The following is a 144,179-nucleotide window of genomic DNA, read 5'->3' as shown; positions in this document are numbered from 1 at the left end:
AGACTTCAACAGAATTGGAATTGATAATTGAGGATCAATATGCACATGCTAACCCATATTGCAGTATGTAGCATTCTGCTTCTGGTATGAGACAGTGTGTGCTACATCTGGTTATGATGTTTCCCGGTAGGTAGATTTCCTCCCTTGAAATCACTATGCCCTTGGCTATCATTTTTTAATATCAGGCAGTATGACTGCAGATGCTTTCTTCTGTGTTTGTTCTTGTGTACCCTTTTCTTTTGATTGTGGTCACACTGAATTATTTGATTGCAAACTGACTTATGGAAATAACTTCCACAAGTTGTTAGGTAGCATCTTGGAAATCTTTCTCCGTGTGCTTCAAGTTAACTGATAGAAAAGAGGGAGTTCAGTTTGTCAGGGCTAATACGTGGAACTCACAGAACTCTTTCTGCTCCTGCTTTACATATTAATAGGAATGAAATATCAGAGTAACAAAAAAAGAAATTGGTACTACTGCCTTCAGAAGGGAAGCAGGCAGAACAGTTTTACATGGCTTCTGTCGTCTTAAGTCAGCTTATTCACTATAGTAAGCCTGACGTGTATTTTTATCATATTTTGAAAGACTCCAGCTTTTTATGACTGTTTCTAACACTTCCGACTGAGGGGGAGGTTTTCCTGTATGTGTAGAAGTGTTCACTTCTGGTTTTGTAGAAGGCTAATTAGTGAATGATTCCTAGACCAGTGTTGGCACTGGTGATAAGGCATGAAAAGAAGTCAACACAACCCCTAGACTTGTTGCTGTGTTTTCTTATTTTACGTAGGAGCATGAGGGGCAAATATGAGAATGTGCAGTTTGTCAGCCAAAGGAAGTATGTATGGTGGCTTTTTTTGGCCCAGCTCTGACTTTTTAAAACACTGAAATGATCAAATGACTTGCTTATTTTCCTGATCTGGCTAGTTTTTTTCACTGACTCATCTAAGATACATTTCACAGGTTCTGAGTAGGGCTTTCTTGAATGGCTGACCTACTGAATATGAAGGCACAACTGGGACTTCTTTGTTAGTAAACAGCAGTGGTTGATGGTAGTGATGATGCCTGGATGCTTTAAACTTCTTGTTGTAACTTCTCTCCTAAAAACAGAAATCCCCTCTTCTAGGCAGTTAGAAGAGAGGCCACAAATCTAAGCTGGAACTATGTTTCTTGACTGGAGGCCTAGGAGGTACTTGTTCTGTGATTGAGCTATGTCTTCAGCCTCCATATGCACTCTAGATCCCTGGTTAAGGAAAAGTGAAAGGCACCTTTCCCCAGTTGTCTTTTGTTTTTGATAGTTTTATCAAGGCTCTGGTGTCTCCCTATTTGATGGGGTCTTATTCTTTTGCTGTCATTTCCCTAGGGCTTTCTGACATAAGAATGTTATAGAATTAGTCTCTAAGCCCAGGCAGCATTGCAACCAGAATCTGTGGGCCAAAGGTACCTTCTTACTCCTCTTGAAGATCAGTTTTGTTATGCTAGACTGATAGATTTTTATCTTTCCAAGTGGCCTTCCTAACAAACTTGAATTCAAATGATCCATTGAAGCTATTTTGGGACCCCAGGCAGATGTCAGCTTTGTACTTCTTCCTTCTTTTTGGTATCCATAGTGAACTATGGATTCTCTATGTTCCACAGAAAAAGAAGATTCATGATTAGAAATACAAGGTTGTGCCCCCAGTGAAGTGTCAGACTTGAAAATACAGAGAATGTTTAAGGTTAGAGGAAAAGCCCCACTGTAATCATTTAAATGCTAGACAGCTTCCATTCTTCGGAATGGTTATCAGAGAAAGTGAATCATTTACTTGTGCTTCTCCTATAAGTGCCAGTTCTTTGGTGGGGGGAAGCAGAAGGTAAGATCTGGGCTGTGAGAGGAGCTGGCTGCACTTACTGAAACAGCTATGGCATAGGAGGATTTCTCACACTTGAAAATTTCCTCTACTTTTCTGTAGAAGAGAAGCTGTGTGTTCATAGTGTGTTCATATTTTGTATATTTTGACTGAAAAAGGCAAGATACTTCAATTTCCTGCTATTGTTGCATAGAGTCCAGAGCAGCACTACCAAGTGCTTGCAATTTGCAAGACTAAGTAAGACTTTCGAGTCTTATTGGTAGTAAGACTTTTGAGTTGTTTTTCATGTGCTTGTGTATGTGCAGTAGCAGTAACAGGTTGAACTTCAATTACTCTTTTCCGGGCTTATGGTCACTACTTGTGTTTGGGTTAAGCAGTGGAGATTCATTTTGGCACACTGAAGAAATACTTGCCTTCATTATCTTGTTTCCTTGAAAATGCTCTACTGCTTACAGGTTTCAACCGAATTGCATCCTATGCTGAGTGAGTGAAATTTCAGTTATATTTTTGTCAGCTAGACAATGTGTCATGTTCAGCTTTTCTGTTACAGAATTGGTTTTCTCTTGTGCTGAAAAGGTATAAACGTTCCTAGAACAAGAGAACACATTGGATTTGAAGAAATTTAATGGGCATTAGGGCATGCATGCCAGTTCTCAGAGCTTCTCTGAAGCTGCTTCTTGCACACTGTTGTTGCAGCCTGGTTTATAGAAACATGTTCTCTTCTACTTACGATGTTCAGACTTTACAGTGGGATAGCTCTTCATTTCACAAACATGCAGTTATTGCAGTGCTGCTTGGTTCTTCTCTGAAATAGAAGCAGAGGCACCAAATAGTCAGATTTGGCCTGGTGAGGTTACTGTGCTCCTTGGTTTAACGCAAGCCTGTTGACATTATCCCAGTTCTGACACAGATGCCCTATTCTAATCTCTTTTTTTAAACAGGCTTAAGTATTACTTTCAGCAATAATGTGTGATATATATCTTGTCTAAGTAAAACTTGGTTAAAGGCCTTACTACAGATAGGAGAAATAAGTCTCAAGTATGTATTGAAAGCATTGTTTTGAATATAACAGGAATTCTAAAGAAAACTTGTGTGCCTAACTCTTTGCAGCTATCCCCCTAAATGGGAAGGGCACAAGCACTTTTTATTGTTTGCAGTGAGGTGTTAGAAATACAGCATTTCACAAGTAACATTTTTTTTCCCATTCTGTTCCCAAGGAATGCTTTAATGCTCGTGGTGTTATCTTATGTGCTATGATTATCTACTTTACTTGGCTACAGCCCATAAACCAAACCAGCTGCTTTGCATCTTGCTTTCTTAGTCTTTTCTCTCTCATGTTAAGAAAGCACCATGTTTGGAGGAGCACAAAGCACTCTGTGCGAGGAAGATAACTGTAGGGCTGATGTTTTTGGAAAAGGGCTTGGCTCTATCACCAGTTGCTGTCAGTTTGCTCTGTACTTTGTTACAGGACTGATAGTGCTCTTGAATAGCCAGATCTTTGTGTCTGTGTATTTGAAGTGCTAGACTGGCTGGAGAGAGCCCCGTGCATGTAAAACGTGTTTGTGCATGTATATTCTTGTTTTGGGTAGGGCAACATTTAACTGTTGAAGTGAATTTATACTGCTAGTGAAAGGGTCTGGGCTGGCATCTGTAGGAAAAAGAAAGGATGATTAATGGCATGGGCTGAGGCAGATGGGCAGGATACAGAACAGCAGAACTTGGTTGAGGGTGTTCTGTAGTTTGGGGTTTGTGGCAAGTGTCCTTGATAATGACTTTGTTATTTAACTGTGAAGAAGGTTTCTGGCAATGTGGATACCTGTGTAGGTGAAAGCCATCCTTGCACTGATCAGCTGTACTGGTGTCATTCTCAGTAGTGAGAATGTGATGTTCTGTACTCCATCTAGGTATGCTTCCAAGCTCTCTTGAGGATGCCTGTCTAGGATTAGACAGAGACCCAGCAGAAGCATCTGGCTTTTTGTGGCAAAGCTAGCTTCTTGTAGGACTTCCTAGAGGGCCTAAGGAAAATAGGATTCAGATTGTGATAAGACTTGGTGGGATTTGGATGTGCAGATATTTTAAGCTCTTCTGAAAATAGCCAGCTTTATAGGCCTATGTCGGAACAAATGTTTAGAGAGGAGATATGCATTTTGGGAAAACTGGCTAATAAACTTTGGTCATTATAATTACTTCAGAATAAAATGCTGTAAAACTTTTTGGTATCAGGTTTTTTTGTGTCAAAGTGGTAGCCATCTGTCACATAGTTCAGTAGTTGTCACCATGTGATCAGGGTGATTGGATCCATAAAGTTGTTGTGTGTTTTGTGTGGGGTTTCTCCCTCCTCTCCCCATTTTTTTTTTAATCATGGCTGATTATTTTTGAGGAACGAGTTGGTTAATCCAAAAATAAACTTGAAGTGAAATTCAGCTATATGAGGAGCTTGAATCCTTGACAGCCTGGGAGTCTGGACAGATTAGTTTATTAGAAAGTAACTTTGAATTGAGGAACTTCTCAATTTCTAGGTGAGAGAAAAAAAAACCCAAATGGACCCTGAAATAATTAGTGTTTGGAGTGTTTTCATAGCCCTCTCTTTAGAACAGGACTCTGAATCAGGAAAGGATTTACATTATGTGAGCTTGGTGAATTTATTATGTATGTGATAATCAACCTGAATTTCATTTAGACTTTGAAGGTCATATCAGGAAAGGCCACCTATACAGATACACTCTTGTTTTGTGTTCCCTGATGGCTGTGAACTGTTAGGAGAAACTTTCCTGTCAGGGCAGACTAGACATTGAATAGGTCTTCTGCAGAATATCAGGAGCTAATTTTCCTGCTTATTGTAACTGTGTGTTCTACCACTCTGGGGAAAGTCTGATTTTTTTAGAAGAACTTCATAAGATATATTGCAGATATATCCTAGTGGAAAGGCAGAAATCAATCTAGGTGGAGACGAATCTCGACTTCCTGGTGGGGGGGGGGGGGGATAGTAAAAAAGTTCAAGGGGCTGTCTGCAGAGCTGGATGATCTGTTTTGCAGTAGCTGTCTCTGATGGGGATATATTCAGATGTGCAGCCTGTTCCATGTGTCTGCAGTATTTCCTCTGAAATTCTGTTCTTGGGGTGGTATCCTGCAAATTGCTGCCAGTGAACTGACAGGCACATCCTCTCCACAGTTCAGGAGACATGGAAGGTTTACTGAGAAAAAAAAGAGGAAGGAAGGAGAGTGGTTCCATTGTAGTTTGAGGTAAGATAGTTCTAGCCCTGTCTTGCACATTGAGCTTAGAGGTCCTGAATCACTTCCCAGTCACAGGAATTCCAGGGTTACTTTCAGGTTTAAGGTCAAGAGAGCTTTAAGCTCTTGCTTTTAAATGCTGCCTCATAGTCTGTGTGCTGATGTTATGTCTCCCTTAATTTTTCCAGCACTGGTGCTAGTGGTCCCTATTTGAATCTGAGGTAACATTGTCTCCTAGATCAGAGGCTTAAATTTTGCTTTACTTCAGCAACCCTCGCTTGTGGCTTTGTAGGGAACAAATTATTTTATTGATAAGCCTTTCTGTTAAATGGAATAAAGAGTTAACTCTTCAAAGTAACCATGATGTGGGACAGACACACAGATGACTACAGTGAAATGACTTTTTGAAGGACACTTCTGTTTGTGACTTCTGTTCACTTATGCAGTAAGCCTGGAGATGATTCTCTCTGAGGATGGTCTCTGAAGAGACTTTGCAAATAGACTTAACAGACGCATAGCATAGGCAGTTGGATCTTAAAGAAATACTAGCAGAGTCCATTCACCATCTGTTAACTGAAAGTATTTTCTTATGTAAGAAGAGCCTGTGAATCCACAGTTACCTAAATATGTTGATGGAGGTATAAATGTAAGATGGAAGTTGAAGTCTCTGGAAGTGGCCTGCTAGCTGTTAATTCTCTGTGGTTCTGATATAAAACTACCTAAGCTTCTCAGTACATTAGAAGCAGGTTTGCAGATTGCCAAAGCAACTTCTGGTCACACCCCTTGTCTTGTTGACTCTTGATCTAACAGCTCTTTCCAATTTGTTGGTTTGTGGCCCTGAAGGGAGATTATCTTTCATGATTTCTGGGCTGAAGTACTGGAAGAGTCTGAGTTATTGCTTTCCTCATTTCCCCTTCTCTTAAAGCATGCAGAAATGTGGAAAAAAACCCTATACTATTTCACACCATTGTACTTGTTCTGTTAAGATAAGCTGAGGCTTCATCCTTTTATTAAGGTGTTATCAGTGTTATTTCTGCCACTTTATCAGGTGAAGTAGCCTCTTAAAAGCAAGCCGTAGCCACATGTTTATTTAGTACTTACCATAAAGCCGTCCTTCCGCATTCAGGAACACTGCCATAAGGACTCTTTCAAGTTCAGGGCACAGTGTGGGTACTGTGGGAGAATATCTCCTGCGGAGGAACAACAGGTTTGCTGGATATTCATTGAGTGGTTTCTAAGTGGTTATGGTGCTTCCTGATGGAGAGATGTTTCGGCATTGCATTGGTTCATGAAGAACTGGGGAGGGTAGCTGTGCTGTCCAAAGAAACTTATTTATAGCATCCCCCAAAAAGATAGGTTAGGCACATGGCAGTTGCATACCATCATATCTTATCTTTTCTAGAAGAACTTTGGTAAGTCTGCTGGTCACTGGCTTTTTTTCCTTCCCAGTTGGAGTTGGGCTCAGACTGATTTGGGGAGCAGGTATAGATTTAGCTTTTCTTTTTGTGTCTAGTTCAGGGAGGTATACATTTAGCAGTTAATACCATTAGTCCAGCAAAGCCCTTGTTCGGATCCTTGGCTTAATTTAAATAAAAGTAACATGCAGTTCCCACAGGTTAGCAGAATTTTAAGGGAGATATATTTAATGTGTGGGGGCTGGAGGCTTCACTTTGTTGGAAATCCCTTGACTTCTTTGGCCAAGCAGTGGCTGAAGACCTCAAAATGTATGTAGAAACATTGACTTTTTAAGCAGGTTACAACAGAAAATGGGGCCATGGATTTTTCTTACTGTATTACTCTAACGTCAGTGTTCTTTCCATCTTGCAGAGCTTGGTAGCCAGTACTGGTACAAAGATTTGTAAGTCATGTCAACTGTCTAGCTGAAGGAATTAATAAAAGTATGCAAGACTTTTCTGGCTGTGTTAAATTTGAAACTTTAAGATGGCTAAAATTAATCTCTATATAGGACTACATTACTTGGTTCCAACTTTGATGTAGTTACTTGTCTGCTAGTGTGTCGTATAGCATGCTGAAGAAAATGCCAAGCCTTAAGTAGAAATACTCCTGATTGATGGGAAGAGTCTTAAGATGCTGCTGAAAGTAGTCTGGTAGAGTTGTTGCCTTTCAGCTTAGTTCCTCCCTTCAGGAGTTTCATGGTGACCAGGTAACAATCTTGGCTCTAGCACTGGTTTAATTCTATGCTAACGATATGTTAGATGTTATTCTGGGCAAGATCAGCTAGCAGGGTTCTAGACTTAAAGTGGTAATTCCTGCTTTTGCTTATAATTCAAAATAACTAGTGATAGCCCAAGTCTTTGAGACTGTAGCTATGACAATCTGAATCCAGTCACATGCTGAAAGAAGTTAGGTTTGTCTCAAATAATCAGCGTCTGTGAACTGCTTGCAAAACTGCTTGCCTTTCTCTAGACACACAATCAAATATTATGTTTTATTCTTAAATAGTAATTGTTTAAAAGTTTTAACTTGCATAGAAGCATATTCAGGGGATATGGTGTGTAATAAAGCATGAAGAATTCTGATCTAATAAGGTCTTGGAGATGATGGTGCATTTGATACTTAGCCACCTAAGTACCCAGGGTATGTGTGAGGAGCAGTAACAGTAAAACGAAGTCTGGAACTTTAAGTAAACAACTGCTATTGAATATAAAGTATCCAAAAGCTTACATGCTTCAAAACCTGCGAAGTTAGCAAACATATATATGGTGGGGAAAATACACCTACCTATAAAAAGTACATCTCATATTCATAGCTTCCTCCACAGCCCCATAGAGATGTTTCGATGAAATGAAAACAGTTATCTGGAATAGTTGTTGCTAGGGAGAAGAGAACAAGCCCAGAAATGACCTGTACAGATGTTTTCATGAGGCTCTTGTTCTAGCCTGTTCTTCCTTGCTGTGATGTAATCATGTGGAGTATGCAGGCCAGTCTTTTTTCCTCTGCTGAAATTTAATTTGGAAGCTAGGGGAGAATAATATTTACTCCTTGAATCTCAAATTGTCCATAATGCAACAGGGCTCCTCATCATCCTTACCTCTGAGTCTCATCTGTTGACTTGCACATCAATGAGTTGATCCCTGCAGATACTCACTGCTCCTAACACATACTGCCATTGGTGGGGATCAGGGCACTGGTTGCTCGATAGACTGTTTGTGGGAAGAGGAATTCTATGTCCAGTGTAACAATTTGATTCCACCTTGCTCCTGCCCCACCAGTCTGTGCAGAGGGGTATATATGATGAGTGCATGTGATCTCCATGGTTGCATTACATGAATTGAAATTGTGGCTTTATCTGTCTGTCGTTCAAAAGGAGCCCATCCCTCCTTTTGCTTCTTCTTACTTTCTGTGTAGCTTCCTTTCTCTTTCTCTCTTCAAAACACCTAAATTGTCCTGAACTTCAGTTTAGGTAGGGGGAGGGTCTGTCTTCTGTTGTCTTTTATTCTGGATGCTTGGTGGCTGTTGCTGGTGCCCATGATTGGCAGATGTATTTTGTTTCTAGCAACCAGCATCTTTGTGTGTGTAAAATAAGCCTTTGGCTAGAAGTGCCAGATGACTCTTTTCAAACAGCAGCAGACCCAAATTGAGATATTTCCTGCTCCAAAGAGCTTATTTGCAAATTACATTGCTCTCCTCATAACCTTCACTTGGTGTCCTTTATTCTAAAAATAGTTACTGCTTGTGTGAGATTTCAAGGACTAACATTTTGTTTATTTTCAGCAGGAGGCTGACAGGTCTTTTAAAGGCTATAATTCATGTAATAGTTTATAAATAAGAAACTTTGGCTGAATGATGGAACACTGTAAGTCTGACCTGTAGTAAACTGTTTACATATTACATATTTCAACACACAGATTATTGTTCTTAAAGAGCATAAATATTAATACAGTTTCTTCACTGTTCCTTTAGGGCATTTCTTTTATTCCCTTGGATCAAGGATTGGTCAAAAGGGCATATAGGGTACTACAAATTGAGACTTACTCGTGAGCTACACATCTTTAGGTCCTTGAGGCAGCAGTAGTGAAAGAAATCTCTTGTGCTGGGAATGATTTCTGTTTTCTTTCAGAATCTTTTTCAGGTCCAACCTTTTCCTGGCTGCTTGTTTCTGTATGCTGATCAAACGGTTTTGTTTTCAGTATCTAAATGGCGTCAGAAATGAGACTTAAAAGGATTGCTTGTTTACCTCATTTTGTTTTGTTCTGTCAAGGTTTGTAACACATCAGCTGTGGAGAGAGTGAATTAAAGATTTGTAGCACAGCAGCTTTGGAGAGAAGATCCACATGTGAATACTGCTTATCGTCAGGGCAGTTAAAAAGGTGCTTGTACAATATAATTCATCTTAAGAGCTTTAATACAGAAGAGTTAAGCTAATTGTAGCTTCCCGTTTTTATAACACCTAAGGCTTACCCTCTCTATGCATCTATGGTGAACCAGCAGAAGACAAAGCTATTGCTGTGGTAACCTCTGGGAGCCTGTCATGGGTTCAGGTCCTGTTGTGTTTGGCACTCCAGGGAAAGGACTGCCTTTACCATACACACTTGTAGAGCTCAGCATGTGACCAGATGCTGTGTCAAAAAGTTCAGCCTGGAGAACAGCTCAAACTGTCTGACACTTAGGTTCTTTTGGTGTTACACTGACAGAACTTCTTGGGCTCTTGAAGTGATGGTTTGTATTTGTTGTCCATAATTTCTCTCCCCATGCCATCTCCAGAAACCAGTGAGGCAGCTGTGCATGTCTGTGCTTGTGTATGGTGAATGAAAAATCAGAGAGATGCCTCTATGGAAGCATTATTAAAAGGCTAATGGAAGCAGTTACCGTTAGTAGACTTTTAATGTTTTGCTGCTTTACTAAGGCGAGTATTCAGTTGACAAGGTGTTCAAGTAGTTCCTTCTTAGGCACATTCTCAGTGTAGTGAAGCTTGTCACAGGTTCCCTCTAACAAATGGGGGTTTGGTATTAACCTGACCTGAGACAGCTGATGAGTCTGAAGAGGAGTGCTTTCCAATTCATATGGCTGTGCAGTCTTGATAAATGGCTGGGTGGCAGACTGTTGCTATAGCAAGGGTGGAGGCTATCTGTCTGTGGTGGTTTGCCTGTTACTTTGCATTTCAGCATGGTAACTGGGACTGAAAGTGGTCTTTTTGTGGTCCTTTTAGTGTTTCTGTTAGTTTTTTTTTTTTGGAGGGTTTTTGTGTGGGATGGGATGTTGTGGTTTTTGGTGGGTTTTATTTGGTGGTTTTTAGTGTTTTATTTTTGATTATTGTTTGGCAGGTGATCTGCAGTATGATGGCAGGAAGTTTTGTAGACCTTTCCAAGACTTGCCCAACCCAGAATAGTTCTATTTGGCTGATGCTAAATTAATTTCTCCTGCCCCTTATTGTTCATCCCTTGCTTTACAAGCTATTTGAAGGCCAGAGTTTGACCACATAAGTAATCCCAAGAGGGTGCAGATACAGTCTTTAAGAGAAGCCATCAGTTAATAAGGGGATTAGGGAATGTGCTGGGGTAACAGACAATTCTGAATATGCAAGAGGAGGAAAGGCGTGTCAAGACGAAGAGGTTTTTTAGAGGCTTGAAGATGACTAAAAGCATATTTACTAGCTCGTCTGTTTTTCTAGGGGAAGAACAACTGGCTCCATTTTAAGAGTTCCCCATATTCATGTGTTAGGGGCTGACTTGGCATAGCAGATAGTTGACATGTGGAGCACTTCAGTTTAGGGTCATCAGTTCAAACACAGCCTTGGTCAGCAGTGGAAGAAAGCTGTTACCACAGGAGGTTTTTTTAATGAAGTGAGCTGGCAATCTGTCAGGCTCTTAGGGCATGAGTTTCTGCAAAACTGCCATAAATGGTACTTGCAGATGACCTTGGAGACAAAGAATTAAGCAGGTGTCAGTGATAATCCAAAGAAATTAAGTAGTCATACAGGGAGTGACAGGCATAGAGCACTCATGCTTGTACAGCTGATAAATGGAGTGTTTATACATTCCTTCCTGAACTTCAAATAAGAAAAAATAGTCAGCAAAGTGGTAAGAAGCTTCTAACTGCATCATCTACATTTTCACTTTCCACATAAAAATAGAAACCCATAATGGTAGCATTGCTGGGTAGGCTAGGCACCAGTAGAGCTGTGTTTTCATAGCCAGAATAGGCAGTCCTTGAGTTCCTTTTGACTTCTAATCACCTTTTTCTGTGTACCAAGTTACTACTTTTTGTTCCAGTGGCTTTTTCAGAGCCTTGCTTGTATATACTGTTCACTGGAGGTGCTGTGCTGAGATTGAGGCCAACTTTCCTTCACTGGAGTTGGTGGCCAAGTGCTTAATTTCTGGGGAAAACTAAAGAACTTCCTCTGTCCTCTTAGAAGCTTTGCATGAAACATTGGTGCCCTTCTGCCTCCCTTCGGAGGCAGTACCATGCTTCTCTCCGCCTCTGCTGCTGTTGTTTGGGGTTTAATTTAATAATTTGCCTGAGCCACTGAGGAGGTGGTCTCAGTGTTGTACAGCATTTGTAAAGAGTATTTGCACTGCAGTTTTCTTGTTGTCTCCTCCAGCCCACTCATATATTCCCACCTCCCCCCACATGCATGCTGTTAAGCCAAGTTGGACTGCTTTATGCATGCAAGCCTAGTTATTCCTTAGAGAAAAAACAACAAATGAGAGTAACTGGCCCTGGAGCTTCTTACTGAGGATAGCAATGCTAAAAGCTGTTTTGCTTGGAGACATGAACTTAAAATAGGTCTCAAAACAAGTGTTCTTTTTCCTCTTCTCCCTTTCAACCTCAATCTTGCCACATTGTGGTCAGAAATCCTTATTTTAAAGTTTATGACAGTTCTGGATGTTTTCTTTCACTGAGATCCATGTATGCTCTGAAATATATGCTCCTTACATGGAATTATTTCCTCTAGGGAGAGAAGAGAAAACCAACTGCCACGTCACCAAGGGTTTGTCTGCCCACCACCCTGTGTGTTTGTGGGGGGGGGGGGGGGGGGAAGTGATAGTAATTCAGTTCTCCCTAAAATGTCTGTATATCCTCTAAGAACTTCAGCAAAGAGCCTCATGACTCACTCTTATTACCATGCCATTTGACCTGATCTACCCTCACCCTTTAAATCACAGATGATATATCCCTGCTTTACACCTGTACCTCTTTCACTCTCTGCCAAAGAATGCAGAGTTTAATGGCTGAACTGAGCTCTGTCCTGCTTCAGTTGGTAGGTGGTGATGTAAGTATGCATAACTGAAATGCATTGTTTTTTCCCTGGAGTGCAGAATTGGAAAACAGGAGGTTAGCCAGCAGGATATATGTTGTTGTTCTGAAGGAACAGTGAAGTAAGGAAGCAAGAATGCTGGAGCAGCTTGCTTTGCTGCACCACGTAAGCGATGGCAACATCAGTTGAGAATTCAAGAAGTGCTTGGAAATGGACAAATTTTGTGTTACAATCAGATAGAACTTCTCATAGTGTAGGTTTTGTGGAGGCTGCAGTAGCTCTCTTCTACAATGGTGCTGAGCTGGCAAAAAGTGGGGATTAAACATGAACTGTAAATGGGCAGAGGCTTGAAGCTGGATACAAACTGAATGACACTAGTTAAATTTAGTTGTTGCTTTATCTGATCTAGCACTTTTTCAGGAATATCTCATCTTCCAGCTTGGAAGATTAGTAAATAGATTTCCTAGTGAGGACAGTATGTGCTTTCCTGGCTGCAGGATTGTTTCCAGCTGAACTTCTCTTCCTGTTTCGCTAAAACTTCTCCCTTCTGGATTTTGGATGTACTTGTTACCCATGTAATTCAGATTTAATTGTGCCACATGAAAATCTCTGCTGATTTGAAAAAAAACAAGATCTAACCTGGGCTCTCTAGGTGAGTCATAACCCTTTAATGAATCTGGAGGACCATGTGTTTTGGCTGTGGAAAGAAAGATGCAAAACTATTGTAGAAATTGTAGTTGTTCAAGCTGTGGTTGCTTTCTGCCTGCTGAGGCAAAGGTTAATTAGCTACTTCCTTGCAAACATATAATTGTTGTGGTATCTTTAGCTGCTTTGTGGTACAACTTCACCCCATGAAAGACAGAACATCACAGATGGTTTACATTTTTCCAAACAAAGCATACTCCAGGAGGGTAGGCATGCTTTGGAGCTCTGCTCTTTGAGCAGCTTGCTAGCTGAAGGTGTTAAATAATGTAGGCTTTCAAGCTGAATAATAGTAACTAATGGCAATAAATTGGGGTTGAACTAGATCACCTTTTATGTCGCTTCCAACCCCAGCTATTCTATGATTCTATGAAGATTTTTGACCTTTCAGAGCCATATTGGTAGCTCACAACTTTAGCTGAAACTCGCTAGTATGCATGAAGTATGAACGAATTGGGTGAGAGGGCCTGAGTATGAATGATTGGGGTGAGAGAGCAACCTGATCTAGTGGAAGGTGTCCCTGCCTGTGGTAGGAGGGTTGGAACTAGATGATCTTAAAGTTTTTTCCCAATCCTCTGTATGTAAGCTTGTGAACTGTTGCTCTGGATTCTCAGAGAATCAGACGATAATGCTTAAAATAGAGCATGAGCCAGAGCCTGAAGCTTGATCTTCGGAAAGTTTCTTAGTTATAAGCGAACTCTAGTAAAAAATCACCATGGCAAGGTCCTATAAAAACTTCCGTTATATTGTTCTTGTACCTCGTTTTGTAAGTGTTGATGATGTATGCAGAAGAAATACTTTGAGCTTACTTTTCATTGTGTACCCAAAATTGGATGGAAGTCTTAGAGTTAAATCACTGTATAAGTTATTCCTTTACACTGAGAGCAAGAAAGGGACAAATATGCTTAACGGGAAGTGCTTTGGGGGTTTCTTTTTGCAAGTAAACATGTACACTTGGATAAAATTGCAAATTTTGTTGAAATATGTTTTGTGACTCTTGCTATACTTTCAATATGTGGTTAGAAATGTCTTTTTAGCTTTGACTTTTAAATTCCTCAAGCCTCTTACGGTCTGACTAAAAAATATGGCCTGACATCTACAGTTAACTTGCAAAGATAAGTAGCTCAAGTTTGCTGTTTGTGTAGATACTGTGTGACTAATATTGAATACAAATGATCACACTAAAAATCAGAATAGCTACAATCACCTTTCTCTATACCATTCTTATTAAATTATTACCTTTATCTGTTACAGACAAATTAATTTTTGGTCTAGCACAAATGCACTCCATTGGAAATGTGTAGATTTTACCTGGTTGACCCTTTGGGAAACTTCTGGGAGAACTCTGAATGCGGACCTGGATGTCCTGGCCCTTTGAAAAGCTGATTGGAAACTTGTGTCACGTAAAGTAAAAGCATCAATGCTGAAAACTTGCCAGGGTTGTGGAGAACAACTACAACAAAAAGTATTCAAAAGTTAGTGGTTATGTGAGTACTGGCTAAGTGGAAGTGTTGGCAGCGGTGGGAGACCTGTTTGTTGTACTAGTACAGTTAGACCAGAGTATAACAGGTAGTGTCATGCAGCCTTGATTTCAGCATCATCTGGCTTTTGAATGCATGGTAGGTGGATGCCTTTATGGTTAATTTTGTCTGACAACATGTACTTTGATTTTTGTTTTATTTTTAAGCTTAGAAACTGTTGTTCTGGAAAACAGTAGGTATTCTTTTTATCAGAGGGTGGTGATGGCACAAGCTCTTGCAGTAAAGTAACATATGCAGCTACTAGATTTCTGACAATAACCTGGAAAAGCAATTCTGTTCATTCAGGAACTTTTCACCTAATGTAATGTATGATGCCTTTTTACACTGTGTTCCCTGTGTCAAGATTCCCGAAGAAATAGGATAAAGCTTGTCATCTGTCATGCTCCATAGCTGTGTTGTATGAGGGCTTGAGGAGCAATGTCTTGGGATAAATACTTGGGGTAAGTCTCAGGTGTTTTGCTGACCTGTGAACTCAGTGTGACAAATATGTTGTTAGGCACCCAACTACTCTAGAGCTCCAACAGCATTAATGGATAGTGTTGACAATATTGGAGTTCAAATGTTCTGTTTAAACCCTTAAGCATCAAACATTACAGTAATTCACATTCCACAAGCTGATTGCCCATACATGAAAAATACACTGGAAATTTGTCTTAAGTTTCGTGCAAAACTGTAGGAAATATAATCTAGACAGCTAAGGCTTATTCTTCCTGCTATTTTTTTAATAGTCTAATTTTATATGACTTGAACAACAGACTTCCACAATTTCCCTTGAGTGTGCCAAGTTGATAATAGAGCAAACATGCAGTTTGACTCTCTTCCACAGCACTTCTGATGGTGGATATGAGCTTTTCTTTACTGTTTTGTCACACAGTTCCTGATGGCAGCCCTTTGCACTGCCCCAGTTGATGATCTTCCAGGTGGTTTTGGGAGCCAGTTAGCTGTATCCCTAAAAAGTCAAATTAGGATCCTGGAATGAAATTCTGCTTAGTGTACAGCTGCTGAGAGCACAAAAAAAGGCAGTGATAAATCAACAAGGTTTTAACACTGAAGTTAAATATGGGGGTATTAAAAGAGCAATTGAAACCTTTCTTAAAAAGGGTAAGTTTGATGAAGTGGATCTGCATTTTTAAAGATGTGTTTCCTAAAAGCATCCAGAGGACCTAAACTCAGGGGGAAGATGTAGACAAATTAATTTTTCTTTAACAGTAAGCAGGCTGGGTGTTCTTGGCTTTTGTGCTTATGCAACTTCTAGTTCAACTTAGTGCTACTTAGTGCTACTGCAGCTAAAAGAGGGGGAAAAAAAGGGGAAAAAAAAAAGAAAAGAGCTTTTTTCCAGACATGTTGTCATCATACTGAGGTAATTGGAGCTGCAGTCTTTGTAAAATGCTGGGATACTGACACAAATCTTTCTCTCTGCCAAGAACTTGTTGATTTTTTTTTTTAATCAACTTTCACAACTTTGCAAAATGAGGGAGTTTATTATACATCTCATAGCCTGTTGCTGAAGGTGTAAGAGAATCTGTAGGGTGCCTCTTCATGATTTGCATAAACCAGCTGAAGATCCCACTAGTGCCTATGGGTTGGGTCCCATCTGACAGCAAATCTTGTGTTTCTTTTTCATTTCTCTTGTGATAGTTTGCAGCTATGTGAGGAGTCAGAGCAAATCTCTGACCCTGGCTGAAGAAGCTGATCTTGTTTGGTTAGGGAAGAGTAGTCTACATGGTCTACAGCTGAAATTCATTTCCAAAATCAGGGGGAAAGGGAAATAGATTTAAGCAAACCCTGGATCTCTGTACATGGAGATCCTGGGTGCATCTGTGCTATTACCTCTAATAGTGCATTAACAGGAAGGTTGTGTGGCTAGGTTTCCAACCACAGAAGTGGCGGTGTTCCTTTTAGCAGTCTCACTAAGTGCTTAATAATACCAAGCGATACGATTTAATAAACCCAGAGAAACCACAGGACTGGAAGAGAAAGTAGCAAAATTCAGGAACTGGTTTTGATGAACAAGCATGTTGCTTTTGGCCTTTTTGAAGGCAGAAGTGTCTGCTAGCATTTCTGTTTTGGGTACAGGTATTGAATTTTCTCATTATCATGTTTGACTGAGGTTACCTTTCAAATGCTTTTTGTTTTGTTTTTTAAGAAATGTATGCTGCAGTGCTCTGAATAAATTTTGACATTTAGAATGAAGACAAGACATTAAAAAATGCTCAGTGGTTTGTATTCCTTGTTCTGTTCTAGCAGTACTGTAAATGCAGGGAAAGTATAACATTGGATTCTTCCAGGATACATTGACAGAGTTCAGCAGAGCTCACTTGCCAGTGATGAATAACAGAGCTTTTTGTCTGGAATCTCTAGTGCCATTCCAGTTATAGGTGACCAAAATAGTCCAAGAAGAGCGTCCTTAAGCTTAGAAAACTAGCAGCTGATTTTGGAAGGCTTCTTTGTCCTCATCCGAGACACCATTCCCTGTACTCTTCTTGCCAATCTGAAATAGATAGTATAGAAAGGAATCACTACTCTTTCTAGGAGGGTTCACTTAACTGCAGGATCTAAAAACAAAGAAAGAAAGAAAACCCCAGCACTAGCTTTTCCTGCTCATTCTGTTTGTGGCTGATTCAAACCTCAAGACAACTGAAACGCTGTTGCTTACCTTATCTCAAAACTGAACGTTGTATAATAGTGATCCATAAAGTATTACTAGATATGCCAAGATATTTTTAAATCTTTGTATTTTTTTTAGTGACTTTAATAAAGTCATTTCTTTATTAAGTCATTTCTTTAGAAATCTGCACTCCTTTTTGTTTCATTCAACAGTGAACTGGAGAACTCAAAGAAGCATTTAAAGTAATTAATGCTTTCGAACTTAGAAACGGTAAGGAAGCAAGTTTTGAAATTAGGCACTTTTATTCCTTTCAAATTATTAATGGCATATTCAATACTTGGTAGCTGAAATGGGCCTCAAATAATTGATTTTTAAGGACTGTAGGAGCAGCAGTGTGTTTAATAATTTGCAGAGCCCTATTTTGTCTCCAGGATGTGCTTTTTACTTAAGGAACAAGGTCACTAAAGAAAAAACTTCACATAAAACTTGAACACTTGATAATTCAAGAATTATAGATGTGCAGACTTCTTTTTTTTAATGAGAATAAGATTGTTTTTAAAAATTGGGTCCCTCTAATAGGACTGACTCCTTTTTATCTGAAGGGGAAGATGCCTATAAATATATCAGATGCAGAAGAAACTCAGTGAATGCAAGCAGTAGCTGACCGCTTTAGGCTAAAGACTTGAATTGTTGTGCCATAGCACATGTTTCAGCTGAAAATTGTTGCTTGGGATGTTTTCTTCCAAATTTCAACAGAAATTCAGAAGTTTATGAACAAGTTTGCACAGTGACAGTGTGTGGTAATACGGTAGCTGAATTTAGCTTAGCACCCCTACCTAGGCTGCCAGCTGTGAGGAGACACTGATCAGTTCTTTTTAGTATAGACCTCTGACTGGAGAGCTTCAGTGTTGTGATGAGACTGATGAAATGATCTGTGTGGAACAGTGTAAAGAAATACATTCTATATCTCGCAGCATCTGTTGCCTCAAATAACCATTGCCCAGGACTTGTTCACCCATACGATCAGACTTGGCCTTTACATCGCTTGCGGTTAGTTTCAGACCAAATAATGGAAGGATTTTTGCTCAATCTTTCCTAGGCCTTACCCCCTTAAAGGTGCTGAGATGATTAACTTCATTTTTAGACTGCTGGCTGGAGCATACTTCCAGCTTTGACTTGATAATCTTCTCAAATCATGTTGCCAGACCCTCCTATTAGTGGGTAAGGAAAGGAAGAAGGACCACGGGCATAAGAGGGCTGACCTGCTAGAGGATATCCAGGCCAACATGTGCGTGTGTAATAGATTTCCTTTAAACAGGGCTATTTTTCTAAGTCAGCTGTTTGTAGGGTCATCCTACTCAGCTGATTTCTTAGCCTGTCTTCCCCATAAGTGACCCTTTATTCCCACCCTAGCAAAATCCCTTGTTTTTCCAAGTACTTATAAGTAGTGCAATGAACTGACACCTGAAACAACTTCTCATCCCAGAGATGAACCTTATTTTAATGAGAAAGTTCTTCATATGTCAAAGTGAAAATAATAACCCTCCAAGAACTAAAGCCTCTTGATTGCACTAAAACTGAACCATGGGTCTTTGGATTCTATGAATACCCAGTGTTATAAATTGTATTGACACATTCCAAGTCATCCAAAATGTGGCCTTTTAAAGGCAAAGGTAGTTAATTATCAAGTGAAACATTATTGATTCATCTCTGTACATCGGTATTACTTTTCGTCACAACCTTGTAACACTGACAGCACAGGATAAGAGAATAATCTCTGGCTTTGAACTATCTATTTAAAACCTTGTGGATCAGTTGCCAGCTGCGTAGCTACTGCCTGTGTCCCCACTGCCAGGAATTACACTCTACTGTTGGAAAATATAGCATGTTTTTTTTTCGTATTTTTGTTTTCATCACTAGGTCCATCTTTCATACTGCAACTCCTAAGAAACTTGTGCTGGATCAACATCTGGACCAACAGAGCAATTGCTTCTTGAGGTTCTCTTCAGTGTTGTTTTTCTTACTCTTCTGGAGCTTGTTTACTGCAAGTTCAGGTGTCACCAAACTGGACCAATAAGAACTATTTTCAAGCAGAGAGGAAGCAGTTTAGTTGAACTCTTGGGCTAGGTATTGCCTTTGTTTAGAAAGTAGAATGTGAAGTGGGATTCACAGGTATAATCCCATCCACTACAGAAGTGGTTTATGTGTTGTCTTTATGGGTTAAGCTTTCTTTTGTTTACTGTTCCATGAGGTCTGTGAATAAACAGTTCATTTGGTTTCAGGGTAAGGAGGAAATCTGAGAACCTTATGAGTTTCATAAATATAGGGAAAAGGAAGACTTGCTGCTTTTGGCTCTCTTGACTTTACCTTTTAGGGTGATGTATGCTGGAGCCTGAGCATCTATCTTCTCTTGTATTGCTTGGTTACATAAAAATTAATCTGCCTTGAGGTTAAATATGCATGTCTGACTGCTGGAAAGGGTATTATGTTAGGTTTAAAGCATCCCTCATGACTTCATCATTGGAGATACTAAAAATCCAACTGGGCATAGTCTTGAGTAACCTGTTCTAGCTGTTCCTGCTTTGAGTAGTGGAATCAAACTAGGCAATCTCCAGAGGTCCTTTCCAGTATTAATTATTCTGTGGTTCTGTGACTCACAGCTTCTTAATTTGGCCCACTCCTCAAATAAAAGAGTTTTAAACAAAGTAGGCTGGTGCATTCCCTAATCAACAGCCAAATTAGCTTCCCTAACAAAGAAAAGATAAGCAAAAATGGATGCATTTCCCCTAGAAATGATCCTTCTGCATTCAAATACACTCATCTGAGGAAAGCTAATTGCATGGTAGGCCTCCAGTTTAATACTGTTAGGATCAATTTTGTACTGACTCATGTTGTTGAGTGTAGCTGAGTTGGAACAGACTAGTTTTTCTTTTCCATGCGCATGATTTTAACTTCTTATGTTCAGTGAAGGAAGCCAAAAGAGGGGAACAGGCTGGAAGTTGTTCAGTGCTACATCCAGTCTGTAGAAAAGACTGCTGGGAGAGGAAGCCATCCAGCCTGAACACTCCAACTGCAGAGCATCATTGTGTTTCTGTGAAAGGAGAGCTCATCTTCACTTCATTGGTCATTTGTCCTCAAAGCATGGTGCATCTATTAAGATTATACCCAAAACTTGTTGGGCTGACCTGAGGTAGGATTGAAATAGCTGTGGACAGAGGTTGACATGTGATGTTTAGTTATAAGGTGAAAAAGCAAACCCATCTTAGATAATGGATTGAGTTTGTTTGTAGATGTTTTGCAACCACATCTACCTTGATGCAGCTAGCTGTTGCAGTGTTGTCAACTTCTCTTACAGGTTTCTACAGTGCTTTAAATTCTTCCAGGGAAAACAGCATTTAATAGCAAGGGGCTTATTTTATTGGCCGTATTGATTCGGTGTTAACCTTGCACTTTAACAGGTAGCAATCCAGCCTGCCGAAGGGATCACCTCTTGTATCCCATGAATAATACTGAAGCTTGTCAAGGACATAGCTTCAAATTTCTTTACAGCTAGATACTGTGAACTTGCTGCTGTTTTATTGTATTTCTCTAACATACTAGCAGGTCTCAGTCTGTGGCTGTTAATAAATGTGCCAACAACTCTGAACTGAAGTAAAAGACATGTGTAAGTACTGATCTTTCTGTCGAAACCCCACTTGCTTAACAGCTGTATTACTGTGAGATCTGAGGGGTTAGCCAGGACACTAATGGAAGTGAAGTTGCTGTTACATAGCATATATACAAAAGGAAAAACCAAGCTCATTCAAGGTTGGATTAGAGCAATCGTGAGTCAAGTACACTATTATTGTCTTTCATTTTTAAGAGCAGTTCAGAGGCACATAAAGTATTTTTTCCTCTTTTGGGATAATGGACTCTTGCACAGTATAATACAGGCTTGGAGGACTAGAACAGTACTTACCTCTTAAAGTCTCTGATGTAATTCAGTGAACTGACTATACCTGTATAGCTTGTAGTCATCTTAAATTCCTTTATTAGTTGTGCGGACACAGATGTAGCATAAATTGCCTGAAGTATTCCTTTGCATAGCATATCTAAGCCTTCAGAGAAGTGCAACATTCAGATTTAATTTTCCAAAGTAAACAACATACAGGAGTGCACCAGCAGCTTTTAGTATGCTGCTTCTGCATCCTGGTGGACGACCAAAGCAGCTTTCTTGAAACTGCATGGACCTTGTATGAACCTGTCTCTCTCATTCCAAATAGCCATTCTGTTAAAAGCGCTTACTTTTAGCCCTGTGCACATAGGCAGAATTCTGGAAGTCTGTTGCCACCTTCAACTTTCAAGGGTGTATTTCTTTAAAATAGAGTAAGAAGTGAAATTTCACCCATCCTCGCAAGGAAATGGCATTTCAAATGACTGGGGTCACCTCCCTCATCCTTCTTCCCACCCTGCCAGCACATGCGTCAGAGGACAGACCCTTACAGGAATGGCTACTGTATCAGCTGCTTGGACAGAAAATGTGTCTTTATGCAGTTAAAGGTCTTGAAAGCTGATAATTTTGTACAGCATTATGAACCTTCAATAAAGCTTTTTTGTAATGCATATGTGTTTGCATTCATGGTCAAGATCATTCTGGCTTGGCCTATTAATTATGTATATATTTTCATGTCTGCATATGTACAGTAGTGTTAAAGCACTGCACTAGTTTAGAGGCAAATCCTACGATGTGGTCTGTTCCCTTTCAGTCTCAGAAAACTGTATTCTGTTAATAAACTAAGTAAGTCTTTAATTGCTTTGGGCTTTTAGCATGGGAGAGTGCTCTAGAACCTTGTTTCTCTGGTTTCAAACATTGAGCTGCGGTAGAAAAGCTAACACACGTTTTCCTGCAACTATTGGAGGTGTTCTACCCTAGTTACTATGTTAACAGAAATGGGTCAAGTAGTAGGGGAGATTGGGAGTGCTGATTGCATGTCTTTTGTTAGTTTGACTAGCCTAACAACCCATGGGAAGCTTCCATGTGAAGCTTTTTTAGTCTTCTGACCAGAGACATTAATCTTTTCTGAAGAGACTGCTGCATCCATATATCATACTTGTTTCTTTTACAGTTTGATCATGTGCATTTCCGATAGCCCTGATGCTGTTTCATCCTACTGATGTTGCTTGAGGTCAGTCAGTTTCCCATGTATGAAATTTTGATTCTCTTCTGGGAAGTGCAGTGTTCTGAAGCCTCTACTGTACCCACAAGAAACCCACTGAGATGTGACCACAAGATACTTCTCTGCTATTGAATGCACTGTGAAGCATTGTTAGCTCTATATAAGGCATCATATAGTCCACTGAATGCATTATGCTTGTATCACATATACATGAAAGGCTACTTATAAGTGATGTTGCTCAGTTGAGGAAATGAGTGAGGCTTGAATTTGGGATGAGTACTGCACTTCATGGCATCTTCCTTGGGAAAAAAGTCCAAATTGTGTTTAAAAGGGGAAGTGGAGGTTGGGGTTATGGTTGAGGGGCATGATGCTAATCCGGTGGCTGTAGGGGTTGAGATGACAGTAACCCCCACAGGTTGAGATAAGAACAATTTAATAGCTAAGGTATAACACAACTTACTACTGCTGCTACTACTACAAATAATAATGATAAAGCAAACAACAAGTGAAGAGAATACAACATCTCACCAGCCACTGACCCATAACTCACCCCACCCTGCCCGACTGAGCACCGACCGATACCTCCTCCATCTGCCTCTCAGAGTCTCCAGCCCTTCCGGGTAACTCCCGATTACATCCTGGGCATGACGTGCTATGGTATGGAATACCTCTTTGGCTAGCCTGGGTCAGGTGTCCTGTCTCTGCTTCCTCCTGGTCTCCCCTCCTCCCTGGCAGAGCATGAGCTCAGAAAGTCCTTGGACAAACCAAACATTTGAGCAGTAACTCAAAACATACTTGCTATCAGCAACTGTTCTCAGCCCGAAAGTCAAAACACAGCACTGCACCAGCTACCAAGAAGGAGAAAAAATGACTGCTACTGCTGAACCCAGGACAGAGACTAACTTGATATTTGCACTGATATTCTGTAGAAAGAACTAGAATTATAGGATACAAATGAAATTAAATAAAGATAAATAATAATACAGTCTGGAGTCCTTCAGCTAAGACCAAGAGAGGAGAAATACTGATCTTTGTAATGAATGCATACATTAAAATGTGTCCTAGAACTGGGTTGTAAGTGTGGAAGAGGCTAAAGGTATCCCGGAATTGTTAGAAGAGGGTCTTACCCTGCAATATGTACCCTATTACACTATTCTCTTGTGATAACTCATCTGGCCATATGTAATGGAGAGCTATAGGCCTTCATAAAATTACATACACACAATCTCCGCTGCAAAACCCCTAAAATCCAACCCAAACCCAACAATATGCAGTTGTTCTTATTTGAAGGCCTAAGAAAAGAGAGCCTGTCTTAGACTAGGAGAGCATGATTTAGCCTCAGTATAATGAAGTTCAGGATGGGATGTGGTATTGTTCATATGTATAGAAAGGGAAGGAAATTAATGCATAGGTCAGTATCATCACAGGAGCAAAGAAGTATGAACTTGGACTGGAAGTTAAAAGAAAGCTATTGATTATAAAAACAACTGGGTTTAGGAAGAAGCTTCTGAGTTGATAACAGGGATGGGACAAAAAGCATTACTAATCTCAGTTGTCACAGTATGATATGGCTCAGGAAACTGCTCATTTCTGTCAGCCGTAGATCCTTCTGTCTGCCTTTTGGTTTTCCAAATGAGTGTTCCTCAGTTATCCTCTATAGTTAGAGAACATAATTCAGTAGTTATAGAAGGTGTGTTCCCAGTTGGTGGTGTCAGCCAGGGAAGGGAAACAAGCCATATTGCTCTCAGAATGGCAATACCCTTAACAGTAGGCTTTAACTTTTGGTCAGCTCCAAATTGGCCAGGCAGTTGGATTAGATGATTGCTATAGGTTTCTCCCAAGTGAAATATTCTATTCTAGAAAGCCAGGGATGCTGCAGAAATGAAGAATTTGTGTAACAGGTTTGCTTTTCCACTGTGGTCAGTCAGAGTATTTGAAGATCCAAATGTAAGAGTGTTTTCTAGTCTATATCCACAGAATAGGAAGGTTTTCATTTCCAGTTAGCCAGATCTCTTGTGCCCATGGAGAAAAGGCTACTTCTGATAATTTCTGGGGTGTATGCATGGGGAAGAACAGGGAAGGGGAGTTGGGTAGGCATATGGATTTCACTGATGGTCATGCTGTGGTTCCACCACCAGTGTTGGCCATCCCTGGTTTACAGAGCTGTGCTGTGCTGCCAGTCCATTCTGGCTGACTGAGCCTGAAAGCAAGGAGTAAATGAAGTTGAAGAAAGTATATCTTAATTTCAGTATTCTTCTTAATAAGAGTATGTCAGTCTGGTTCTGAAGTTATTACCTGCTTTCAGATAAGCTAGCAGCAGCCTGTTGGTATTATCACTGAGAAAGTCACAAGGTGCCTTTAGTCTCTCTTCCTCCTTCTACTTGCTGCATTAAAAGCATTTTAAAAAAAGGGTTGTCCTGGCTAGTGCTTAAATACCAGATGGAGGATGATACTATGAAATAAGGGATTATGGAAATTATTCAATTGGAGGCTGAGGTCCAGAACTGAATTATCTGCCAGTGGAAAAACCTGGAATGCCCTATGAAACAAATTCCAGCTTTCAAGCAGTGCAGTGGCAAAGCAGCGCATCAGGGCTGGGGAATCACGCTAGTCAGAAGTTGTGTCACAGTATGGTAGTTCTCCATAGCCACTGAGAGCTTGACCTATTAAAATTATGCCTGTAGATGTCTTGCACAAAAGGTGACTGTAGATTTCTTGGGGGGGATTCTCAGAACTGCATTAAAACAAGAGGGTGCTTGTGCCCTCTCACAGGACGACTTTCTCTGCCAGGTAGCTGGGAGGTTCAGATAAGGATATCTGCTGCAGTCCCCTGCATATCCTTGCTTAATGGCCTAGATCCAAAGGAGGATGGAATTAAAAAGGACAGGCAGAAAAGTCCTTGAGAATGAAAGGCAAAGAGAGAAGCTTTTCTGTGTACTTGATACTAGGAAAAAAGTGCTGAATGGTGTTCTTGCACATAGATTGGGTTAAATCTCTGACATTCATACCAAGTCTTTTCATGTCCCCACCAGTGCAGCTGTATTTGAGCAGACTAGTAATGTCTGCCTCAGGAAGCAAGGACTGCCATCTTATTTCAGAAACTGCTTGCCAAAGCCTCAGGGAGAGGAGAGTAAATCACAAAACTGCCTCCACCTCTTTCCTTTGTAACTGATTTCCTAACAGATTTTCATTTGCTTGAGGCACTGAGCTTGGCGTGGTCTTTGCTGAGAGAGGCATCTCCTCTGCGTTCGGGTGGCTGAAGGGGAATCAGTATCTAGCCAATTGAAACTGGTTCAGCATTTACTGAGAATCAAATGTCCAGCCAAGTGGGGAACATACTGCTTAGTTACTATTTTTAATCTATGCAACACTATGTCCAGAGCTGAAAGTTTGATGTTACAAGTTTTGTTCTCACCCTATGCTATCCAGGATTGCTTTTCAAGGTTTTGGTATGTTTTGTAATTTGAGAAAATGTAGCTTCTTTGTTCTACATTTTTGTCATAGTTTAGCCAAAATGCTAAATAGGTTGTTTGCTTGCAGTATATTCCTGACTCCTGGTAAAAGCTTTCCTTGTACCTATGAGGAAAATGAATGATAGGAAGTGTTAGACACATGTGATTGTGTAATAGAGATGTCTTTTCATTAAGCTGCTAGATTTGATCAGTTGTCATTTGACAGTCTCACAATGAAGTTTCTTAGTTGCTAAGGATTGGATTTTGCTTTTGTAATTATTATTGTTACTAAAGATTGTGAAGCGTAACAGCGTGCAAAGGGTCGGTATTATTCTCTTTAGATGAAATCTGTAGGACTTGTGGAATAGACCTCAATTAAATTATCTAATTTATTAAATATATTACAGGATTATTGCATGGGCTTTCTTCTTGTGATCTAATGAGTTGAGGTTTAGCATTGTTTAAATTGAATACATTCAATATATTTTCTGCTACCCAGAAGCACCATGCCTTACAAGTGTAGACAAGTATTTTCTACCATGAAAATGAGGATGTAACTCCATACTGAATCTGCCAGTCATTCCAGAAAAATAAAATTCAGAACATAATGGAAACCAGTCTCTTTCTGATTCCCTTCAAATCCTGCTTTGTGTCCTGTGGAAACTCTGTTCAGCCAGTAGTGTTCTTGTTGAGGAATGTGATTCTCTGCCTTTGCAAAATGAAACTAAATTGCTTAATTTTATGGTCTAATCTAGTGGCTAATATGGGAGGACAATACATGCCTGTGGTGGCCTGCGTAGCGTCCAGAAACAGTCTGCTGCATCTACCCTTGATCGAGTTCCTTGACATTGCCATTTCTGGTTTTAGATATGTAGAGAAACTACGTAGCACACGTTTTCATGCATGACTTTAAAGGAGGAAGGAGGGCTAGGTGCAGTGATTTGAGCTACGTGTGTAGGGTATGCCCATCAACAGGTATAAACACACTGTGGGATTTCGTTTGGTAGCAATGAAGCTTGGTGGATTTGCCTTGCTGGTTGGCCGTACATGGGCAGGGAACGCAGTGGCAGATTGGAGCGTATGATAGCTGGGATATAGAGCGCTGGATATATAACAGTGACAAGTGAAAGCATGTGGCAAGTAGTAAGGAAGGTATTGGTCCTCATCTGCAGATGAGACCTCAAGATGCTATTCCTGATTGGACTTTTCTGGTTGAGGGAAAGGAGGTGGCAGCTCTGGAGGTCTGGGTGTAAGGTTCCATTTTTTAGGTGTTTTTTGAGCTCTGTGTGTGTATTTTCCTAGTAATTATAAAGGCTAAGGTTGCACCCACGGGTTGTGGCATTCTCCCATCCCTTCCTGGACTTTTCCTAGAATAAAGATTGGGATTTGTTTTGTTTTTAAAGATGAACAGCCTCCAAATGAAGTGGTTTGTGGGTTGAAGAAATTTTTATGGCTCTTTTATTCAGATGATTCTTTGCTTTCTTGGCTTCTAAAAGCATCTTGCGAGATCTGCATTAAGAAAAAAAAAACTCCAAAAATTTTAAGTCCTTCTGCTTTCTGTATTCCGTCTTCCTCCACAAAAACAGGGTATACATCCATTAAATAATCCGTTTTAAGTGCTCTGTGAAGTGGGCTCAATTTGTGCTGCCATAGCTAGTTGAACATGAGTGGAGGTTGTAATTTACGAATCTTTTAATCCTATTTTCTAATTCCCTTCTCCACCATTTCCTTCAAGGAAGTGCCTGCCTCTTTTCCACACCCATAGTAGCTGAGACTTGGAAGCAGCACAAATAAAACTTGCTTTCCCATGTACATTTGTTATCTCTGTAACCAGAATGGGTTTTTTCTTTGTTTTGCGAGAGTTTGGTATTTACCAAACCACTGAGGAGTGAGCCTTGGAGTTAAAACTGCAGGCAGCCATCTGCCTTCATTAGGATAAATATGGTCATGGATGACCACTCTGAGTTTGCCTCTGAGGTGCTAAGATATTTCTCTTGATGACTTAACTGAAGCTGGCTTTGATAAGTTCAGCCTCATTTAGACACTGCAGTTCTACATGAGTAGTAACCTTCGTTCTATGTAAGGCATGATTAGTTCATAAAAGGGAGAACTCAAGGATGTAAACGGAGACAGGCACATGCTACATTAGATGCTAGAGCTTTTAATTTTTCAGATCTCATGAACCATTTGACATGCTCTTTAAAAAATGGTGCTTTTTTCCCCCATTTATCACTTGCAGGTTGTATGGTTGTGTCTGTCTTTGTCCTTGTTGGTTATCTTTCCTGCATTAATTTTTTGTGATCTTTGCACTCTGTTTTGGTACCAGGTTCTGACAGATGGAAGCCTTCACTTATAAATTTATAAGGTGTGTTCATGTGAGTTTCATTAGGAAATTCTTTTGAGATCTCCTCTTCCCTTCCTGCCCCTTTTCTTTGATATAAACGTAAGCTCTATTTGTTTTCTCATTGTGTCAGGGAATAGCTTGTGGCAATCAGTGTGCTGGCAGAACCTGCGGGCCTCAGGGCACTTGGCTCACTGTGCTGCAGAAGTCGTTACAGTGTGTTTGTAGCTTCCAGTCTTCGTTCTTCTCAAAATTCCTAGTTGGGTCAGAACAACATTCTCATTCTCTAAGGTTCAGTTAAGCTTTTCTGAAAACCTCCTTTTCTTGTGGAGCAGCATATTGGCTCAGAAAGGTGAATCATTCTGTGTGCTGTATGAAGTCACAAGCTGGTATGTCTCACTGTGCTAAGGCAACTGATTTGTTTCGTCCCTGTTTTAAAGTCACAGAAATAAAGTTTTGGGAAAGTGTCATTTCAGTAATTTTTCAGGGGCTTTTTTTTTTTTTTAATAGCTGCTTTCCTCGGGTTATTTGAGAGTGTTTGAAGAACTCTGGGTAAGTCCATCTTGTAAACTGGGTGGGAACTAACTTTAGGATGGGTTTCTATGTTAAAATATGACATAAGGAACAGCTTCAAAGCACTTAAAATGAGGGAGTGGCATTCAATCTTTTTGTCCTGTTAAGTGGTGGAGTGAGAAGCCTCCATGTGCTTCAGTCTGGTAGTGAAGTCACTTTCACCTACTGAAGAGTGATTGTACACTTATCTTAGAAGTGGTATATGTGTTGCTCATCAGAAAATACAGTCTGACTGCCTGCATGTTTGAGATAGGGTCTTATGCGAGATGTTTGTAGACTGAAGACTTCCTATATTGAAACAGCTGGATTTGTGTTTTGAGGACTTGTGTTTTCTCAGGAGGCTATGTAGGGGATGCGTGGGTTTTACCATCCAGATAACAAGTGGAGCCTTTGCTGTCTAATGGGAAAGTGTTGCTCATATGACTTGCTGTGTCAATGGCCACAGTTCATAAAGTTCATTGTTAGAGTTTTGATTCTAGTGGGATGTAGTACTTTTTACCATTGGAATAAAAGTACATTTACTACTCTGAGAAATAAATTTTTCTTTTGATGTACATGTTGAGTACTGTGTGGTTCTTTACAGCACAGTGACAGTCTCAAGATGTAAAGGATGTCCTCAGCTTCCCAAACATGTAGCTGGTGAGTTGGTGCTAGTTGCATAGAGATCACTGCATTGGTTATTGGTCACCCAGTACGAAGATTTGTGGTGTGAAGGGATCTCCCTAGTATGTGGCTGTGTCAGGCATTTAACGTAATGATTCTTGAAACTTGTATTCCAACATGACAGCTGCCCAGCTATTCCCTTATCATCATATAAGGGGGTAGCTACTTCTGCCTTAGTATCATTTCCTTTGTTTTTTTCTTCCAAAAAAGAGTGATGATAAGTTTCTTGGTCTTTTATGTTGGTGTTCATTCAGTGTAGGGACTCTGCTGCGATCAAAGAGTTGTGTATGACAGAGCAGCAGAATATATTTGTTGTATTCATAGAGATAAAAGGTTTTATTTTGTAGGTCTGATGTTTTCAGCAGTTCATTGTGGCACTTAAGAACATAGCATAAACAGCATGCACAGTTTTCTTGAGTACCTGGGTATGGATTTGGGAAACAAAATATTATGTGTAATTGCTTCTGTATGTGTATTTTCCCATGTTCTTGGATATAATTTATATTCTTTTGAAATCATTACTGGATTGTGGTTTTCTTGATGTGAGAATTCCATGAACTGTTTGTATGTGTGCCTTTATCTTCTCCTTGAGAATGAATTCTTTTATTAGCAACCAAGTTCATATTTGGTCTGTTTCTCCCACTTTTGTCCCAGCTTGGGAGGGAGGGTAGACAGGAAAGAAATAGAGACCCAGGAGACTCCCATATGTTGAGCAGAGGCCCATCAAATCAGATAGGACAAGAATGTTAAAACGCAAACATCTTTTTGGCAGTGTATTTGAGTGTTGAATTTTATGAATGGGAGCAGATCTGAATTCCATCTTAAACCATACCGTGGACAGTGATGGTGGCTTTTTCCCCCCATCTGGTACAAAAGGAAGCTGCAAACAATGGCAACCACACCTTTGTCTTCCTGCTTTTAACGTTCTTTGTCTGCATAATACATAGCTAAAATAATTGACCATTTACATTTTAGCTTTTCTTGTCAAAATTGTCCTCTTTTTGCCATCTGTTTCACAGTCTCACCACTGCCCTAAAGCTGCACTTTTTGATACCCATGATCACTTAGAAAGTCATGAACATACTGTAGCTAAGTCCATCCTTTAGTTTTAGCTAAAAGTAAAATGAATCAAATCTTGGAAATGAAAACAGGCATTTTCGTCTGTTGGAATAAAGACTTCTTTTAGTGTGGCTTCCTAAGGAAGGGAGGCTTATGGGGTTGAGCCATTTGGCCATCTGCTTTTCAGTTCATCCTTAATTTTTGAACAATTTTGTCCAGATTTGACAGGGAATAAAAATCTCAAAGGTTATTGGTTTCCTACAAGAAAACTGGCAGCTGGGTGGAAGAGAGAGACAAAAATAGGTGTCCCCACTGTTTGCAGCATAATCCTAATAATCTGTGTTTAGGCTTTTCCTAGCCAAGTTGCAAGTGTGTGCTGGCTGCCTAGGTACTGCAGTAACCTCAGAGTTTCCAGAGCATGATACTGAGCATCACTCAGGCAGAAGTTGAGGGACCATGAAAAGGAGACAAGGGCATAGAGAATGTTGCTGAGGAACTGGAAATTTTAGGGAAAGGATGAAATCAATGGGAAATTCGGGCTATTGAAGCTTTAAGTAGTTTTATGAGTGATGGACCAACTTGCTTTTAGATTCCATACAGTACTGCTGCAGTTTGTTGATCTCTAACTTCTTTTGTCTGTCAAGGGTGGATCTGTGATGTTTGCCTGGCTGTGAAATAACAAGAATGGAAGAAAGCATTTACATTGTGCTCAGAGAAACTCAGCATTCGGAAGTAGAGCTGGGCAGTTACTTTGGCAATGTTTTATTCACCCAAAATGCTGTTTTAAGCTAGACAGGACAAGCTGTGAATTTAGATGGAATTTACCCAATAGTTTCTGCCAGGGAAAAAACAGAGAACAATGCTGGAAAATACACTTCTATAATATTTTGTTTTTCCAGGCGCAAGTCATTAGTTGAATGAGTACTTTGAACAAAATCAGGATGGAAAATGTGTGTGTGTGGGTGGTGTGTGTGACCCCTATAATGGGGGGCTGTTTGCCTGGAATGTAGGAGCTCTGCATTTGCAGCACTTTCTGCAGGAACATGAATTTGTACAACCAAATTCATTATGTGAATCGCTTGCCAAATCTCTTCCTATCTTTTGCATTTGTCAGAAGTAGGGCACTGAACTTGGTTCAATGGAACTTACTTGCATTTGGTAAAATGCTCATATTCCTGCATCCGTGGTAACTGTGGGAAGGAACCACCACCTGGAATTATTCATTGCCTATGTCTCCAGTTTGCATCGGTTTCTTTCTTCTTTCTTCACTGGACAGGTGCTGGAGATCCTGAACGTACTTGCAGTCATGAGTCAGTGACAACCTCATGCTGCTATTGTAAATAGCAACATGAACACTGTTCTTGCATGCTTTTTTTTCATGGCCTTTGTCTTTCTCTCCCAATGCTCCAGCCAAGGAATTTACAGAGCTTCTGAGTCAGCAATCAGCTGCCTCGAGACAAAACATGCCGGATACTGCAGGCTTGCAGAATAGCCAGCAAGGCCCACAAATACCCTGGAAACCTGGCAAATAATCCTTGCCTGCCCTTGGTTTCCTCCTGTAATTTCCATGTTCTCTGACTTGTTACTCACAGGTTCCAAGCACGTTGGGTGTTTACATCAGGAATGTGGAGTTATGGGGAGTGACTTGCTGTGGTGACTGAAGCCTCGGTATTTGACCTGTGGGCATAACTGACTTCACAGCCTATGTGAAATGGATTGTTGGCAGAACTGCTGTATAAAATTACCTTCTTTTGCAGGTTTGTCTCCTGGCTTGGCAAACCTTGTACACAAAGCAGGAAGTTCCTAGAATGAAAGTAGGCTGGATTTTAACTACAGGATCTCCCTTGAGCAGTGCAGAAAGTGTGCTGCTTCACTCCTGTGAAAAAGTACAATAGAAGCAAGAGTAAGACATAAAACCTATGTTGTACTTACATCTAGATATATCAATAATGGACTATGGACTAACAGCCTTAAATTGCCACTCCACTTAATTTAGGTCATATAACTTCAATTTTTTTCTTAGGGAGTGTCAGTCACCTGAAGCACTGGTATAAAGTGAGTGTTTGGGTGGTAGTGGGGTGCAAGATGTGGAGGAAACACAAAGTGGTATTCAGCTTTTACGGTTGTGGTGATTGAGGCATGTAGTATTAGGCTGTAGGTATTTTATTGTGTTTTTATTACACATCACACTGAGTTTACTCCTTCAGTGTAAGGGCTGATATATTGGAGCTCTTTATAACATTCTTGAGAGCAGAAGAGGAGATACAGGCAGTCTTAGACCTCTGCTGGAGTGCAGTGGTTACCCTGAGCTGCAAGTCTGAAGCAAGTTTCTAGCTTTGTAAGAGTGAAGTTAAGATTAAAAATAAGGAAAGTAGTTCTGTCCTGCTTGGTGAGCAGTACTGATATGGACATGGCATCACTGTCAGCCAGTTAGAAAACCAGCTTCATGTGTCCTGAGGCATATGAGGCAGTTGTCCTAATAAAGTCAGACTCACATTCTCCAGTATAACCCATTGTTGTACTGTGGCTTCTGTAAGAAATATTATTTTTAATAACAAACAATTTATGGCTGTATATAGCAGTTTCCAGGTCTCCTTTGCTATTTCTAAATGTAAGCAGTAAATACCTTGTTAGGTTGAAATGCAGGAGTGCCCAAATAAACTGCTGCAGATCTGTCATACAGGAGGGGAAGAGACATGAGCTGTAATGTTTTACTTGGCTTCCTGTCTGCTGAGAGCAGGAAAAGAGCTGGTGAGAATCTAAAAGGTTTTATCCGAGTCCACATGTTTCCTTTTTTCTTACCTTATTACCCTTCGCAAAAAGAAGCCCCAACAAAGGACAAAAAGCAACTCAAATGCTTTAATTTCCATAGTTCCCACATATGTTCCCATGCAGCCCTCCTATCTGAAGACAAACAGAAGTGCTCTTTCTTAGAGAGTGGAGTCTTATGTATAAAAGGAAGAAAGAGGTTTATTATATATGAGAGAGGGGGAGAGAAAGTATCTATTCTTCAAACAAAATCTGCTATTTGTGACACAATTCTGTAGGTTTGCAGGCTGCTTCTAAGGAATCCCAGAAAAGCAACTAACAGACCTTCTCTTAGCATATTTAATCTGCTGAGGACCCCACCTGCCACCTAAAACTTTGTAGGGACCTGCTTATTAGAAGAAGTTGAAAGCCACAGAATAGAAGAAGCGCTCTGAAAATCTCAGAATTGCTCATGAGCCACATTTCACTCTAACACTGCTTATTACCAATAGGAATACATGCATAGGCTCTAGGTAAGACAGATGTTTATACCGCTTGATGCAACACAGATAGGGTTGGGTTTTGTTTTCCTTTCTTCAGTCTTGACACCTTTTCCTAACTTTGATTGCTCTCAGCAGGTTTAAGTTCTTCCTAGCATTGCAGAAGCCATCACAGAGTTTGTTATGTCACTGTGCAAAAGCAGTGTTTGCAAGGACTCCAGCGGAGATACCAGCTTGTGCCGTGCCAACCTTTTTTCTCTTCTCTATTTATCATGAGCAAAGGCACATGTTCTTTTAGAATGAAAGAGACAAAACTTACTTTACTGGTGGGAAACCAACTGCTTTATGCTTTGTGGTGGTAGTGTTTTTTAAGGCAAGCATGTAACCATTACTGTAGTGTTACCACAGTGACTGTTACTGTAGTAAGTCTGCATCTTTTTTTTTTTTTTTTTCAACATCCACCTGTTTCCAACCACTGCACAACATCTGCCAGTTTAACTTCTCTGTTGTTCCTGTGAAGTCAGTTTAGATGAAACTGTCTAGGGACTGGCTCAGGTTAAACCATTTTGTGAGTTAACAGAGGTAAGATGCTCTTCTGTCTGAGGCTTGGTGAACTTTGGAAGGCTCTGATTCAGTCAGCGTGGGTAAGTTGACTTACTTAGGGCTGATGTGTTACTAGTTCCTGAGAATCTGGGCTCTCAGTTCAGCAGGCTTAGGAAAAAAAATTTGAAAAGATCAAAAAAAAAAAAAGCAGGCTCAGTTACGTCTTCTTTTTTATTTTATAGGTTAATAATGCCCATACACCAGAGGTGAAAGTGGCTCAACAGACCAACATCGGGAAATCTGGCACACTGGAAGACAGCAGCTGCCCCTCAGGGCAGCTGCAAAGTGTGAAGCATGGAGGAAAGTAAGAATGAGAAGGTGAACCAGGCTCACGTTCTCTTTGACAGATTTGTCCAGGCTTCAACCTGCAAGGGGACTCTTAAGGCTTTCCAAGAGCTCTGCGACTACCTAGAACTAAAGCCCAAGGACTATCGTTCTTTCTACCACAAACTCAAGTCCAAGCTCAATTACTGGAAAGCCAAAGCCTTGTGGGCAAAGTTGGATAAAAGAGGCAGCCATAAGGACTATAAGAAGGGGAAAGCATGCGCCAACACGAAGGTAAGAGATCTGTTCATTGTCATCAAGACAACTATTACCCTGTTTGTCTGTGGAATACACTATAAAATGTCTTTATGTGGAAAGATGTTTGACTTTACCAGTATAATCAGTGTAAGATATGGAAATGCTCTCACACATGCTATTTATAATATAGTTGTGATTTGTTAGCACTTGACTTTTTTTTGCTACTATCAAATTTGACTGCCAACCTGAATAGGGGAGGTTAAATGGAAATTCTTGGGAATGACCAGAATGTTTGTAATTCAATGGGAAGCAGCCTGTAAGTTTCAATATTTTATGTTTTTATGGCATTAATACCATAGATGGCTGGAAAATCTTAATTGGTAAACCTTGAAACTTGGTAGGCTTTTCTTTTTATTTTTTTTTTTTTACTAGACAATAAGAGGCATGTGGAATTTGCTGTTGGAATCTAAGTACAAAATATGTGCATTTGGAAATTTCCAACTTTAATATGAACATTCTCATGACTCTCTCAAGAAATGAGAACATTCCTGCCAATTTGGCAAAATACTCTGTTTTCCATTAAAAAGGCAGTCACTTGTATTCCGTGTTCAAAGAAGAAAAAAAAAATGCTGTGAAAACTCATATCAGTTCCTTTTAATGGATTGGTATGTGTGGTATTTACTGCAGCAGTTCCTGCTTTTACATACACACCCTATTTTGTTTAACCTGGATTATTGTGGGCTGGTATTTATGTGCTGCACCCTTGTTGGACTGCATGTTATGAACTTATTTGTTTTGTTGTAACTGAAACCAGTTCTTTATATCATTCATAAAAATGTGAATGGAACAGGTTATTTTTGCAAATAATCATCCACTCTTTTAAAAAAGGAAAATGATATGGGTTATGATAAAATTAGGACAGCATTCTGGCTGCCTCCTTTGGGGACAATAAATGCTGCTTCTTCTCTTGAATATTCATCCTAGGAGAAGAAAGTATCTTAATAGGAGGAATTAATGAATAATTCCTTAGTAGAGAACTGAGGGGGAATATATACTGTTTCGGTTGTGCCAGTCATTTCAGATCTGTGGACTGAAGTTTAATTTCCAGCTAGGTATTAGAACCTTAAGTTAGTTTCCTTATTGTTTATACTGTTGCACTTCCCGGTGGCCATTTTCATATGGATGGTGGTATTTATTATTGACTACAATAACACTTGGAAAAATCGGTAATGGGCCAAGGTGCATTTGTTCTTCGTCTTGTAAAGGTAACACTTTCCTTGAAGTTTGCAGTGGGTACATCAGATGAAAGGTAACAGTGCATATAGACTAACTTGGAAAACATTAAAACAATTAATTGGGCACCACTTGTAATCACAGTGGGCAGTAGCTGCAACACTGCAGAAGTCCAGTCACTGTTAAGGTTTACATTTTTCAGACAGGGTAAGAAAGGAAGGACTTACAGGAAGTTAAATGTAGTGATTTTTGTGTACATTTAGGAATAAACCTTCTGAGCACTATGTGAACATCATGGAGACAAATTCAAAACTGTTTTCCTGAAAACTGACTACACTTTTTATTCATCGTATTGAGGAATTTATTTTGAGTTAAATGTGATGGGTACAACTGAACTAGTGCGTTAAAGGCTGTGAAATGAAGGCAGGTGGCTTGTGTTTTAATAAGAAGGAGACTCAGAAAGCTCTGAAAGAATGTAGAGGCATTTTAACTTATTTGAAGTAATAGACCAAAAGAGTGATTTTTGCATCTGGGCTCTGAATATATCTTAGTGGGCAAGACTGTGTTCATTACCACTGAAGAAAAGGTTGCTTTGATAACAGAGGTGCAACATGAAAGAAGAGATTTAATGGAAGAATGAGTGATTTGGGTAGTGCTTGATTACAAGGACATTTAAAAAAAAATAAATAAAAAGGAAAAGATAAGAGTGGAGGTTTGACACCCAGCTATGAAAGAGAACAAAGGAAAAGAGGGAGTGGAATGGAGCCAAGGCAGAGAGTAATTTGCCAGTCTTTCTATGAAGCTGTTGTTGAGATGCTGTATAGAAACACAAGTAAAAAGGGTGGATGGTGAATAAATTAAAGGTAGCATCCTCCTCTGCCTCAATCCAGAAATATATAGGACTGTGGATTTGGGATTCACACCATTTTGAGTAGTGAAATTAGTATCAGAGAGAAAGTGATAATTTGGTTAAAGTATACTTACTTTTATTAGCATGTGTTAAAGAATATATACCTGTGATGATAAATATTTTTTGCATATGGAGACTTCATTGAAATCTTTAATGTAAAGAAATCATAAATATATGTATTCTTTATGTATTTTTCACATATGCTTCTGTTAATTACCTGTTTCCTATCCTGGTAGTATCTGCCATTGAGTCTGACATTAAGTTTTTACGTAATTCCAAAGAGATAATCATAACTATTCAAAATAGAAGCCTTTTGTAAAACTGAATCATACTTTATCTAGGAAACTAGCTTACTTATTTTTATATTTGTAGTGTTTAAAGTAATTTGCAAAACACTGATTAAAAAATACAAACGTTTAAGTAGGCATGTGGAGGTGATAGAATTGAAAATAAGGATTAAGGTTTTACCCATGTTATCAGAACAGAATTCAGTCATTTCTTTAGGAAGCTCGGCTTCTCTACACTTGAACATATACCAGTTTTGAAGTTTGCATTCTCTGTAGCATACCTCTTATTTGCCCATTTAAAAATCAGGGATGAAGTGTTGTGACTGGTGTTGGGCAGTTAGTGCCTCAGATGGCCAGCGTCCAGGTTAACCATTATTCCGATAGTCAGCATTCATGAAAGCAAGGCTTGAATGTGATGGGCTGTTCAAATGTAAATAATTACAAATGGTGCTCTTTCTTAATGGTTAAATAGAGATTACAGATTTCAGTTTGCATTTAATGTTCCATTACCATGGTGGTGTTACTGAGAACTTCATATAATCTGTCTGAGAGATCTTGAGCAAGAAGTGTTTCTTGAGGGGTGAGACAGCTTTAGTGCATGAAGTTGCAGCAGTGGTTCATTGTCATTGCAGGAAAGGGAATAAGAAGCAGCAGAAGCTGTTGCCTTTATTTACTTGGCTGTACTTTACATCCTGTGTAGTTACTGCTGTCTGTGCAAGTATCAGAAGTAGGTTTCTGTGAGAGATCTGCAGCTAGAAGAAGCACGAAGAAGGTGGAAAAGGGTGCAGAATCTTCTATTCTTAATTGTGCTTAAATCTCACTGTGTTTTATAACAACGTAATTAATAGTTTTGTGGTGGTTAAAAAAAGGCAACTTTCACAGCGAATTGTTTCACTGAGTATCACGTATTTTACATCAAGGGTCTTGAATATAATCTGCATGTTGCTTACCACATCCTTGTGTCTGGGGAAGGTTGTAGGGGAAAAAATATTTACATTTCTGTGACAAGATTGCAGGCAAATAATTTATAATTTGATTATGCAGCCATGAGTTTGAATAAGCTGATTTTAGTACATTTCCTTTGCTGTTGTGTACTGCATCATACCTATTTTATATGGGTAAAGTCATCAGAAGAATTAAAATCACTCAACTCAGTGAGATCTTGTTGTTTATAAAACCCAGTCTCTTTGAAAATTGTAGCTGTCAAACAAGCAAAATTATTACCTGGATAAATTATATACTCAGCTCGTTTTCTTAAAATTTAAAGAAAGATGTAAGTGGTGTTTGAGAGTTATACTTACCTACAAAGAAAACAGTATTAAGTTGAAAGGATATATTAGATCTTAATTGATGATCCACTTTAACAAATGACAAGTTGGACACATGTTCAATATACAAGTCTATTTAGGAATTTAATAGCTCAATGGTTGGGCTTGCCTTTTCTCCCATATGCATTCAGGTTCTTGAACCTACTAAAGAAGCAGTGCTGTTATTCTAGTCTTCCCTTTCCTCAAGGCTTGGATCTCTGCCCTGAGATGTACGTGACATCTCATACAGTAGCCTTACTTTGAATTCATGTCACTTGTTATGTTGTAATTGCTATAACTTGGACTGTTTTATTCATCATTCAGACTTCATATTTGCATTTTCACATTATTTGCAACATTTACGCTCCAGTGAAAAACTGGTGCGAATGTGGCAGCCTGTAAAAACTGGCATTTGGGAATGACCAGCAAAGAAAGAGCTTTGCTTTGAAACAGGCTGATTATTAGAAGGTTGGATTCCGGTTAAGTTTTAGCATACTTAAGAATTTCTCAGAGCTTTGCTGTTCAGCCATAAGGGTATTTAAGGATCTGGAAAATACTCACATGGCTGCAGCCATCACCACTGTAGCAAGGTCTTTATTCTGTGGGGTCTGGTTTCTACTCAGTAGAAACCAAAGTACAAAAATGATATGACAGAATAGACTGGTACTATATTCCTGTGAAGGCACATACTTGTTCCAGCTTGCTTTGTGGATCTCAGTTTTTGTGGGTAAAAAGTGTCAACTGACTGTTTTGGCTTTTTTATCTTAAAAGTTAATTGTGCTGTACACTTTGTTTCTCCGACTATAGATGTTTACATTCTGAGGTTGTTTAATAGCTTGATAGTGTTTGTGGGTAGAGTGGAAAAGATAGGAAAGTCTTTTGATATGACAACGGTTCAGTTGGAGAAAACATATTTTGATAAAAGTTATCTAGTCACACAAAGTTTGTAGTTACATTATATTTGCTTTCCTGAGGTTTTCCTTTGCTGCCCTAGAAGCACCAGCATAGGTGTAAGTTAGCTGCTCCAACTTAACTCCTGACTGTGCTACTCTAAATGATAACATTTATAAAAATATTAGCATCTCATGTATTTATCTGACATAGCCGTTGCTATGCTTCTCACTGGTGATGAGGAATTTTTACTATTACTGAAATTTTCTCAAGAAAAGTCAGCTTAGGCTTTGGAAGATGAAAGGTAGATGGAACTGGAGAGGGAGAAGCCTTCAGAAATATTGCTGTTCTCCAGCTGCATACATAGCTTGGAGACTATACCTTGGCAGCTCTTCTTAAAGCAAGGGTTGCAAATGGGCAGTTTACATGTCTGTTTCTTCAAACTTTGCTGCTGTGATATGCTTTATTTTCATGTTGTGGTTACTGCTTTAACGTATTAGTGGCAAAACATGGCAGGTAACAATGGAAAGACCTGAAAATTCAGTTTATGTTGCAGACAAAGAGCACTTAACTCCAAAGAGCTGTGGGATGCTTGAAACCTATGGTAAAAATGCCTGTTTCGTCCTAGGACTGTAAAGTTATACTCTGTGCTGGTTGTTTTGCAGTGTCTGATAATTGGGGCTGGACCCTGTGGCCTTCGTACAGCCATTGACCTGTCGTTCCTGGGAGCCAAGGTGGTGGTCATAGAAAAGAGGGATGCCTTTTCCCGCAATAACGTGCTGCATTTGTGGCCATTCACAATACATGACTTGAGGGGTCTTGGCGCCAAAAAGTTTTATGGCAAGTTCTGTGCAGGATCCATAGACCATATCAGTAAGTACAGCTACTGCTAGACACAGCAGCACTTGTTCTTCACAGGGGAAAAGAAAAGGGGGGCATGGGGTAACTCATTAAGGTTTAGCCTGTGCCAGCCATTGGTCTCAAGTCCTTATGGTGCAATTATGCATGATTACCTTTGCATTGTGCTTTTCAGCCTATACCTAGATGTGAAAGACATATGTTGTCTCATGAGATTGTAATGCATGCATTATCTGTTGTCTTTTATACCATTCCAAGGCATATCTTTTTCCTACACTGAAAAATGGGTTTAAGATTCAAACATTTTTCTTCTTTTCTTTTTTTTTAATTTAGTGGCTAATTTTCCTATTTTTGCTATTACATTCCTGCAGCTGCCACATTATTCTCTTGGCCTTTGTAATCAACTTGTAAAAAAGAAAAATGCTTTTGAACATTCTTGTGAATGTTGATATGGAAAAAGGAGGAATAATTTTGGCTTTGCAAATTTTTGGAAGAGTGATGAAGATATTTTCAAGATCACTGTCAGCTTATGAATAAGTTTTGATTAAATAGAGGTTTACATATTAAAATTGTGAATAATTGTGATGATTCTCAAAATCTGAGAAATCAGTCTCCTTTGAAAGCTGAATGCTTTGTTGGAGCCGGAGTTACTACTCAGTTTTTCTTTCAAGAACAGCATGGCACAGCCAGCTTTTTCTCACCAGTCTGTGTTCTCCATGGTGCATTGAGCAACACAGTTCTCCACTGGGCATAGCGTGGGAAGCATAAAATGACACAAACATAGTAGATAAGGTTTGATTTCTTGTCCAAAGCAAAAACTGCCCTGTTGTTGTTGGCAATGAATGGTGAAACTGTGGAACTTGAGTCTTGCACTTTGCCTTTTCCCCTTCCTATTTCTTATCATTTCTATTTTTCAAATACTTCATGCATGTAGTTGTCTTTTGTATCTTAACACAGCTGAAATTTGGTGTTTAGGTAGAACGTTTTTTCTATCATTATCTGAAATATGATAGCAAGTTGTCTTCCTTCAAATAAACAGAGTTTGCACACTGTCATTTTCACATCTACTCCCTATCTTAACTAAAGAGAGAAGAGGTGGTGAGGAACTTAGTATGCTTTCACAGAGCCAGAAGTGTTTAGATAAAGACGCAGTTCAGTATTACAGCTAGGCTGATCAAATAGCTTGTTGCCACCTGTGACAAAAGTGCAGTCCTTCTGGTGTTCTCTTCTCTCTGCTGCAGAGCATGTTTGGTTTGTTTCCCATGCTGCTGATTTGGGGATTGAAACATTTAAATAATAGTTAATCTTTATCCTTTTTTAAAAAGGACTGGGTTTTCAGCTGTATGGAAATTTTTTGGCATGCTATGATATTACACACCAGTGCTGGCTGGCTGAAGTGCTGGGATCACAGTAGGGGAAAAAGAAAGTAGCAGCTGGTCTTACATGAGTTTGTCAGAAATGTCAGAGACACGTGGGCACTTGTGCTCTTTTCTTTTGCTTTTATTTATCATCTGCTTTTTGCAGGTATCCGTCAGCTCCAGCTTATTCTTTTGAAGGTTGCCTTGATCTTGGGAATAGAGATCCATGTCAATGTGGAATTTCAGGGGCTTGTTTACCCTCCGGAGGATCAGGAGAATGAAAGCAAGTATCATTGAAATGTCCAGTAGAGAAAGGGGAAGTTACGGTAGGATACACAGACTCCTTAACTTATGACTCCAAGTCCTTACCTCATGCTCCATTAAGAAAAGTAATTATCAATACACTTCATGATTTTTCGTAGAATTTTTTTTCTAGTGACAAATCCAAATTAGTTACTGTATGAAACAAAATCGCCTGTACTACACAGAGGTAGACTAAGACATGGTAGATCATAATTACTCCTAAAGTACTTAAGCCTACTACACTTAGAAGAGATCTTTCTGTAACAACTCCTTTCCTTGCATTCAGTGAAGATATTTGTCAGTTAATGATCCTTGTTTCACTTTTTGTATCTTTGTGAAATCTGTTCTCTGATTGCCTTGGGTGATGGTGACTTTGTTATTTGTTTGGCATCCTATTCATTAAATAGACAGTAGAGAAGCCATAAGATTGTAGTGATTCTTACAGGTCAGGGGGGTTTACCAGAAGTGTGTCTGTCTCTGATTCACACAGAATGACTGTGCAAGTCAGCAATAGCCCTGTCAACAGCAATACCTGTCCTGCAATGTATCTTTACTGACAGTGTGAAGAAGGGATTATGGATACTAAGAAGTGGTTCTGTGTATTTGTTCTATTATAAACGCTGTTTATATTAACTTGGAGTTTTTTAACAGGAATAGGTTGGCGTGCATTGGTCCACCCAAAAACCCATCCAGTGTCTGAGTATGAGTTTGAAGTAATCATTGGAGGGGATGGCAGGAGGAACACATTAGAAGGTAATGGTGTATCCATAATTCACTTTGAAATAGAATTTATTCTTAAATTCGTTAGAAGAAAAACAGCCATTAGCATCCCAATCAAAATGTGGATATTTGACTAATGAAAGGGAGATGCAAAGCCCATTAAAAATCCACCTATATCAGACATGTGGGTTGTATTTTTCCTATCCACTAGCAAAGGAATTACATATTTTGACCTGGGTAATTTTGTCCTTATTTGAGTAATGTTGTAACTTTTACTTTTGAGAGTAAGCATTGAAGCGTTGAATATTGTTCTGTGTAGTAGAGAATTGTCTTGTAATATTTTTGATGCAAGTTGCAATTTTTGGAAAAAACGAGAGAGAGGAAAGATTTTTTTTTTTTTGCCTGCTGAAGCAATTGTTGCTTTCTCTGTGGAGGAGTTTTTAACTAACCAAATCCATTCTCTTTTTATTTTGTGAAGGCACTTGTCCTTGGTATGCTGAGCCTTCCCTGAAGGTGTGTTCTGTTTTTCAGCATTACTATTTCGTTCTCCCCGTAGGATTTCGTCGAAAAGAGTTCCGTGGTAAACTGGCAATTGCTATCACAGCTAACTTCATCAATCGTAACACCACAGCTGAAGCCAAAGTAGAAGAGATCAGCGGTGTGGCCTTCATCTTCAACCAGAAGTTCTTCCAGGATTTGCGGGAAGCCACAGGTCTGCCAGCAATTGCCGGATTCCCAGTGAAAACTCTTTGGTTTTATTATTGCAGCTTTGTATCTCAGGTCTCAAATTTAATCAATAAATGCACATTTTTGTGCAAGGAAACCAGTCATTGCTTTCTCTGAAATCTGACTTCTCATTTTTTATGGCTGTTCCACGCAGCTGTACAAAGCAGATGTGTATCATTCAGATATGTGTTATTTTTGTTCAGGAGTGGTGAACTTATTTCCCTCATAGTATTCAGGAAATCTGAACCCTAAATTGGAAAAGTCTGAATCTTGAGTTCAGCTTCTTGCACTCTACATCTGAATGCAAACTGTAGTGACAGCTATATTTATATACTAACCACAGAAATATGTGGTTAATGTGTGATTAATGCCTGAAGTATTTTAAAACATCAGAAGAGTGTTGCAAGACACATCCTCTCCAATATTTTTCTCTCTCTGTAGATTTGGGGGTTTCATTCTTGTTAAGGTATGCTTAAACAATATTTGATCATAGTTGAGCTTCCCTTGTTCTATGGGAATGAAAAAGCAGCAAGTGAAAAAAAGTACTGGAAATTTACCTGTATCTTATTCTGATAGAATAAGAGGTAGCTATCTACAGGTAAAATTGCTGGTTTTGGGTTTGTTGAAGATTCAGATTTTGAAGCCATCAAAAGCATGGGAGAAAGCTGCTTGGCATTCTCTCTCAAAGACTTTCTAACCACGTACTTGTAATTCACTTTCTTCCAGTAGAGCTTTTGTGTTTTATGGAGTGTGTAACTTGTCCCTTCACCACTGTGTCTTTTCTTCTGTCACAAGGTATTGACTTGGAGAACATTGTCTATTACAAAGATGATACGCACTACTTTGTCATGACTGCCAAAAAACAGAGCTTGTTGGAAAAAGGAGTGATACGGCATGTGGGTATTAACTTTTCCTATATTCTCTCTAAACTAAGATTTTTTGGAACAATTTGCTTTCAGTATGCTGCAAGAAGGGAAATGTGCTGTTCTTCCATCATGTAGTGTTTTTACACAGGTATTTTAGAACAGAAATATGTGGTTAATGTGTGATTAATGCCTGAAGTATTTTAAAACATCAGAAGAGTGTTGCAAGACACATCCTCTCCAATATTTTTCTCTCTCTGTAGATTTGGGGGTTTCATTCTTGTTAAGGTATGCTTAAACAATATTTGATCATAGTTGAGCTTCCCTTGTTCTATGGGAATGAAAAAGCAGCAAGTGAAAAAAAGTACTGGAAATTTACCTGTATCTTATTCTGATAGAAGCTGATTTAAAAGTAGTTTGGCCACAAACTAATAAAAGAAGGACTGGAATCTTGTGCCTTTTGTCTAAAAATTGTGTGATGAGAAATGCTTGGGACTTTCTTAGGCCTTTCACAGTCAGAAATGCTTGCAAGATTGGTTTTGATTTACAGATTTTCTCTTAGAAACATAAACATGGATAAAAATGAAAGAAATTGGAAGGCAAACTTGTATCGGTGGATTTGTCAGCATTTTAATGCCAACTGCTGTATATACCAGCCTTAAAATAAACTTGTGGATTTGGCTATCTCACTTTACTTTTGTGGTTTTGGCAGGATTATGCTGACACAGAGCTGCTACTCTCACGGGAGAATGTGGACCAGGAGGCTCTGCTAAATTATGCCAGAGAAGCAGCTGACTTCTCCACTAATCAGCAGCTGCCATCACTGGACTTTGCCATCAATCACTATGGTCAGCCAGATGTGGCCATGTTTGACTTCACGTGCATGTATGCATCAGAGAACGCAGCCCTGGTGCGAGAGCAGAATGGCCACCAGTTACTTGTGGCACTGGTTGGGGACAGTCTCTTAGAGGTTTGTGTTTTAAACTTATGTTTAAACAGTAAATTGGAGTGTAAGCACAAGCCACAGCACCCATCACTTGAAATATGTGCTGCCTGTAAGAGAGTTACTGTAAGGGAAGCTGCTGTTTGAGGGAAGAGTGGAGTCTTGGGAAAACAGGATAATTAGTATGGTAATGTGCAAAGAAATGTGCAAAGATTGCTCTGAAGTTCTGTTTGTTTTATCTACTCCTCATTGGGATGATTAGACTCTATAGAATTTACTGTAGACCTGTTAATAGCTTCCATTTTGTAGTTGGTAAAAAAAGTACAGTCTTGAAGAGAAAGCTGTTAGGGCACTCCAGACTAGGAACTGTTGTTGGAAACAGAGGAACATGGGCTTTGGGGGGAGCTCATAGGCAGTTTGTCATACATCTGACTTGTTCTGGCCCAGTGGGAGCAGACCTTTCAGCTAATTACTGAGCTATAGTTTCCCAGCAGATTACCATCTGAATGTATTCTTGATATTTGTTTAAAACTTTCCCTAACTGATGCTTTTCCTTTTTCTGCCTTTTTTTTTCCCTTCTTTTTTTCTAAACGATAATATTAGCCATTTTGGCCAATGGGAACCGGAATAGCCAGGGGATTTTTGGCTGCAATGGACTCTGCTTGGATGGTACGAAGTTGGTCTCTTGGTGCTAGTCCTTTGGAAGTTCTCGCAGAGAGGTAATACAGCAAATTAATACACTTTCAGTTGTAACCTAATCCTTCAACATCTCACCATTCATTTCTGTTTCTTCTAGTACAAGTAGCTAGAGTGGGAGATGGATTCTCACTATTTCTGTGAGAACGCTTGTGGGTATAATTCAGGTGAAGAAAAAAATTCCTAAGAAAGTGATAACCTGAAGTATGTTTATAGAGGAAAAAGAAATGTTGCAGCTGTTCTTGGTTCTAGATTTAAAAAAGATTAGATGAAGAATCTTTTCTTGATGCTTATTGGCATTATGTGGAGGAAGTGAGCCTGACTACTGTCACCATCCTTGCAATAGCAAACCAGATGAAGATACAGGTGCCTTTAAAATACCAGAGACAATTTTTTTTCCCATCCCCTTTTATCTTATAAATCTCTTTTATGATTTTCTTTTAAGGAAGCTGTCCCCTGCTTTTGTTTCATATTCTCCTAAGTTGGTCACTTTGTTTCATGCAAGCTAAACAACATCTTATCTGTCTTTAGTGTATTGAGTTCTTGATGTTTTTGTCATCTTTGGTTGTGTGATTTTTTTGGTGACCCAAGGTGAGCTCTTACGAATCAGAACTCGGGTAATTAAAAGGTAGAATAGGTAAAAGCAACAGCTAGTAGAACCTATCAAACATAAGCAGCTGCAGCTTCAGCATCAGGAACTACAGTATAATTTTAAGAATTGCAAAAATGGCACAACAGGTGTTAAAGACTCCATTTGTTTGATTTTTTAAAAAAATTAAGGTTATAATGTGTTTGGAGCCAGACTTCTATCACCTTTCTGTTAGATGTTTTAAGATACAGCAGTAGGATCTTCCCTGAGCCTTCTGTTCTGCATGCTGAACAAACCAAGCTCCCTTGGCCTCTCCTCACAGGGCAAATGCTCTAGTCCCCTTGTGGCTGCCTTCTTGAGTCGCTTCAGTGTCTAAATGCTCTTACTGTACTGGGGAGCTCTTTCAGCTTATGGTTTTAGTGTATTGGTTTCTTCCCCCTTTTTGATTTCTAGAGTTGTATTAAATTGCAGATCTTAATATACAGAATCTTTAGCTGTCAGTGTCTGAAGTGATTGGATTTTTGATCTGAATGGTTATATCTCCAGAATTCACTTAGCGGTGTTAGTAGTGATTCATGTCTTAAAACAAAACAAAAACCACAAACCTCCCCCAAACAAAGCAAAACCAAACACAAACAACCAAAATCACCACAAAACCTGAAACAAACCAGTCAAGGCAAAACCAAAATACACTTTTTCCCTTTAATCTTGTTTTCCCAAGGGAAAGCATTTATAGGCTACTGCCTCAGACCACGCCTGAGAATGTGAGTAAAAACTTCAGCCATTACAGCATTGATCCTGCCACCCGGTACCCCAATATCAACGTCAACTTCTTGCGGCCACAGCAGGTAACTGGTTGAATGGTGCTTCTGAATGCTTGTAATCTGTGGTGCCTTTGCTTAAGTAAAGCTGTACTAATGTTTTGGGAACAGATAGTGATCTTATGTTGCAGTGTAACATGAACACAGTAAAAAGCGGATCTGTCAGTCAAGAGTAGACCTCTGTACTTAGTACAAACAAATCTCATTTTAGGAATTCTTGATTTTGAAAGTTTTAACCATGCTGTAATGATACATTTGCATTTGTGTGCATGTGCATTTTTTGGTGATAATCTAGTATAGTAGTCTGTCATTCCAATTTGGTATCCGCTGAGCAGCAGTCAGCTAGACTGTTCAACACTGATGAGCTGATAGTTGTTGTTCTGGGATTCTTGGACTGGAGATTTCTGTTGCATAATAATTATCTTCTTCCTTTGTGATGGCTCCTTGTTCTCTAGCTCTTTTTGTATGGATCTTGGGTGCTTGGCATGTTGGCAATTTTTAATTATTTCTGACATTTTAGGTACGCCATTTGTATAATACAGGAGACTTGAAAGACATTCACCTGGAAATAGAGAACTTTGTGAACTCCAGGACACCAAAGCTGACTCGGAATGGTAGGCCTAGCTACTGTTCTATTCCCTTTGGTATTCTGGAGCTGGATCAGTGCAGCAACCATAAAGCAGCAGGGCTGTAGGGTATTACTTAACTAGTCTCTTTCAGTTTAGAAATTGTATCCAGCAATTGTTTCATCAACATTCTGGTTTTACAATCTTTCAAGTTTCCACAAACATGTAAATATATTTTGTTTGCCTAATTTCCTTTGCTTAATAATGTGGTTAAATTTCTAAGCATATTTGCTTATACAAGTATTTCTTTTCACCTCCTCTATCCTATAACGATGTCGTTACTTAGAGTGCAAGAACCTAGCTTGAATTCACTCTAACAGGAAACTCAGAATTCTTACAAACTGTATAGAAGGTATTTCTCAAGCAGTCTATCATATTCATGCTTTCCTCAATCCCATCTTTTAGCTTAACCAAATGAAACTTTGCTTGCATTATTCTGAAAGTTAGATGTCTTGTAATAAGCATTTCAGTATCTGTCTACTTGTCCTGTACCCTGAGGGCTATGTTGAACTTTTTCTTCTGCATACCTTGCCTTTGGATGTGATGCTCAGATAGTGTTTGGGGACTCTTGGATAGTGCTTTTGCTTTCACTGCTGAATAGCTATGTAGTCTTTTGATTTGTTCTTTGCCCTGCAATCACATCCCTTTAGGCTGTAATCTCATCAGATCTTGCAGTAAGGCAAGGTCAAAACAGGTCAATGCTTTTAAGAGGAAAGCTTTCAAGAGAAAAGAAAAAGTTGCAGAAGTACATTTGTAGTTCTTCCATTAGAAATAATATATCTAGGCTTTAGAGAGCATTATGCTACTGTATATAATTTTGATCATATTTAACAAGCCTTTGCGACTGCTTTATAATTCCTCGGGCTCTATAACAAGGACTAGGGTGAAAAGCCTGGCAAGTTATAACTTAGGTACTTTTTAGCAAGTTAAAAATTTTCTTGGCTCTAAAATGAATATGAATATAATCTTTCAAAAAACCTAGAATTCTGTCCTATGTTGCCTGTTGTAGAATGAGATTGTTTGCATGAAGGTTTTATTTGTTGATTAGTGGGGCTTGTTTTATTTAGAATTCCTGAAAAAGACATTGTGCATTTCTCCTTTAAAATGTGATTGATTTCTTTTTACAGAGTCTGTAGCTCGCTCTAGTAAATTGCTCAGTTGGTGCCAGAGGCAGACCGATGGATATGCTGGTGTTAATGTGACAGATCTTACAATGTCATGGAAAAGTGGCCTAGCTTTGTGTGCCATTATCCACAGATACCGTCCAGACTTAATGTGAGTAACTGTCTATTTTGAATAACCAGGAAGGGCAGAATGTTAGTGGTATTTAGAAGTAATTGTATGGAGACTAAGGCAATACATGGAGAAAGAGATGGAAATGAATTCACTTAGACTTGATAGAAACTAACGTGATTCACCAGCAGAGTGGAAGGTCATAATAGCGTGATGAATATCTAGATAAATGTGTTGTCGTTTTCCCTTCTGGATGATTAGGCAGAGTTAAGCTTCAAATTGATATTGACTGGAAAGCATTACTGACTGACAGATTTTCCTCTGTGAAGTTAGGTATAGTTCATAGTTTCTTGTGAAACTTTTTCAGTTATCATAGTTTCTTGTGAAACTATGAACTGCTGCTCTTTTTGGTAGTAGCGACCCATCATATTGCTACTGCTTGTATGCTAGCATGCTGATATTGGGGAAATGAGAGGAATCCTCTTCCATGATACATGGGGTAAAGCAGTGCCCAGATTCTAGAATGGGAAAACACTGTCTGGAAAAAGTAACAGTAACAAAGACTCCAGTACTTTAATTAGAAACTGAGATGGCTTCAATTTCCCAAGGGGACAGTAGAAAAGTAAGTGCTAGAGCTGTATTTAAACATATAATCCAATGTAAAGCATGTTGGGAAATGATGGGGTTATTGCCTTCCATGTGCACTGAATTGCTTTTCTATTGGTTTACTTGAGTTAACATGAGCTATTCTTTTAATAGTTATATAGCTTGCGGAGAGCTCAGATAGCTTTTAAAATTATTTATGTAACTCTCTACAAGCTATAGCTTTTTATATAGTTTTTATGTAGTTCTACAAGTTTTGAGAAAAGCCAGCAGATTAAAAATATGGATCTGTCAAGAAAAAAGGGGGTAAAAGTGAAGACTTACATTTGTTCCAAACACACAAAAGATTTAATGCAGGGGAAAGCACTACAGCTTTCCATTAAATGAAGAAGTGAAGGTGTATTTCAGAGGATACTAAGGTCTCTAAGAAGAAAAACCTGGGTTTGCAGAAGGAGCAAAAAATGAAAAAAGAATTCATTTGAGCCAAAGTTCACCACAATTAAGTAGTATCAACTCTGCAATACAAAAAGGTTGCTGGCAGATAAATTTGAGAGATTTTGGTGGGAGGGGAAAAAAGAAAGAAAATGGATCCCCAGATTCTTTTAGAGATCTGGTTTCTACTTGATTCAGTGCATACCCTTTTTCTGTCCTTTGCAGAGACTTTGATTCTCTGGATGAGCACAATGTGGAGAAGAATAACCAGCTGGCCTTTGACATTGCTGAAAAAGAGTTTGGAATATGTCCCATTATGACTGGAAAGGAAATGGCATCTGTTGGAGAGCCAGATAAACTCTCGATGGTGATGTACCTCACACAGTTCTATGAGATGTTCAAAGACACCATCCCCTCCAGTGGTAAGGAGCTGGCGGCATGTCAGATTCAAAGATGACTTCAGGGTGAACATGTGTGCTTCAGTTATCATCATGCTGCTTCTGCATGAGGTCATGCTAGTCACTTACTAATTTTACATTACAAGAAGTCGACTTCTTAGTGATGCTGATAAATACGATGTTAGCAGCATCAGGAGGAGAAAAAAGAGTTAATACAAAGAATGTCCTCAAAAGTTCTAAATTTACTTCAGCAATATTAGATAACTTTTCTGCTTTCTTGCTGTTCTTAGGAGTTCATCTGTCTTAACTTATGTGAGATGCCTTGCTAATAGTTGTTTAATAGGTAATTTCAAAACACTGGCTAAGTTTCATACCTCTTTACCATCCATGAATGGTGAGACTAACTTCAGGCCAATGAGAAATAAAAGGTCTTTGATCAGAACAGAAAAATATAATTGCCTGACACAAATCAGTATGGCCTACTTTTAAATATTAATAATGTTTTACAGCTTTACTATTGATGATCTTAATTCAAGTATATAATTCTGGTGAGGGAAAAAATGTTTTTAATAGCCTTTTAAAAATATAGTATGTATCAGCTACTATTTTCAAAACTCTGAACTCTTTGTAAGAATACTGATGATCATGATGCTCTTTAAATATGAAAGTAAATAGAGTAAACATAGTGTTTCTTCTGGGTGGTTATAAACCCTGAAAGAAGAATTGATTTTGGCAAAATGAAAAAGCAGAGTAGCTGAGAAGGGTTGTAATTCTGGGCATTAAAATAAATTTGTACTAAGAATCTGTGGAAAGTCGTATGTTAAAAAAAAATAATCATCAAGTCCTTCAGTTGTGTATTTAATAATAGCACCACAGAAAAGAATGCTTTGCATTCCCTTGTCCTATGTTTTTATTGCTAACAGATAGTCTGGACCTGAATGCAGAAGAAAAAGCTGCCCTAATTGCCAGTACCAAATCACCTATCTCTTTTCTCAGTAAACTGGGACAAAGCATCTCTCGAAAACGCACTCCAAAGGTAACCGTACCACGGTCTTGATACCACTTGTGTCTGTTAGGCTGTTGTCCAAGTAAGTGGTACCAGAAGTGCATGTATAAGTGTGTATTTGCTGTGCGTTTACAAGAGACCATGTGCTCATCAGCTTTTGGTATGGGGCAGCACATAATATTTATAACTGCAGAATCACATCTGTAGTATGTTTTCTTAATTAGCGGTATATTTCAGTCTTAAAATCCCATTCATGTTGTGGTATTTGGGAATATATTTTGTGTTGGAACATAACTTACTACTCAGTTCCCAGTTAGTTGAAAGTGTTGAAGAATGTACAGTTTTAAGTTAAGAATCTCTTAATGCAGATCAGGATAAAACCCTGTTCTTAAACAAATGGAGAATGAGCCCAAAGAATTAATCAGTTGCATTGAAAAGCTTATTTAAGTACATAGAGGACATTTATCTCAGGCCAGAAAGGTATAAGAATACTTATCTTTGGTGTTTGCTTATTTCTTTTTCTTCCTCCTTCCATTTTCAGGACAAAAAAGAAAAAGAACTGGATGGTGCAGGAAAGAGGAGAAAAACCAGCCAATCTGAGGATGTAAGTATTACAGTGAAGAAAGTGTCAGGGAAGAGAACATATGCTAGGTTCTTTTTCCTACTTCAGTCCTTTCATTTTGTATCTCCAGACAGGGTTTATATAAGATTATATTTTTAGATAAAAATTATTTCTTCAGTGGTTATGCTTTGTCATATCTGTAGTGTAAATATTTGACTGGTGCTTATGAAAGAACAGTGCATAACAACTGAAATGTTGCAGTTCCTTCATGTTCTGTTTTTACTGCAGTTTACTTTGATTTGATGTGAGGACATCAAGAATAAAACTGTCATTTAGTAAGGTAATGCAGTATAAACAGAAGCTTCATTCATATTTAAACTTTAGCCATGGTTAGTGCAAAAAGCAAATATGTCTAGTATGCCCCATAAGTCAGTCCTCAAGTTGAAATGTTTATAGCCAAATAGCTATAAATGAGTTAAAATTTAGTGTTTTGAGATGTCACCAAGGGTTTAGAGATACGCCTTTGCTTTATATCAGGGGATTCATGGGAGTGATTCAGCTGTGGTTTCTTTGGTTGGTAAGTGTATCAGATAAGGTTGAAAAGGTAAGGAGAGTTTTAACCGAACTTTTGATGACATGCCAAAAGAAATGTAAATGTGAGCTTTCAAGTACAGACTAATAGATTTGTTTTCCACATAGAGAAGAAAAGGTGATCTGGTTATATCTTTTGATATCACTGATTGTTAGGAGGACATACCACGAAGCTACAGAGAAGAAAGGCCCACACTGGTGAGCGCCCTGACGGAGAGGAGAATTGACGCTGCCATTGGGAATCAGAACAAAGTCAAGTCTATGGCAACCCAGCTACTGGCCAAGTTTGAGGAGAATGCATCAGTGCAGTCCTCAAGTTTACGAAGACAGGTAGGAGACAGATCATGAAACCTTTTGGAATTGAGGAGGAAAATAATGAATAATAAGATGCATTCCTGGAGGCTGGATGCTAGTGGCACTTCTCTGCTTCAGAGGCTTTCCTAGGGAAGAGTTAAGCTTTCTCAAAAAAGATAAAATTTAGAAGTATGGGCCAGAGAAGAACTTCCTAATAAAAGTTCATTTCTCTGTTACTGGCTGTCTTATGTAAGTTCTTTCACAAGCAATTAGGTTTCTTTTATAACTGCTATTGCTGTTTAAAAGCTTTCCAGAAGCATTCCACTTCTAATGTTTAAGAATGGTCATTTAATTTGATGTGAACTTTGTCATGCTGTGTTACATCTGTTTGTTCTTGTGAACTGTGGTTAAGTTTTGCATATGCATGTAAGTGCAGCAGGTAAATGCCTGGGAGTTTCTTTGCAATTGGGATATTTCTGTAATTCCAAGTGAAGCTTCCAGATAACTGCTGATTATTCAGGATGGTATCTTGACTATTGCAACTGCAGGGTAGTTATTTTCAAAATTAGATTGAGTCACTTCAAACTACTGCCAGCATTGCAGTGTCAGCCGGATAAGGCTCAGTCTGGTTTAAAGACCAGAGTTCTTGCTCTGCTGCTTGGTTTGTCTTCATAGCTTGTGCCAGGCTCTGTGCTGCCATGGCCAGACTGAGTGGGACCTGACCTTGTTACTTTAAAGCTCGGTCAAGTATGTCTGTGCTACACTGAACACCAGTGTTAGCAATACAACACAACCTTAGAATGGTGGTGTTTCACCTACTCTTTATCAATCGGATGTTTCTCAGCTACTACATATGGCTGATTTGAAGAAACAACGAAGATAAAGAGAAGGAACAAAAATATGTGTGGTTTCCCATTTTTGCTTTCTTTTTTTTTATATTTTAGTTGCTAAATAAATTCTCTCCTACTTTTTTTTTTCTTTAATGTTTGTCTGTCTTACTCTGTATCCCACTCTTTTGGCTTTTTTGAGTTTCCTTTACTGTTTTATCTTTCCTCCTTGGTCCCATTTTCCCTACAACCTGCATGCAGCAACCTGTCCTGCCTTACCAAGAACGTGTTCACAACCAGCCATCCAGCAGACGAGAGCAGGGCCGTCTTGCTCCCATACCCCAGTGGAAACAGGTAAAGAAACCTATTATGAATACTACACATTGCCTGCTCCCAACACCAGCTGTCACTGTCCTGTTTTTAAACCAGTCTTTCTCCAGCACCTTTTGTGAGTCTTTAAATAATTTAGCTTTTGGTCAATAAGATCAACATCACTCTTTGGTAATGGTGCATGGTTTGATATTTCAAAAGCACTTAGGAAATTTTTCTCTGCTCTTTTCTCATCGTTTCAGCTTCCTTAGGGTTTTGGTGGATGTTTTAGCAGAAAACTTGCCTATAGAATATCTAGATTTTTCTGTGTTTTCTTACATTTGAAACGTAAGCTATTTTCATAGCCAATGATGTAAAAGGTGTCATGTCACCTATGATATTAAAGCTTTTCCTTGATAGAAATAATAAAATTGGTTATTAGGTTTGCTATTCACATGTGAAATCTTGTGTTCTGCAGTTACAGAAGACTTCACTGTGGTTTCTCTTTCTCTTTGACAAACATAACTTTCCTTGCCAACTTCTCACATACATGGCACTGCAGATGCCTCTATTAATGTAAATTAAGGAAATTTTAGCTTTGCTGCCACAGATTATTTCAGACTAGCAGAAGAATCATCAGGCACCAGATTTTATTCTCTCTCATGTTTTGGCCCATTGTCGTAGTCGGTGTTTTTATTTCAGCCGTGTACTTTCAGCAGCTAAGGCTTGTGACAGGTTTTTCAGACAGATAGGGATAGTTACCTCATTGGCTTACTCTGCTTCTGCTGTTTCCCTGTGCAAATGGCCTCCTCTTGCTTCTGAGGGTACTGAGAGGTACTTTCCTAGCAGCCATAATTTGGAGAAAAATCTTTCTGGTTGCAGTTTAATCAGAGCAAACTTTGGAGTCAAGAGGAAGAAGGTGACACTAGTTTGGAAATTCACTGTTCTGTATGATTAAGAATTCACGCTGATATTCATGTCTGAAGCATTCAACACAATTCTGCATGTCATGACTTGTTGCCATGATCTGGAAGATTTGTTTCCAAGAAAGAAGACCCAAGCCAGAATAATTGTTGTCACTAGGACTGTCAAGAGAGTCTTAAAAATGACAGCATTATGTTTAAGTTTCCTGACTCAGTGTTTGCTCTTCTGTCTTATGAAAATCTTCTTCATAGGCGGATGAGCACTTTCAGATGGATACACATCTTTCATGCTTAATGCAGATTTTGTCTTTTGATAATACTTCCCATGTAAAGGGGGAGTACCCAAAGTTCTGATACAGAAGAACATAATATGGCTGTACAGTATTAAGTCAGTTGGTGACCATTGCTTATCTTTCCCCACAAAAAAAGGAAAACTGGATTGTTTTGGTTGTCTTTCCCAGCTAAGAAGGATGAAGTTTTGTATTTTAGCACTTGGAAAAGATCATAACCCTGCAGCCTTGAGATTTCTGTTTGAATCTGCTGTTAAAACTTTGTGACAGCTTTATAATACATCTTTATGGTGAAACACAAGTTCTCACTGTCCTCATTTTGTAATAGATAGAAAAAAACAGGCACCCTTTTGTTTCCTGCTCTTACGATGAGTGTTTTCTCATCACCAAAGAGCAGTCGTTCTTGTGTTCATTCTTTGCTTATACCTGAATTACACACAAAAAAAAAAGTGGGGTGGTGGTAGTGGAATCCTTCTCATCTCCCCCTACATTGGTAGAATATCCATATAGGCAGCAATGTAGGGCAGATCTGAGAAAAATCTTTTTGTAACAGTGGTACTTTCAAGGACTTAAATTATTTTATTCAACACTGACAGTGACTGCCTTGTATGGATGGTTTCCCTCTTAAGATTACACATAGAGATGATCTTTCCTTGATAAGCTTCACTGCTTGAACAGAAGATGATTGGTTCTTCAGGTTTTTTGCTGGATTTGCAGTGTTCTTCATTGGATAACTGAAATGGAGAAGAACAAAATCGTGTTTCCAGGATTCAAAATCTGCAGGATGCAGTAGGATCAAAGAAACAATCGACACAGTCCCTATTCCAAAGGTTCCTTATTACTCGCCTGCTGAAGTGAAGAACATCAGCTGTCTTCATTCAAAAGCCATGGGTGTTTATAGAACCATTTATTCTCAACAGATCAGAAATCAGCTGAGGCAGGATGCCATCCACTTGAGCCAGTCAGTCAGCTTTGCCAAACTTGGACAGAAATCCATCTTGCAGGAAGTCGTTGAAGCAGTGCTTCATCAGGCTGCTGTGATTCTTCATTCTGGTTGCTTAGGCATGCAGAATCTGGTAGCTGTGAGACTGTACCTTTCTACAGTTCTGAATTGGCTTTCTACAGTGACATTGGGCACTCTAGCTACAAAGCTATTTCCTGGGCCACAGATTTCCAACAGTGGAGTTGGTGCTGGCTACCAGTGCATGTTATTGGAGATGCTATAAAGGAGTAGTATTGCTCCTGACAATTTAGTGGGACAACTCAGAAGAGTTGTTCATGAAGCTGTGGGAAAGGGTTCTCCTCTGTGGTAAGAGAGTTATGGGAAAAAACTTCTGTGACTGTGCATGTGATATATCACATAGCAAATACGTTCTGCTGGAGTCCTTTGAAGAGGAGCAAAGCAATTCCTGAGGGAACAAAGTGGTGACATGTTATTGGAGGGGAAACCACAGGTTGCCTAATGTTCTTGCCAGCAGACAGAATTAAGTTGAGATCCTCAGCTGGGAGAAGAGCAGTTTCACCTCTTGTGATTGATAGGTTTGGTCCTTCCTGCATCTTGAAAACCGTGTGGAAGAGGAAGGTATACTGTAAATGCATAAGAGTTATTGCAGGAGGGAAACCACACAGTTGCAAAGTATGTGGTGTGGGTTGGACCCTCAGTTTTGATGGAAAAATTACATCTGCCTGGGCCTATTGCATGCCAGTTTCTGTCAGATGGAATTCCTTAGCTGTACTTGCTTTTCAGTTTAGATCTAGAATCTTACTTTGCCCTGGAATTAAAAATTATGAGGCCAGCAGTTGCAATGAGCTTGTAAGGCAAAATGTTTGTTGTAGAAGTGGCTTGCTAAGACAGAATACCTAGAAAGAATGAAGTCCTGGCAGAATCTGTTCTGAAACAGTTTTTACTTTCATTACAAGACCTTTAATGCTCTTTCTCTCAGAAAGGGAGAACCTTCAAAAGATCAAGCAGGTTGAAAACCCCAGCAATCTGTGGCTTGCAGTGTACTGTGTGGCCTGCATTTTCCTCTTGAATTGGATTACAAAATTTGCTTTATTAAACTGCACTTTGGAAATTATGTTCTGTGTTGGCAAAATTGGTTTCGTGCTGTTATGAGCACCTCAGCAGCAGTGGGTAATGCACAAAGATACTGCTAAGTGTATGTGCACAGTGATGAAAATGTGTGTAATTTATGTGATGGTAATATCTTCTAAAAAAAACTGCATTGTGCTTCAGGGTGTGGTGGTTAATTTCAAACGAGTGCTTACTTGTATAAAAACATCTTGGTGTGTTCTGTTGCTTTCCAAGCCATTTTGGGAAAGAGCACCTCAGGGATCATGAAGCCATTGGAAAGCCATATGACCTATCCAGAAGAGAATTTGAATGTTTGGGTATGGTATGGGAAGTGGGACTTTTAAATGGGATTTTGTCCTGGCTTTCCAGACTCCCAGTGCACTGAGAAATGCCTTCCACGTTTTCTACTGTAGTCTCATAGGTCTTCTAACAGCAGCAAGCTTAAATCACGGATGTGTACATAGATGCTTACAAGGTAGGAATCACATGTCTTTTGGTACACATCTTTTCTGTCCCTAGAGATCTGATGCTTGTTCTTTTGAGATAGTTCCCTAAAGTGTGATAAAAGTGCAGCAGTAATTCTGTTGGAACTGTGGTTTTCAAAGATATGCAGTGACTGAGGTGATCACAGCCAGCAGGAGCTGAAATCTCAACAGAAGAGAGGGTACACCACCGATAATTTCTGCAAATACTGTTTTTCCTTCTTAATCTTTTATTAAAATCTGTGATATTTATTTTCTCTTTCGTATAACCATCTTTGTGTTTGCATGCTCAGAAATGCATCCTACTGGAGGACTGAACTTCATATGCCTATATAATGTTGTATTCTGAGACCTGCCATGGAAAAAAATACATGAGTTTATGAAAGTTTTGAAATCTGAAGTGCAGACTTGGACATGGTCAGGTGAAAATCCATGAACAGCTGAAGTGGTTGAAAGTGTTACCATTCATTCAGCTAGACATCAGTGGCTTCACAGTGGAGCCTTTTGAAACAGCATGTAAATGCTCCTCATCCCCTTCAGTACAAAGTTATGTGCTTTAGTTTAAACTGCTTGTAGCAGCTGTTTGAAATTCAGAGTTGATTTTTGTCTTTTGAAAGGGAAGAGAACACCCAAACGGATGATAGTGTCAGCTTAGCTGTCAGGGCATTAATGAGCAGGCAGAAGATGCATTAATATCAAGAAGTGGTGGAGAAAAGACTGTACATAGGAATAGAGACCTAGAAAGGTATATTTTTTAGCACATTAAAATGAAGACACTCATCACGAGGACACATGACAGTGTGTGTGTTGTGTAATATTCAGACTATTAGATGTGGCTACATTTTGGCTATAAAACAGCTCTATATTTGTTCTGTTAGAATGCAGTGGAGTTTAACTTGCCTGAGATGGTTTAATACCATTGGGAGGCACAGTAATAATTAACTTTTTGTGAAGCAAAGAGCAGTCCAGTTGTGAAGAGTTCTAACTTGTACCTTGCACTCATTGTAAGATCTTGAGTCAGAAACTGTTGGTTTAATTGATGTAGGAAACTGTTCACTGGCTGCCATAGAAGAATCTGTCAAATGGACATGTGATTGTGTGGTTATGGATGAAAAACTTAAGTCTTTCAGCTTCAGATAAAATGTCTTTAGGTCATTTGTGATATATGTGAGCTTACGATTGCAGTCTGTCTGTCCATGCATTCTGGCCTGGCTCAGCAAAGCCAGCGGTAATGTTATCTTTTCTACCATTATTATGACTTTTTTGTTTTCTTTTTCTCTTTTAAAAAAAAAGATGAGGCGTAAAGAATGTTCTCGGACCTGCCCCAAAAAAGTCATCATGCTCTCTTCTTCCACTCCACCTTCCTCTCCACCGTATCCCAGGCAGCAGGTGATTCCCTCTGCATGCTCTGTCCCTCTCTCTTCATTACTGCTTGTACAAGTGACTAGATCAGTTACCGGATATCCCATTTACAAATGAATTTCCAATGTTCTTTTTCCAGATGGTGGTAGGGCATCTTCAGCCTCTTAGGTTAGAAACATAGGTTGGCCTTAGCTCACCAGAAGCATGGAGAGTTTCCACTCTCCAGTCCACTGGAGCCTTTAGGGTTTTACTGTAGAGTAATTTATAGCTACAGTAGCCTTTCTCAGTTTTGAGTAGCAGAAAAAGAGAAGTTAAATGGTTGGAGGGAAAGAAAATGCAACTTTTCTGTGTCTCCAGTCTTTGTTTAAATAGGTGTGACTGAAAATTTGCCCTTGTATCCATGAAACTCTTTTAGGATTACTTATATTAAATCCTTTTTTTGTGCGTTGTGCCCTGCATATGTGCAGTGTGGTCTTTCTGTTTCCCCCATACTTAGACCTTTGTCTCATAGAAGTTTGTGTTCATTCAGTCTGAGTTTGAATTTGGAGAGCTGTTCTATTTACAATGTATGTATGCGCATCCAGATGTTTGTACAGATGCATTTGTTGTTCTTCCAGTTAAATATTACTTGAAATCCTTTAATATTTGTCTTGTACATAGTCAGCATGCTTCTTTGAGTTGCATCTTTTTTTTAAATGTTTTGTTTAACTTTCCTAGTGCAGTAATAAAATTCCACTCCTCCCTGATCAATCCTGAGCTAATCTTAAGGTGATAAAAAGCTGCAGTTCATAACTTTCAATAAGGATTGTACAAATAAATTTCCCCGTAAGTGGGAAATGTTTCTTTGCTGAACACTAGTATGCCTATAAACTCTGTGAGGCATGTTATCTTTTAGCAGAGTAGTCAGGACTTACTCTTGATAAGCAAGTTTGCCAATGACACCAAGCTGTGTGGTGTGGTCAACATGCTGGAGGGAAGGGATGCTAGCCAAGAGGGATCTTGACAGGCTAGAGAGGTGGCCAATGCAAGAATGGATTGAGAGCAGCCCTAAGGAAAAAAGATTTGGAAGTGTTGGTTGATGAGAAACTTAACATGAGCTGTCTTCAGTGTGCACTCGCAGCCCGATAAGCCAACCGTATCCTGGGCTGCATCAAAAGGAGCATGACCAGCAGGTCGAAGGAGGTGATCCTACCCCTTTGCTCTTGTGAGATGCCACCTGCAGTACGGCATCCAGCTCTGGGCCCCCAGCAGAAGAGGGATGCGGACTTGTTGGGCTGAGTCCAGAGGAGGCCACAGAGATGATCAGGGGGCTGGAGCACCTCTGCTGTGAAGGCTGGCTGAGAGGCTTGGGTTTGTTCAGGCTGGAGAAAAAGATTCAGAGGAGACCTTAGAGCAGCCTTTCAGTGCCTAAGGGGGACTTCCAGAAAAACTGGAGAGGGACTTTTGAAAAGAGCATGTAATGACAGGATAAGGGGGAATGGCTCTAAACTGACAGAAACTAAGTCTACGTTAGGTACTAGAAAGAAGCTCTCTACTAATGAGGCACTGGCAGAGGCTGCCCATAGAAGCTGTGGCTGCTGCAATCCCTGGCAGTGTTCAAGGCCAGGACCTTTGAGCATCCTGGTCTAGTGGAAGGTGTCCCTGCCCATGTCAGGGGGTTGGAACTGGATGATCTTTAAGGTCCCTTCCAGCCCAAACCCTTCTGTGATGTGATAGCTAGCCGTCTTCTTCTTGCCAACATCCTTTGAAAATTCTGACAGATACTTTTTATGAGAAAAGAAAGGTTTTCCCAAAGATTGCAGATAGAGAAACTAAGGCAGTTAAATGTAGTTTTACTTTTTAATCTATGGCATGTAATTAATTTTCCATATAGAGATATTGGTTTTCAGTCACTTAGGATCCTTTAGCTCTATGTTTTCTCTCGCTGGTTTCTTCAGGTGTTTGTCCTGTGTCTTTTTGGTTGTCTAGTTTAGTCATGAGAGCTAGCTGCTGCTGGATCCAAGTGAACTTTGTCCATTTTCTATGTTGTTTCCTATAAAAGACTTTTTTTTGCATGTTGTCTTGCTCAAAGAAATAATAATAACAAAAAATTTGGCTTCCTCCTTTTAACTCTGAGGAATTTTTGCTCCTTGTGCTATAGGACTGATCAGTTTGAAGGCTCAGATGAAAAATCTGCTTTTGGAGGCATTCTTTTTTCCTTAGGAATGATTTCTTTTCCTGAAATAGTCTTGGCCTCATAGCAAGTCACATGGATCTGTGTCCTTTTTACACTGGTGTCTTTTTAAGCCTTTTTCAACTCCATGCTTCTAATGAGTTCATTCTGCCACTTCTTCTAAACTTTCCATTTCCATTCTTTGATCTAACATCACAGTATGAGTTACACTGAGTGTGTTATCATCTTTACTGTACTAATTTAATTATATTATGGTACTCTATTGTCATTTACCAACATTATATGAATATATGTTTTAAATTAATTTTCCTACAGGAGCCATCTTGTTATTGGCAGGTTTAGAATATTCTTACTAAACTGTTCTATTATTGTTATGACCCTCTTTTCTGTCTGCATCTTAAGAAAAATCAGATGAAGTGTATTTTGACTAGGAAGTTGGTCTGTGATTGTTGTTAAGCTCATAATTTGTTGCCTGCAGAGAAACAGGGAACCTGGTGCTGACTATCCTGGGGAGCAGAGTCCCAGACAGGAAAGGGTAAAGAGCATGAACAAATGGCATGGATGCTGATGACACAAGGCTGTGGTAGATATGTGCAATACAAAGAGCAAATAGACTGGGTAGTGAAACACACTTATCCTAATGCTGCTGTTAACACGCTGGAACTGCTGAGAGTCAATTAGGAGTGATTACTTCTGTGTGATATCCACATAAATGCATAACAAGCTTTATCAACAGTTTGCTATATGCTTTTATTTTGCCATAGATCTAGCGCTTAAGCTCTTCTTTCTCTTACACCTCTTTAGTGAAGTATGCTGTGGCTGTAGCAGAACAAGAAGAGTTATGTTTGCTAATTCATGCAAACATCGTTGCATTGTTTTCACGGCTTGCTTTCTGGATGGTTAAACAGCTGGCATTCCATCTTGCCTCCTACGGGCCAAAGTAAAAGGAGAAATGATGAGGCATTATTTAATATGGAGACTTTGAAGCCTTCTTAACAATGAAATATTCAACAGTCTCTCTGAATGGCTCAGTATAATACAGAAGCATAAGAAAAGAAAGGCATTCAAAAGAATTGGTTAATTTGAATTCATATTGACAAATTCATTGACATTCCAGTAGAGGCTTTGAATGAATTAAGTCTTAAGTGGTAGCCAGCTATAAAATTGTTGCAACTTTCAGAATGTGTTCTAACAAAAGACTCTTGTGGGACAAATGTTTTCTGACAGAGTAGAAACTGAATAAGCATGTGCCTGCAGTGATATAGAAGCCCACAGCTTTATAATAGGCCCTAGTTTTAGTGAAAATGATCTAGGAGGAAGGAGTAGGTGGAACTGAAAACAGCTGAAAATTGAGAGTATTATTAATGCATCTGAATGAGAGAAGCATTTCTCGTAAATTGGGTGTGAACCTGATTTTCTGTTCTGCTTTGAAGGACAGATAGCAATACATAGCAGCACCCTGGCATTCTTCACAGATCAAGCCTGAGGTTTCTTCATACACATGTTTGTAGGCTGTTCCCTTTTGAACTCTACAAATTAGTTGAAGCTGTGTGATATTGCAAGCAATACTCCTGTCTTGTGTAGCAGGCCACGAGCCAGGTCTTGTTTTCTGTGTCACTAAGTGCACCACACAGCAGTTTAAGAAGATTGTTATGCAAGACCAGAATAGCAGAGGTGTCAAATATTGTGCCTGGGGGCGTGTTGACATGACAGAGCAGCAAGAACAAGTAGGACATCAAAGTTGCAGAAGTAAAACTGGCAGTTTCTGAAACAGTTTTATTTTGCTGTACTTTGCTTCAACCAGCCAGGCTTATTAAGCATCCTCTCCTTGGCAAGTACAGCATTTCACTTTTCATCTTTAAGGAAACTAACTTGTTCTTTATGAGTACTGAAGTACATTATTACCCTGGAAACGTATTTCTGTGCACAAATCTGAGAAACAAGTATGTACAGGTTTAGATATGCAAAGGAAATAACCTTGAGAATTGAGAACTATGGTGAAATAAGTTGGTAAATAAGCTCCTTTATGCATGATAAAGCCACAGGTTTTATTTATTAATTTATTTTGGATGGTAATGCCAGATTGAGGGAGAGGCCACACGCTTGTTTGGGTTTGGCTGCAGCAGTCCTAGGTGGGAGAGTTGTGAATAACAACTAATTCAACTGATTTTTTTCTCTGCCTTGTGGGTTAAAACATAGCACTTGATTAGAACACTAGCCTTTGAGAGTAAAAGCAGCCTTCACATGGGAGCTCCTGTGACTGTTCTGCATGTGAATTTCATACCTTATGTGTGGCATTCCAGTGTTCCTTTTGGTTTTTTTTTTTCCCGTTTTGTTTACTACCTCCTTCCTCATCTCACAGAGATCTCCTCGTTTATTTTCTGATGACCAAGTGCCTGAGAATGTTGAGCAAAGGGCCCTTCTGGAGTCCAGACCTGCAGTGAGGCATCAGGTGACTACAGCCCTGCCTATTGGTGTCCTATATCAGTGTGGGATTCTGGGTACCGATCACATCTGGGGTCAGAGGGAGAGAAAAATTCACCAAAATATGATGACCACTGCTCTACAGTCATATGGCTAGAAAGACACAGTCAAGCCTATTTTGTGTAGTATTTTTATCCTACTTGCTACTTCTTACCTGTCTCTTTCTTTGATAAATAACAGTATTTCTGTTTCTTAAAACACAATACAAACAATAAGGTAAAACCCAGCCTCTGAGCTTCAGACTACATGCTGAAAACTAGCTGGAGTCCAGATCAAATCATCTCACAGTGGTCATCTTCCAGTCAAATGCTCGCAGATGCTTCGGGAAGCAACATCACTTACATTTTCCAGGCACACTTCCTGGCTCTGAAGTACTGCTTTCGTGTCCGTGCTTCATGCAAACTTATTTGCAATGGTAGAGTTGGCAGCTTATGTGGATTTTCTTTGATTCTAGTGTACACTTTTGGTTTGGTTTTGTGCTTAATTTTCTCTCCAGTATGTCATCCTTGGCATATGGGAGCATACTGGTTTGAACAGTGGCTTCTTCAGTTTCATCTGCTTGCCCCTGTGTATTTTCAGTTATCTTTAACAGCATTTGGCAAACTGGAGAGTGCTTTTTGCAAAACACTGTCTACATAAGCGAGGTATTTTTTAATAACGTACTGTTTTGATTTAACCATCCAAAATCAAGCTGTCTTCTTCTGCTGGAGTATAAACAGTCCCAGAACTTTTGCTTGTGGTCGTAACTTTTCCAAGCCATGTCAAAAGGAAATCTATAACATCTAGGTCACTTCTCATTTCTGTTCTTTGCTGGTAATTAAAGTCAGTGAAGCTGTTCTCCAAGAAGAAAGAGCGAACCTTTAGTTAGATTTTTTTATAGGATTTGGGGACACAGAAGAAACTGTGAAGGACTGAGTAAGAAGAATTGTTTAAACATCCTAGCACCTCTCTTAATGAGTGACACAGCTGAAGATCTTGGGCGTGATCCAGCGTGATCCAAAGACAGCATGCTTGTGTGCATTTCCCTACTCAGTTGAAATGATGATACAGAAATGAACATCTAGACCAAAACATCTTGTTCCTACCTTTTATGTTGCTCTCTAAGCACTTTTAGGCTCCTTTTGAGGGTAGAAAAGATTAACAGTGTTATAATGCAAAGGCAGAAATAATTTTTGAATTCTGTCAATTTTCTGTATATAGTACAGAATTAGGAGAAGAGAAAATAGAGGAGAGGCTGAGAACACAAAGTAGAGGAAAGGATAAAGTGGGTAGAGCAGAGAGGAAAAAGGAAACAGATGTTGGAACAGTGCAGGCAGTGATGGATTATGGTGTGGGATTTAAGTGAAGGAAGAGAAGAATAATAGTTTAGCAAGAGAAGGAAGGCTTAGCAAAGTATGACATTTTCAGAAAACAAATTTGATCAAATGTTTACAATCTGAAGTATAGAAAATTTGTCTATAAATAGTTGTATTTCTTTAAACTGGGGAAATTGTGAAAGCCAAGCTATTTTGCTTTTTGTCCAGTAGATTTAGTTTTGAGCTTATACTATCATAAGTGGCTAGAAACAGCTATTTTTTGTGGTTCATACAGCTACATGACATTTATTTTTCCTTTTTATAACTAACACCATAATTTTCTTGTAAAAGAGAGTCAGATATTTCAAACTTGCACAATTTTTCATTCCAGACTATAATTTCTAGGAATGTGCTCTTTCCACCAGCACTATTTATCTGATACTTCCAGCTATTTTTTCCCTATTTGTGTGAAGTATTTGTTGGGAGATAGGCATAATGAGCCATAGAGTTAATGGGGGGTATGTTGGAAGACCAATTGATTGGGTCTTCCTGTGAGGAACCAGTTTCAGAAAGATGCAGTTTCTCAGTTTGGGATTTTTTGTTTGCCATTTGATAAACAAGAACAACAGATAGGTTTATATTGTTTCATTCTTCTTAGTGTGATGTTTCCAATCTGCTTACAGTAAATTTTAGGTTAGAAATTTGCTGCCAATTACTGGCAATGCATACAAGTTAATTTCTTTTTCTTCCATCCCCAAGGAGAAGCAGGCTTTTGGTTTATATAGTTAAAATACAGAAGAGGTCTCACATGGCCTGAAATATGATCTTTGTGCCTTGGGCCAGTAGTAAAGAACAGTGGGAGATACAGGAGGAGTAGAGGAAATTGATTTGGGAGCTTTGCCAGTGTCTGAGTTGGTTGGTTTACAGGAGGTTGGACATCTATAGAAGGAGGTAACTGCTTCCAAATGGTCCTAAATGACTTAAAACCTAATAAAGAGCAAATTAAGAATAACTTACTCTGTCTTGATAGGGAGAAAGTGAAGATACGCTGGCATTTTCCTCCAGGTTTTCCTATGAGCATCTTTCTTCGATGGTGGGCATAGAGAGCCTGAGTGTTTGTATTTTCTCCTCTCTTCTCTCTGTAGCCATGTATGATTGTTCTGGTTTTTATTTTCTTTTTTTAGCCTGAGACTGAGCCGTCTCGCCGATTCTTTGTTGACCAGTGGGAGCTCTCCCTTAGCCTCCGTTCTTCTAATCGCCCTTCTTCACCTTCATCTGACTCTCTTCGACAGGTAGCATTAGCCTGAGCATTGCGAGGGGCACTCAGCTGTGTTCGCTTGCTGCACCCCAGCCCCACCGGCCAACAACACACCACAAGAGATGGCCAGGCTTGCAATGCTTCACCTGCAGAATGCAATTTCTGTGCATATTCATGCACAAATGAGAAGCCAGAGGCAGTCTGTGGCATAGCTTGGTTATTGTCAGCTGTAAAGCAGTTTGAAACTAAATACATTTAACATCTGGTGTAGATGAAAGGTGGTACATCTCACTCTCAATTGTTATTTTTTGAAGACTGATAGTCTTTTCGGCTTTGCAGTAAAGCTTTCTTGTTTTGCTTGCTGCTTTTGTTGAGATCTTGGGCCAAACTGCAGAATGCTTTTGTGCATATATGCTTAGTGGACAGCATGTAATAAAAAGTACTTTGGCGTTCTGAAAATTCAGTGATAATTTGAACTAGTTGCAGTTATCATACATAAATAGTAGGAATTTGGTTTATCCTAACTGAAGTGGGTTCTTTACAAAATGTCATATATCTTAAAGGCTTTTGCCCACAGAAGGAAAGGCAAAATGTTTCATTTAAGGCCTGGTATAAGGCCAAACTTGATGTGTAGGAAAAAGGCAAAACAAATCAGAAACACTGAACCCCAAATCAAGAATTCAACAACTAAATTTCCCACACTAAATAGTCCAAAGTATTGTCAGTTAAGATTAGCACAGCTTTTAAAGCATGGACCTTCATATGTACTGGTAGAAATTTAAAGATCCTGAAGCATCTGAATGAATGTTGAATGAATATTTCAAATCAAAACTTTTTCTGTGGTAACCTGGCTCAGCTGAAAGAAAGTATACCCCATGGAAAAGCTTGAACTCTCTTTTAAGAAAACTTAAAAAGTCTTAAAGGTTTCTGGTCTCTTAAAGGAAGAGTCTTGACCAAATTATTCTTGCCAAATAAAGATTAATGCTGAAGAAATTTTTTCCATTGGTCACCATTTTAAATGTAATATTTGACAAGGTGCAGTGTATGACATTGAATAGCAACTCTGCCCATATGTGTGTGCACACAGTAGCTAAGGAAGTATATGGAACCTATTAAAGACAAACCATGTATCATTTCTTGCACTTATAAATTCTGCAAGTACTCTGCATTCAGTAGAGACAGAAGTTGTGTCTGAGTAGAAACAAAACATCATTACTTTAGTCACATGGAGCTTAAATAGTTAGTTCAGTGATAACAGCAGTAATCTCTGATGGCTGAGCCCTCCAAAGTACCCATTCTGTGGTGAATTTCAGTTTTTTGTGATGCTTCCTGCTGTTCTCATGTCTGAACACATGAAGGTCTTAAACACTCCTAAAAGGCTGATAACCACAGATGTGAAATTTGTGCTGTGTTGTTCGTTGTGGGAAATAACGAGAGTCCTTCAAACAAGTTCTACTATATGGGTGAAGGGAGTCTTGAGATACAGCTTTAGTCCGTTTCTTCAGAAAACTCTTATCCTTGGTATTTTGCACTTGCCAAAAGCTGGACTGTCTCTCTGATGATCCTTCATTTGTTGAGGAGGCTCCCACTGGAAACATTCATAATACTTCTTAGCGTGGAAAAGGAAAATTGCTTGGTGTGCTTCTTGCTGCTCTGAATCAAACACATGGCGTTTGCAGTGTGGTTGAGCTAACATGGATGTAATCACTTGATTTTCTTAACCATGTAATTATTGCCAATGGTTGTAAGTATTCCCTGTGAAAAACACTTCCTCTGCTCCTGCAGTGACTGAACTTGGCTTGCAAACACCCATTTGGTGCCACCTAAGGTAACAGTCAACCTGTCTACATTTCTCAGAATACTGGAGGGTTTTTAGATACCCAGAGTTAGAGAGTCAGTCAGTACTCATAATGGAGAAAAGCCTAGTTAGTCATAAAGCTGTGTTCACAGTTGAACAAGTGTGTATTCCAGATGTGTACAGGTATGGCTTTTGGTGCATTGGCTCAGGCTCTTGCATCTGTTTCCATATAAATCTGTACGTATTTTCAGCATTGGAAGAATTCATATTTTTTAATCACTTTGAGTTCCTTAGTTAAGGATTTCTCCCTCGTCTATGTAAATTAATTCTTTCCCATTACTTAGCATAAAATAGGCTGTTGTGATCAGCATGTTGCAGTAAACTATGCAATGTCTTTTAATAGGTCTTTGTTATGATGCCAATTTTACCTGGTACCTAAAATCTTAACCTGTATTTGGCCTTGTCTTTGAAAGTGTCTATGCTCAGATTTCCAGGTACAAAATACCCCACAAACAAAGATAAGATCTCCTTTCTTCATCAGCATAGTATTTCTGGAACACTTACAGGATGTAAAATGCAAGCCCTTTTTCCCGTTCCTATGGTTGATCCTAGGCTGTACTGGTGATCTCTGATGACACTAGCTTTGCTGTTACTACTTGTCACTTCATATTGTCCACTGTCTTGGCATGATTTGACCTCTCTACACCTTTTCACCACCTAACCTATTCTCATTTTAGTCTTTTTTTTTAATTTGATTTTTTTTTTCTTTTCTCACTTCACTATTGTTTTCTTCCATCCATCTGGTAGAAGTATATAAAGATGTACACAGGCGGAGTGAGCTCTTTGGCTGAGCAGATAGCCAATCAGCTTCAAAGGAAAGAGCAGCCCAAAACCCTTCTAGACAAGAAGGAACTGGTAAGATGATGTACAGAAGATAATAATGAGTGTTTGTGTTTAGATGTACTGTAGATCTGTGAGTGTCCAGTTGTTACTACCACTGATGGAATCTGTTGTAGCTTTGTGAAAGATTTAATTTCTCTATCTACCCTCATGCTTGTCCTCATTTTCCTTGCAAAATGTTGGTTTTTAATCTAATCTCAGCATCCAAGGATTGTGCAAAAAACAGTTGAGAAACTGTTATATTTATGAAGACATTTGATCCACTGGGGCTGCCTCTGCATTATTATTTTTTGGATGAGATACTGATTTTGATAACGGAGGTCTAAAAATTGCTGTTTGAGGGATTTCTAATGTTTTTGGCTTTCCATCATATGCCTCCTTCAGTCATTTATTTAAAGGTCATCATTAATAGTACTGGTGTCCACTCTTGGTCCAAAGCTTATTTTACTCCTGACATCTGTAGGCATGGCATCCTGGGACCTTCCTCCCTGGACTGTAAGGTTAGTTTTTGTGTCCTGGTTAAAATTCTGAGTTGTGTCGAAGAACTGCAGCATCCATGTGTGAAGGAACTGCACCATTCAGATGCTCCGATATCATCTGCATAAATGGAGAGAAGATATGACTAGGCAATCTTAGTGAGTCTGGACACATAAATTTCACCATTCCTATTTCTGTCTAGGGTTCACTCAAGAAGGAGTTCCCCCAAAACCTGGGAGGCAGTGACGTCTGTTACTTCTGCCGCAAGCGAGTCTATGTGATGGAAAGGCTGAGTGCTGAAGGCAAGTTCTTCCACCGCAGTTGCTTCAAGTGTGAATACTGTGCGACAACTCTGCGCTTGTCGTCTTATGCCTATGATATTGAAGATGGTAAGAGAAATTGCCTTTTTGTCAGAATTCACTTAACTGTCCTAGAAGTCTGTCTAGTGATTTCAGCTTTTTCTTTGCTTAAGAAGTGTTTGGTGAGTTAGGGAAGAAGGTAACATTCATTCCAAAGAGACTATCTCTCAACCTGTTGAAACTGCGTGGGCTTCCCATGGCCAGGTTGTGCTACAGCAACATAACTGGACTCTTAATAATTAATTTAAAGTAATAACAGCTCCTAGAACGCAACAAAAAAAAATAGCTTTTGGGGTCTTGAAAGGGGTTTGGAGCCTGAGTTTGAAGGCCAGACCCTTTTCATTATGTCTAATGAAGAAACTCCTTAGTGTTTAATGCCACTTAAGAGAAAATAACACATCGGAGACTAAAGTAGTAAGCTTTTTCTTCTTGAAGACATCACAGCTATCCAACTCCATATGTTTATTTTAGGCTTCCTAGAAGTAGGAATTTTATAATCAGGGTCTATGATAATAGATCCTTACAAATTAAGCTTTGTATAATGAAAAATGGAGCATCAAAGTTGAGTAAAGGTAAGTCAATATAGAGAGAAAGTGTTGTTGAAGTCACTATTGAAGATTCAGTAATGACTGTTTTCTGTATCTGATAGACTGAGGAGGAAGGAATAGTATTGCAAAACTTGCTGATGACTCAGTTGAAGAGTCTAGCATACTAAGGGAATCTCCAGGTACACCTAACAGTTCTGAGAAACTAGATAATATGGCAACAGTTGAAACTCAATTTGTCAACAAAGTGTGCCTGTAACAGTAATAATTTTAAATCACACATCTCTTGTGAAAAGTATTCTCCTTCTAAAATGTGTTGCATTCTATGTTGAGCAGTGTTTGAGAGAAATTTCATGTATTATGAAGAAAAAAAACACAAGAAAGCATCTCAGATAGATCTTTATTTATGTCAGTAGGTTTCTTTATTTTCTTCCACAGCTACCATTTATCTTTACTCCTGTCTCAGGAGGAAAGTATGTACAAAATGGTGTAAAAACTAGTGAGAGGTTAGGTGGAAAGGATTCTACTCCAGACATGATGTTGTAGAAACCAAAATAACAGGAAAAAAGTGTTAGTACTGATAGTTCTCCCCACTCCTGGAGGCAAAGATGAAATAAAAAGTATAAACTGATATGCCACAGGATAAAACTCCAGAATGTTCTACTGCAGATGGAAATGTTATGGAATTAGTAGGTATCTACTGTGTGTAACTAGGAAGAAACTTTTTACATATACTGGGTAGAATAACAGCCATTGAAACAGCATCTAGGCTTAAGGGAAAAAGGAACCAAAATTACATATTTACGATGCATTATGTAATGACTTTAAGTAATGGACTTGTTCAGTCACAAAGTGTTGAGGAAACTTAGAATCATAAACCAGTCTCCTAGTAAGAAACAGAAAACCAATTATTACTTGACCAGAAGGTCAGCAGAATTGGCCTGCGAGTTTAAAGGGCCCAGTAACTATTTTGAAATCAGCATATAAAAGTAACATCTTCATCCATAATCAAAGTTGGAAAAAAGCATATTTTGAGGAATGCTGTTATTTTGAGCATGCACAGGGAACTGAGTATCTTACTGTATGTTTACCAATAGCCGACTGAGCTCCTCTGTCAGCTGTATAGGCTGAAACATTTTTTGCCACCAGGTTTAGTGATTCCTTCTGCAAGCAAGCTTACGTATGCAGTTACAGCCAAATACTTCTCAGTGAGGCAAACACAAAGCTCAGAGTTTCAGCACACTGATAGCATTGGTTCTGAAATGATATTAAATGCCTAACACTTGCTTATGGATATGAAGCAGATATAGCCAAACAAAAATATGTAGTTTCCTAGCTAATTTAATTACAGTGAAAATTTAGCTTGTGTTTCATTCCAGATTTTCTTTGAGAGAAAAAAAAACCCAAAGCAGTACATGCATTGTTGCTATTCATCTGGCTGTTTTGACTGATAAGCATTCTGCAATGTTCTGTAGTCAGTGTCTGGTTTTAGGCTTCAAAGTCTGATGTTTTTATGTAAGCGCTTTTCTGTTGTAGTTCTTTATAGACGAATTGAAAGTGCAGCTTTTTTAAAGAGTAAATTTTAAGAAATGTTTATTTAAGCAGAGACTATCAAAAGATAGCATTTGTCACTTTTCCATCATAAAGCAAAGCATTGTGCAAATACTGTCCCTGTGAAACTAGGGAAAGAGGCAAAGATCAGAATATAGGTTTGAAATGCATTAGCACTGTTGTATGAATAGAATAGCAGTAGACGATGCTGCTATGGACTGCATGTACCAAGCAGGATACACTGACAGTGGTACACTGAAAGATACTTATGTGCCATCAATTTGCTTCTATTATTATTATTTGTATTATGTTATTACTATATGTTTGTATTATGGTATTACTTCCTGACAGTGTTCAAATACCAGTGAAAACCCATCTAGACTTGTGGGCAGTTACTAAACCAGTAGTATCACAAAATGTCTTAATCGTGGAAATGAATCACTGGTCAATTGTACTTTCCATAAGTAGCCACTGTGCATTTTTAGAGATGGTGCTTTGGGAGTTAACACTGTGTTCTCCCACTTTCCTCTGCTGGTTGTATTCATTCTTGCTTTTTCCAAAAGTGCTTCTGCCAGCTTTTCATGTGATGATTTCTTTGTTCTTCACACACTGCTGCATTGTTAGCATGTGATACCACACAAGCTTCACAGCTTTGCTTTGGTGTTTCATAGGATTTTAAGCTAAATGGCTGTCAGACACCCAATGGAAAGGAGGCTAGTTAGGAGGGGGAGAGAGGAGGGCTGGAGTTAAAACTTCAGATAGCATTTGCCTCTGTGTATAGTGAAGAAACTAGGGGGAGCAACAGCAATGGCAACAGAAAATAAGCTGCAGTAAGATGGACATTTATATGGTGCTGAACTACTGTGTTCTCATTGTTGACCATCATTTGTGTTCTATCTGCAGGTAAGTTCTACTGTAAGCCTCACTACTGTTACCGACTCTCTGGTTATGCTCAACGGAAGAGGCCAGCAGTGGGTCCTCTGTCAGGAAAGGTAACCAATTTTCATCCAGTAGTTCATATTAATAGGTTTTGATTTGTAACATTAAAAAAAGCATATATGCTGGAGAGTTTTGTTGTTGTTTGTTTTTCAGGGATTAGAAAAATTCAGAGTGCATTGAATTGCCTTTTTTATGTCGTGAGAGCTTGTGGTTCTATATATTTTGTTTAAAAGCAGTTCCTTTAATTACCACTTCTTTTCATGGTTTTTATTATAAAATAGTGTACTGTCCAGAACAGGATTTTGATTTTTTTTGTAAGCTGAAATACTTAATCTATACAGGGTCTTAATAATTTTACCTGTTTTGGTTTTGCCTTGTGTCTCCATGTTTTTTTCCTAAGAGGAAACAAATTATTTGCATTTCCTTTGAAACATGAAGTTCTACTCCAGTTGCATGCTCTATGAATGCAACCTCCCTTCATTTCTGAACATTTTTGCTGTGTTAAAGGGAATCTGCATGAAAAGAAAGGATATCCCTTTTCTTGTATTATCATAATGGAAGCATTTGTGCCTACATATTGGATCAAGAGATACTGTGTAATACAGAAAAGTCTCTCAGATTTTGTCATTACAACCTAAGGCACTTTAATTTGTCTCCTCCAATCCTTTTTCAGTTTTTTTTTTGCTGAAACAAAAACACTGAAATACTCTGAGCAAACTACATGCTAGTCTTAAGTTCTGGTTAGCTCACATGCCACAAACAGCCCTTCCATCTTAAATTATATTTTCCTTTGTGGTAGTGGTGGTGCTTGTCTTTCTGCCTCTTTCTCAGGTTTTTATTAATACAAACTGAAGCTGTACTCCTTTTTGGAAGGATAAGGGATCCATCCCAATATTTGTGCCCTATTTACAGCCAAAAACAAAGACTGAAAATGGTACTTGTTTTATTTCCCAGATGAGCAGACTTCAGGAATCTTATTGCTTTGACTTTCTTTGATATCCAGCTTGTTTTTCAGAGCTTTAGTAAAGCTATACATTGAGAAGGCATACACTTGTTTCAGGCCTTGCCTCCATATGTGATGATTAAGGGGTATCTTAATTGTGAGAGAGATGTCTTCCTAGTTCAACATGTTCAGCACATATAGCCTCACATGCAAGGAAAAAAGGTGTATTTCTGAGGCATTTTCAGTTTGAGTATGGATTGAATTTCCCACACATTCTTACAGGACACCAAAGGACCTCTGCAGGACGCCATGGCAAGTGATGGAAGTGGACGGGCAAACACCATCTCCGCCACAGCAGAGAGGGCCCCAGGTAGCTCCGCTTCCTTCTTTAGCAGGGTGGTGCAGTACTCTCTCGGCCTCTTTGACAGAGTTAGGGTGGCAAGCCAGCACCTGCAAAGCACGGTTTCCTCGGTTGGGCACCAGGTAGCCCAGAACCCTTTGGACTCCTTTTTCATGTGTCAGCTGGTGGCTTTTGGGGTTCCCTTTCTCTATGTCCAGTCAGAAGTCCTTGTGCAGATCCTAGGGGAATTCTGTGGGCAGCCTGCTGACCAGTAAGAATTAATGTGACACAACTTTATGAGCTGTATAACTTGTGTGATTTTTTTTTGGGGGGGTGCTGTGTGAATTTTGTGCATTACATCAAAGTTTTAATATATTATTTTGCACTGTGGCTTTGGGGCATAGATGTTCTCAGTCCTTTCAAGGGCACGCTCTGAAAGAATTCCAGGAAAACACAGATGCTCAGTTGAGGGTCTTCTCGGAGTGGGTCCAGATAAAGAGCCGTGTAATGTATGCAGCTCAGTATTATTGAAGTTAAAAGTTCTGATGCACTGGAATAGCTCACAAACTGGAATTCTGTGTTTGCCTGAATTCTCATTGTGGTTTCTCATTCTCGCAATCTTCTCTCCATTAATCTGGTACTTGAATGGGAAAGATCCCATTACCTCTGGATTGTCTCCCTTGGAATTCTGGGTGTCTGACAGCTAATGGAATTGGATTCCTTAAACCATTTCGTGGTGCTGGCAGGTTGTGGTGCTCTTCCCTCACTGCAATAATCTGTGCTGCTGCTGGTCATAGCTTTGGGAATGGGGTGATGAACGTGTGTGTCTTACTGTGAAGTAGTTTTGCCTTTTAACTCAAAACTCTAATTCTTTCTAACATGGGAGAAGTGTCTGTGCTACAAATGCTCGTTTGCCCAGCCCCTGAGTGCTCATTAGTGATGTCAGGAAAAGGAAGAGATTTGATTTCTAGTATTTGTTCCAGAACACTATGGATAAACTAGATCAGCTGCTTTTAGAGAACATACTTAGAGCAACACTCTGAGTATAGAATGTTTTTGCAGTACCAGTTGGGAAAAGACCTTAACAACATACAGGCAAATAAAAATCACGCTTTTGTTTGGCTGTATGTATTATTCTTACACGTGTTTCTAGGATTGCAACTGAATGCAATCTGACAAATTCTTAGTGTGCACAGCTGATTCTTAAGGTGTAGTTAACCTTGATGGCTTCCTCTCTTGTTTGTGTGGAATTCCCATATGACAAAATGGAGGAAAAAGAAAAGGTATGGAAGAATTAATATTTGCAAAATGCTGTGGACAGATGGATTAACAGCATTTTTTTTCCTACTAGAAAAAAGTCTACTGGATAGACTTAAAATTGCTTTCTCTAAAAGTGAAGATATATATATATGTATGTATGTATATATATATATATATATACTATTTTTTTTTTTTTTGGCCGAAGCATATTCCTTAAGATGAATGGAAAAATATGTCTTGGAGCACAGGGTGTCTGCTGTGAGAATAAGGTGGCTTATGGAGTGAAACTGTTGGTGATGAGAAGTAGAAGGAGAGCTTAGCTATATATGTCAACTAGTTTATCAAAGGAACTGCTGGCAGGAATCCCTCTGATTTAGTCCTTCCAACTGATTTATAAATGAGCATTCAGTAAATAGCATCTAAGTGATCACAAAGTACAGCAAACAATAGGTCGTGGTTTGCTTTGAACCTCTATAAATAAGATGTTCCCATCTCTCCTTATGTAGCTGTGGCACAGTCTTATATCAGAACTGTAGTACTTGCAGAGGAGTAAAATAGAACAGGCACCATTTTAGCAGGTGGCAAAATTTGATATCTAGGGCTCCTCATGTTTGCTTTCTGCTTTTCTAAAGCAGTGTATAGCTAGCATAATTTTTAAAGCTTTTGAACCTTTTAAAGCTTTGTCTTTTGCAGTGCCTAAAGTACATTAGAACATACTTAGCTTTGCTGGGTCAAGCTAGATCATCTTTAAGGCAATGTATTGTGGTGCATTCTCATATGTGCATGACAGAAGTATATTAGGTGCTGTAGCATGATGTAGAATCCGCAGTGCCTCTTCTGTTCTCTCCCTTTCTGCTAGAAAAATGCCATTAGTGACTGAGATATTGTTTTCTTTGTGAAATAAGTTCCAAATGTATATATTAAAACTACTGGCTTAAGAATGGTTAAGAAGTGGGAGTGTAAAAGCGGTATACTTCAAAAGCAAGCCACTGTGACATTAAAGGCAGGTCATTTTTCTGTTAGGGTAATAGGTGTGTCCTGTAGGTACCTACCTTTAACTCCTGTTCTTGGTGGGTAGGTAGGTCAGGAATACCATGATGTGTTTACAGTTATATATGGTTTAGAAGAAACCCCAAAAGCGTAAACACAGCCTTTTGAATTACCAAGCTTGCAAATACAATGGAAGAATAGGATGTTATTCCTGAATAATCAGGAATCTGTAACGTTTCATCTCAGTATAACTGACTTTGAACTATCTGTGTACATGCTTTCTTGCAATTTATTAAATTGTCTGTTTAAGAGACTATAAATATCCTGTTTTCACTGTAGAGTAGACAAATACCTAGAGTAAAAACTTGTCTGAAATGGAGACAGAGCTGTTTCTGAGACTACTTCACCCATCTGGTAGACTCACCTAATACAGGTCATACATCTGAAAATGTCTGACCTCCTTTAAGGCAAATGCCACCAGATGAAATTTGGCAATACTAATTTCAGATCCTGAGGTTTGAGCCAGCCCTCAGGAGTGAGGTAGAACTTGAGTGTAAGTTGCCCCTATAATGATTATGTAAAAGCCAAGTTTAATGTGCACAGGTTTGATATTTGATGGAGATGTAAGCTAGCATAAAAGGCAAAAGGAAGTTGTAAAGCAGAAATCAATTAAGGAAGACAAAAAAGCCCAGGTGCTCTGAGTTAGCAAAGTGTTTGTTCAGTGAGCTTTATGGTGACTCACACAAGGCCTGCTTTTTAGTTGTCATGGAATCCCAAATGAATGTAAATTGCATGGGTTCTTCCCCTAGACTCACTGCCTGCCTCCTTTGCTATGCTACCAAATCTGACCTTGTCTTTTTTAGCCACCTTAATGCTTAAAATATATTCAACCACAAAATAACATTCAGTGGGTCTGGTCAGTTGAGGTAAGACTGGTCACAACAAGCACTTTCTTGTGAAGTGTTACTAACCTGATTGGCATGTATTAACTTTGCTAAAGATGTCAGTGCCTCACTGGGTGGCTGCAGTCTTAGCTGGCATTTTGTCTGTCCCTGGTATTGTAATGACTATAGTTGCAGGGCACAATCTGTGATGAGGTGGTTGAGTGGGGTTTATCAGTCAACTAGAATTACCCTTGCAAAGGTTTTGCCTCGTTTGCCAGAGAGCCTGCCTGGCATCTTATGTGCTGATTACAAGGAATGTTCCCAGGAGGGTATGGTCAAACTGGCTCTTGCAATATAGATGAGCCCTTCAGTTTAGGAAATGGCAACAAGCTTTTGTGTGATGGATGCCAGTCTCTCTGGGGAGGGGAGTTTGGGGAAAGCGGTTACTGTGCTCTTGGTCTTGCTGAACTGTGGCATGTGTGTTGTAGATCCTGTAACCTTTCTCTGTACTCTGTCTGCCTGTTTTCTCTATCTCCTGCATTTGCTTTTGTGCCAAAATTTCTGCTGTTGCCAAGAGAAAAAAACACCCCAAACTTTGCTTTTCAACTGTCTCTCCTTTTGATAATCTGTAATCTGCTATGTCTTGGATTTATTTTATTTTTTAATATTATTTACAGTACTTGATATGGTTTTAATGTGCTTTTAATGCAAATGCTGTTTTTCTGTTTGTTCTAAAGGTCTGTAAAAATATTTCTGAACTTTACACTCTTTCTTCACAGATGGGCTTGGAACAGTCTTTGCCCCTATCAGCTTTATGATATGCTCTTTGGGGTCACTTTAGCTGATGATGCTTTGTTGTAAGAAGTTTCTCCTTTCAGGCTTGTGTTCTCACAACACCACTTTTCTGTCCCCATCAGCAATAGGGACTTCATAAAGGCAAGACCTGCTAGGGAAACTCATACTTAAGAACGTAAAGCAATAAAAGGCAAGTCATGAGATCTTTGCAGCAGTAACTTGACTTGTGAAAGATTTCAGAAGCCAAATACAAGCCACAGTATGCAAAACTGAAAAATGTAATACAAAATAGAGGCACTAGGTCTCCTGCTTCAAAATCACAAAAATATATAGTGTGTATCATAGGTATATAATACAAAAAGTTAATCTTCCTATAGATGTGCCTTAAGTGTTTTCAGGGAGCAATGTTTGAATCAAAGCCCTTCACAGTATGCTCTTCAACAGGTAAACTTGAATATAGCAAGCAAGGCTGGACTTTATAGGAGGAAGCTCTTTTGCTGATTTGGAGAGCTATGAAAGGGTGACTGCTTTCTCTAAATAGCATGCCCTTTAAAGTAAATTATCTGAGCCACATCGTAACTGTCTGTGGAATTATAATGAATCTAATGAATGCATCCAACAATATTTGCACACAACTCCACTTCTGTGCCTAATGAAGTATGAATACATTTTATATCTACTTCTGCATAGAAATAAGCTTCATGGTCAGAAACATTGCCTCTTTATGTTTCTGCATGCACTGAACATGCCTTACATATGAAAGCGATTCAGCTCAAAGCAATACTGTTTGCTTTTGCAAGCAAACATATCTTCATGAAATCCTCCACTTGGTCACTTCATTATTACTCACATTTGGGCTTTGTTCTTGTTTTCATTTAGTCCCTTTTAAATATTTAATTATGCATGATAGCAGCAAACTAATTCTGTGATGTTGTGTTCTGTTTGTGGTTCCTTCATTTTAAACCACTGAACTGCATTTACAAACACATCCATACTTCCCCATGCCTTCCACCCCTGAAAAGGAAGTAGTACATCCGTATTTGAGGATGCATCACCAAATTGGCAGGAAATGTGATTCCTCTACTACTGTGCCTTGAATATTCTGCTTGGAGGAGCCATGGTGGTGTGTTTTGCAGGACATGGCACATGTTATTGAACCCTTTTATGGGGTTTCCTACAACTCCAGAGAGATCTGATGCAAGATTTATTTCTCTCTGTTGGAACATTTAAGCTATAAACTTTAGAACCAGATCCTGTATTTTTGGAAGCTGAAGAGAGTGTGTGGGTTGCCCGATTAGGACCGAGGTTCAGTGTCCAGTGAATCATCCCTCATAGAAGCCAGGAATCTCTGTTAGGAGAAGTGCGTGACTGTTCCCAGTCCATCGTGTTCCTTCTCAGTGTTCTTATCAGGATTTGGGTGGCTTTGGTGTAAGAGGAGAATGCTGAAGGACCAGCAATTTGAAGCCCAGAAAATTTGGAAAGGCAAAGGCATGATGGAAAGGTTATTTGTCCTAAAGAGTGGAGATACAGCTGACCTGATTGTTTTGCTGAAAAATCCCAAGGAATGTACTGGGGACCAAGGAAGGATATACCAAATAGCGATGTGCTGAGTTTGTGCTCATGGCTAGATCCTGCTAAGAACACTTTTTCTTGGGAGTAACTGGGCTCCCAGTTCCACCTTTCTCTCTAGCTCTTGGACCTGTAGACTTGTGCCACTGGAATGTTTGTTTATTGTTTGTATATGTATATTCTGAAGGGTGATATGAATTTTTCTGGGCACTTTAAGAGCTTCATTGATTGGTTTTGTGTCTTAGAAAAATAGTATCAGGTTTGTGTGAAGGAGTTGGATTTTATTATTATTATTATTATTTGCAGAATTAAAATGTTTGGGTGTTTTGGGGTTTGGCTTGTTTTTTGAAAAGCAGAATCTGAGAAATGACCGTTTTGAGCTTTGCTTCCCTCAGAGAGAAGGAGGGAGTGTGCATAAAATATGCTTGGTGACAGATAATGTTCAAGTGAGTTGATTAGTGCTCAGAAAGGCTTCATGTCTCCATTGTACAGCCTCGTTGAAGATTTTGATTTGTGCAGTTGTTTTTAACCTGTTTTTCTTTTGGGTGTGTGTCTCTTTTGAATTATGTAACACGTGGTTTTCCTGTTGCTATGAAATCAAGACATCATTTGTTTAACTGTGTGAAAATATTCAAGGGAATAAATTCCAAACAAACTTCAGGTTTCTGAGTTTTTCTTTGTCCTCTCCCTTCTCCCTCCACTGATTCCAGGTGAGGGATGCTGCGGGGGATACAGAGTTGGGGGAGAGTGGAATGAATAGATCTAGCAAGCTCAAATGCAAAAGACACTTTGGGAAGCTCATGGCATGTGCCATCTGTCACTGCAAAGCACTACTTTCCAGGCTGCATCTGTATTGTTTATTTTATGTTTATTTTGCTGTTATGTTGTGGTTTGCATGCAGTACAAGGTGTACACTGCACAGGCAATATGATGTACGGCTGTAGAAAACCTACTAAGGACTCCCAAACTAAATATTCTACTACTTTGATGAAGCTGGTTTGAATAGATGCACTATTAGTGTTGTGGCTTCACTGATTTTGGTTGACTTGGGAGGTGTTTTTGTGTACCTTGCCACGGGCCAGAGGTCTTTGTTGCACTGTCTAAGAAGGGCAGCGATACGTGTGTGTGAGGGGAGAAGAGGAGCATGGGTGACTGCATGTCAGCGCTCAGGAACAGGGAGGCATAGCCTTTGCGCCTGGTGTGACAGGTAAGCGTTTTGTCAGGGTTTAGTTTCTCTTGTTGGTATAGCAGCAGTTGTGGTGATGGGATGTTTCAGTGTGATGGAAAGGCAGCAAATGAGTATGCATGGAGCCATGTAGCAATGCTGCTGTGTCTTGTGCTCTAACTGAACAGTTGTCTTCTCTCAGAAGAATGGCACATGAGGAGATGACCTCCATTCTTCAAGACCATTAAGAGAATATTTTGTAATGTTCTCACATGACAGACAGGTAGAGCTGGATTGTGGTTTTGAGCTTCATTTTCCTGTTCTCAAAGATCTATTGGATTAGTCCACATTAGGGGCTTGTCCTGTGTGTTTTCTTGCATGATTTCATATTCTTCCTACTCAACTGTTAGCAAGTAAAAGCTTGTAATAGCAGGTGACTTTTTATATTGTAATTGTGAATGGTGTTTGTGCAGAGCAGTTACATTTAAAATGTAGCTCACAGAGATGCAACCACAAGCCAATTCTATTATACATGAGAATTCCTTCTTTGGAAGAAAGTAATCAATTTATGCCTTTGAAATTGCCTTTTAGTTTTCTTTACTTTGATCAGTAGTTTGGGGTTTGAGGCTAAAATGGGCCTTCAATTCTGAGAAGGGGCCGTCAGTTTGCAGTGTAAAACTTCATGTGCTGGTGTATGAACTAAAGCATCATTTTGATGCACTGCTAGAACAGCCTCCACTGTTCTGTATCAGGAAAGCTGTTAACTTTGCAGCTACATATATACTCTTCAGAAATCAAATGTTTGCTTCATGAATTAAAAAAAGAGAGGTGCAATTCCTGAGCTCATCCTTATCCAGAGGTAAAAACAGACTTCTGTGTTGTACCGGTATAGGAGATACTGTTTTCAGTGTCTTGGAGACACCAAATATTTGTGTGATGGGAAAGCTCCCAAGCACTCTCATGTCATCCTCTTTGAAGTCTACACAGACTTTCTGCTTCTGTGCCTGTGGTTGTTTTCCAGTCTCATGGCTTCTGGTGTTCTCTTACCGATGCCTACAGAAAGAGTTGAGCTCTATATCCTGCCCCACTGGATGGAATAAGTGAGCTGCCAGGGAATTCCTTCCATGGCCCTGACACTCAAAAGTCACTTTTTGGTAAAAGCATCCTATTTTTGTTTGTGAAACAAAACTGAACCTTTTTCAAGCATTCTTTAAAACATTGAAGTACTGAGCTATTCACAAATGCTCAGAAGTCTGTGGGAGTGTGAATGTTTTATTTCCTTCAAAAAACAGATGACTTCCCCTGAAATCACAGAATTAGCTTTTACAGCAGTTTGGAAACTTCATTCTCAGTTTTGTGCTTTTTGGAGTACTAAGATGTTTTCCACCTTTTGCTTCATCAGACATTTTTTAGAAGCATTTGTTTCCAAGCATAGACCATCTCCTTTGCAGCACACATTGCTAGGGTAGTGTGAAAAGCCTCCTGTGTACACATTGGTTTACATTTTAGATATATTACATGTCTTCACCTGGTACTGTAGAAAGCAGAGCAACTGTTCAATACACATCTTTTTTTCCCAGTGTTCTGTAACAGTAAAGAGAAAGTGTAAGGTATAACAAAACAAATGACTTAATTTTTATTCACTTCTACACCCATTAGAACAAGCCAGTAACAGTACCACCTGCTCGTGATCAGCAGCATAATGTATTAAGGCATGTAGTAGGTAATGTATCTAAAATACAAAGAGAAACATGGAGAGAAAAACAACCAAACAAAAAAAACACATAGAAAAACCTAAAAGAAACAAACACCACCACCCCTCCCACCCCCACCCCAGACAACTAGAAATAATCTGAAGAGAAGGAATAGGTACCCCATTGAACCTATTCTCCTGCTTCTTTGAAGTGCATTTATGGAGGAAGGTGGAGTAGCAGTTGCTGAGCTGGTCCTGGTGATGCAGTTTAACTTGGGCTTTCCAAACAAAACTGAGCAGATGTTCTTTAAGGATGAGATGGCACTTCTATGCTCTGTTTAGCTGCTTACATCTTCTCTCAAAAATGTATGTTTAGTCTGACATTTCTTGTGTTTGCTGTCATCTCAGAAGGCTGTGTTTTCTTTTTTAGGAAAATTTCTAAACTGTCCTTTCTGCTGTTACAGAAGTTTATCTGATGGCCTGCGGGTAGAAGTGTTTAAATATAGGACTTTTTTCCCAAGAGATGTTTCAGATTCTTTCAGACTTGGGTAACCCAATAATTTAAAAGATCAGAACCGATGTGTAAGTTATCTTTAATGAGTACTGTGACTTTTGGTAGCTTTCTTTCCAGAACTAGGGCAGATTTTGAGTATACCTGTGTATATACCTATATACAAGAGTTTTCTTAGCTTCAGATGTGAAGCTCTGAATTGCTTGGAATATTCACTTGCTTTAAAAGTTATACAAGAGTATATGGAATAAATGTAGGTAATGGAAAAATATGCCACAGAATGAGGGAGCAGATGATTATGCTTTTTTGAGTATTTACGTTAGGACAAGTATTCCCCACTATATTTTCCCGTAACTGCCAGCCTCAGATTTCTGCCTGTTCCATTTGCAGCACTTTATAATCTCAATACAAATGATAGAAATTAAGTAAGTACATGGTTAGTACCTAAATATATTCTGAGATCCAGTAATTATGGAAATCTGTAGTACACTACAACAGGAAACAGTTGTTATTAGGTGATGCCAATGGCATCCTAGGGTGCATTAGAAAGGGTGTGGTTAGTAGGGCAAGAGAGGTTCTCCTCCCCCTCTACTCTGCCTTGGTGAGGCCGCATCTGGAATATTGCGTCCAGTTCTGGGCCCCTCAGTTCAAGAAGGACAGGGAATTGCTTGAAAGAGTCCAGCGCAGAGCCACGAAGATGATGAAGGGAGTGGAACACCCTTATGAGGAGAGGCTGAGGGAGCTGGGTCTCTTTAGCTTGGAGGAGACTGAGGGGTGACCTCATCAGTGTTTACAAATATGTAAAGGGTGGGTGTCAGGATGATGGAGCTAGGCTTTTTTCAGTGATATCCAGTGATAGGACAAGGGGCAATGGATGTAAACTGGAGCACAGGAGGTTCCACATTAACATCAGGAAGAACTTCTTTACTGTGAGAGTGACAGAGCACTGGAACAGGTTGCCCAGGGGGGTTGTGGAGTCTCCTGCATTGGAGATATTCAAGGCCTGCCTGGACAAGTTCCTGTGTGATGTACTCTAGGTTACCCTGCTCTTGCAGGGGGGTTGGACTAGCACCTCCCATATGAAGACAGGCTGAGAAAGTTGGGGCTGTTCATCCTGGAGAAGAGAAGGCTGCGTGGAGACGTCATGGAAGCCTTCCCGTATCTGAAGGGGGCCTACAGGGATGCTGGGGAGGGACTCTTCATTAGGGACTGTAGTGAGAGGACAAGGGGTAACGGGTTGAAACTTAAACAGCAGAGGTTTAGACTGGATATAAGGAAGAAATTCTTTACTGTTAGGGTGGTGAGGTACTGGAATGGGTTGCCCAGGGAGATAGTGAATGCTCCATCCCTGGCAGTGTTCAAGACCAGGTTGGATGAAGCCTTGGATGACATGGTTTAGTGTGAGGTGTCCCTGCCCATGGCAGGGGGGTTGGAACTAGATGATCTTGAGGTCCTTTCCAATCCTAACTATTCTATGATTCTATGATCTTTAGAGGCCCCTTCCAACCCTTGGGATTCTGTGATTCTGTGAAAGAAGATATCCATTTTGATATCCATTTTGAATCTGATCACGACTTGAACAGGAAACTGAAAACATTTGATATTCTACACTTTTATTATGTGTGATAAAATTTCTAGTTCCTGATTGGTTGTTCTTTGATGATCAAAACATCATCCAGGTGGAACTGGAAGTACCAGTTCCTGTAAAATGTAGGCGATATTTCTGTTGCTAGATTCCTCTAGGGCTTTTAGGTGGAAATGTCCTTGGTTCAACTTTGTGTTATTTGCACAGTGGGAATCATCTGTCTGATCCCCTCTGGTGAAATGAGAGGTTCTGGAGGGCTGCTATGTATCAGTAGCAAGAAATAGATTTCACAACAAATAAGCTATACAAAGTCTTCTGTAGCAGAGAAGACAGCAGAAGCTTTCTTTCTAACAACATAAAAGGGGTTACTGTTCGGATTATATCTGGGCAATCACTCTTAAGCGTTAATTTCTGAGTTACTTAAAGCAGACTGTTTCACTTAAAAAAAGGTAAAACCTCATGAGCCAAAATCGTAGTGCTTTTTAAATATGGTGTGGCCTTTCTCTTCTTTTTCTCTCTGACAGTCCCTGGATGTGCCTCATCCCAGGTGGCTCTTTGAGGTAACATACCTTTAATAGCTTCCAAGACAAAATTCATGCTTGCCAAGTTATCTTTAGCCAGATTATCCTTTAGTGCTCTTCAGCCTTCCCACACTCAGCTTCTTTCAGAAAATGGAAATTAGGCCAGGCAACATATGATAGAGGTGATCAAAATACTGGAGAGAGCCCAGACATCTTAGATGATACCAACAAAATGGAAAATGATCGCTAATATGTTACTGACTTAGCAATATTCCTGAGTAATAGGCACACCAATAATTAACAGACTTAATATAAATTGAGGTAGGGATTTTATCTCTCCAGTCTCAGGGACCTGTGTGGGCAGCAGAAAAAGTGAAATCTGAACAAATGTTAAGATTTTCTGTCAGAAAAGATGCAGTAATCAAGGTTAGGATTCTTCCCTGGGGTTTGGATTAGGTGACCTAATACCTTCTATCCCCTGTTTCTCTTATCCACCCACCAGCTACAACACTGGACTTCTTCCAAGAGTCAAAAATAGCTATATTCCTGGATTATTCTATGCCTCTGCTGTAATGAAGACAACTTTCCTGTATTGTTAGACCATATACTGAACTTTTAACTTTGATTATGTACTGCTGCTACTTCACACATATGTGGGCATATAAGAAACACCATCTGTTTCTCTAACATCTACTATAAAGTTGCAGATGAATTTTTATTTGTTTTCAAGACACAAGTATAAATTACATATGACCTTGAAATAAAACTGGTTGATTATATTAGCTTCTGGTTGCTTCAACTGAAAACAAGGAAAGGTCAGATCAGTCAAATTGACAGCTGTTCGTAGGCCTTGCCCTACTGATGTTGTAGGAAGCAGTGTTTTTATCACTGTCTGTTTTGGCAATTCTGGAAGTGTATTTTAACCAAAATAGTATGAGGGTGGGGGAAAAACATTGCAACACCCATAAGATAAACATATAAGTTAATAACTTCCTTCACTAGTCAGTGCCATTCACTTTTATGAATATGAAGAGAAGGGGTTTCTGCATTTACTGATAGTATCTGAGATACAAAGAACTTAATTCGAGCTGCAGGTTGTGGAATGTGTGGAAGAAGACTTACATCTTCATATGTTTATTTCTGGGGTATCTGTTTCAGAATCCCTTAAATATGCTAGCTGTCAGTTATTCCCACACACATTATAATGGTGGTGGAGGGGGGGTGGGGGTAGGACTTTGGGGCCCCCTCTTCTCCTTATTATTTAGGGAACCAGTAGACACTGATGGGAATCTCACTGATTTTTACTTTGTGTGCTGTTGAAGTAGGTAATGCTGTAAATCTTCTTGGTCAGTGCTGGAAGCAGTGTTGGGTTTTTAATAACTGTCTGGTGGGTACTTCTACATCAGAGGATATTGAGATAAAACACCTTTCAGTTTGTACAGCTTCCTTTCCCGATGTCTCTGTTTAGGTCCCTGATTTGCTAGGAAGAATTGCTAGACTGACAGCATGAGAGCTGAGCCTTGACATGGTAGCATGCTGGTTGCTCAGTGGCAAAACCCTTTTTCTTCTGGTAGTCTAGAGAGAACTGATATTCTGCTCTGTGTCTACTCTTCAATCCCTTTTGCAGGCTAATCTGCATAAGACGGTTTGTGTATGTACAACTCCCTTGACAGACTCCAAGAGCTTTGAATCAGTAGAGCATATCTTCTAGAAAGCATAGTTACTCTTCATGACTGAGTTATATAAATGATTGGCATGTGCATTACAGAAGAATTACAGTAGGGCCATCTTCAGGTTTTAGCTCATTTTGAATCCTGTGCATGGACACTGAGTATCCTGCTTATTAATAGACTTTGGTTTTCTTATTATGTTGTCCTCTTTGAATTAAGGGCTTTTATATTTAGCAGAGCATATTATGGATCAAACTGGAAACACAGGCATCAGAAAATTCTATTTGATGGCTTCTTAGTACAGCTGAATAACTCAGGCTTCCTAAGGGCTTGGGAATACCTTTGGATAGTAAGAGAGACAGTTGAAGCATTATATTAAAATAACACTGACATCTGATGACTGCTAGCTATTTACGTTCGAATAAATGCATTCTTGTTTCTGTCTGAGAAGGTGTCAAATTACCCCTCTTGGCTTTGAGAATGTGCTTATTGAACCTCAGGGGATCCTACCAGTATATGGACAGTTCTGCAGTATGTGATGTGAGGCTGTGCAAACAAGTGGTGACGAGAATTCACCAGACCTGCTGGGCTCTTCCCAGCAGTTTCTCAAAAGAGAAAATAAATTTAAAGGGTGAATGAATCTACATTTAAAACCTTAAACTACTTCCTAGCCCTTAAAGAAAAATCCATTCCATTTAACACACTTCTGCAGGTCAGTTTAGAATTGCCATCTACATGATTTATGTATCTCTTACTGTGCAGTAGAAAAATCATTAACTGGCTAAAGTACTAATTCTGGAGAGGATTAATGAAAGGATTTCTGGCTACATCTATCAAAATGTTCTTATTCAAATGCAATGTCTTAATTGAGTCACTGTTTTAGCATGTGCAACACTCAACAACAGGCCTTGGTGCTAAGATTTCTTTTTGTGTGCACACAGTGCTGAGTGCAATGAGCATCTCATAGCAGGTACCATTGCTCAACCTGCTCAGGTAAACCATGTAGTCATTAAACTTAGGATTAGATGTAGTTTAGTCCCTTTCCTACTTCAAAGTGTTTTGCCTTGACTTAAAGTGTAGAATTAAGGGGTTGGAGCTGGGCATTCTGGATCCTGTTTCTGGCACTGCCACTAGTCTGTTGTGAGATTGCCTTGCTGGTATTTAATCTCTGCCTGAACTTGTGAAGTGCCTCTACAGTACTTACCTACTTCCAAAATAGGGTTGTTCTAATATGCTAATACTTGAAAAACATTTTGAGGCCCTTGGATGAGAAGTAGAGTTGGAATACAAAGAGGCAGTTAATAGAACTGAAGTGGGTGAGGGTGAAACTTCTGGCTAAAAAAACCTGTATCTCAATCTGACATTAACACTTGGATAATGAGAAGCCTAAAAATGCTGCTGGATCTCATTTGCTGGCTTCTCAATACCTCAGCAGTGATGACTGCTGAACTGCAAGCATGCTTCAGAAACTATACCCCAAAAGATACTTCTTTAGAAATTAGTGGCAATGGAATCTGAGAGCTTTCAGCATTTCTGCCTTAGAGCTCACTGCATCACCTGTAAACTCCCACAGAAAAGTCCCCATCTTCCTTCTCTGTATTTTGTTCTATGCAATATGCTACTGTTTCCATAGGAGCTCTTTTATCTGACATAGGTGTATTCTCAAACAATTGCGTGGAGGTAGAAGTAACCGAAGAGCTTGGAAAAGATGAGTGAAAACAAGCAGGTGCAGTGTTTCACATCATAAAAGCACATGATTTGAGAAATCCAGAACAAAGGTTTTCCTGAGAAGTATATTAATTCTTTTCCCCTTTTGCATGTGTTTCACTGTAGACTCCTTTATTTGAATTTCCGTAGCTCCCCAATGGCCACAGCTGAGTCTGTGCAAAATAGTGGATATCTCACAAGAGATGCTGTGTAATAGTGGATATCTCACAAGAGATGCTGTGTAATTTAGCTTGCAGTCTTAACAGATTTGACTACGAAAAGGAAGTAAAGGGTACTTCATGATTAATGAAGAATAAATTATAGTAAAATGAGAATAATGTGTGGATTTTACAGAACAGGATAGAAATGGAGATCCTCTCTCAAGAGGAGCTTCTCAAGCCTTTCAGTAATTGCCAAAGTTGCTGGAGTAGGACACATTCATGTAGGCGAGGAGTGGTTTAGCGTAGGAATGTTATCTCTGATCACATTATTATATCTACAGGAGGCAGGCTGTGTCAAGGCTGAGATAAATAAAGGACGCTGGCAGCTTTCATGCAACTGCTAAGTAGCCTGTCCTGTTAAGAAAAACAGTTCCCTTCAAATGATCCATATAATGTTAATGACTCACTGACTCTTCCAAAATAAAGAATCAGATTTTAAAATGTGCCCTATTTTGGATGTTGTTTGTGGATTTTTAGCTCATCAGTTGATTGTGTGAGCAACTGCTCTTGGCTTTCAGGTAGCTCCCATCCCTGACTAGTAACATAGCTTGGGTTTTTTTTTTCTCTGGTAAATGTGGCCTCATCAGCTCCTTTTCTCTCTGTTGTGACTAGTTGCTGACTTTTGGGTCTGTGGGCTCACGTGCACTGACAGGGTAGAATGTCAGCTAATGGATAATGATTGCACTCCCACCAGCAAGCTACAAAACAGTGTAATGATTTGGGAAAGGCACTTTCCACCTCCAGAGGAGAGTTAGAGAATAGGCTTTAGTTTCTCTAAGAACTGCACTGGAGTAGACTGTGCCCATATAAATATGAGTAGACCACAGCGCTATATAAATATGAAGGAAATTAGGGTAGGAAAGCTTCAAATTTCCTTGTCCCTGTTTCATAGTAACTTCAAACAAATTTGAACTTTATAGCATAAGTAAATAGTTCATCATCTGATCATGTTAGCAATACCGTATGTTAGACTTACTTTCATCCCTTACATAGAATTGTGAACTGTAATTCTTTTCCTTCTTATAGTTGATGGCTTCGTGGTGCAGAATCTTGCCTCTCAGTAGCATTTCTCCAGTAATAAGGTTGACATTAGCTTTGCAGGTAGCCCATTAAGTCTTCATGGCACCTTTTAGAAACAAAACCAACAGACCAAGTAGACCAAATGGTCCATACAGAGCAAACTCCTAGAAATCCCTTGCTGATAATCAGTTGAGTAATCAGTTGAGTTTCTCTATCATGTTCTCCAATGTAGAGCTGTTTTCTTTGCAATGTCAAGTGGAGGGATGTGACCAATCCTGTATCTCAAGAATATGTATATATAAATTAGAGAAGGAGTGAGAATATCCTACCTACTTCTTGGAGATTTTGGGGCACAGAGTTCTTGTCAAGCTCACAGGGCATCTTGGCTTGACCACATCCTTCTGCATTAAAGCTTAGGCAGATTTTTAATCTCTTCAGGTTTTTTTAACACAGTTACATTGAGTCAATCCCACTTACAGTTGTGCTGCAATAGAATTGATTTGATTCTCTATTGAGGGGTTATACTGTCTCTTCATGATGGGAAGGGTAATGATGATTTGTATTTTGAAAAACAGTTCGGTTTTTCAACTGTTAATATATGATCACCAAATGCTTGTAAACAGTTGTCAGCTGTCTGATTTTCAGTCCTATTTTACCTTAGAGTGATTCCTGATAGGCTTTTTCCCCACCCTAGATATTCCAGCATTATTTTTAATACTCCATTAATTTAATTATATGGGAATGATTTTATATTTCTTTTTTTAACTTGAAGAGGCTGACAAAAATCCCTTAAGATAGTTAGAAAACAATAATGTAGGATAAAAAGGTCCTTTTTTTTTTGCTTTCCCTGGTTTTTAATCCTTGTGGATTTCGCAGCTACGTTGGGGTATACATCAGAAGAGAACAAGTTAAAAACAGCTTGTGAAAAGATGTTTCTATTGAAGCAGTTGTATTCCAAGCAGTAGAAAACCTCTTGTTTTATGATGATTTTAGTATATTTGTTCTTTGTTTTCCCTCACTTTGGTGTTCTTGCATTATCCAAAGTCCTTTGGGTGTTTTTTACTGTCAGCAAGAAGTGGCAGAGCAATATTCCAGGTCAGTTCCCCTGTTACTGTGAACTCAGGGTTGGGGAATGTAACACAGATTACAAAAATAGATTTGGCTGAGGTGGTAACACCATCTACAGAGAATGAAATGAAACATGAATCCCAGCTGAAAAGGCAGTCCAGTTCCACTAAACTTTGAAAATACTAACACACATAAGGCTTAGCAGCAGGAAATGGCAGAGACCACAGTATCTCTGGAAAATGCAAGGTAAAGTTCCTGCTTGCCACCTGAGCAAGTTTCTGTGGTTTGTACCGTAAAGCAGCCCTGTAGTTCCAGCCAGGGGCATAGCAGCTGCTTGCCCACATCATAGAAGGGTTCAGTAGGGAAGAGAGAAAAACACTTCTGCAGTTGTCTTTATGAGATTTTACCTTGCTGGAGAGGGGCTGGAGGTAAATGTCACTAATTATGGCAAGGCCTGTGTAGTTTTGTGTGCAAGACTAAGATGGTACCAAGTGAGTAATTATCCTGAAAAAAAGGGTGTTAAAGAATAAACTGAGAAACTAAAAGGATGGAGAAAGAAAACAAAAACTGTCTTGAAGGTCAAAGCCTGTGAGGATAAAGTAAATGTTGCCAAAGCTCATGCTGGATTAGACTTCATGAAGAAAAGGATGGCAAACAGCTGTATTCCCTAAGCATGTAAAAAACAGTTAAGGGAAAGCAGAAGTGGGTCCAAGGTGAAGCTGGCGCTGACATAACATTCGATTTTATGTATAGTCAGGCAATCAAATGAATACTTGGCCTCCAATTTCAATTGTGACGATTGCATTGGACATGGGAGCAGAAGTCAGCAAGATTTGGAACTGCAAAACTTATTTTTTACTATAATGTAATGAGTGGAAATAAAACTCAAATACTCAGAAGAGTGGAAGAATTGTACAATGAAGTTGAGAGCTTTATGGTAGCAATTTGTGATTAAATGAAGCTATCCTGATACACCTTGATTATGGAATTCAGGGTAGTGTGACAATGGGGTGGCAGAAGTATAACTTGCAGATAAACAATTAAAAGTAAGAAAAAAGGTGATCTGAATAAGTATGTATCAGTTAATTTACACAGTAGGTAAGACTCCTTTGAAGGTATAATTAAAGACTGCTAGTTCTGCAAATGAAGTCCTTTGACCATATGCAGGTAAGTAATATAAAAGGTGACACGGATTCATCAAAGACTCTGCTGGACTAGGTTGACAGTGTTTATTGACAAATAACTGATTACCTCCATAAGGAAAATGTAGTGCATTTGAACAGCCTGGACTTCAGTAAAGCACCAGAGGGCTGCCACATGGAAATACTTACTTAAACTGGATAAAATGAGGAAGTAATACAAGAAGCATTGAGTAGTTAAGAAGCTGACTTAAATCTACTACTGAAATTCCTTGCTGAGGCAGCATTTCAAACTTTCCTCAGTGCAGAGGAGGATAGGCACGTCATACAGTAAGAACTGCAAAATACTGCAGAATAGTATTAAAAATAGAAACGTAGTAGTAGAAAGTACCAGGCCATGCACTAAGAAAGTGTTGAGTGTTTTGGCTACCAATAAGGTGCTTGTCAGTTAAAAGCAAAGAAAGAAAAAGATCTGAATATTGGTTAGTAAATAAAAGCCACCAGTGTTATTGTGGCATATAAATAGGCAAATGTGTTTTCAGCGTGTATGAGATGAGGGATTTCTGGCAGGGTTGTATGTTACGCTGATAAGGCCTCATATGGAAAGCTGTGTTCAGTTCTACTCACGTAGGTTCTGGAAAGATTAATCCAAACTGGGACAGGTGCAGAGACGTAGGGGATCATCAGGCACTGAAAAGCTTATCTAATGAGAGCATAGCTTGGCTTGTTTAGCAAAACAAAACAAGCTAGGGAAGATTGGGGTGTGTAAATAGTAAGCTGGGTAAGGCTAAACGGGCATGATAATAAAGCTAAATTACTGGAATTTTAAAAACAATAAATGTGTGTTAGAGTTTAATTCATTGAGTGCCACAGTGAGTGAAGCTCCCGTATACTTTTCTCCAACTGCCTGGTTCACATGTCTTCGCAGTTTTCTGGGATTCATGAGACTTGTGCTTGCAAATATCTCGCCTAGACCCTTCCTTGTGGTTCATTTCATAGAATCAAAGAATGGTTTGGGTTGGAAGGGACTTTAAAACTCGTTCAGTTCCAACCCGCCTACCATGGGCAGGGACACCTTCCACTATATCAGATTGCTCAAAGCCCTGTCCAACCTGGCCTTGAACACTACTAAGGATAGAGCATCGACAGCTTCTCTGGGCAACCTGTTCCAGTGTCTTGACCACCCACACAGTAAAGATCTTCTTCCTCATATCTAACCTAAATCTCCCCTGTTTAAGTTTGAACCCGTTAACCCTTTCTCTATCACTACAGTTCCTAATGAAGACAAAGTTTCATTGCAAACTCTGACCAAAAAGCAAATTAATTAAAGTCTACAGAAAGTTTTAAAATTTGTTCCAAGTGCATCTTTTTCATTGCTTTCCTCCCTCCCTCATCTTTAACTAGTAATAATATTTTCTTGCTTCCTAATTCTGTAGTCTTACCTTGCCTCCTGGTAACAGTTTTAACAGGTACCAGGATTGCCTCATAGCATTCCTACTATGTCTCATCAAATATATCCAGACTGTGGCCAGGCCTTCCCCAGTAGTTACTACATGTATTTAACTGCAGCTCTAGTTTTTGCAGCTAAAATGTCCTTATTTCCTCTGTCAGGGTAGGACATTTAACATTCTTTTTAGCATCTATTAGCCAAAACCACTAAGATTCCCTTTTGCAGTCTGGCTCCTCAGCAGGTTCTGCCAGTTGTGGCGAACAGGATAATGACATGAGTAAGGTATTCTCTTGTTTTATTTACCTCCCTCTGCCTCATGCCCTTTCTTTCCCAGTTGCTCAGTTTTCTTAAAAAATGACAGTTCTGACTGTTGCATTTATTGTTTATTCACTGGCTTATTCTTTAGGTTCTAATGTAAATGGGCTGGAAGAGCCCAGCCTAGCTAAGCGGCTGCGTGGCACACCTGAGCGGATTGAGCTGGAGAACTACCGACTGTCACTGCAGAGGGAAGAGGAACTGGAAGAGGTTCCTGAAGAGACACTAGCAGAGCATAACCTCAGTAGTGTGTTGGACAAAGGAGCAGAAGAGGATGTTCCCAGCAGGTTAGCACACTTTGTCAGTAAGCTTTTCTGTACCCATCCCAACAGACTTTTGCCTGCATTTCCTTCAGCTTTTAGTAACGTATTGTTTACCAGGATGCCCTTTCTAAAGTTGATCAAGATGTCTATCTGCATGTGCACACCATTTTTTTTATCTTGTAGTTTCTGTTCTTACTACCTTACCTTACTACTTACAGCTCACTACTAACTTAGATGATAGACAGCTTACTGCCACCCTTGGAGGAAAGCTGCAATACCGTAATACCATGAAACTCAGTCTTAAGTTGAGATTTTTTCTTTTTTTTTTTTTTAACTGTATGAAGGACAAATGAGTTTTGAGCAAACAGAGCATGGATTCAAATGGGAGGAGGCTCCAAAATTAACTTTTTTTCTGTATGTTTTGCATCACAATTCAAAACCCACTTCTGGTTTAAAGATTTAAGCTTGACACACATGTAATCCTGACTGAGTGCTGATGCAGTGTCCAAGAGACATTGATTTGAAGCAATAGCTATGGCTGTTGAAAAACATTTTGTACCCTCACACACTTCTCTTTATCTGAAAAATGGTGTATAAGCACACCACATTGAGGGTGCAGCATCTGGAAAGGAATAACTTTTAGTAGCCTGAACTCAGTCTTAACAGAGTGTGTACATGTGGACTCATGAAGGACTTCATTTAAGTGCCTGGCAGTTACTAATGTCCTGTACAGCTGTTATGTCTGAAACCTAAATAATACTTTCTGATGAATTTCTTAACATTAATTTCTTTAGAGGATACTGTTCTGGTATTTTACATAATTCAGGTCTTCTCCAGTGCTCTGATTGTATAATCATGGGACTATCTATGGGAGAGAAATTCTGTTTGCTTTACTCAGCCTTCCTTTAGCTCCCTGCTCAGGCCTAGGAATTACATCAACTGTGACAGTATAGACATTAATGATATTGAGGGAGTTTTAGTCCTTTATGTTTGTATCTCTAAACCAGAATTTACTAGTATGGAGCACTGTTATTATTGGTCTTTATTTCAATAAATCAGGACACAGTAATTCCATCAGTAAATGGCAGAAGAATTCCAAAGAGGAGGAGTTCATTAAAAAAGGTGGAGTTTTGGCATGAAGTTGTTGGTCATCACCATAAGGTGTTCTGTGAGACTGTGGGGACTGACACTATACAATACACTATTAACGTTAGTAAGTTGGATTTCCTCTCATAGGGTGTTGTATTTAGCTCCCTTTGTTCTACATATATCCCTATAACCTGTATTAAACTGAATATTTCAGTCTGTAATAGACCAAATTGTGTAATTTAGCATGTGGAAAGCAGTGTTTAGTGGGCAGCTCACATTCTGTGGCAGCAGAGAGGAAAGAAAATACATCAAATTCCCTGTCAGTTTGAACTAGAAAATATTTTGTCCCAAATCCAAACACGGCAAGCAAATTACTCAGAGGACTGATAAGGGAGGGTGGGCCAAACATCAGAGAGATTTTCTGGATGATACCTGATAGATGATATCGGGTGATTTTCTGATCACCCGCTATCCTCTGCTCGGTTCTACCCACTCCATGGTATGTCACAGAAAGACCAAAAACAAAAAACGAGGAAAAGTCTGACAACTTCTTCAGCAGCAAAAGAACCCCTGTAGCAAGCCAACCGAAGCCCTAATTTGATCATGTTCACTGTCTTGGTGCAGCCCTGCAGGGTTAGGAGCAGGCAGAGAGGATGGGGAACTATTTGTTCCCTCTGTGTCTTATAGAGTGATGGATTTGGCTTCAGGGTTCACTGAGATGTTAGCTTTAAATCAGGCAGAGACCACACATTTTGGTGCACAGCATTGCATCACACACATAGTTAGGAGCGTGCACACTGCAGAGAAAGTTTGCAGAAAGCAGTATTTGAATTATATTTCTTCAAGAGAGAGTTGATCTTGTTTAAGCTTCAACAAGAAGAAGGATCGTATCAGCAACCCAACCATGACTACACAGTTTTGAAGGGTGGAGAGCCCTTTAGGTACCTTATTTGTGGCCTTTAACTTGCAGTAGTGCCCATTATGTCATCTGCAGTTTTGGTATAATACCCTGTGGCCTTTGGAAGCCGTGTCATGTAGAGCTGCGTGGCAAGGGAAAAGGGTCATTTCCACAGTTTAGGTTTCAGGTCCATTCCTGTACCTCAGTTCCTGTAGGTGCACCTTTTTAATGAGATGCTTGACTTCCTATACTTCTATAAAGCAATTGATCTCTGCTTTATAGGAGAAAAAAAAATAGTTTCAGCTGTTGAATTAATTCCTGTGGCAAGGGATTGCCATGCTGAAAGGAATGCCCACCATACCAGCCCATCTTACTGCCTTCTTTCAGCTTCTCATTTCTCAGTGTTCAAAGGTCAAACAAAAACCAAGTCATAAATAAAAGCCAAAGAAGGTAAAGTGAGCTATGTGGTAAAGAATGTATGTCGTCAATACTACATGAGATAAGCCAGCTGGTTGAAGAGCAGGAGATTGTCCCACTCAGCAGGCATAACAACAGTTTGAGCAGCAGTAAACCTCATTGACAGCCCACAAAAACCTCAGCATGCAACACCTGTCAGGTTTATTTCTATGCCAAAGGGTAGGAAAGTTAATCAGGGAGGAGGGGAACATTGCTTTTTAATCTCTGTGACGATATCTGCGTAAAGCCTTTGGAACGTGCTTTGGTCTTCTGGAATACGCACCAAGTCCACGGCACGCAACAGTGTTTGTATTCAGTATTCAGCATGTGAAAACCAGGCAACCTGTTCAAAATAAGTATTTGGTTTATGCTGTGAAAAAGTGGGTTGTAATTTGAGGAAAATAATTACATAAGTGCAGAACAGTGAGGAGAATTTGAGAGCCTATGGACAGAAGTATGTGACAATCAGAGCGTGAAGAAAGCAGCATTTTCCTGATTGGCTTTGCTATCAAAAATAGTCGCTTAGACAAGTAGATGAATAGTGTTATGTCAATATATGCTCAGGTAGTGTTAGACTAACTTGAAGCTCTGCACCTGAATATGTGTGTGCTACCCTTTTTTGTTGAGGCTGTCAGTTTGTCACATGCTGTAATTACACCTGTGTATGGGAAACAGTTACAAGAACTGCACAAGTTATATTTTATAAACGTACATGAAATGTACACTTCATTCTTTTCTACTTGCCTTTTCCTCTCTCTTCTCTGTGGAATGGGTTCTTCCAAAGGCTGTTAACTACAGTGATAGCTGTCATAAGGAAGCACAAGTAGAATACTGTTCTCTGATTACTCGTCCAGACTTTAACCATTCACAGACAGTTTCAGTCCTTCAATCCAGATGAATTTCAGCCTTTGAAGATTTATGTGGGAAGCATCTAACTGTAGCTCTAATAAATGCAGTTCTTTTATGGCAATGATCTAGTAAGGAAAAGCAAAGGAAGAGGACCTTTTGACCCTGTGAATTTGTTCTCTGAATGAGCTGTAGTTCACATTAATTTTCCAGTGACAAATGCAACCATCTTTCTCCTCAGTTAGCTCTAGGTAGTCCAGCATGTAAGAGTGAGCCAGATTAAATTTCACTGTACAGGTGGTTCCATTTCTTGCCCCTGCTGCTTATACTGAGGAACTGTTAGAATTAAAGAGATGTCTGCTAAAAAAGCACTAATGTGTTACTATTTTGCATGTTTTAGACTTTGCTGCGAGAATAAGCAGCTCATTATTGTAATTATCCTTCCACTGCACCCTACAGTTTCTTGCCACTATGTTCACTGTACTTAATTGGATACATATTATAGTTCTGTCTGTGATGTAGAAAAGTAAGGAATTCTGTACTTATTTTTTCCCCCTCCTACTCTCTTTAGCTCACATGCCTGATAGTCATGTTGTGTGTTCTTTCTACTCCCAAAGCCTTCTGTGGATCAACCCAGCAAGTGCCAAAAACATCTTAGCTATCCAAAATGCTAGCAGTAGCTGCCATTATCAAACGATGTGACCTTCTACATTTGAACACTGCTAAAACCTCTTGCTCTGGTTTATCCAAAGCAATGTGTTATGGAAAAAATAGTTTCTGCTGTATTCAACTGTCATGAGCTGTAACAACTAATGCTGCACAGATATTTGAACTTGGCTTTGCAGGCACTTTGCTGCTGCTTCATCTTCTTTAAAAGAAGCAGGGCAAGGCATACTGCAGCTCCCATGTGATGCTGTTGATAAATTGCCTGTGAAATACTGAATGCAGAAGATTAATGTTATGGTTTCCATCATACGTTTTGGGCTTGTATATATTTTGAAACAACTTATCAGTGATCTAAGACTGATCTAAGAAACATGAAATAATTGTTTATTTTCCTTTCTAAACCCTTATAGTAGTTCAGAATCTGAGATGGAGGAGGAAGATGAGGAGGAAGATGATGAACTACTGCTGCCTCAGCAACCCCCTTCAGACTTGGGTGGTGTGCCATGGAAAGAGGCTGTGCGTATCCATGCCCTCCTGAAGGGAAAGAGTGAAGAAGAGATTGAGGCTGAAGAAAATCATGAGATTGAGGACAAAGAAGAGGAGGAGGAAGATGAAGAGGAGGAAGATGAGGAGTCAAGCGAAGGTTAGACTCATTGATTTGTCCTTCCCTCCTCTTTGCTAGATGGCAGGGAAAATTGAGTTGAGTATTTGCCATGCAGAATGAGAGAGATTTTGCCTTGGAAAACTTTTCTTCTTCTTTCACTTCTTTATCGCTTTGATTTCTGAGGGAGTTACTGTCAATAAATCTTTAGGTGGATCATACTGGGTACAGAAGATCTTTGCCTACAGGGCAGTTACAGCACTAGTACCAACACAATATGCTTCCCACACACCATCTAACATGTGCAATTCACAGTTTTGTGACACTATTATTTTATTGTTGTTTCTTATTATTATTGGGAATTGGTTTTGGATGTGCCTGTTGTTGTTTTCTGAGCTGGAAGCATTTTGGAAGCAGTGTTTTCAGTCTTGCAGAGTGCTTCACTAAGGGGTAGTGCCACTGTAACTGTCATCAGGGCATCCCAGAAGAAGCTGCTTTTAGCTCTCTTTAGTTACCAAGACGGTCTTGAAAATCAGGGAATTCAGGTGGTTCCTATTTAGCTCAGAGAGATTTCTGTGGAAAAATCTGAGGGAAAGACTCCTTCCCCTGTGTTTGTCTCAGTCACCAAAATGCAGTTTGTGCTGAGAATAGACACGTTTCCAGTGTTTCACCACCATGCCAAATTTCTTGCTGGTCTTGTCTTTGTACTCACGTTTCCTTCTTGTCAAGACTAGTAGACTCCAAAGAACTTTCTTTGTAAAGGTCTTTGGCTGCCTAATGCAAGCAGAGGTCCAGTTTTGCTGTCTTAGCAGCAGTTCTGTTGATGAACTCAGCAGGCTTTTTGGCTACTTTTTCAACATAGGATCTCTATCTCCGTAACTGAAGTCTGTGGAAGTGAAGACTGCTTTTTAAGTATGGTAACGTGCATGTTGTGTGTTTAGTCTGCTAAACCATGGTGTTCTTGGACATTGTTTAATTCAAGCGGTTTTCCTGTCAGACACATTGAATACAGTGGGAGAATGGGAAGCTGCTGGGTTTCCAGACTGTGTCTCTGTCTGATTCTGTCCTTTCTCTCTTTCTTTCTCTCCATCGCTTGTGTGTGTACATGCGTGTCTGGTGTTATATATGGATGTGTGGTTCCCTCTGCTGTAGAGGGGGAGTATTGCCCTTGGGAGAGCGAGCTGCAGCAAGGCCTCTGGCTTCAACGTCTTTCAAATGAAGAGGACACGGGTACATTTAAAGGTACCCGTATACCATCTCCACTTCCATTTCCCCAGAGGAGGGGGAAATGTTTTAAAGAGCAGGTCCCACATGAGGAGTTTGTGGTTTATTCAATTGCTTTACCAGCTCCCTAAAAACTGGTTGTGTAGCTGTTGTCTTTGTGGTTTATTTAATTGCTTTACCAGCTACTTAGAAACTGGTTCCGTAGCTGTTGTCATCTTCATCTCCTGGACAAAGCGCCATATATCAAGTCTGACACTGCCCCTGGTTTCATGAAAAAGATAAAACTTCCATGTACCTCAGGATATCTAGAAAGCCTGGACGTTCTACTGCTGTAATGCGCATGAACAGTGACCCCCACATCTTTGGGAGTTTCAGATTTGTTCTGTACATGTGGGCTACTTGCACCCATGCAATAAGTCAGACACATGGACACATCAGAAGCGCTGCCTTTGTATTGCTTGTGTCAGCAAACTTGCTTTTTTGTTGTTGTCCTTTGTTGAATGTGTGTCTGTGGGGAGAGTCTGGTGGGGAAGTTGGTCAAGCTGTGGTGATCCCTCAAGATTTTTCAAGCAGTCGTATAATGGGCATAAAATGAACCTGACATTGCAGTCTAACTGATTGTGTTAGTTTCCACGATGCTCTTGCACTTTTTTCATGGTGGTTTATTTTGAAGCACTTGGTCCTAATAGTTTGTTAATCCCTTATTCCCTCAATGTGGTTCATTAGAACCAGAATGCATGAGCAGAAAACCCAAGTGCCTTCCTGAAGGTAAGAGGGCATATGCAGTTCTCAGACTGCATATTTTGTGGCTTATGGTTGTACCAGCTATAGCTTAGCTTATGACCTTTTTTTTTTTAATTAAGAAAAAAAAAAAGGAAGAGGTTTTACAATTTTTACCTATTTAACTTTTCTGATGGTAAAAATGAGAAGTATCAGTAAGATGGCTAAAGAGCATAACTGAAGTTCCCCTTAGGGAAAAGCTAGCTTTCAATATGAGTGCAATTAATGTCCAGCTTCCTAAAGAGCTTAGCTGGAATCCTTGAGAGGGAAGGCCATGCCAGGTGTCATTTGAAATTCTCAAGCATTAGACCTCAAGGAAACAGATTTGTCCATCAGCCAAGCAGCAGTCCTTCCTAGCTGCCTGTGCTGCTATTTATTTACTGTCAAAGGTGAGAAGGACCCATATATCCTAATCAGGACAGCCTCAGGCCTCTGTCCAAAGACTTGTGGAGTAACTGAAGGTGTATATGTTACGCTGGTCTAAATCCCAGATAAATCGATATTAAACCATGCAGATCATGTGGGACCTGCTCTTTCCAAGACTTGCTGAGGACTATATACTTCTCAGCCATTGCTGGCAAATCTAAACCGTTTAACACAAACTTTTGTGTGGCAATGCAAATGCTAACTCTACTCATCCTGGGGCCTGCATGCGAGTTTTTTGGTACAGAGTGAGGAAAGCCCAGGTTTCTGTTCCTGCAGGATGTCCAGTAGCTCTGGTAAACCATGTGGTTGTGCTAATTGATAAGGCAACAGAGACACAAAATTGCTGAGTACTTGCCTGAATTGTAAATCCCGCTCTGCATTTGAGTTTGTGTGTCTGGACCCTTTTTCCCTTGATTAACCAGCTGGTAATTCTGTCCTTCCTGCAGTTCCTTCTGCCTGTTTCTTCTGCAGTTTTAATGCCAAATCTCATGCATAGTTATTCCTGAAATGGAAGTCCCAAACACTGTGTCATGTCTATGGAAAACATGGCTGGGAGAGAGGAACTTCGTTAAAACGAGACAGCGGGAAATGAGTGTGACCTGTAAATGCAGCTAATGGTACTTGTTTCCTTCAAAAGTAGTGCACCATCTGAAAATCTAACTGCTTTTGAGGTTCTTAACTGCTGAAACAGGGTTTTTCCCTACTCAGTGGTAATCCAGCTGTTGTGAAAATTGACTTCCTACTTCATAAAGTAAGTGGGCATTTTCCTTTCAGGATAAGTTATTTGCTTTTGAAGACCACTCCTACAGATGTTGAACACCTGTTCCCTGTAGAATGAGGGCATGCTGAGCAGTTGAACAAGTTGCTTATCAGTTGGTTTAGGTGCCCATTATTCCTTTTGACACACCATAGGTAGCTGGGCTTTGTGTACACACATAATTGAGGAGTAATGCAATTTCTTTTAGACAAATGAATCTGCGTAACAGGAATTCTCTTCTGGGGAAGTGGGGGCGCTGCTCAGTCCTAATGAAAATGCTGTTACTCCTCAGAAAAGAAATTTACCCCTGAACAAGTCAGTACAAAAGAGCAGGAGTAAACAAAGTGTTTGAATTGCTAAAGTGAGTGTATGCCCTTTATATATGCATATACACACGGAAGTGAAACTCTGAGATCCATCATGTAATTGAATTCACAAAGGAGTACATACTCAGGATACAAAGGAGTGCTAAGCTTTATAGTAGGGGATGAGAGACCTTTCATTTTGGTGCATCAGACTACAATGCAGGTTGTTCCTTTCCTTTAACAGCAAGATGGTTTTGGCAATAATCATAATGAACAGGCTGAAGGAGCTGGAAGTTTGATGAATTGGTATTTACATACCACATACTGTTGGACACCCGGAGAATGTCTTTCATTTCAGCAAAGCTGCTTGCAATAGAGAGGATCTACAATGATGTTTTTAATAGCATCTCTCTGCCTTTGGAATGGCATTATTCAGCTTTGATGGGAAGTATGAGGAGTGCTGTATTGGTGTATGCGTGCACACACTACAATGAGCCTTTTTTTCTGTCTGTCATGCAAACTGATCTTAGCCAGTAATGTTTTTTCTTCTTCTTTTCTTCTTTCCTTTCCTCTGATGTGTTACCTTTCCTTTCCACTGTTCTCCCACCTTTTCCTCCCTGTCCTTCATGCACCCTGCCTACAACTTGGTATGCCATGCCCTCCTCACGCTAGCTGGAAACCTTAGACTGGAGCAGATTGTAAATCCGGTTGATCCTCTGGAGATCCTGGCAGATGTGCACTGGACACACATCCGTGAAAAACAGGAGGAGGAAAAAATGGTCCCAACCTCAAAGTCCTCCACCTCCAGAGGTAATCTCCCCCGAGCCCCACTCCACTGGTTCCTGGATCACAGTTGCAGCTGTTTAACTCTGTTGCTTCTGCGCCCTTCAAGAGCAGTGTACTTCAGCAGGGGCAGCAGTGGTTGCAAGGAACTACTTCCAAATTACACTGATATTACACTTGGTTAAACACTTTGCTTTTCAGGTCTGTGTCTGCTTGAAGTGAATGCTTTCTCAGCTCCTTGGTGGTGTGACTTCTTCTGACCCATTGTCTGCCTGTTTTGACTCCATAGCATTTTTCATCACTACACACGTGATTTGATAGTGCTGGCAATTAGCCCTCAGTTACTGGCTTTAGGGATAGCTGTGGGTTTTGTGGCAGTGAGGGCTCTGTGCTTCTTTAGGGAAAGCTGAAGGACTATGTTGTGTGGCTACTACAGCAAAGACTGAACAGGGTCAGGTTCTCTATTGAGCATAACTCTCTGCTGCTGCTTTTCAAAGTGTGTCTATTATTAGCAGGGAATGATGGGATTCAAAGAGCTTGCCAGTGTGATCAGTGATGGTTTTGACTCCCTGTGTTTAAGATATGACAGTATATCTATTTTCTGAAGTGAGGTGTGACCTTTTTGAGTTGCTAGTTACTTGAAGGAAAACTTTGGAAGGGGAAAATGACAGTAGTATAGCTCTCTTGTAAGCACCTTCCAGCAGTCCCTGCTGAACTTATTCTAGACTGTATTACAGTGTGTCTTAAGGTAAGTATGTGGCCTTAGTTGCCTTCTGGGGTTAAACCACATCATTGTCATAGGTGCTTTGCCTGTGCAGAAACCTAGACTTAACCATGCAGTTGATGAACAGTGCTGGTCTCTCAGTCTGTGACCATTGTGCCAGTATTGCAGAGGCAGTAAATATGCTGTGGGAAGCATACTTTTACAGCAGATGTGAAATTAAGTTAAATGACTTATCTCTATTAAAAAAGCCTAGGGCTTTACCTCATGTTCTGTTCCAGATAATTATCTTTTCCTCATAGTTCTAGATGTTTGGCTTGGTCTTTTAACCCTAATCCAACTTGTTACAGATCAGTTTGTCTATGCTTGTAATTGCAGTTTGTAGAATGCATTGGGATTTTCTGGTGTGAAATCTGCTCCGTACAAATAAGAGATGGATGTTTCCTTCCCACTACAGCCACAAAATAGGCGAAGTTCAGCTGTCTGTAACATTCAGTATTCTAGAGTAGTTTCTTAATGTTTCTTAAGTTTACTACAATTAAGGTTACTTTAGCTTCTGCTTGACAGTCCATATCACTAGTGTCTAGTTTTTTCTTTCCATTTGTATTTTCTAATTACTACTTTTCCAGCCAGAAAAATATGATCCTTCCAAAACAGATTTTGTGGTCTTTCCAACTTCCTTTGGGAAGGAAGGCAGTATTTCCTTGCCTTCTGCTGAAACTGGAGCAAACTGGGACAATCCTGATGGATTGATTAGCTGCTTCAGTCAGTCGTACAACAGTACAGGTGTATGCAGGTATAGCAGCAGTTTGGTTTTTCAAAGAGCTGTCAGTTTATGCCCTGTATCCATGTACTTGTGGATATGCTGTAAGTTTTCAGCCTGAATTTAACAGACAAATTTGTTCCCAGGTGAGCAGTATTTTGTGATACAAGATGTTTGGAGAGACCTTCTGCAGCAGTGGCAATGAGTTTTTTTGTGAAAGCCTGGGATAGCGTGAAGGTACTCTCATTCTGCTTTGGGTGCTCTTCTTTGCCTGCTGGCATTTGCACCTGGGAGCAGAGGTTCTGGGATGCCTGTTAGGACTGCCCCTCTCTTGTTGCTCAGCTCTTTCAGCTCTTAGTTTCCCTCCTCTGCAGAGTTTCAAGTGGAGTACAGCTGTGCAGCAACTCATCTCACTTTGCCATCTCTATTTCCTCTAACATTACAGCTCCTAGAAAAAGAGTAGGTCTCTGAGTATGTTCTCTCCATTTAAATCCCAAGCCTGGAAGCTGTTGTTTTAACATCTCATAGGTTTTATTCCTGTGTTTGCTACTGAAGTTTCCCTCTGTCACTCTTCTGGTTTAGACACTTACTGATGGTCTAATTTGATTTCTTACAATTTATTGTTTTTTAAATTCAGCATCCGACCTTCCCTCCGTACGCCATGAGGTGGTACAGGCGTGGCTGGAGACGGTCCCTGGAGGTAGTTTGGTGATGTTCTATGTATTCCAATGCACAATAACCCTGCCCGTCTCTTCTCCATGCCTTCAGCAGCTGAGCTGGTACTTTAACCCTGGAACTTACAGCCCTGTCGCTACTGCATGACTGGATGTGGAGGGAGGGAGGAAAGGGGAGTGTGCATGCACGCCTTGCTCAGGTAGTCCATTCTTGCATGAACTCAACCATGTAACCCTCCTGAAGGCAGGCCAGACAGAGAGGTTATCTTGGGAGTAATAATGTGGAAGGAAGAATCTAGTTGAGTGCTTCAATTTGCTTTGTAAACTGGAGACTGGACCGGTTATTCTTTCCCTAGCTCCTTGTCTAAAAGAACATGGGGCTTTCTTGCAGTTGAATGATTGACAGAGAACACTTAATTCCAGTTCTCTAGCAACTGCAAACTGTAGTTACCTGGTGAAGTAAACACAAAGAAGAATAAGGTTGAAGCTGAGATCTTTGGGAGTAGTGATGGCTGTTGTGTCTCCTTTGACTTGGGGTTCATGTTATTTAGGAAAGCCTCAGGAAAGCTGAAGAGAGCTTTCTCTTCAGCAGCTCAAAGAGAGCTCAGCTGCCTTTTCTTATGTGGCCCTCTAAGCTCTGTTACAAAACCAATGAGCATAAGATTCTGGGATTAGAGTAAGGATGTAAATTCATGTAAAGCGGTGAAGGTGTTAAAATCAGTGGAACAACAGTAGGTTGTGACTGGGTAGTTGATCTACAGCTGAGTTGCTTTGGTACATCAGAATAGCTAGCTTGCCTATAGACCTTTGCTTCTGCTGCTGCTTTGCAAAGGCAGCAGTGTTTACAAGATGTCTGCACATGATGCAGTTTGCTCACAGCTGCTAGCTGATACAAACCAAGTGCTGATCTGAGTTTCTGGCTGCCATAGTGTGTAGCTTCTGAGTTATGGTGTGACAGCTTTTGGCCTCTTGCTCCTTTTCCTCACTGCATATACGTATATGCGCAGTATATGTATAGTATAATGAGCCACCTGCAAACTCTCCATGTCCCTGAGTGGGATCCACCCTTGCACCAAGTTGTTATTTATCTATGCCTCTGTAATCCTCTGTGAAGTTCTGTGTACCAACCTATTCAAGAACTGACTTTCTCCCCTCTCTCCAGCATTCCTTATATGTCTCATGTCAGTTCATGGTTTCTGGATCCGAAGACACACATATACATAGTGGTGGTATCAGATATTCCTAACAGAGTTATATTTTTGCAAGTACTCACATTTGCTGCTGCCATAAAACCATCCCATGACATTATTCTTTCCAAAATAACATAAGCAGCTGTATACCTAAGCAACAGTCAGACTGGGGCACTGGTTTTGTTCAGTACATTTGTAAATGCCCCTCTGGGCACTCCAGCCTTTGCCATATGATTCAGTCTCCTATGCTCCACATCCATAACATTCTGGATTTTATAAGCCTCTGATGTAAGGGAATAGGCCAGTGCTTTATCACGCAGAAGAGTAACTGCTTTTTCACAGTAGTTGACAAAATAAACTAGCCCATATGTTTATTTGTCTTAGTACTACAAGGGGAAAAGCATGGAAAAGATAAATTCTCTGGTTGAAGGAAGAAGCCAAACCAGCCACTAAAGGCTGTGTTTTGAAATAAACAGAAACCTGTATTAGAGAAGAGGCTGAAAGACCTCAGTTTTAGGGAGGGTTGGTTTGTTTTCAAGATTCTTCTAATTAGCAATGCTAAGCATATAAATGGTTCCAACCATTTCACATTGTCACTAGAAAACAAAAAGGATTAGGGCCTCTTCCCTGATGCAGGAGAAAGGTGGTGCAGCATGAATCACTCCCATATGGCTACAGAATCCAGAGGCTGCATCTGGACTGCCTGTTGGAAACAGCCTCTCACCCTACCATGGGAGGTAAATGCTGGGAGCCATGCCAGGAGTCCTCCTAAAGATGATAGCATGACACTGTATGCATTCAGGTCTAGAGATTTGCACCGCTTAGTTTACTCATATAGGTGCAACAAAGAAGGTTATAAATCTGTCTGTTATCATTGTTACAGGACCATATTCTAAGTGCATAATTAGCAAACATGGTGCCTAATAATACATGCTGACTGTGTATGCATTTGCAATAGGACATACAACAGCGTTAAATGTTTGCATGTTGTTGAACACAAACTGATGCTAACTTACTGCACAATCTAAAAATGTAGTTGCCTGACTCTACTACGCAAAAAAAAACAACCCCTGGAAGTGCTCACTTTTTTGTATGTTTAAATTGTTTTATGAAACTGCTTAACAAACAAACGTTAAGCAAAATCATCTGTAGCATGAGATGGGACGAGGTGTCACCAGGTTTATGTTTTTTAAAAAGTATCATTTAATAATGAAATTCAGCCCACTCCAGTCTTCTCTCTCCTCTTGTGAGTGAATCCTGTCACAAGTAGTAATGGCAGATGCCCTTTTCTTTATTTTGACCCAGCAAATCAAATTCTGATCTGTAACTGAAAGTTTTGAATATATCTTTCTATTCACTTTAAATATCTCAACTTACATCCTAGTTACTTGTACAGCACAAGTGTCTCAGACCCTGCACAGAGTTAAACAGTTTCCAAATGTAATAATGATCTATCACAGAGGTAGACTCTATCTCTGACTTACACCTTAAAAAGCCTGTTTCAGTTTTAACATGAATAGTTGTGGTACATTGTTTTCACCCAATACATGTATGCTATAAAGTGATGGCAACTGGTAAAGAAAATAATAATCTTCCTGGAAGAACCATAAACTTCATTCTGGTCTGACGTCCTCCCAGTCTTCTTTTTTGTTTAGTTTTGCACAAGGCTTGTTGCTCAGAAAAGCTCTGACTGCTTTAAGTGCAAATGCCTTGGAGGCTCCCCAGGGGAGGACATTCCTTGATTTGTTGGAATCTGGAAGTATCATTTCACCATAGATGTCTTTCCAGGTGACACATTTCAGGATTTCTTGTTTTGACAGCAGTTAATGAATATCTCCACTGTAAAGTGTTGGTGCAGTTCAATGTAGAGCCCTTTCACTGTATAGTGTCTTTTTTTTCTCCTTTTTTCCTCAATATTTGAATATATTCTAGCTCCGTGTGAGGATGATGTGGAGGATGAGCTGGGCACAGAGCCTGCAGACACAGAAGGGCAGGCAGGTGAAGAGGGAGACACGGGTGCAGAGCTGGATGACGGTAGGGTGCCACTGTGCATCGTTTAAACCTGTTGTGTGAACAGAATTTGATTGGCAGAAAATACTTTGAATGAGGGTATTTGTGATCATACTTTGTATGATTTTTTTTTTCAAACCTGATCTTATTTTCAGTGATTTAGGGGGGTTGTTTTAAATAGTCAAGAGGGAGCCAGGAGTAAAGGACAGAAAGAAACAGAAGAACCTCAATGCTGTCGGGTTTAGAACAAATTTCTTGTGTACTTTCACCATCTGCTAACTAGAAGGCTTGCTTTGTATCCATATTCAGTACTAATCCTTCTGAATAACAGAAACAGAAGTAAATTTGTGAAAAGCCCACAGTGCTATGCAGAAAGTCTTCCCTTGTAGTGTAAAATGATCTAAATATTCCAGGAAACATGGAAAATTTTCCAGAAAACCATTAATGTATGACTTCAATTACTAATTTAGTTATTTATAGTAATAGTCCATCATTTACTGCTTAAATGACTCTAATTAGCACACAAAAAAGGGATTGAAACATTTCAGGTTCTGAAAGTGATTAGCACCATGTGAACAGGAGGAAAGGATTATGAAAGACTTTTAGATAATAGAGGTCCTGATAGACTTGTATTCAATATTTATTGGGTTTTTTCTCCCTTTTTCCACCCATGATCAGATGACATCCCATCTGATGCAGAAGCAGAGTTTCGCTTACATCAAGGTGGCACAGAAGAGCCAGAACTAAAAGTCTCTGAAGATGAAGAAGATGAAGAAGAAGCAGAAGGTGCTTCTTACAGTGTGACAAAAGGTAATAGCTTTCCCATCAATGTTTGAATGATTCTAGTTGCATTTGAGGTAGTCTATACATTTATTAGATTTAAGAGAGCACAGTCTCTTGTATTTGCATAGTCTCACTACTCTCAGTGGCAAGGCATGTGCTTACATTAGCATTTTGAGAAGAATGTTCTGAATCCGTTAACTGCAGCTTCCTAAAGTGTGAGAAAGCATCCAAATGCTTTTCCTGATTGAAGTTTTTATGTTCAAAAGCTTGTGCCATTTTTGATGTTTAATTTTTTTGTCTATGTTCCAGATGTCCAGTCAAGAGTTTATAAAGAGCTGAGAAATTTGTCACTACTTGCTGTGTGTAACACAAAAAAAAAATAGTATTAGTGGTCTCATGTGTATTTGGAAACATTTTTGCTTTCCCTAGATCCATGCAAGCCATCCATCCCTATCCAGTCACCTAGTGACACTGTTCTTCCTCTGTCTCCAGTTGAAAGTCCCAAAACAAAACAAGCAGAGGTAAGAAAGGGAATTTGTGGAGTTTTCTGCTTGCCATCTGTAGTTCAGTAGAAGAGTTTGCTGAATAAACTAACGAGGGCTAACAGCAGTGTGCTTTCTTCCTTTCCTGTCTCTATAATTTATGTTGATCATCTTGAAATCTGATTTCATGTAGACTTAAAAAGATAATGTACTACCTTCAGTGTGTAGAGGCTCTGTCCCAGTCACACAAGTTCTCATCACAAAGCCCTAGAAAGAATTCTGCAGAGTATTTTCATTTCATTGTGCACTTAACTAGAGACAGATAAGGTGAATGAGGGGAGCCATAAGCAAGGTGTTTCCAGTTTGTCCTTGTTTGGCTGTCTTTTCTGCACCAGAAGCAGAGTATGTATAGTTGCAATTCAATATTATATTTGTATTATTTAGTAGTAGTTAAACCAATGCTTATTTCTTCCAGAGTAACAACATAGTTCAGCTTAGGGATGTGAGACATGTCAGTGATGTACCATCATGCTGTCAGCCCTGGAGTCCACATGCAGATGTGTTTCCAGCTACTGGTGTTTCAGATCAGGAAGTACATGACCCTTAAAATGTTCAAATTTTTCCCTCCCAGGAGTTTGCTTTTAAGGAATTACTGAAGGATTAGACTTAATCCTAGAGAGTTTTGTCATAAACCAGTTTACTTTTACAGTGGACATATTATGGGATAAGCCTGGTTTGCTGATAGCAATCACTGACAACATTAACTTTCTGTTAAAATTAAGGGGTTGGAGTTTTTGTTTTCTTTGTTCAGCACTACTTAATGATTCTATTAGACATAGTTATTTGTTATATCAGGACAGTGCCTAAATGCTGTACTCAAGACCTGAGTGTTTAATATGTGTCATATAAGTACACAGATAGATAGGTTTATGCTCTAATGCTCATGTGTCCAGTACACCAAACTGTCTACTCTCAAAAGCAAGCTGGTAGAAAAGATGCCATTGGAAAGAATAATAGCAGAACTCAGTAAGAGAAGTCAATGAATTGTGCTACTGAATAATATGGTAATCTAGATATAGGAGATGAAAACCAAGACTTGTCAAACCATTATGGGGAAAGGGAATTACAGCTTAATTTATTCTTATCAGAGAAAGCACTCCTTGCTTTAAGAAAACATTACAGCAGATCCTAGCCAGCACAAAGTGCTATATTGATGAGAGCCAGAGAGACTTGCATCAAATCTGTCTGAGTTGAGGCACTACCACAATACACAGAGTTGGAGATTCAGAGGGAGAACAGGAAAAGATAGAAACAGAATTCTGGAATTTAAGTTACTGGTTGTAATCCAAAAATAAAATTTGCCTTGTTGAAATCTACAGAGGACAGTTTATACATTAGGGCAGCAAAACAAATGATACCTGATGAGAAATCCTAATTGATGTTCCAGGTCTGCGCATGGGATTCTATGCGTGGGGCTTTTCATGTTTTGATACTTGTATGGTTTCCTTATTGCTAACTTTATTAAAAGAGGGGAAGAGAAAGAAAGAACCCAAATAAACAAAAGAAAACCCAGTATTCTGATGTGCCCACTGACTATATTTCTGGGTTTCATTTGTTGTAGGATGTAAAAGATCCCCTGGCTGAAGTATCCCGTGCAATAAAACCTCCAGAGGCACGCTTCTTTCCTGAGCCTTTCCTTCTTGAAGGACCAAAGGATGAAATTCCCAAAGACAGGAAAGTTAGGAGCCCTCTGGTGCCACCATCGCCAGTGTTATCCCAGCCAGTTGCATCACCAGAAGCCATTGCATCTACATCATTGGCAGAGTCTCAGCCAGCCTCACCAACACTGGCTTCATCTGCAACATCTGCTCAAATGCCTATCTGTTCCCAGCCTTTGCCTTCTGCTGAAACATCCATTCCATCCCCAGTGGAACCTCCAGTATGCTTCCAGCCTGTCCCAGCCTTAACGTCTACTCCTTTAGCCAAACTAGTCTTCAGGGGCCAGGATAGTGAGGCGGAAAAACTGGGGAGCCCTACTACTGCAGAAGAAGCCCTGAAACGGAGTAACCTTGTAGAAGAGTTCTGGATGAAGAGTGCTGAAATCCGGAGGAGCTTAGGGCTCACCCCAGTAGACAGAAACAAACGCTCAGAGACGAACTTTAATGTGTCTGCCCTTGAGACAACTCCTCTGAAGACTTTTAATACTGAGAAGATTTCAGGGGATGAAAGGATCCATCTTGTAAAACCCCAGCCCGCCCCGAGAAGACAGGGATTGTCCAAGCTAGAAAATGAGCAGATTTCTCTTCTGACTCCAAAATCTCCATCAGAAAAAGAGCTAAGGAGTTCCAGTGAAGTAAGAGATGTATCCAGCAGTTCTGGACTTGGCCTTCAGGAGAGCTCATCTAACATGAGAACTATGGCTAGCCAGAGCTTCAACACTTCTGACTCTACTATGCTTACTCCACCATCAAGTCCACCACCACCGCCTCCTCAGGGTGAAGAACCAGCCACTTTGCGTAGAAAGAGGCATCAAGCAGTCTGGCAGAACGAAGTTGAAGCCAGGTCACCTCCAACACCAGCATCAACACCTCCTGTTCCCCCACGCCACGAGCCGACCTCTGCTGCCAAAGAGCCAACCCAGGCCAAAAAAGACGACGTGCGAAAGTCTTTTGCAGAGAGTGTGGATGAGATTCCATTTGCTGATGATGTAGAAGACACATACGATGACAGGACGGAAGACTCGAGCCTTCATGAGAAGTTCTTTACACCTCCTACCAGTAGGCCAAGGCCAGAGAAACCACGCCTTTTGCCTTTGGTCAAAGAAAATGGTGGCCCACCCTTAATGGAAGGAGGGGTTAGCCAGAAGAAGCGAGTGTTGCCTGAGATTTCTGTGGAGGCCAAGGAGCTTGCTGAAGAAAGAATGAGAGCTAGGGAGAAGTCTGTCAAAAGCCAAGTGCTGCGGGATGCTATGGCTAAACAGCTGTGTAAGATGAAAGATATGGAGATGGCTGCAGCTGCTGCTGCTGTGACAACAAGGGCAAGAAAGGCATCTTCTATGCCCTTGAAGACCAAAGAGTTGTTTTATGACTCTCCAAAGCATCTGGCTTTGAAAATAGCAGAGGGATCAACACGAAAGCATGATGGTGCTAGTGAGAAGTTCTTCACTCCTGCTGCTGATATGGCTGGACCTGAAGGGTCTGTCACCTCTTCAGAGGGCTCCAGTGGGAAGAGTAAAAAAAGAACTTCTCTTTTCTCCCCTCGTAAGAACAAAAAGGAGAAGAAATCCAAAAATGACAGCCGGCTTTCTGACAAATCTAGCGGTGGGACGGAGGAAGCAGCAAAGCCTAGGTCGTTGTGGAAGTCTGTTTTCTCTGGGTATAAGAAAGACAAGAAGAAAAAGACTGATGACAAGTCCTGCCCAAGTACTCCCTCAAGTAGTGCCACTGTGGATTCTGGCAAGCACAAAGCTTCTCCACTGATTATAGCTGCAGGTATAATAGATCTATGCCTCTGCACTGTGTACTTTTCCTACGGCTAGGTATCCTTGACAGTATGTTTGGCTTACTTTGTCATTGAGCTGGTGTGCTTTATGACATTGCTTCCCAGCAGCAAATGGGCAGATGAGGAAAAGTGCTAGTGACTAGAACTGCGTGTTTGCATATTGACAAAAGTTGTTGATAGGCCACTGAAAATAAATAGATCCTTAAATAAAAGCTTCACTCTTGGTATGTACAAGGCATATCTGCTTTCTGCCTTAGACTGGTAAAAAGTAAAGCACTGTTTGTTGTAATCAGTTGTTTGTGACATTTCATCTCTATTTTAAATCTATTCATCATCTTTTCTTTGGGTGATCTGTTCTTTCAACCTGGCTCCGTGGATGCTGAAGACTGCAGGGATGCAGTTACTGCTGTGTTCTCAGTGATCTGGCAACTGTCTGCTCATCTGTGAAGTAGGGATTCTGTGACCTCATGTAAATCTCACATGCCATCAGGTGCAGATGGAGATGTTTAGTGGCAGCTTGTGATACAGTGAATAAGTTAGCCATAAATGTGATCAAAAGTGAGCATGTTACATTTCCCTGGCCCTGTAGAAACAGGCAAAACAGTGCTAGCTGCAGTCACCCAGGTGCTCTGTATATTGTCAGAGCATTTGATACAGTACAAAAAGAGAACCATGACCACTATTTTTAACAGCATTTGCAGAAAGTGATGCTTTCCTAAAACTTCTCACTCACTAATATTGATCATTTTGTGGATCGGTGCTTCTCTGACAGCTCTGCAGTCGCAGGCAAAGCAACTGAGACTGCATAAAAGGACTATTTCTGAAGCTTAGTCAGACAACTTGCAGCTGAGTTCTGAAATGTTTATAGAAAGAACAGTCACCTGTTCTCTAACTTCCCTTTTTCATTCCCATCTTCTCAGATTTGCAGCTCCGTCAACACCTGAGTTTCTCGGAGGACTCTGACCTCTCCAGTGACGATATTCTGGAACGCTCCTCCCAGAAATCCAAGCGAGAGGTAGGCAGATGGTAAACGCATTTGAGATGGATCTGGCATTGTGCAGATCAGAGGCTTAAAGAACTACATCAGAAACTTGGATGATTAATTTAGCTGGTTTTACTGTTTTTTCTGAGGAGCAGGCTTTTCTATAAGTTGGCTGACTGTTCTGCCTACAATAAGTTGGTTTCACTTGGTTTCACAATTGCAAGCTACTCCCTGCTGTTGTTACATGAAGGATCTGTTATCTCACTATGACGTTATTTTACAACAAATACTGCAACTAGAATAGTGTATTTTGTCCCTGTTGTGAGCATGCCCATGATCTGCAGAAAACACACGTTTATTGTCAGAAGAATAAACTTCACTGGCTCTAATGTTATGGCAAAAAGATAATAATGAGACAGTTCTCACTTTTTGTAAGGGTTGATTTTAGGATGTTGTTTACCAGCCTCTTTGGGAGCTTGAAGTGGTAGAATTCCAAGCAAACCAAAGACAGTAATGTATTTTTGCATACATCAAGAACATAGTCAAGACAGATCATCAACTAAGAGGTAAGCTATAGTCTGCAGTTCTTCAACTCACGCAGGTTTTCTTATTTTTCCTGAGAGAATGTGAACAGTCTGTATTAGTACCTCTTCTGTTTGGAGAAAAGATGAGCCATCAGCTCTTTCTTCCATTTTGACCCTGCTTTCTTTGAGGACTTGGGATCATTTAGGTTGGAAAAGACCTTTAAGGTCATAGAGTCCATTACTGATTATTTCCACACGTCTGTATGTGTAGATAACAACTGTTAAGCTGAAATACGCAGTTGATCTTGGCCTGATGTTCTCATTCCAGTGTGGTGTGGTATTAACTCTGCTTCTTCTGAGAGCTGTTTCTTGTTTCTGACCAACCTTCCTAGCTAGTGCTGTAATGTCATACCATAAGACATATCAATGGCTTTCTAGCCAAAGTAGTTTCACTCTAAGTGAAACTCAAGAGAGCAGAGTAGAGGAAAATCACCTTCCCAAAGTGCCAAAGTTAGTGGCTTTTAAACTAATCATTTCAATTCCAGAATGCCGCTATTAGTGCAAAAGTAAGAGAGACATGTAGGGAGCTGCTCAATCATTATTAACAGGGAAGAGTCTTTCTTTCATTCCTGAGAGCTTCTAAGTTCTGCTAGACAGTGTTTGCAAGGTTTGGAGGCATAAGTAGGTATTCTATTGACTCCACAAAACACAAAGGCTCTTCTGGTACTGATGAATGAAAAATGTGTTCCCCCCATCCTTTCCTGGTGGTGCCTGCTGTCTCAAGCCTGTCATCCAGTTGTGCACAAATCAGTCTCAAATGGCAGGTTCTAGTTGTCATTTGGCTCAGGTGGCAAAGGTATGGAAGTACTGCAAATAGAAGTGATACAGGGAGTGCTTTCTATGTATATATAGTGGAGTGAGCTAGAATAACTAATGAATTTAAGACTGGTGGAAGGAGTTAATGACCGAATTTGCTGTGTTTACTTACCTCTTCTAATCTCTCTCTGTAGTTGATCTAGACCTATTCTGAGAGGAAGATTATTTTGTTTTTATTTTACTCCCTTTCTTCTCTCCCCCCTTCCATTCCTCCTTGCACGCACTCAAGGCATTTCATGAGAAATTCTGCATTTTCCAAGAGATGCAGAAGAATGAGGTACCTGTGGCTACCAGAGGACAGATACACAATACAGGGGGTTCAGATAAAAGTTAGAGTTGATGTTCTGCCTTATAAGCTCCTTCAGGAGGAAGCAGGGCTTCAGTGAGCTCCATGCTTGTTTTCAGACTTCAGTATACCCTGACAATCACTTTTTTTCTGTGCTGAGCTACTTTGGTTTAAAATGGCTTTTGCATTGGAGGGGACAGAAGTGGCAGATGCCTCAGGTCCTAATATTTGAAGTATCTCACCAGCTCTGTTTAAGGGTATGGTGGTGTCTCTTTTTCTCCCATTTGCCGTTGCTGAAGTTCCATTAGTAATTTATTTGCTCAGCATCTGCCTACATTCTAACGAATAGTTTTAAGAGTTAATTTATTTTGAGGAAACAAATCTGAGAACTCTACTTACCTTGTTTTATTGCATCCTGTCCAAGGATGTAAACATACATGCAAACTCTGGAATGCCTTGCTGTCAAAAGAAATGTAATGGAACTTTGAGACTGGCAAACCCAGGTTTGTACTGGTGGGATGCAAGGGTTATATTTGGGCTATTATGAACTGCCTGCTACTTACATGGATAAGGATTTCTTTCTGTGTGCCACATAACTTTTATGCGAACCCCTTCTTCTCTAAACCAAAATTCTGCTTGTGTTGCTTTTTTTGGTAACTGTAGTGAGCTTGCTTTCCAGAAAATGCACTCTGTTTAGCCTGCTCTTTGTGATCAGCAGTGAATTAATTCAGTGTTGTTTAATGTTGTGTCTTTCAAGAGAAGAATCCTGTAAAGAATTCCTACTGTAAATGCCCTGTGGGTCTTGTGTTTATAGGTGTTTGTCATTGTGTGTGTGTGCATGGTGTTGTTCCTGTGCAATTGTGGTACTGTGACCAGGCACATGTTTTACTGCCACAGGTAGCTTGCTTTTACTGTGGTTTGCATACATGCTGAAGTTGCTCTATGGCTTTTTATTTGTCAGTGGGTTCAGTTAATTGAGTGTAAAGATGCAAAATGCTGGCTGTTTGCCCAGAATGGCACAATGTCCCCTGTACTTCATGATACATGGGAAGTTTACCTTTCTCGTAAATGCTAAGTAGTTTACTCAAGGTATTTCATGGTAGTGTGGAATGTCCTTGGATAGAGAAGCTAGTGATTTATCATCCTTATCTCATCCTTCTCATAAGTGTAGCTCTAGAAGCTCTCTTTTTAGACAGGGAGTTTCTGTTTCTGTATGGCACATAACTCACTGTGAGCCCATCTGGTGTTTCTCCTATCACAAAGCAGTGAGGAAGATTAATGAAGTTAGCCAAATGGAAATGATCATTTCTATGAAGAAGAGTTAATTTAAAACTCTGATTTAAACACAACTCCTGGAAGAGGTTCTAAGTGAGACTGTAACTGGAGAGCTGTGTAACAGAGTAATACATGGTTTGCTGAGCTGGTTCAGACCAAACATGCCCCAGCATAAGCCATTAGTCCAAAGCCAAAGCCAGAATTTTGTATGCACACATAGTTGGTCAGTGGACATTAAAACTGTGGGTAGATAAAGGCCAAACAATTCCTCTAGAAAAAGGTATTTTCTAGTTGATTGTATCTTCAGAGAGGCTGCCAAAGTAATTGCCTTGAGGAGAGAGCTAGAAACTTGATTTTGCAGACAGAAATTCCATTGTGCTTTATCAGTCTGGGTCATGTTCAGCATTTGCACAATTTTATGTTTCATTAAAAATCAGCTTTGTTTTATTACTGTGCATCTGTTTTCAATGTTGAACTGATTTTGCTTCATTTTGTACGTTTATTTTTGTTTCCCTTTACCATTCCCCCTTTAAAGTCGATCTATGTACCACACGCCTTGGCATTCAAGAGATCATATTCGTCAAAGGTAGTGTCTCCATTCCCACTAGTTGGCCATTGTTGCATTGCATGTCCCTATATTAACCCACTGAATCCATAGCTACCCACCACATGTGCACTAACATCATGATCATTGACTGTGCATGCGTGAGATGTTAGCAGACATGGGCAGCAAATTCTTTGTAGAGGTTGTCTACCAGAATGCATTAGGCTCCGAATGAAGCTCTGTCTGGTTAGAATGCATGCCATTGTCAGTGCACCACTGTACAGAACGATGTGGATGATCTTTGAGCTTCAGAACAAATTAGGTTTTAAGGCAATTGAATATGTGTTTTTAATACTTAGACTATGAGTTCAAGTGAATTATCACACTTCAATCAGCATCCTTCAAAATCATTGAGTTCATTGGAATCTTAGGGACACTCTATATCCAGCTAAAATCAAGACAGAAGTTGCATTTCTGTTTCAGGAATGTTGTTGCTTTCTGAAATTCTTATTGTCCTGTCTTCACAGTCACAACAGTATTACATGCAACAGGAAAGTCACAGCCTCTGTCACTTTACCTTCTGATTTGGGTATCACTGTGGATTTTGTGTATTTAAAAAAAGAATAAAATGTTAACTTTTTTGAGCTTTAATGATAGTGGTCGCTAACCACCTATCTGAGGGGTTTTTAACAGAGCTGTAGTCCTACCTTAAACTCTGTTCACTAAGAACAATGAACCAGAGATAGACAGACCAATGTGGCAGTACTGTAACTAGATAAAGCAAATTTCAGGGTGGTCTGTCTGAACATTTTGTCCTTAAAGTTGATTGTCCATGGAGAAGATCTCATTCCAGAAGTAGAAGACATCTCTCCACAGCTTACATGTGCTTAAAGCTTACATACATGTATGTGGGAAGAGAGCTCTTCACTGTACACGTAATGCAGTTTTGAAGTTTCTTTGACACTCTTAAAAGTGTGAGAGGAAGCCTTCCTAGACTGCAATGCAATCAACTATTATGCCTGAAAAGGTATTAAACCCCATTTCGGTAATGTTTAAAAAGACTTATTTTTAAACTAGTTTCACTGAGAAAAAAGAAGAGGGAGAAATAACTTTCTATAAACAGAAGGCATAAATGTAAATATAAGGCTATAGACATAGCCTTTCTTCTTTTGGATGGCTTCTGGTGTTGTAATATTCTAATTTTACTTTAGGGATTCTTTGGTCTGTTTTGCAACAGCCAGTTTTGTACAGTTGCTCTTGAGATGGCATTTCCCATCTCACGCCAGAATGTCATTCTGCTTTCAAATGTCTTTTTGCCTTCTTGATTAATAGAAAAGTTGCACAAATTTACACAGGTAGTTTTTACTCGTTTTACCAATATAACTTCCAACTTTGAATGTTCTTGCTCCAGAATAAAATAGGGAGAGGGGAATACTGATCCAGCTACATTAGTAGAAAATAATTTCTTATTATTTTCTACTAATAAGAAATTATTAGTAGAAAATAATAAGAAAATAATAAAATTTTAATAGAAAAATTTAAAATTAAAATTTAAAATTTTAATAGAAAATAATAAAATTTTCTAGTTACTGCTGTAACTTCTCACTTAGACATACCTTTACCCTCTTTTAAAATGAGATCAAGGTGACTCCTCTATATGGTACTCATTTATTCCACTAAATCCATTTGTCTAAATCTGTTGAGAAATTGAGTAAAAATTAATTTGAACTTTGGGGACATGCTTCATAGCAGTGGAAGTCAGAGGTGGGATATTATATGAAATCACAGCTTTGCAGTTGGCTTATATGCTTTTTCACTCCCAATTTGCCCCTGAAATTGTTGCTCACTGCACTGTGAACACCTTTGCCTACAGAAGCTTGATTTTTGACACAGCCATGGTAAAGACAGAACAGCTCCCTTCTGAGATTTTGGAAGAGAAAATGGTCATCCCTCCCCCAGTACCTCTGACCATGCATATAAAATCTTCCTCTGGTTTTCCTTCCTCCAGAGAGCCTACACAGAAGAGGAACTGAATGCCAAGCTGACACGGCGAGTACAGAAAGCTGCCCGTAGACAAGCCAAGCAAGAGGAGCTAAAGAGGTTACACAGAGCTCAGGTAGTGTCACAATCTTCTTGTAGTGGCAGTTAACTGTATGTGAAAACACCATGATCTTGACATTTCTCTGAGTATGCCAGAAGAAGATGCAGAGACAGAACTTTCCTTTATTTCTACATGAGTGTCCCTGCTCCTACTCCTTATTTTAATGTTCATATAATGTCACAGAGATGAGAAGAATGTCTGAAACTTGCCATGATAGTTTTACAGTGAGAAAAATAATGACCATAATACCTTTCTAGCTGGACAGGAGTGAAGTATCATGCACTGATGGAACAGTGGTAGTCAGATAATACCTGATAAAACTGCATCTATCACTGCTTTGCTAGATCATGCTGCTCCATGAAGTGTTACCAACGGAATCTTTATCCAACAGAGAGTCTGTTGGAAAACTGCTGGCATCATCTATTGGTGATAGAATTTGTTTAAAACTCAAGGTAAGGGTTCAGCTGGCTGAATAGCATCACCTTTCACTTCACAGTTTAGGAATGTCACTGGAGTTGTAGCAAATAAGTGAGTATCAAGGTGTTTTCAAAATTAAGGGATAGGATGTTGTTACTGGGGGGACCGTGATGCTAGCTTTTGAAGCAGTTAGCTTTTAAAGCAGTGTATTGTTGAATACAGCCACTTGTTTTTGAAAAAGCCAATTTGACTGAAGTCACATAGTGCTGGATGAGTGCTGCAGACCGAGCAGGAGAATTGCTGTTACTGAGGTTCTGCTCCATTCTTCTCTGAACAGATTATCCAGCGGCAGCTTGAACAAGTGGAAGAGAAGCAGAGGCAACTCGAGGAGAGAGGGGTTGCTGTGGAGAAGGCCCTTCGGGGAGAAGCAGGTATCCCTCAGAACTTGGTTTGCTTTTTTAATGTTCTCTTTTTAAGTGCTTGTGCAGTAGTCCATAGCTGCTTGGATTTTAGAGACAATTGGACCTTTATAGCCTAGAGATAAAGTCCAATGTGAATCCATTCTCCCTTTTCTACTATCTTTTTGAAGACTTGTTTTTCCTGTGTTTCTTCTGATCCTGGAACTTCCCTGTTGGCAGAGACTTAGTTTGTTTGCCTTTGCCTGAGGCTTATGAGGAAATTCTTCAGCTATTAATAATGGCTGTCTGATTGTTTTTGCATATTACTGGATATTACAGCTAGAAAATTGCAGGGATTTTCTAGCTGCAATTCACATAAAGCTGTCACAGTAAGAAAACCTACTTTGTATGTCAAGGAAGTAACTGTGAAATTGTGTGTGCTTTCTCTGTTGTGTTGGATTATCAAGGTAGTGTCCTTACAAGGGACCATCACAGAACATCTTCCTCACTGCACAGCCCAGCACACTGGCTACTTCTGACAGAATTGTCCAGAGCAGAAATGCACACTTGTACTGAAAGGTATCCATGTGAAGCTGTTAAAGAAATTATATATGTACTTGAAATTAAATGAGTATCATTTGATCTGGCAGGCATATGAGTGGAGGAATACTTCATTCAGATAGTGCTGATAGCAGTACAAAGGTTTGGAGAAAAGAATCTTCAATTGCAATGAGTCAGATATCCAACAGGCAAATGTAGTGTGCAAATACCCGGCGGGCCCAGGTTTATGTACCAGAAATGGTAGAAGTGGAATGGGTGTTTGGAAGATGTTTTAGCTTGTTGCTGCATTGAAGAGCCACTGCTATGCCTGTGAAGATGGAACTTGATTAAGCAGTGAAGGTTCACCAGAGGAAAAGTCTGGTTTGACTTCCCGCGAATTACTACTCAGCCAGGATTAGGTATGTTTGATGCTTCATAAAGGTGTGCCAAAGCAGCAGGACTGAGTGTTTGCCAAAGCAAATAGGTACTGCGGGTGTGGAGAACAATCTTGAGGACTTCAATGGTTTCGTAATCTGACTTTTTCATTGGTGGATTCAAAAAAATAACCTTGTGTAAAAACTTTCTTTGCGGGGGTGCCTCCTTCCTCATGCTGTGTATTTCTGTGTGGAACCATTCTGTTCTCTGGCCTGCCAGTTACTGCATTTACTATAACCACTTCTGTATCTCTCGTTCTTTTTCTTTCTATCTGGAAGTCTGTCTTGGTTACTCAGCTGCTTAAATGACTTTGAAATAAAACATGTCAGCACAAGTGGGAAATCTTAGCAATTGAGAGAACATTCTCGATAATAGAATATTCTGTCATTGCAGAATGCGTAAAAATATTCAGAGGGCAGAATAAGAGTTGAATTGCTATTTTATATGGAAGACTGCAGAATTAAACCCTTGGATAACTAGTCTCTCACTCCCAGTTCTCCCGAAATGGCAGCAGTTTTAGATGAGCTTGTGTATTTGTGAATTTCCTAGAAGAATGATCAGATTGTGTATCACTCTTTGTAAAGTGAATCTTTTTAATTTGGGAAGCCCCTAGGGTATGCTTTGCTCTTGCAATGTTTCTATCAACAGATTATACATTGTGGTTACGGAAGCTTAAGTCAGTCATAAAGAATTCACTAGTCTCAACTCTTCCGGTTATTCAGGGGACTAACACCAGACATCTGGGAGAGGGGAGAGGGGAGAAGCATGTTCTAACCTGTGTTGACTGAAACACAAGAGTATTAATTCACTCCATAGTCCACCTCTCTAGCCACTCTTACATGGATATTTTATGTATGTTGGCAATAAAATAACTGAATTTTTTCTTTTTAAAGTCTTCAGTGTCACATTCCACAACTACAGTTAATTTCTGCCTCCAATAACCATTAATTTTTCAGGAGGGCAGTATTATTTTCTTGCCATCTGCATTGCCTAAGACACTGACCAAACAGTGAGCACTGCATTCAGCAAGTACTGTTGTGTAAAGGTGTGAAGTCACACTCTTGCCTCTTATCAGTCCCTCCCCTAATGAAACCATGCAACAAAAAGTTTAAAAAGGGAACAGCAGTTTATATAAAAAGAAAAAATATAATCTGTTTTAAAAACCTTGTACAAGAGGAAGAAAAGGGGGGAGGGTTGGAGGTGTGCCTCCTGTGCACATACTCTGTCCACATAAATAGGGAAGGATTACAAAGCAGGACTGAAGTCATGGCTGTCCCCTAGACAGCAACTGTTATTAACTGTTCTAGGAGAACATGAGTTAGTCAGCTTTCCTCTCTCTAGGGAAAGAACAAATCAGTCACTGACTTAGGCTTTTAAATACAGAGTTTTAGTATTAGTGGTAGTTTTCTGCTACTTGGTACTTGAAAATCCTAACAGGAGCAGCAGAATTCTGTTATTTCTTAGGATTCTTTTCGATCATAGAAAAATACAGACGAGACCATTTGAATTACTTCTCGATGTCATTTATCATCCTTTAGCATGCTGCCTCTTACTTATCTTTCCTATCTTGGAGAATTTCCAATTTTGCTTCTGTAGAGGTCTTCCACTAACTTTAATTCCTCAGATTTCTGACCTCTGGACCTCTTTGAATTTTTAGAAAAAGCATTTTTCAGTTGGACTGGTAAGAACAAAAACCAGTGGTATAGGGCAGAATTTGTTTACTTAGAATAATTTTGCTGCTGTTTTCCATCCATTTTGTGTCATTCATAATATGTTCTTGCCAAGTGACTTACACTGCTTCACAGTTATGCCCTGCTCTCTTCCTGAAAGGTTGCACTTAATTCTAGATCCTAGCAATAGGTACAGAAAGCTCAGCACTCCAGGAATTTCACTCATTACCTAATAGTTATCAAGTTTGAATATGTATATATTGATACTAGTTACTCAACTAGTCAGACTTGGAAACATTTTGGAGGTCATTGTCAACTTGAATTTTGATAAATAATTACACCTTCTTGTCTGTCTATATTTCCTTTTTTAAATATCTCAGCCTCAGGCAAGGTGCACCTGATCTTTCATTTTTGTAAAAGCTGAATGTTCAATCTGTCATGTCGTGTCTGATTCAGAAAATAATCTCATACCCTACAATGACTTAATTGCCTTAATCTCTTCTCTGTGATTATCTTTGATAATCTCAGATTCTGTCACATTCATAGCAAGAATGAATGATTTGGAATGTAAGCTCTGTTTCAGGTGGCAAGTTTGTCATCTGCAGGCGATCTAAAGCTTTTGTCATCCTTTATTTCCTGCCTCCCTCCCCTGCTTTCTTTTGCATCATGGTATTTCCCTGCAAAAGTAGAATAGGATAATGTCAGTGAAGAATTTTCCCATTTTTCTGCAGTGTCCCAAGAGACACCCTGAATGGGATTGCTCTCAATTTAACAGTACTTTGTATTGTAGTGTATTTGCCTGTTTGGACATGCTGGTGGCTTTGATTTCCTGTGGTTTTTTTTTACTTTTTAAGTGATTAACTTAAAAACATACCGAATTGGAAATTTCTGGAACTTGTTTTTGCTCCCTTATCCTCGTTTAGCATGAACTTTGAGATGGGAAGATGTCTCTACTGTCAGATCAATGCTGAAAAATTTAAGAGCCATCTCTTTACATCAAGTGAATCATATGCAGTGAGAAACAGTGCTTCAGTACCCCCATCTGTCTCTTCCCCAGAGAAACATTACACAGTGTTAGACTCATGGTGTACCCATCTCTAGCAGCTATGGACGTACATGTCTCTGTTCCACACACTTCTGTGCAGGTTTTTCTTTGGCATAGATATTGCATTAGCAGGAAGACACCCACTTGCCATACATGTCAGTGCTTGGTCAGTGCCTTCCACCCGTGTGCTGTATACACACATCCTCCACTCAGTCGCCTCCAGGGAATCAACCTTTATGGCTTTCCTGCAGCTGACCTAAGAAACTGCACTGTTTCCTTCTGACATATTGCTCAGCATGAAAGCAACAAGATTAGTTCTGCTTTTCTCAGCAAGAACAGGAAAGGCATCACTGTCAGGTACTGGTGCAGATGGAAGTAGGTGAAAATGGCCCTTTGTAGACTTGATTTTTTTATTTTCCCTCTTGGAAGTCCTTGCCTGCCTGCTGGGAATTTTCTTCTCATCTCAGGATATATGTTTGTGATACATTTTTGTTTGTGTGTACATGTATGTATACATAAAGACACACATATAATTTTTATATACATACATATATGTGCCCAGGTGTGTAGCTGCATGTTCCTTGTTTGCCTTTTCTTTGTTTCTGTCTCTGTCTTTTTCTCATATATTGCTTTGATTGTGTGGGGCTAGGGTGGGGGTATCTGATTCAATAACTCTGTCTTCACCAATTCCTTGTTGTAGACTATTGGGGAGAGTCTTATTACAGTGACCTCATCGACTTGCATCTGGGTGGTATGTATGGCTGAACCTCCTGCTGACACTAACCCTGCTGACACTCCTCCCCACCCCTCCCTTCACCTACTTCTCCCATCCTTGGCTCACAACCAAGAAGAAACAGCCCTTGCACATGACTGGCTATAGCAGAACCCCTTTTCCAGCTCAGGAAGAGGAGATCCTGGCATGCTCCATAAACCATATGTAAGGTCTATTTTCCACAGTGCTTATTTTCAAAATGTACTTACAGTTTTTGCTCCAGGCACCTTCCCTGCTAGCAATGGAAGGCCATGCTGGCTTTTTGCTTCTCCTTCGCAAAGTTTAGCTCTACTACTGAAACCTTCTTTAGCAAAATATTTTAATGTGAAGGGGACAGCAGAACTGACCTGCTCCCAAGAGCTAACAGCACAGTGAAGGCAGTTTTTGGCATGCCATTGCCTCCCTATTGCCCTTGAGGCTCATTTGCATATTCCAAAAAAGCCAGTGTGTTCATGATCTAACAAAACCAAAATGCTCCTTCAAGGGACTCTGGAAACACTTGCAGATGACAGATACTTCTTCTTCCTTGTTTTGTCTCGGTTAGGAAAGAATCCTAAGTCATTTTTTGCTGGAATCTGCTGTTAGAGTTTCCAGTCATCCCAATTTGCATCATTACACAGCTAATAATATTCTTGCTAGGTTGTTGGGTTTTTTTAATGGCCCATTTAGTGCTAAACACGTGTTAGTATTTAGCTCTTTTTTTCACTTACTGATTATAGTCTGGTCATCGCTCTGTACCATGACACTGCATTTCCTTAGTGTTACTTCCTAAATCCCTTAATAGGCAGATAACTTTTGGGTTACAAACAGCATTTGTTTAGCACTTGCCCATCTTGAAAATTAGAATTCCCTTTGCTAGTTTAATTGTGCTAAATCTATTATAAAATGGGCACATCTGTCAGCAGATCGAAGAGAAGGCAAACTCTTCTTGGTTGCCTTGTCATCTGAGGGTCTCATTTCCTTTGTCTTTCAGAATATAAAGTTCCTTGATCTAAGCTGTGTTTTTGTTGAGGGAGTGCATTACTGTCCAGCTCCACAGAGTTAAAGATCCACACGCTCTAGGCCAGATCCAAGACACGTCACTGCAAGTCTTCCCCTGATTTCACTGTGTTCTGCTTTTTATCTTTCAATCTTGCTCAGGCGTTTAACTGTCCGGGTTTTTTTACTCCTCCAGGGGGAGGCTGTCCCACATAGTATCTACCTTTAGCTGTCGGCAATGGCTCCAGATTGTCCTGACACAATAGGCTTTTATTGAAGATCATCCACTTGAACTAAGAATATCCACCTATGTTCAAGTTTCAGAATGGAAGATTTTCCTCCTTAGTAGACCTAATTTGTTGCCCAGTTCCCCTGTGCTAATTTTGATGTGATAGTCTGCTGCTAGCCCTGTGTTTCATTCATTGTTCAGTTCCTCTGCCATCCTTTCCTAGGATATCTTCTGCAGGGAGACTTTGAGACCCTCTTCCTAGTTATGTCCATCAGGGCTGGCCCACACTTATATGTGGATAGAGTAGGAGCTGTAAAAGGGTTAATGCTGAATTACACTTAACAGACCCTTATCCCCATTTAATGCTATTTCCACTATACCTCTCCCTCCTCCTGCTTCTCCTCCTAATGCTTTTTTAGAGATAGCTATCCCATCAAAATCACTAATAGAGGCTTTAAGAAAAGCAAATAATATTTACTTAAAGGGACACTGTCACTCAAAGTATTGGACTGGAGAAAATCTTAACTGAAAATTGAAATTATTGCTAAACTTTTTTGCATGTTTGCCTTTTCCATTTCTCTGAACTTGGACAGTCATCCCACAGTGGTCAGTTTTGATCTCCTGTAACAGGCTGATTTTATTATATGCTGACTCAGAGGCTTCCAACAGTCAGAGACAATGTTTGTGTTTATTTAGAAATGGTTGATATATTTTAAACTTATGTCAAGTTTCTGCTCATCTCAAAAATACCTTTTCAAAATTAACTTGAAAACCCTGTATTGGGCAGTATCCCTTTAAATGCAATGAGCCAGTATAGCCTGCCTGGAGTAAGTGGCTTTACAGTATTGTTTTGTTGCCTCTGTAATTTACTTTATATTTCCTTTTGCGGCTGCCAGAACACTTTTGCCAGAAGGGATATATATTGCTCTGAGGATACCTGTCACTATTCAGTGACTGATTTAGAGCTCAGCTTCAAAATTAACATGTCTGTGCAGGATGCTGTATCTGGTGGAGTGCCATTAAAATCCCTGGATGTGTGGCTGCATTATCCTGCTTAGTGCTCTAAGCAGCTAGGATGACTGCACAGTTATGTTATTCTGCTGGCAACTTGTGTCTCTGAGGCATAGGCATGATTCTAGAGTCATGCTGTCAGTAGAATGATAAGCAGAATGGCAAAAAAACTTTTAAAAGTTATCTGTGAGTTGGTGATAATTTTGGAATGATTTAAGCTATTCACTTATTCTGGATTTTCTTTACATTAACGAGAGTTGTGTTTTGTTTAGTAGTCACAGATTGTGCAACAATTTCTGCAAGGGAGTGGTAACTTCTGACACCCTTGGTCAAGTTCCAGTTTGCAGTATTGCACATGGCTATCTTAACTACCTCCGTTGCTCTGCTCACATGCCGTAATCCTCTCTCTTCCTGTTGTAAAATGTCATGTACCGTTGCCATAAAGCAGATGTTTCATTTCACACTACAGATGGTCACATTTCAATTCTGAGTAATTATTCCTGTGTGTACATCAGATATGCAGCTCTGGTAAAAGAACGTTGCAAAGGTTGCAGAGTCAACTGAAATTAAGATTTTGTATTAAGCTGATACATCAACAGACTTATAACCTTTAGATCCTCTGCACAGAACTCTGCTCCATATCTGTATGGGATAACTGGTAGCAATGCTAGGTTGTCATCTTCTGTGTAGGTCCTTATGGAGAGGAAATGGGACACAGTCAGTGAATTTCACAGATGTTTGCTGCCAGCTGTGGAATAGTGAGACTTGAAAACATGGATTCTGAGCCAGACACTGGAAAGATGCAGTGGTCTGGTGGATATACACTTTTTGTCCCTTTTATTCCCTCTTTCCGGATAGTCCTTGCCCTAATCCTGTCCTTCTCCATCCAAGTTCCTTACCTCATTTCCATTTTCACTCTCAGTCTCAGTTTCTGCTTCTCAGGCATTTAATTTTAATCCTACATTATTGACAGAGAAATCCTAGTATTTACCCTTCAGACCTGTTCCTCCCCACTAGTTGTTCCTAGTCTTCCACTGTTCCTGGTCTTCCCACTGACTCAGTCCCCACAGTCTCAACCCCTGCCTCTGGCCTTCTTCCAAAATGTTTGGGCTTTGCTCCCTCTTCTACCCAGCATTATTTGTCTGGAAAACTGTAGGTCATATCTTCTCCACAAATTTGCCACCTTCTTTCTTTCACCCCTTACCCTTTTTTCCCCTCTCCATTCTCTCTTCTCCATCAGTCATTTGCATTCCTTGCTTAGTTAATCCCAGCCTCAGTTTCTCATTACCCACTGGTTCCTTGTCCCCGTTTGCTGCTCCACTGCCTGCGTAAAGTACCTCCCTTGTTCCCTCTGCATCCAAATGAGCAGCTTCCTTTTCCTTGCACCCAGCAGGGAATCACTGGGGAAACAGTCCCACGCTCCTGTCTTGTTTTGCTCTTGGCTGGAGTGTGCTGAGGCAGGCAAGAGGGATGTAAGGAAGAAAGCTGGTATGTTTGATAATGCTGATTTCAGACATAAGTTCTTCCTTCTTGATAAGAGCCTTATGAACAATGGGTAAATGAGGGGGACATGTGGATTATGGTTTGGGGTTTTTTTAATGTTTGTTTAAATTGTAGTCTCCAACAGCTTCACTTTTACTTTAAATTTCTTCAAAATACTTGTGCTGAGTAGGTCCTTTAAAGACCTGCAGATCTAACTGTAGGGCTGGAGTCTGATATACTCAAGTGGGAACAGTGCTGTTCTTGTGACTGGCAAACACGGCTGTCCTGGAGGAGGAGTGGAGTTGTGAGATAAACATTGTTTTCACAGTCTGCAGCTGCTTTTGCCACTGAAGTGAATGGTAACATGTTTTCTTTGCTGTAAATGTGGGGCAGGAAAGAGCACTTGATAAGCATTTATATACTTGTTAAGTATATACTTCATTATATACTTGTTAAGTATAATGAGAGTACTCGTTAGGTACTGGAAGCCAAGCAGTTACCATTTACCGTCTGCTTTCTGCACACCTCTTACAACTGCACACACAGGCAGTCTGGGGAGAGAGGGTCAGTGCAAGACTGTACTAACTGACTGCTTTTTGAAGTGCGTTGGGGTCTAGTAGAAGCAGAACACTTCTGTGCCGTCATTTGTGTGTATCCTGCTCCAGCTGTTGCTTTCCCTAGTTTTCTTTCCCCTCCCCACCTGTTTTTTGATTCCTCTCTTTTGATGAACAAATAAAGGTGTGGTTCAGTTTGTGTGACAGTTCAGTGGTCTGAGAGCTTTTCCCAGGTTTCTTCTAGTCATTGTACTTTACAGGATACTTGTTTTGCCAGTTTTAGTAAACTGTTAAGTCAGACACACTGGGTGATGTGCTGATGGGATAGTTGTCATAATCCTTGCCCTCAACTTTATAATACCTGCAGGTATGTGGATGCTGTTCTCCAAAACATGGCTTTCTCTGTTCTTGTTCTTTTACCGCTGCTGAACAGCTTCACCACAACAGTACAGTTGGGATGCTTGATTTTTTAGTACTACTGTTTCTGACATAACTGATTTTTAAAAGGTGGGAAAGAGGATATTTCCTATGATCAGTGCACAGTTGTCTTACTGATCTCATGTGAACTGATCCTTATTTTAAGCAGTGATTTAAAATCAGACCTCTAAGTCTGCCCACTGAATGAGCAAGAGAATTTGTAGTAGAATAAGAATTTCTGAAGTGTCATGCTCTCAGCTTGTGAGGTCAAGTGCTAGCATAATGGTTCCAGAGAACTGAGATTTCCAAACTGCTGTGGTTAGACAGCAGTATAGAAATTAAAGTCTTTGGATGCAAAGCTTGCAAAAGATGTGACACCATTTGGGGTATCTGTAAAAAATCGTTTTGATTTGCAGTGGCTCACTACTTCTCAAGAAGTTATCACAGCTCTTATACCACAGTGCATGGGCAAATAGTGAAGGGGATCAGTGTGAGCTATAACTTGGTGATAACACAGACTTTCTGCTGTGCTTTCTTCATCTTGATCAATCATTTTTACTCCTGTGCTTCACGTTATCAAGTGTTTTGTAGCTACAGCAAAAAAAGGACAAAACCAGTCTGCAATATTGCTCTTTAAATAACAAGAAAATGAAAAGTGAAAAAGATGACAACAATCCAGTGTAGCTTGTGTAATAAAGAACAACCTACATTGAAAGGGAGGTATATTCCATTGGGGCTATACAATTTCTGTTCCTTGTTTTGAACAGGCTTTGGAGCTATGGTGTTTATTCTTGCCATGGCTCTTGGTTTCCACCACAGTAGCAAAGTCAACAGTCTCTCAAGAGTGCTATGACAAACAAGGTCTTTCTTGTCATGGCTGCATGAAGGATTTCCTGGAAGGGTCTGGGAAAGGCTTCTTTTCACAGAGGCAAAATAATTTTGGTCACCTTATTGAATAATTCCAGTCACCTTATTGATGTCTAGCAGATGGCTAATTTGCTAGGTAGACCTTCTACCTCTCCAGGATGTTCAGTGTGCTCGGGAGCTGGGGCACACTCCTCCAGGAGCTGCAGTTCCCAGCTCTGTACTGATCACTCCACATGCCCACTTGGGCTGCTGGCCTCTGCTTTGCAGGCTTTACACACCTTTAGAAGAGTTGGCCTGTGGCACAGCTTGTGATTAACACAGTCTGTTGGCAGGTTTGCCTCTCTGAGAAAACAAAAAAGTGGTTATTTTCTGTCCAGAAGCTATAGTCACACCTCAAACTTTTGCTGATAGCACAGAGGGAATCTAAACAGTGAATGGTCACAGAAATGGTTCTTCTACTGCCTTCAAATTCCTTTCAAATGAAGCACTTCAGCAGGGCAGTGGGTAGCTTGTATTGCTGCTGCCAGCAGTGCTTGTTATATGCTGTGGATAAAAACCTGTGTCACCAGACCTGGCCTGGGTTTTTCATGGTGGAAGAGACTTAAACAGAAAGGAGATTATTTTGGGTTTTTTTTTAATTTGCTTGACCAGAGAGTTTTTTCCATCTGGCCCCGACTCCATGGCAAGAAAAACATGGCAAGGAAAACTGCTTTGCTGGGATGAGCATGAGTTTAATTTAATGAGACCATGGGGTGGTGATTCCTCTTCTTTAACCAATAATATAAGAATAATATTTACTGCAGGATTAGTAATGGCATTGGGAGAAATAAGAAGACAAGTAAGGATTTCCATAATGTGATTTGACAAGTGATATGGACAAAGTAGATGAGACAGGTTTTAACACCATCTTGTGAAACAGGGTGTTGTTACAGTTGTCCTGTTTGATAGTTCTGGACAAGGAGTGCAGCCTTTTCCCAGGATTGTCCTTCAGCATGCACATACACAGTGAGAGCTTGTGCTCTGAAGTTGTATTTTTTAAAAATGAACCTTGAATAAACAGGAATGTGAAGGATCTGATGATACATTCACTGTCTACAGTTGTCAGCTGGCTGAGGGAACGCTTTATCCATTCATCAAGTGATCTGCTATTTTTTCCTCCTGGCTCTGCTTCTGAACTAGTTAAAGAGGCATTTTCTTAAAATCATAGAATAGTTAGGGTTGGAAAGGACCTTAAGATGATCTAGTTCCAGGGGTTCATCTGAAAGGATAATGAAACATGTGACACTTGAAGGTTGGTTCCTGTCAGAGAAAAGTATTTTTCCCTTTCAGGAAATATAAAATATTTTTTTTCTCTTAAAATGAGCAAGCTCCTGTTTTAGTCTGCTTAAGTGTCTGTACCACATGTGATACTCTTTACTAGCAAGGGTGGAGAGGCAGTTTTCATGACTACCACCTGAAAGGAGTTTCTAAAAAATCATTTACAATTCTACTGCATTATATGTTCTATAACACTTGTAGCTTCAGATTATGACACTTTTAGATCATAATATTTACAGCTTTAGAGAACTATAGGAGATAAGTTTTGGAATTGCACTTAGCTCTGTCTTTGCTATTTAGGACCTCCGGTACATAAGGAACGCTTTTTAAAGCCTTGCTAATTATCCTGGTCTGCACAGAAGCTGTTTCCAAAGCAGTTCTAGTGACCATACGTTCACTAATGCAACTATAATTTCCATCTGGAGTAGTTGGAAAGGATCTTAATGGTATAGGTTATTTTCATTATCTTGCTAAAAAGTAATGCTCGCATTTCCAGTAGCAGGATTACTAGAGATACTGTGGGCTTTGTAACTCGATTCAAGGACAAATTTTCCTTAGACAAGAGTGGGAGAATAATATTTCTGTTAAAAAATAGGACAACTAACAGCAAAGGAGGAAAACACAATCGCAGGGAGTGAACTCTGCTGTGTAAGCCCTGTGGCTTTTTACTCAAAACCAAGAAAGGTATCTCTCCTAGTGTCAGACCATTTCGCTGATGACTGAAGTTAGTAGTTTGTAGTCATGTCACAATGAGATGAATGGTATGTTCACATACCAGCTACTTATTTTTAGGTCAAATATAGCAAGTTGGGAGTTCCTCACCAAGTCGATACGTCTATGGTTTGAAATTTATACACATAGCTGCATTTGAGTTAGCAACATCCTCCCATCCCTGCCCCACAATTCTGAATAAAATCTCAAACCCTGAAGAATAGCAGTGGATTTTTACATACAGCTAAATGCCCATCTCCTGACCCCCGCAAAAACAGTGGTTAGGCCAAGTTACAGTATTAAAGCTTATATAGAAGAATTACTGTTGAATCAGATAGGGTATGAAACAAAAAATATAGTAGGCATCATGCACTAAATGCTCTGCTTTGTGTGGAAATGTGTTCTTCACAGTGCCTTTGCAGTTTGGGTGTTTTCTTGTTTGTTTTTGTTTTGTAACAATCTGTGAAATGGCAATCATAATAATAAAAAAAAAAAACACAAACCTACTATTCTTTAATTTTAAATTAAGAAGTTGGAAAATTCAGAACAACTACAACTGAAGATCTGGTACTGGCAGCTAACGTTGGTACGATGCTTTATTTGTAAGTGTCACATGGCCAGCTGTAGCACCTCTTCCTGCTCCCAGTACTGAGGTTTCTTCCTGTTTGAGAGCACCACATTGCTCAGTCACAAGCTTTGAAGCTGATGTGCTCTCTTTCTCTCTTCAGTTTGTCCTCTGTGTGCTGGTCTAGTTCTGTGATGGTCCCTTCTAAAGCCTTCCTAGTTCACCAGTAGCCTGGGTCTGTAAAACTTTTTCCAACCCATGTATATCAAAATGGTGACTTCTCCAAAATAAGCATTATTCTGACCGTGTTATTGCTGTGGAGTTCCCAACACAGAAATGCCTCCTCTTTATAAATGTAGTTGTGCATTCAGAGCAGTTACCATTCTGCTAGCTTTGATGTTTCAGGCTCATCACCTTCCTGGTGCATACAGTCTCCTGTAACTATTAGTGATGTTGGTTATTTCGTACTGTTTATCTCTGCAACATTAAGTACAGCTGATACGAATACTAACAGTATTAGTAAGTGTAGCTGATATAGATGCTAACAGGACTTGTAAGCTTTAAAATGCTTTGTGAAATGAGAATGTCAAGGGAGAGCTGTAAATTTATCATTTTAACTCTGCAAAGTCCTCAGCTGGTCATTTTCCCTGTAGACCCTGATGTGAATCACTTTTTTTATCAATGTAAAAGCCTTTTCACCTCTAAGCACAACAGTCCAGCTGAGCATATGTGTAGTCACCATACTTGACACAGCAGAACCTGCCAGGCTGGTTCCACATTAATCAGATTTTCCCTGTAATGTTCCCTGTCTGAAGAAATTATTTCTCATTAAAAAAGACCTGTTTATCATCAGTGGATGCTGCTACAGTGGTAAGAACATGGTCCTGATAAAGCTTTAAGGTAGGGTGGCTGCTTACAGCTGGTATCTTATGCATGCAGGTGAGACTTTATGTAACCCTGCTTGAAATTTGACATTTACCAGCAGGGGTTAAATACTTGTCTCTGCTCATCCTGACATCTTGTTCACAAACCTTTCAGCTAAAGACCGTGTGATTCGAAAATGGATGTTAGGTAAAAGTACAGGAATGATAACCTCCTGCCCTGTATTTGTGCAGCTCAATAAGAGTTCACCAGTACCTCAGCCTACCTCTGACCCGTTATCCGTGCTTATTAGAGACATTATTCATCTGTAGACTGTATCCCTTGTTTCTGCTTCTCCATTTCTTGTATTTTTCTTTCCTTTTCTTGTGTTTCCTTACTTTCTCACTCTTACGCTTTTTGTCCTTTGCTTGTCTTTTATTTCACTCCTTTCCTCCTCTTCCGTTCCACTTCCAACTTCCTCTCCTTCCTCTTCCTCGTTTGGTCCTATTGAAGTTGAGCCCAATGCCGGGACACCACGTCGTAGACCTCTCTCCTTCTGCCCTTGCTGTGCCCATGAAGGTAACGTAACCTCACACACTCCCTGTTCTCCTGACCACAGCTGGGTTGTAGTAGCACTAGTCAGCTAATGAACACAAAGCCCGCAGCCTTGTCCCTAGCTCTTTTCTTCTGTGTCCCCAAACCAACCTTCTCAGTAGCAATCTGGTAAACAGCTTCTCTGAGCCTATGGCAAGTTATTAAGGAATACAGTATCCCTTTTGCTAGTCCCAGCTGTACTAGGGAAAGTATAGCGACTGGGAGGGACATTGGGCAGCAGCAGTGGGAGCAGGTACATCACACTCAAGTTCCTGTTTTCATTTGGTGGATTCAATTTCTCTATACCTCCTGAACGATATTTAGAAGGTGGGGTAGGGGAAGGCCTTAAATATGGCCTTTTAATTAGTATATATGGATTAAAGGAATACTGTGTCTTTATAAGGATTGGTTTGCAAAATCATCCTTGAACTTTTAAAACCAGCAAGCCTTAAGCTAGAACAGTTTTCTTTCATCTGTCTTGCTGAGCATATTCTTTAACTGTCCCAAAATGGAGTGTGTTGTAGAGTTTCCATTGCCAAGGCATGGGGGAAGGGGTTGTTTATATGTGTTCATGGTGTAATTTTGCTAACCACTTACTCTGCTTTCCATGGTCTCCCTCACATCAGTTGTCAGTGCTCCTTCTCCAATCCTCCCATTATTCCTCTACTCATTGGCTGTTTAAAAATACTTAATACTTATTTCATAGGTCAGTAGCATTGTGGTTTTGGCTTTTTCTTAGAGGCATTTGTTTTCTATACATCCTGGCATTGGGAAGGATGGGGAGGCTTCCCAGTGTTTTCACGGCGCCATAGCACTGGACATCTGCATGTACAGTTTCCTTCTCCTGTCGCCACACGGGCATACTGTGCAGAGATGCTCAGAAAGGAATGCTTGTACTGAGCAACACACCACAGAAAGTCCACAGAGCCAGAGGCTCTTAGGGTGGTACAGCTGGTCTGGATTCCCCAAGGGCCTGCTCTTCTGACTTTTCAAAGGCAGATATTCTCAGCTTAAGGCACAGTTTGACAGGAGTTGCAGGCTCTCCTTTGCTTAGCTTCAGGCCTGCACTCCTCTGAGATCCTAAGAGTGGAGGTGGGGCACAGGTTGGAATTAACCATTAGCCATTAGTGTGTTTTTGTGAAGCGTTTCCAGAAGTTTGAATAGTAAGCTTGCTGCTTGATTATTTTTAGCATCAAAATAACTATTTGAGAGGTTTTGCTCTTGATGTAGAAAATGTATGTATGTTATGCAAAATAACAAACATAGACAAGGCTTTTAGTTGCTTCAGGATGCTTCGGTTATGTGCAGTGCAAGCTGATTGGATGCAGCAACCCAAAAATGCTGTTGAGCTTGATTTGAGGCCTTACTCCTGCCTCCACTTCTGTGCAGGCAGGCGCATTGCTACTGTTCTTGATGGTGTCTGATACAACTCACAGCATTCATCTGCAGGTAGTTCAGAGTGGAATCGGTGGCCCAGGCCGGGAGATTGCTGGGAGGAGCTTCCCTGGTAAGCTCTTGCATTTGATAAATATCAACAGAAAGCTTTGGGAACAGCATTCTGCAATTTATTCCACCTAACTCCTGACAGATATGAGATTCATCATAGGATTGCTGAGTAAGTTTAGGAGTTAGCTTTAAAATGAATGAAATACCAACTAAGATTTCTGTAGTAGGTGGCCAAGGCCCGAGGTATTTTTATTCTGCTTTGATATTAGCAAATATTTCTGGGGATTACTCTTCTTTCCAGTGCTGATGTGTAAATAAGTAGTTTCTGTGTTCACTTTTGGGGAGGGGATCTTCAAGATGGGTAGATACATGTGACTAGGAGGAGCAGTCAGAAAAGATTTATTGGACTATTGAAATAAAGAAAAGTCAATATGTTACTTGTGGCCAGTAAAGCAAAAGACTGGGGACATGCAACTGAAGAAAATAAAGGCAAAATACGTGGAGTGGCAATTGAATCTGTTTCTGATGAGCATATATTTAAGTAGCTGGCATGTGAGGACTTATAAAGCTCTTCTAATGAACAGAAGAGTGGAATGCATACAGAAATCTGGGCTTTCTGCAGTAAGAGTGAGGAAGAAACAAGCAATCATAAGAAAATCAGAAAGAAAACCAGATAAAAATCAGGCTCCAAAGAGAAAAAAATCCTTTTGGAGGTGACCTGACTCTTCTATGTGCTCTAGGCAAACTGAATGGACCCGTCTTGGGAGTGCTCTGGCAGCATCTTGCTCGGCTTTCTTTGCACATTTTGCCCCATTCTTGTTTTTGCAGTTTGGGCTTGTAAGGATTGCATGGCGTTACCTGAACACTTACCAGGTTTCTCTTTTGGCAGGCATGGGTAAGAAGGATGATCCCAAGCTGATGCAGGAGTGGTTCAAGCTGGTGCAGGAGAAGAATGCCTTGGTTCGCTACGAGTCTGAATTGATGATATTGTGAGTGAATGTACAAAGCTTCAAAAGGGGGATTTTCTTAAAAATAGTGTTGGAAGATCCATCAGTATTGTCTTCCCTTATAATGCTGGGAGGTCAGCAGTATCATAGGCTGATTCTTAGCTGAGATGCGAATCCAATCACATTTCAGAAAAGTGGTAGTAGAAGGAGTAATAGCAATAAGAAATGAAAGCTACAATTATTTGTGCACATACAGGAGTATGGGTGTATGTATAAAGTTCTGAGGCATTCCCAAGCTGGTTTTGGATAAACCAAGTCTTGTTCATGCAAGTGTTTCTGGCTCTGTAGAAATAATGTGTGACTCCTTCCAGTTTTGGTAGATTCCGCTTTTGTTAAGTGTAGCTGGAAGCATTTAATTAAGTCACTTTTGCCATGTGGCCCTCATCTCTGCCCGGCATGAGACCCCAGTGCACCTTTGGGCTCAGGTGATGCATCTTTTTTCCTGTTAATGGAATTGCGAGCTTTCTCAGCCCCAGTGCTACAAAATCACTGAAACTGGTTTTGACTATGTCAGCTGACCGTGGCAGTGTGGAAGCTGACGTCTTAGTGCCTGTGTCAGAAAAGCCCAGAGGTGTTGTCTGCATGGGAATCTGTAAAGGCAGTGGCCTGACGTGTCTCTCAGTTGATAAGTCACTTTCTCTTTAGAGCAGGAAGTAGCAGCAGATACGCAGAGGTATCGCACATCTGTTCCTTCACATTGTTTTAGATTTAATCCCACCCATAATCCTCTCAACTTTCTGCATGGCACTTCCTAGCTGAAGGCAAAGAACCTGCAATGCTGAAAAGTACATTTAAATCTTTAAAAAATATAGTTATATATCTTAGATATTTTAAGAGTTGCTCCAAAACAGATTGGTAAGATGCATAGCAGATATGTGGAGGGGGATCAGAAATTGAGAATGGTATGAAGCAATGTATGTTGTATTTTAATATACCCAGAACTTGAATTCCCGATGTTTCCTTTCCAGTGCTCGGGAGCTAGAACTGGAAGACAGGCAGAGCCGATTACAGCAGGAACTCCGGGAGAGGATGGCAGTAGAAGGTGAGAGCAACAGGGAACATTTTATAGACTGTATGTGTGTATTTCTAGCCTTGTGTATGCTGATAGTTTTTGATCTCTCTGTAGATCATCTGAAGACAGAGGCAGAGCTCTCAGAGGAGAAGAGGATCCTGAATGAGATGCTAGAAGTAGTGGAGCAGAGAGATTCTCTTGTGGCTCTCCTTGAGGAGCAACGGCTTCGAGAAAAAGAGGAAGACAAGGACCTGGAGGCAGTCATGCTTTCCAAAGGTTTTAGCTTGAACTGGTCCTGAGCTTGACATGTTTACCGCTGCTGGTGTGTGTTGTCCGGTTGGCCTACCCTGAGTTCGCCAGAATTACATGGATAGGAAGATGTTGAAGGGGAAACCTCTGAAGGGTCTGACAGCATGGAAGGATTTGGTTTGAAGCACTCAGAAGCCTTTTGATAATTGTGTTGGTTCCAGAAGCTTAAGTTTTACTTGTCTGCAAGCCAAGTTGAAGATAATGAGTTGAGACTGTGGAGTCTCCTTGAGGTCCTATACGATGGACTCTATTTTTGTGTGTGGTAGGACGGAGAGGAATAATCCATCTGTGGGGAAGGAGGTTAAGGGAAGAAGTACCCTTAACTGGATTTATGGCAGTGCATTCCTTTCCTGGTTTTACTATACCAGTTCTAATAAGAGGGAGGGAAGTGGCAACCCTCTCTGGAAAACCACAGCAGCCTGTAGCAGCCTGTAAAATGGAGTCACCTGTCCAAGAGAGCTCCAGAAGCCCAGGGCAACACTTTCTTTGCTTTAGTCTTCCTCCCCACCAAAGAAACCTGCAGTTGATCATTATGAAGAAATATGAGATAGAAAAGATGCTACTAGTATGCATGATGGAACTCTCTGCCTCCTGGTTTTTAGAGAGATGTGGGCATCAGAGGACTCTCTCCCTATCGTAGCCTCCTAAATCTTGTAGGGAAATAAGGGGAGAAGAAGAGAGAGGGAAGATGCCCTTCTGCTTCGCTACACACTGGAGAGACAGCTACTGCTGGCCTTAGTCTTCATGGCCACAGTACAGAGGCTGGTGGGCTTCTTCTGTTTTTGTTACGACTGTTTTGACACTGGAATATACAGACTGTGTGGGACAGTGGTGTGTGCTGGGGCAGGGGTGTTACCAGGCAGCATTCCCTGGCTGTTAGGCCCCTAAGAGGAGAAGCCCTTAAGTGACCGAACCACCATTAAGACTTTTCAGTGTTTTTATTCTTTTTTCCTCTGTATTTTGTTTTTGCACATTGGAAACGAAACTTAAGACCTGCCTGGGCCCTCAGTCACTTTGACCCTTTATTTTCAATTAACTTATTTTTTTAATACTTGAAAGAAGATTCATTTTTGTATCTTTTAGGGAAAAAAAAAGGATGAGTGATGGGTGTGTGTGCCTGCTGCATCCTACAACTTCCACTTCTAAATTACTGGATGTTGTTACTGTGGCTATTTATTAGTGTTCTTATTAATAATTTGTTACACATATTTGATTGTGGAGAGGAGTGTTTTAACTCTGTTAGAGAAAGACACTACTGCGGATTGGTCCCTGCTTCACAGCAAGGACAGCCTTTATGTATCCACAGATGCATCCTGCCCTAGGATGCAAAATCCGGTGCAGTCATGGAGTGGTAAGAATCCTTTTGTGTTCCCAGCATACTTCTCTTCTGCATCCCAGAATTCCCTCTGTTGGACTAACAAACCCATAATTTATTTAAATTTTACATTTTTGCAACAAGAAAGCCAAAACTGAGTTAGAAGTACCCCATATGTCTCTTTCTCACTGAAAGAGGGGACCCTCAGACTCCTGAGATACAGCTAGAGGGACATAATGAAAACAAAAATAGCACATTTCCTGGTGCATCTGCTGGAAGAAGCTGTTGGCTCAGCTAGAAAAGTTGCTGCTTTTCAGCCAGGAGGGTACTGACTGTAACCATACATTAAGCAATGAGCAGGATATGCACTGAGCAGTTCAGCACCATTCACTGTTTGACAGACTCCTTGAGCACACTACGCCCTTAGCTTGTCCCACAGAGCTGGAATAGTGCTGTGCGCTGGGTATGCATCCCACCCTTAATGGGATGCAGCAAGAGGTTTTCCCCTCCTGAGATGCTGACTGTGTTCTTGGTAAAGGAGTACTAAGCTTGCTCCTCAGTGTCATTGAGAAACCGTCCCATTCCCAAGTGTATCCATACAGTGTGCTGCCTCTTTCAGTTTGAACTTAGGTTGTTGGTGCAAGGTACCCAAGCAGGGCTGAACATCCTTTATTCTTTTGCCCCAGGACAGAAGTTTGCATGGTTTCTTGTTGGCTCTGCCTTCTTCAAAGAGGTCTTCCGTAAGCCAGACTCTGCAATTTGAATTCACCTCTGACTCAGGAGCATACCTCAGGCTGAAGGATATGTAGGACTGTCCCCAGGGACTCTGGGTGGTGCTGGTTCCCTCAGCTGGAAGCATGTTTTTTCCACCTCAAGTGTCCTCCTTTTTATCCCCACCTAGTGTTTTCTGCAAAGGCATTGCAAATTAAATCCAAATGCTCATGAAACCAAGCAGACAGGGAGCTGCAATGCTACTGTGCCTGTTAGCAAGTGATAACCTACATCAGCATCACAGAGTGCTGGCTTACCAACAAGATGTCCTGCAAACAGAATTCCCCCCATTTGCCAGTGCAGGGGCCAGCTGCACAACTCAAACTGGCAGTGGTACTTTAGCCTGCATTTGAGGGGGCAGTGGAAACTGGAGGCAAGGAGAGATGGAAGAGGAAAGCTAGATAAAGTTTATTGTAATTTGTCTTAGGCAGAGAATTGGCCTCAGTCCTCTTCATAATGCACTAGGTATATGATCTACATCTAACTTTTATCAAAAGATCATTGAATGTGAGCTGTAGAACAGAAAGAAATCCTGAAGAAGAAATACCAGATCATTATTTTTCCCCTTCTTGATGGGGGATGCTGGCCAAAGAATGATACCTCTTGAGGGTGTAATGCCCTACTGCACAGGAAAACCTTTATCTTTAGGTTATGCTGAAGGCCTCCAGCAGTGAGAATGAAAATGAAGAGCTAACATCGCACACACACACATTAATTAAAAATACATGGAAGGGAATGTTAAAAGGCCTTTTTATATCAAAATGGTTGTAAAAGGCACAACTTGTATTTGCTGTTCAGTTGCACTTTAAGAATATGACTTGCATATCAGATACTCGGTTTTTTTACTATCTGAATATTTTTAAGTCAAATTTTGTATTTTTAAAGTTGAAGAAGGCTCTTGTGACCACAAGATTCCTTATTTATATAAGAATCCAAGTAGGATGTTCTAGCTCTTTGTGCTGCCCAGGTGTGCAGCAGCACATGACTCAGCCATGTGCATTCAATGATGTGCACCCATTTTGCGTATGAGGGGAGCATCAGAGGCCCTCAGTTTCCAAGAAGTGGGCACACGAGGGCATCCATCCCAGTGGTACATGGGCTGGAGGAGAGTTGAGCTTGGAACCTAACCTGTGTTCATTATGACAAGGGCATGCTGAGGATGGGGCAGGCACTTCAGTCCCCTGCAGGGAAGGGAGGAGGGGGATATCAGTTCCTGCAGGGAAGGGGAGACAAATGGGGATGGGGAAGTGAAGACTGCCAAAACAACTGACCTGCTGCTTTCACAGTACCATTTTTGTTTTATAACCCTTCTGTTCCTTTTAACCATATTTTCATTCAAATTCACAAATGGCTATAAAATTCTGAGCTTTAAAGAACTAATGTGTGGAGAGGTGACATTTCAGCTCCAATTTCCAGACATATTCATCCTTTCAGTTAAGCACCACCCCATGATCTTGCTAGGGCATGTTACAAACTGCATTGCTGAAACATTTTAGAGCAACGCGCAAGTTTTAAAAGTCTGTCCTCCTCTCTATCCATCTCTGCATTTTATGTAAATATTTGTTTGTATGTAAAGACACCAGTGGATCCTTGGGTTACCCCCACGGTCGAGTTTTGTGCAATGCCTAGGCCTCTGTTAGAACACAGTGCTTGCATATTGCTAGTCACCACACTTGTGTGCACTCTGATGGTTTTTAATACTTTTATACATCCTAATCCTGAACATTATGGAGTATTGTACGTGGTCTAGACTGCATGTTCTAGAGCAGCCCCCAGTTCCCTTTTGTGAGAAAATGTTCACAGCTACACCCTGTTTGGTTAACATTCTTTTAAAATGAGTTTCAATCAAGTGTTTACACCAGACACCAGTGGATGAGAAAGGTGTTGCATTAGAAAACCTGTGTACAAACTGAGAAGCCGCAATAGGGCTTTGTGGGAATTTCAGTCATCTCTGTCTGCAATAAAGAGAACTCTAAAGCATACTAAAAACCAGCCTGTATATAGTTCACAGAGAAAAGAGACCGCTGGCTCTCAACTGCTGCAAAATAACAGAGATTGGAAGTTTTCCAAAACATCCTGGTTTTGGATTGCTCAGAGCACTGCTATAGGCAGGGTAGTGGGGCAGGTGAGGATGTCACTGAGAGCAGATGTGAAGGGGAGGATGCCATGTTCTGATGGCATCACAGTAATTTAAATACTCTGTATCTGTGCGTGCATGCATGTGTGTGTGAAGTCTAATCCAGGTGAAGGGATCTGCTTTGGCATCTTCCCTTTTGTATGAAAATGAACTCTGATATTCAGATTGTTCAAGGCTTTTACGGTTGGCATGTATGGAGTGTTACCAGAAAAGCGTATTACCCTACCTGTACAAAAAAACCCAACTCCGTTCCAGCCTGTTTTCTTCTGTTTGGTTGTGTTCTATCGTTTGTTTTTATGCACACTTGCTTCGTTGGTGTTGAGATTTTAGCACCTCAGATGGCCAACTGAACTAAAAAAAAAAAAATAAAGTCATTAATTATTTTTTCTTTTTGTTGGTGGAGTTACCATTTGTTTCCTTTGAATTCATTCTTACAGTTGATGATTAAAAAGGAAGCCAAAGCTAGGAGCTGAGGGAAGGTGATCTTGAGATAAAAACTTGGGTGTTAAAGGGCCTGACTTGAGGGTTTTTTGCTGGAATGCTCAGAGCCTATATGAGATACAATTGGATTTTGATACATCCCCAAAACATGCACTTCTTTTCTCTGTAGTTTACATTGTTTCTTCAGATTCTCTGTGCAGAGAATTTACAATAAATAGCCAAGATGGGGTGTAGGTAATGTGAACTGAATTGCAGCAGCTAGGATTTAATTCCTGTAGCTGTAGCTTACTTCCTTAGCTTGCGGTACTAGGATGAGCACCTTACTACTTGCACAGCAGCATGAGAGAAGGAGTCAATGACACAACACCTTTGTGTAGGCTTAAGCCTCCAGCACTCCAGTGTGCCAGATCAGGAAGATTAGCTAAGCAAAGTGCAGCTGTGCCCCTTGAATAGCTGGTAAGATTTAGAGGTTGAACTTCACCAACTCACATGTCAAGAAAAGGGATCTGGGTATATCTGGTTTGAAAAGGGTGGGAGGTTCAGTCCAAGTTGTGGGCGCTGGGTCCAGTAAATGGCAGAAGCTGGAAGTCCAGAGGAATGACATCCAGCCAGCAGCACTCCTGTCAGGAAATTGTAAGACTTTGTGCCTGTTTTTTTAATAGGCTGAAAACACCGAGTGTTGTGGGAAATCCCACCTGGGGAAACCCCAAACAATGAGTCTTGTTTTCCTGCCCACTCTACCATTTTCAAAACAAAGGACAAATCACCCTGTGCTAAGGAGGTTGGATTAAAGCAGACCTATTATGGCAACAGGGCCTGGGGTTTCTTCTTGTGGCCTGGAGCCCAGGAATAGCTGATTGTGCTGTATGTGGCTGGACTGATGCAGCTCTCTCCTTTGTGCAGGTTCCTAGGTCAGCAGCTCCTGGGAATGTTTCAAACTCTACAATTCTTCCTGTCCTTGTGCTCCCTTCCTTTCAAATAGTAGTGGGAGAAAGCTGTGGTAAGCTGGGAGAGATCTCTTGATGTTAAAAGGACAGTCCACAAGGATTTCTCCCTTGCTGCCAAAAGAGAAATGAATATATGGGAAGTGATCCACTGCACTCTGGAAGACAGAAGGTTGCCTCCCATCTATAGCTTAGGAGATCACCCTTGCAACACTTCATCATGACT

The 144,179-nt window shown here is 40.0% G+C and overlaps 1 protein-coding gene across 5 annotated transcripts; it reads left to right on the top strand.

Annotated features, from left to right (window-relative positions):
* Window positions 1-34,464: 34,464 nt before the first annotated feature.
* On the top strand, window positions 34,465-142,961 carry MICAL3 (microtubule associated monooxygenase, calponin and LIM domain containing 3). 5 transcript variants are annotated; one of them, XM_013127828.3, is made up of 41 exons: window positions 34,465-34,796; window positions 40,054-40,261; window positions 41,771-41,887; window positions 42,559-42,660; window positions 43,184-43,339; window positions 44,149-44,249; window positions 44,929-45,186; window positions 45,763-45,878; window positions 47,166-47,292; window positions 47,786-47,879; window positions 49,019-49,166; window positions 50,385-50,581; window positions 51,481-51,593; window positions 52,105-52,167; window positions 52,873-53,046; window positions 54,099-54,191; window positions 59,209-59,304; window positions 61,929-61,985; window positions 63,813-63,902; window positions 66,414-66,521; window positions 69,093-69,200; window positions 69,865-70,051; window positions 73,021-73,109; window positions 74,282-74,369; window positions 93,994-94,189; window positions 98,531-98,763; window positions 99,874-99,963; window positions 102,886-103,023; window positions 105,118-105,180; window positions 108,277-108,378; window positions 109,033-109,164; window positions 109,567-109,658; window positions 111,241-113,110; window positions 114,041-114,135; window positions 117,599-117,649; window positions 119,616-119,723; window positions 120,463-120,556; window positions 134,491-134,556; window positions 136,907-137,006; window positions 137,993-138,066; window positions 138,151-142,961. In XM_013127828.3, the coding sequence occupies exons 1-41, from the start codon at window positions 34,533-34,535 to the stop codon at window positions 138,333-138,335; spliced, it is 6,843 nt and encodes a 2,280-aa protein (XP_012983282.2). In that variant the 5' UTR covers window positions 34,465-34,532; the 3' UTR covers window positions 138,336-142,961. The 5 variants fall into 5 exon arrangements, with proteins under 5 accessions (XP_012983282.2, XP_030900770.2, XP_030900771.2 ...); XM_031044910.2 differs by lacking the exon at window positions 134,491-134,556 and adding an exon at window positions 124,914-124,964 and having other exon boundaries at window positions 138,151-138,335; XM_031044911.2 differs by lacking the exons at window positions 59,209-59,304; window positions 61,929-61,985; window positions 63,813-63,902; window positions 66,414-66,521; window positions 69,093-69,200 and having other exon boundaries at window positions 138,151-138,335.
* Window positions 142,962-144,179: the final 1,218 nt, after the last annotated feature.

This window comes from Melopsittacus undulatus, chromosome 5 (genome assembly GCF_012275295.1).
Source record: "Melopsittacus undulatus isolate bMelUnd1 chromosome 5, bMelUnd1.mat.Z, whole genome shotgun sequence".
Classification (NCBI taxonomy): domain Eukaryota; kingdom Metazoa; phylum Chordata; class Aves; order Psittaciformes; family Psittaculidae; genus Melopsittacus; species Melopsittacus undulatus.
Note: the sequence above shows the minus strand (reverse complement) of the source record. Positions and strands in the feature narration are given on the sequence as shown.

Coding starts and splice junctions, on each gene's coding strand:
- MICAL3 (XM_013127828.3), top strand. CDS start 34,533: ATGGAGGAAAGTAAGAATGAGAAGGTGAACCAGGCTCACGTTCTCTTT. Junction 51,594..52,104: donor CTCGAAAACGCACTCCAAAG/GTAACCGTACCA, acceptor TTCCATTTTCAG/GACAAAAAAGAAAAAGAACT. Junction 59,305..61,928: donor CACCGTATCCCAGGCAGCAG/GTGATTCCCTCT, acceptor TGTTGCCTGCAG/AGAAACAGGGAACCTGGTGC.